This window comes from Hoplias malabaricus, chromosome 1 (genome assembly GCF_029633855.1).
Source record: "Hoplias malabaricus isolate fHopMal1 chromosome 1, fHopMal1.hap1, whole genome shotgun sequence".
Taxonomy (NCBI): Eukaryota; Metazoa; Chordata; class Actinopteri; order Characiformes; family Erythrinidae; genus Hoplias; species Hoplias malabaricus.
Window position 1 is genome coordinate 55,994,280 of NC_089800.1, and position 143,662 is coordinate 56,137,941.

Below are 143,662 nucleotides of genomic sequence, written 5' to 3' on the forward strand. Positions count from 1 at the left end.
GTGCTACAGCATTATAATGGCAATACTTTCTTGTGAAGATTACACAAGCTGTGTGTGCTGAGTTTAACATCTGTATCCAGAGCGGCTGCGCCCTGTACTAGCTGAATTTACTAATTCTACAGGGTATCAGTAATGGTCTGGTGTCTGATGTCTTTGCATGACTTATCTCTTGTGATGAACTTGCTAACCCACCATTTTACGACTCCCTTAAACCATACTTTGGGTGAAAGAGACTCGAGGCCCAACAGAGCAATCAATGAGGCCTCCGGACACATGCTGGACACAAGAGGACAACAAACACTTCCTGATGAGCGTGAATGAACATGGCTGCACATCCCTGCAGGACCGCTAGCCTCATGAATCAATGCAGTCATTCCTAAGCCCTTATATAAATCAGCCGGGCCCAAGCAGGGGGCCCCTCTTTTTTTTTTTTTGGTCCCTGAAAAACATTTATTTACAATGACATTTTTACTCTGTATTGTGGAACAGACAGCGTGAAAGATTCACAGTATGTTTGACCTCAGTCTGGGCTACATAAGCGTCGTCCCTTATGTAACCTACTGCAGCGCGTCTGCTCTTTTTGGGGGCCGTGTATTTAAGTAGACAAATTTGGTTGCATCATGCAGGGAGAGGTTTTGGACCGTTTAACTTAAATGATGGAAACCTGGAATGTATTAAATGGGTTTCACACTTGTATGAAGAGATCTCTTAAGAGGAAAAGGATCTCAGTACATATAGATACAATCTAAATAGCCAGTTTTGTATTTGATATGCTAAGAGCAAGGACATGCCAGAGCCAGGACAGGCCAAAAGCAAATTTTAGACGTTCTGCTTCATCTCTCACGACAGTGACTACACGGTCTGCATTTTTACGCTGATTGTATTTTCAATGATCGCATACTCCAGTCATGTAAGATCAGCAGTAATCAAAGAAGGGAAATATGGAATGAGGGGTGTTTGGTCTCCAGGCCTTGAGACAGACGCTGGCTTGTGATGAAGGGGAGTGGGGGACTGTGGAGATGCTAGAACATGTTGGAATCACTAGAGGCCACACGATATAATGTTATCATTATACTTAAGGGTTACTTTAATTATTTATTCTTTTCACTCCATTCTCATGTCTTTGGTGATGGAAACCCAGAACTGTACGGTAGACAAAGCAACATACACAACCTACTATATTTACCCAATCGGCACATTATGCCCCAGTAGTGTGTTTTTAGTCTTTGTTTCTGTCTCTTGTGGTGTGTTGTGTTTATTCTGTGGTGTCTACTCGTGTTCCCAATGCTTTCCTGTAAACCTTTGATTTCTTATTGACCGATGATCCACCTGTGAGCTCTCCCTGTTCTTTGTTCCCGTCCTAATGAGTTTAAAAGCCAGTTGTTTTGTTTTTGTTTGTTTGCCATCTGTCATTGTTATTTTGCATTGTGTTCTTTGTAGTTCTCCCTGGGTCTATGATGTGTTTTCCATGTTTGCTTTCTGTTTATGTTATTTTCAGTCAAGTGTTTAGTGCGCTGTTTCTGTTTAGTTTATTTTACTCATTTGTTTTCCCGTTTGTATTTTGTCTTTGTTTTATAATAAATTCCACCTTTGCTCTTGTAGCGTGTCTCATCACTTCTGTGAACACATTCTGACACTAATGCTCTCATCCAGAGCAACTTCCAAGTTTTCCATCATACTTCAACATAGTATTAAGAGTCTAGCCCAGGGACTCTTTCTTTCGTGTACAGGCTAGAGTGGTAGCCACTATGCTACGCCATTATTCATACCAATGCTTTCACTTTGACTACACCAGGCTTCTCAGTAAGAACTTCTGGTAACCTGATAGCTAATGGGTGGGCACAAAATCAAATGCCAAGTGTCCTTTTGTCTGTTCTTAAAGGAACACTAAGTAGTATGTGTACCATAAAACTGCAGCTTCAAAATCACTGTGATGCTTCACAGACCTGTAACAGGGAGAACAGAGCCTCTGTTTTAGCTACTCTGAATTCTGCACGGACAATATGTAATATCTGAAGGATGGTAGGAGAAATTAACTGCTCCCTACTTTGATTTCAGGCCGGTGCTGTAAAAGTGAAATACACTCTGCAACTGTAGGGGGAGCCCAGGAGGAAAGTACACCCTAAAATGGCAGGAAGATACACTATAAGTACACTTTAAAACACAGGCTGTGTTACAATCTTACCTAATGTCCTCTTATGAGAGGTGTGAGAAATATCAAACGGTTTCAGGCTCAGATCTCAGGATTGACCAAGATAATCTCAAAGCAGTGCCATGTTGCTTCTGAAATGGGTGATGATATATTTCCTTTGTAAAACACAGTAATCAGTAAACAACTGATGGATAAAAGTTGTAATTATCTCCTAAATATATATTGTCTACGTTTTACCTAATTTTTTACCTAACGGTTATTTTGTTCCTGAATGACCTCTTTTCTAGGGTTGGCTGTAAGCTGTGGGGATCTTTCTCAGGGTCTTGTTGGAAGTACTTGAGTTCAGGCTGTTCTTATGTTTGTGATGAGTTCCAGCTCACAGTGAGCAGAGACTCCGTTAATCAGCAGCATCCCCCAGCCTAATTCCTCCCATAGTCCAGCTGCCAGCTCCCTTCAGCGCCCCTTTTAGCAGCTCGGACAGTTTGCTCGTTTCCCTCCGAGCGCTCTGGGATAAGCTCCACAGGAACAGGAGCTGATCCTGAATCAGTTGCTAAGTGTTTACAGGAAGTAGCGCAGCACTTTACTCATGTCTGTTGCCCATCTTTAGCATTAGTCATCGTTAGTCATCGCATTTCCAGGCAGCGTTTTGTCAGTGACACAGCCACAATGTCACAGGACCATAAAACGTCATATGGCCAGTTCTATCGAATCAGGAAGAGGAAAGACCCAAGGGGACATAACAGCCACTATAAAGTTCCACAGATGCTTTTGGTTCATCCATCAGCTTGTCAGAGGCAGTCTAGAGGGCCAGCTTTCACATGCTGCAAGAGCACTGGCTCTCAAAGATCGACTGCTCAGCGTACGTTTGCCAGGGTCTGGAGTCTGGTTTAACAGGACGGTCGCACGACATGTGAAGTCACTGGCACAAGAAGCACAGTTTGAGGCAACCACATTCTGCCAAAACCTGGAGAATTTATTGCCTTACAGGTTGCATGGATTCCTCTCAGCCCACACAAATCATTATTACCTCAAAGAGGCTCATTTGGCCAGCAGTCTCCTAATTAGTCAACACCTCCAATCAGGAAATCCGGAAGCAGGTTTGGGGAGTGATCCAGGCCCTGAGGGCTTCCAGCAACTCAGACATGTTCCACACACACTTCCATACTTGCCTAGATTTCACTTAGAAGAACACACCGAATTTAGAAGAACACCCTGGTCATTTTACCACTGACTGTAACGCCACTAAAGTCATTGATATCATTTGCTGTCACTCAATTGCCATCTCTGCAACACCGCCAGGCAAGTTTCCACACTTACAAGACCAGGCTCTTATCTCTTTCAATAGGGAGGTCCTATCTACCCAAAATAAAAAGCCACAAGATGGGCTATACCAGTGGGCAGATTTACCCATTTTACTGGAGATGGTATTTTCTTTGTAAACAGGTGCCCTCTCCTCATTATAGCATTCACATTCATTTTTAACCAGGGACCTGAATCCTCTTTTATAATGTTGCTGGAACTGTTTTCATGCCGAAAATGACAAGACAAATCACTGAAATTCATTAGCATTTTTAAAAATAATTTAAAAATACAACAAAGAACAGCCATCGTTCTCTGGTTTATTTGTTTCTTTTTTTTCAAAATCTTGTTTTCATGGTTTCAAAGCTGGGAAGGAATATGCATGACCCACACATAAGCCAATCAGTGACTCAAGCCATCATTAGAAAACTATGCTCCAGTCCAATCAGCCGCCATCAGAAGAACAGACTCAAGCAGAGATACAATCAGGGATAGATTACACAACCTGGGGAAATTTATTTTAATAGTATAGAGATAGTACTGAGCACGTGTGGCTCCATGTCCTTGGATTTGTTTGGGATTGCTCTAAACAGCTCCCTGAGGCTGTTGCCTCGCCAGGCTTGGTCCGATGTATAATACTTGTTTTTACAAGGAAAGAGTTTATGGGCAAAAGCACAGGCATTCACTTCACAGCATAAGAAACTCTACTCTGATGGACTGATTCGAGTAGAAGCTAATTTTACTGACGGTTGCCAAACTCCTGATTCTGTAAATAGCAATGGATCATAAAATTCAGTGTAATAATAGATTAAACTATTATTAATACAGCATGTAATGTTGCTGTCACACAGCTGCAGTGTTCAGGGTCAATCCCCACCTTGCGACTGTGGGGAGTTAGGTGTGTTCTCCCCCTGACTGTGTGGGTTTTCCGCCTCAGTCCAAAAACAGATGTTGGTACATGTAATGGCTGTGGAAAAGTATCTCTGTGTGTGTGAGAGGGAGAGAGTGACAAAAGGATCACAGACAGATGCCCTGTGATGGCCTTGCACCCAATGTTTCTGGGTAGGCTCTAAATCCACTGTGGTTACAGAAAATAAATGAATGCTGCCTTTGTTGACATTTTGACCTCTGAGCTCCTCAGCATGTCTGTGTCTGATGCGTGAAAAACAGCAGAGTCCTTGTGCGATGTGAGTGCTGGCCTTACTGCGCATTCTTTGTCCCAGAGGGGCAACTTTAATATCAGACCAGAGGGCCGATCTCAGAGCCAACCTAGAGATCTGGCAAACAGCGCTAGCATTGGAGGGTAAAATACAAAATTTTCTGGAAGCACATAAAATAAGAGCTTTACAGAGATCAACAAATATCCCAGGTACCTCTGTAGTCAGAGCCAGTGGTGGATTGTGTGGTTTGCTGGTCAGAGGTCTGCTCTTTGCCCGCTGCACATTCCTAAGGGAAAACTGAGAGAGGGACCATTATGCAAATAGCCCGAGCTCTGCCAAGGAAGGAAGACCAGAGCCACCATGTGCCAAATACTTCAAGATGCCTCGGCCTGATCCTGCACAGCTTAACACAACAACAACAAAGAGGAGGAGGTAAAAGAACCAGTCTACACATGCACACACACACAGCGCAGTCTCAGGATACTCCAAAACATACACTAATGTAATAATACACCCTGCACGGACATGTATACACATATGAATATTGTTCTGCACAAAGACTGTATATATGATTTCAGTCAAAACCTTTTTTAATGGAAAATAACAAACGAAGACTAACTACTATAAATGTAACTTCAGCATTTGGTGTATACACATTTTGCTTTTATTACAGCTTCCATTCTTTCAAAGGATCTTCATTTTCGGCCTCTCACAGTCCAAAGTAACCACAAACACACTCACTGATATTGAGGCCTGGGTTCCGAAGGAGGCCAATCTACTGTGTAGTCTTCGCATTGTGGAAAAATTGGACGGAAACAATGGACGTGGATATTTTCAGACAGGACGGTATAGAGTTCTAAGGATCTACCAGGTCTTACAAATGTTACAAATTCTATTTTCCTGTTATCTTTCAATTAAGGTGACCAGGCGTCCTCTTTTACCCGGACATGTCCTCTTTTTTAGACTTAAAAAAAGTGTCCGGGCGGAATTTCACAAACGTACGGGATTTTGTTTTTCTAGAGCTTACATAGAACTTCGAGAAGTTTCGTTCAAACTAGTCCCGCCCTCCCCTACTCCGATTGGTTCGCTTGAGTGAGAAGGGGGCGTGGTGAAGTAGCCTAAAATCTTCTGATTGGACGGTCTGACTGTAGAGCTACCGTTATTGGTCGATAACCTTCTCTGTAAACATTTAATTGGTCAGTCTGCACGTCAGTAGTCTTTGTTTACGTCAGGCAAAGCTCATGTACCTACCCTCATCTCGAGCAGCTATGCCGAAACGTAAATGTAAGTGCTCGGATGAATTAAAAAAGAAATTCCCATGTTTTGTGTAGAAAATAAAGGTGTAAAGGACATAAAAGCACACATTGGTTCAGCTAAGCATAACCCCCCCTCTTTTTCTGCATCTCAGATCTGGTCACCCTATTTAAAGAGGTTTTTTTAGAGACTAAAGCCTAAGACTAGTTTGGGAAAAATTGTACTTTTCCTGTCCTTATGCATGTGTATTTTCATCTATCCAAACTCCACAGAAAGAACTGCAGAAATCCAGAAATCTAACAGCTGAATACCTGTGGATAAATCACACAGCATGTCTATGAAAAATGTAAAAGAAATTATGCTTCAGGTTCATTTTTAAATAATGATTAAAAAAAAAAAAAAAACACACACACACACACACATTATGAAACCAGAGTGGTGGAAAACATTCCTGAGAATATTACTGAACTCATTAAACTATCCAGCAGGAGAGGCCCTGGTCCAAGCAAATCTCATTTGTAATGGGGAGTCACTGTTGATTCCAACAAGAAGATGAATGAGTGGAGGATTTACTGTCAATGACTTAAATGGCTGTGTGAACGTGTCTGTGTGGGTCTGGGGCGTGGAGCGTTTGCCCTAGACAGGAAAGCCCCACCATTATTAGATAAGTGAGAGACTGGTGAAAATAGAGCAGACCGTTTCAGATGCACAACTGCCCTCCTGAGTCCACACTGGGTATTACACCTGCTTTAATCCCACACACTGAAGGACTTCTTGGCATTTGGTATTCAATAAGATATTGTGAGGACCTAGAGTCAAACTTTGCATTCACCCACAACAACACATCTGGCATCAGTCAGCCCTTTTGCTGCATATTGATTAACTCTTGGACTGAAGCAGAACACCTGAAAGAAAGAAGATGAATGACAATCTGGAAAAAGACGACCCTTACAGTCTGCTCTCAATTGATGTGGACCAGACATGGAATTTCACTGGAAAATCTGACAGAACTTTCTGTACGTTAAAGCACTCCCATATCTCTGTAATGTGGCGTCCTGATGGACCTGCTTATCTCTGTTCTCCCAACAGAGTAACACATTTCCATGCAGAGCAACAAGCAAATCATACAAATGCGCACTACCACACTATACTCCCTGGTGCATGTTAGTTAATGAACAGGGCTATTATCAATATTTTAGCATGACGTCAACCACCTGGAATTTGGTGTATGTTTGTACAGTAATGCCCCCCACCTCACACCTTGATTTCTGCCCTGACTCTCGAGCATAGGCATGATTACTCATAACTGGAGTAGTAATGGTTCACTAAACTCAGACCGTATGGACCTTTTTTTAGCATACTTAAAAAAAAAAAAAAAAAAAAAAGAAGTAAATAAAGGGGGCCTCACTTTTGCAGATTAATATTATAGGTATTTAGAAAACTGTAACGTAGAACATAAAAGTCAGCTCTTAATATCACCATAGAAACACACCATTAACTGACAGTGATAAAGCTGTCCCATGTCTTTTTTATTTAGTCACACACACAAAAAAAGGAACTGACGTCAACAGAACAGTGCTGAAAACCAGAGACATTCACACTGCAGGTGAGAGCAGCACAGCCTCCCATTTCTCCCAGGAAAAAAAAATTAACCAAAGCCCAAGCCTTCAGCTCGTATATTACAGTATATACATGTATATCAAATTCTAAACCATTGTCAAACAAAAAAAACATTAGGCCATTTCTAAGTCATAATCCCACACTCAAATGCCTTGTACTTAAAAGGAAGTTTAAAATAATAATAATAATTTAAAAATAAAAACAGGACATGGGCAGAACTACTCAAAGCGGTGATAAATTTTACTCGTGTGTATTTGTAATCCTCTGTGAATGGCTTGTAGTCACAAAATAACATTCCTAGTACGCACGCGATGTGAGCGTGACAGTGCTGCAGACTGCTTTTAGCCACTGTGTTATTAAAATAAGGTGATCATGATAAGCCTTGGCCATCACACAGCAAGAACCATATGCAGTGATTTCATTCTCAGTCCAACCACACCCCGCCGGCTCTTTAGCTGGACTAAGCACAAAATCCACAGACTGAGCACGCCACTTGTCTGTCCAGGTTCAAAGTGCACCATCCTGATAGTGAGATCATACGAGGAGCTTCCTGTAGCATTAAAGGGTGGAGATGACTGCAGGGCTGTAACAGACCCTGATTATTCCGAGTTCAACTCTATGCTCTTTTGGGATACAAGTTTATAATACTCTGAATTACATGATTCTCTATGGAGTATTCTGCGCCAAAGCTAACAGCAAGTGAGTTTGCCTTGCGGTAATGTTACGTAGCACGTACAGCATATGTTAAGACACATCTGACAATAGTGTAGGTTTTGCAAACGAGTGCCCACGAGAACACGTAACACACAACACACTCCACCCCTGTGAGAAGCTGCATATGAGTGTACCAAACGGAAGAAAGCTTTCTTCTGTCATATTCCAACAGCCATTCACTGGCTAACAGCACTGATCTAATAGAACAGTCTTTGGAGGCAATAGTCTCAGACATTGCAACAGTACCAGCGCTCAAGTGCACACATTTCAACAAAGAGGTATAAGCTTAAATCTCTGGCTGGCTTTGATGGGTCCACTCAATTAGAAAGTAAAAAATTCAAAATATATACACATTATACAAATCAGCACTGATATTAACAAATTGTGAAAACAGGAGGATACAGACTAACAAAAACCCCACTGTTTAATGCAGGGCTATATTATGACTGTGATATGACATCAGAAATTAAACACACATTCAACCACTTGTTACAAATTGACAGATGCGAAACATACAAACTAAAGCTGCTTAGATACATTTATCAGGCTTTAAGCTTCTGATTTCACTTAGCACCTGATTCACAAACACCAGCGTACCATCTACAGAGATTTTGGTCAGTGGAAAATGTAAATAGGTTTAAATAATAAGGTCATAAATAACAAAAATAAAGCTCAGAACAAAATTGAACCCCTTTACATCACAGTATGACATCCCTTGTTCTGATGCATTTATGTCCAGATGCTGTAGAAACTGGTTAATTAAAATGCATAGATGTTGCCTAGAGACTTGAAAGAACAAAAAATACCAAAGCTCAATCCAAATCACTTTAGAGCAGACTTCCTCTTAGTATCTCGCACAAGGTGCTTCTGCACAGTCCACTGGACAGGTTTCTGCTAGTGATCAACACACAGAGCTGTGCATTTACTCGAAAACGAAATTAAACCGAAAATGCAGAAATGATAATGTTAAATGTTTTTCCACACACAATATCCCTTCTATATGAATACCAAATGAAAAAGAAGCATAAAGAAATGAAAAAAGTTTTACCTATATACACACAACCTGCGAACATGAAGAGCAATATATACACAAAACCTTCCCTGATCAGTTAAGGCCAAAGTGCAGTGAGTGTGTAGTAAATCCACTAATCATAGGTTGCTGCACTCCATTTAAATGTTTCCAGGTTTGCTAACGCCATAAATATTAGCTTACACAGGCCCTCACATTATAAAGAATGTTCTAACTCAAACATAAAAAAAGCAAATGTTCTACAAAGAATAAAATTCAACATAGCACTCTGTTCATTCATTTTTTTAACCAATACGGAGAAAAATTATTTACATATACACATAGCTCCAGCATCCACTGGAATTAGCCAAAGGCATCTCAGAATAATTTATATTGTCCTCTTTAAAAGTCCTGCTTAAAAGAGAGCATCTGGATGTCCAGGTGGGCTAAGAGGTCTGTTATTGGAGGCAAAATGTGCATTGGCTCATGTACAGCAGCTCACTCGGTCAAAAAAGAAAAAACAGAGAAAGAGAGACAGAGAAAACGAAAATGAAAGAGGAAACAAAACAGGAAAAAGAAAGACTTCCCCAGTGTATCCAAAGGAAAGAGCCAACATGCGGTCAGAGCATGCCGAAGCCCTCACTGCCCTCACTGATGGCCAGCTTCAGCAGTTTATGCAGCTCCTCATAGGAGTCATAGGTCGGGAGGCACATCTGGTTAAAACTAAAAAACAAAGAACAAATTATTTGACTTAAGAATTGATTATCAATAGATCTACTGGAGAGATTCTTAATCATGGTCCTGAACTGCATAATTAAATGTTTATCGGGATGTATAAAGATCCATAGCAGTCAAAGTGTAATACATTGTTGGCATTGATAACAAGTCTTAAGATTAAAAACTGTTGAATCTGTTTAAAACATGAAGTACACGAATTGATCCAAACAAAAATGTATACACTTACTTAAAGTGGTATTTGTTGTCAGCATTTCTTATAACAGCTAGAGTATGTTTGAACTCTGAATCTGAAAGTGACCATATTTAGAGGTTCACATGGTGGCTATTCTTCTATTTAACAGATTACTCATGGTGCACATCAACTCAGATTGAATTAACTTTTTTTGGATGTATTTATCTAGTTTAGGTGTTTACATAAATGTCTTTTATTCTAGTGGGTGTACTCAAAGTTTAAAAGTTCTAGCTTTATTAAGAGCCACATACTAATAATCACAGAGGTTGAGTCATAGACATTCATTTAGCCTAGTCTAGACTCAGGCTTAGTCTGTGTCCGGGTCAATCAGCCCAGAGTTTAGGTGCTTCATTTGTTCATTAGTTGGATTAGCAGTGGTTAAACAGGAAAACCCCAAAATATGTAAGACAGGGGTACTCCAGGATACAAACTGAGAACTTCTGTTCCAAATCAATTAAAACCCAGCTGCTAGGTTAAACATGAAGACGATGAGGCATGATATTTCATAACGCTGGTTCTCTGTGAAAGAAAGAGTAGGTGTATTTGCATGTGTGTATGTGTGTGTGTGTGTGTGTGTGCGTGTGTGTGTGTATACACTCACCAGGTGTGTGCAGTTGGCAGAGTACTGTGTGTGGGGGCTGCTATGATTTGGAAGGATGGGCAGAGTGTGTTAAAACCCCCAGGGGGGAGCTGAGATGAGCCTGTGGTGAACTGCAGAAGACGTGCCAGCTCTTCCTGAGTGAAGGAGGACACCACGGCCCAGAACCACTTCATTACCTACTCGAATACACATGCATACACAATGTATCAGGCTCAGATCAATACACATGGACAAGGTTTACATTTTCCAAAGCACTCAGGCCCAGTGCTGCTTGGCTCATGGCCTTCACTGCTCATTATGAAGCTTCTTGTGAGTAAATTACAAGGACAAACAAAACAACAAGATATATACCTCCTTAAATGCAAAGGTTTGATGTAGTATTTAAAAAAATGTGTAGTCAACATTTTTATGAGTGAATAGAATAAAATATTTAAAATGGGTGTGTGATTGCGTATTTATGAACGAATTTATTTCTTGTAATTATGTTCTCTTCAGGGCAAATATTAATAAGACTATGCTTTAAAACCAGGAGCAGCATTGTTTTGTTTAATTGTTATTAATTAAAACCCCCAAAATTATATAAAAAGAATGTTTAACATCCCACCTTTTCTCTGAAATGCCATGAGCCCCCAACAATTACAGCGTGGGCTTTAAAATCCTGCACGTTAATATCCCCAGTTCCACACATCAGCAGCTGTACACAGGGGAAACATGTACATATCTTTTTAACAGAACCACATACTTAATATATAGAAAAAAAAGATGTATTTTGTATGTTATATTTAACAGACACACATAACTTAACTGAGGGGTGTCAATCCGAGTTCTCAATGCATGTGCACACAAATAAGTAAACAATTATCATTCCAAGCTGGCAGGAATAGAAAATATTGCCAGGATTACCTCCAACTCATTTTCGTCAAATATGGCCAAAAGGTTCTCAGGAACAAGTTCATTCAAACCTGTGGATCGCAAAACATTGGTTATCTCAGCACATGATTACTTAGCGAAGCTCTAATGGAATGAGGCAGTGTTTGGAGGGGCTCATACCTTTAAGGAAATGTTCTACTTCATCCCTCACCTGACTGGCCAGTCGATACTGAGCCAGCAGATTTAGGTAATGTATTTTATTCTCATTAGACACATTAATTTGAGCACCACCAGATATGAGTTCCACCACCTGTAATGAAATCAAACATTCTTTACATTACACTACAATTACATGGCACTTCATAATACTGTTTCCATGCAAACGTGTTCTCCCTCCCAGGCAGCTTGTGTTGATAAAAGAATTCTGCAGCATTCACCATTTTAAATATCAAAATCAATAATCAGGATCTGAATGCAAATATTTTGGTTTCAATCAATCATCTCAATGCTTATGTTATTCTTAAAGTCTTTAAAAAGGCAGAATAATTTGCATAAAGCTGTATTACCTTTTCCAGCTGTCCTGATTTGCTGTACTTCTCTTCAGCAAAAACAAGGTCCATTTCACTCACGTCATTGTTTAGAATGAAGCAGACCTTTGTTTTGTAGAACTCTGGATCATCCGTCTCGAAGTACTGCCACAGCGAGAGGGAATTAAAACCAGTCAGATGCATAAAATAAAATAAACATGCTTTCCTTCTGTCAAAAATAATAAATGTTGTTTTATTCAGTGCTAAATGCGGTTAGGTATTTTATAAGAGCCACATAAACACAACAACACTGTGGTTGTAGTCAAAAATAGAAAAAGAAAGGAGTGAATTAGAAGAATTGCCTGGTGAAAAATGTAGGAGGCCCTTCAATCTGACAATCAGAGAGGTGCTGACATTATTGCTTAAGCAGCATACAGACTTCTACTTTTATTTATCAAAACATCATTCGTAAAATACATTAAGATACCGGCATGTTTAGATTGATACTTATTGCACAAGGGACATAAACTGGTAAAACATAGCACAGGAGGGAAAGGGTTATTAGATTAAGAATTTATTATATTCTGGAGGAGCAGGGCATTTATTTTACAGTACTGGGAATAAACTAAATAAAATTTGGAATCATAATCCAAATTAAGGAAATTTGCAGTGCATGTACATTAAAAAAAGAACATTTCAATTTAAAATGTAGAGCATGCTATAAGACAAATTTGTGCTAGGTGGGCATGTTAGTTCATCACCTTGTAATTCATACGCAGGCCGATGATCTGGGCCAAGAAAGAACGAGTGAACCTGGCTCGGACCAGCTGCTTGTAGGCTCCTCCCAAAGCTGATTCGTACAGGCACTTTCCCACCACCCGACCTGCAAACTCATACACCTTCAGCCTCAGGTGAGCAGGACGCTCAGAATTAGGATGGACCTGCCAGCCCCACACACACACACACACAAAAAACAAAAGTGGTTAACATAACACCATGCCATACTTGTATAAGAAAACTGTAACAAATGTGATGTATCTAACTATGTAAAAATTTAAATTCCTTAAATGAATAAATCTTAAAAGTATGTTTTAAAGCTGATTCCCCATTACACTCATTCTGATGTATTTATCTGTTAGACATTCATCTTTTGAAACAAGCCACAGCAAGACTTCATAAATCTATTGCAGCAAAGGCTGCAATAATTCATATATGGACTGGTGCTATCACACTTGCCAAGACTTCACAAGGTCTATTACCCTTTAAAACAATCTTCAGTGATATTGTGCAAGTTTGTGAATTTATTCTTTTTTCTGGCCTTTGGATCTACATATAAAAAGGTTTCGCTCTTTCTCTTTTCAACACCACAGAGATTGAATGTACTTGATTGAAAGTCAACGTAAAGTTGCAAATGGTAACACAAAATTGGACTGCATAAAAACTGTTCTAAAAACCTGGATAGAAAAACGAAAAGCTTGAATGCATACCAGACCCTGGTTATTGTCACTGAAGCGCGTGAAGAGCTGGTTACTGGTGTCAAACAGAGCTTTACACACAAGCTCAAACCACTCCCTTCTCGGACCTCCCCAGTCTAAAGCTATGACACATACACAAAACAATCTGAATTTCCAACAAACCCCCACAAACAAACAAAATGGCTACTGTGCCAATTAAGTCTTATAAAAGTTTAATAAAACATTAATAAACAAACCTTCTTCATCTTGAAACACCACCTCAAAGTTCTTACTCCAGTCAGATACAGAAAAGTTTCTGGTGGCCTTAAGCGACTGAAGGAGGAGAAATATATTGCTTGTTAGTGAATGAAATACGACTCAAAAAAAAATACATTTAAAAAGGAACACTAACAACTAAAAAGGCTACTCACTGAGTCCAGGATGGAATGGCGGCTGACTTTTAGACAGGTCTTAGTCCGAGGTTTTTTGGAATGAATGTGCCTGAGCTCCCGTTGAAAAAAGCTCACTTTGTCTTGAAACGTTTCTGAGCCTCCTAATATTCAAACAACCAAAAGAAAATAAATCCATCAGTCAAATCATCAACGCACCTTAGCACTATCAGCATATATTTAACAGTTTGTCTCACCAATGTTCTTGTGAAGGAAGCGAATAAACGTAGCTGCCATGATGTTCCTATCCTTGCAGCTCAGCTCCACAGGAGGCTGAATGCCATCATCCACAACTAATGTCAAATATTTATGGACTGGATCTGGCCCATGGTATGTGAACTAACAGAGAAGCCGAATTGGGAAAAATTAACAACTTAACTTTTGATTTAAAAATAATAAAAAAATCTTAAGCTTGAGTATGGCACAGCTAACCTTAGTTCCTGGGCACACACGAAATGTGAAAAGGCGCCATGGAATAATCTTCAAATAAAACTCCTTCACTGAGAGTTGCTGAAATAAAACATAATTCAGATAAAATACGAGAATAAAAGCCAGAAAATAAAATTAATTTTGGTACTGGGAACCCCAATATAACTCACTTACCTTTGGTGATATGTAGCAATAGACCTTTTTTGGTTTCTTGACTTTCTCTGGCTGGCCCTCTACTGGAGAGTCATGCTCATCTTCATCATCGCCCATGGAGGGCCGTCTTTGTGGGGCCAGCAAAGAGGATGCTTGGAACTGCCAGGGCGAGCTGCTGTAGTTTCCAGTACCATAGAGGTAGGCCTCAAAATAGATACTAATCCCTGGAGTGGACACATTCTTCTCCACACAGCTCTTTTCATTCTCTGTGGCAATAAAAAAAAAACACAATAGGAGTAACATGAGTAAGGCACATAAAAAAAAAATCTGTATGCTTATTTGTTAAGATAAAAATGTAGTAATTTAGATACTCTTGAGAAATGTACAGAAATAATTAACCAATGATTTTGGCAATAGCGTGCTTATCAAAATGCATCAATGAATAAATGCCTGCGTGCATAAATGCAGATTGTTATATTTTAAGATTTGCTATTATCACAATTGCACAAACATTTTGTAGATAAGTTTTGAGTAGTAAATAAAAGGTGTAGACATCGTTAAACTTGATTCCTATTATCAACTCTGTAAATACAACCCGACTATATATATGTATAATTTACACTGAACCATAATAGAAGTGTAACCAGTGGAATTAAAGGAAACGTCTCAGATTCCAAGGGAATGTTCTCTTATTTATTTACATTCAGAAGCTCCAAATCTTTTAAGGTGGAACAATAAGTTTGAAGGAAAAAACAACTGTTTGGTACTATGTAGCTTTTGTTTAATATATGTGTAAATAGTTTTTCACTGCATTACCACAGAAACACATCTGTTATTCAAGTTCACTGAAACTCAACACTTGCACACACCTTCAGGAAACCATACATGTAATTACACAATGCATCTAACTACACTCACTGGAACTCACTCACTCCAGCATCATCAAAAGTAAGGTAATTGACAAACCAGCTAAATCCACAGGTATTGAATCTCAAATTCTATTTCCAGACAAAAAGAGTACTGGAAAAATACAAAAGGCACTCACCACTTAGTACAATGATGTCAAACTCTCCATTGCTAAGAGGCTGCTCCCTGTAACTGATCCGTGCCCGAAAGCAGCCCTTCTTCTTTAGAGTAAGTCTCAGCAGAACCTGGCACTGATGCTTATTACAAGACACAGTGATATTGTAAAATTCTTCAGAGCTGTCCTCTTCCACAGTGCCCAACTAAGAGACAGCAAAAAAACAAAACATAAGAGTAAAGTACAGCAATCATTTTCTTTTGTTTGTGTATTAAAAAGTATAGCAATAGATTGTTTAATCTTAGTTTTGTTGGAAGCTCTTACGGAGTGAATATGTACGCTGTAGTTGACCTCATCTACAAGGGAGACAGAGTTACTTGTAGGGTTTCCATATTCATCCCGAGGCTCAATCTGCAGTGTGTGCTGTTGACCATATGTCAGCACTAGAGTGGAAAAGTGGTATGCAATCTTTGTTTTAGATGGCACTACTGTCCCTGTAACAAACAAGCACACAAACACACAGTGGTTGACTCCAGTCAAAATATTCAGTAATCAATATTCAAATCTCCCCAAGAGAAAGAAACAAACTTGTAGCCAAAATAACACCCAGGTTGGTCTCCAAGAGCTTTCCAACATGTGTCATTCACTGAATGCAAACAGTTCAATCAAAACTGGGTAAACATGACAGACAACAAAAATGTTTACAAACAGAATTTAGATTTTCCAAATAAAGATAAGTCAGAAACATGTTTTAGCACTTTAATACAGAAGTTCTGTAAACACAGCTGACTGACAAGTTCCATATAAACTTTGCAGAAAGAACACAAACACCTGTCTCCAGGAGGAAAAACAGATGCTGCGAGCTGTACAACAGCATGATTCCATGTGAAGGACAGTAAACAAAGAAAAAAAGACACTTGTTACTACATGACAAAAGGGGAATATTATGTGCTCAAAATGTATTACATAAAATAGCCTTACCTGGCTGGAATACTTTATAATATGGGCTGTAGGCCACATTGAGACCCCCCAGTTTAACAGCCACCTCATATCGCCCAGCCTTACGCACAGTGAAGGTCACTTTCACTACATTGGACTCGGGTTCCTGAAGGACCTCCTGGGTCACAGGAATATCCAGAGCCAATTCTATGTGTGTTATATTCACCCTCAAACCCACGGGCCTATGGGCAGGAAATGGCTGGCCATTTTTATAGAAAAGCTAGGCAGAAAGACACAAAAGACTGGGTTAATTTACCTTATCAAACAGTTATGTAAAAATCTACACTGTGATTGGCTGAGGCATGTTCAAATCTGTTGTCAAATATTTGATTCACTTAAACTGATCAGCCACAAGACTAAATTACCCTATCCCTGGTTTACCAGTTGTCCCTCCTTAGACCACTCAGAAGCACTCCACAAGAGCTACCTTTTGGAGATGGAATGTTTTTCTGACCAAAACATTATCAAAAATTGCAAATGTTTCTCCAATCCTTACCCTTTTTTTTCTTTCATGCTTCCATCACAACAACCCCAAGAACTGTTCACTTTATGCCTGATAAAATTCAACGCCCTGACATGTTCAAGTCTTTCAGTTTTATATTAATGAAGTAGTCAATTCTAAACAGAAAACAGTTTAAGGACAAGCCTTTAATTTTTAAGTTGCTTAGCCACTGTATTCTACCATAAGAAGCCGAAGAGCAGGGAGGAAAAACCTGTTAATTATTTTTATTTGTTTTTACTTTTTATTAAACTTTCGGGTATTAATTCTGCTTTGTGAATAATCTTCTTCGTGTCAACACTAACAACAAAGCTTAATTGTGATAAACTCCTTCTCTGATTGGTTAATGTTTATTATAAATGTGTTTACATGACAAGATAATACACATCTGGTGAGTTACAAGGTATGAAGTGGTGAGAAAATACTATTAAGTAAGTGGTAAATTCTACTCACGACGAAAAATAAATAAATAAATACTTTGACATAACATTTGGAAAATAAGCAACACCCTGAATACCTGCACCCTGAAGCTCATAGTCTGGCCCACTTCCTGCGGCTCCTTCCAATCCCAGGAGACTTTGCAGGAGCGTGGGTCCAGGTAGTTCCCCCGCACATAGTCATAAATGCTACGATCACCGCGGCGTCCAGGGTCTTCATTCTGGAGAAAACTGACAACCCGTGCTGCGAGCTCACATAGGAACTTGATGGTGAAGACGAATGCAATGATGGAAACAGTTATTCCACCTAAAACATGAACAGAATGGGTCAAACGTAAGATTTACTAGTTTCCTTAGGCAGTCATTTTAAGTGCAACAGCAGCTGAACGCAAATGCACACGAGAAGATAGATAATATGCCTAGGAAACAAGCTATTCAGGTTCTTCAGGGTTCATTACAGTTCAAACATTAATTTAAATTACAAGTCTTGTCAAATATTCTGATGTTGATTTAATTAAATAAATGAATGTATTCCTAGATCAAATAAACAGTTAAGTATGCTAAAAAAACTGTTGTAATAATCACTCAACAGAATTAAATCTAATATATTTTGAACCTTTTGCAGACTTAGCAATATACACGTCAGTGAGTAAATGTTAATAAAACCACACAGTTGAAAAAGAGGTTGAAAAAAGCTCACCAATCACGTAAAACATGAGGTCCCTTATCAGAAAGCACAGTGCAACAGTACAGCCAAATATCACTGCTCCAGCTGTCAGAGAAAAACATTGCAATTCAACAACACAATATATAAAACAGTGCCCCCCACAAAATTGCAACAGATTTCAGATTCTGCCTCTGGCCTCATGTTGACCAGTAATCTTTAACTATCCTGCATTCCTTACTAACAGACAGTAAACCTCACCTCTGTTCAGCAGCTCTCAACATCTAATGTGGGTGGATGTGAGCAGCTAAGAATGACAGTGTTAGACATACAGACCAATGTGTACACAGTCTTGATACTATCTGGGGTGGGGTGATTTTACATAACTACCTTCTAACATGGTAATACACACATGCTCAAACACACATATGTAAAAACAATAGTTCAATAGTAATTTCAAATACAACATCTTATTATGATCCGACCTAAGACTTAATACTTCATTTGAAATTCCACTCACCAATGGACCACTTCTCATTGAGACGTCTCTCAGCAAGACTGTGCACCAGCTGAATCTCGTAGTCCTGGTCTCTGCTGCCCCTGGAGGCTTGAAGAACTTTCACGCCTGTGGACAGTTTAATGTAATCCTCGTAGTAATAGCCCCAGGCTGCCAGGGAGAGCTGAAGCTGGCTGTCAAACTGAGCTAAATCATCCAGATTAGTGCAACCCAGGGCTTTCAGTCTGTCAAAACAAAGGCAATGCAATATTTCCATCAACTTTTCAGTAAATGTTCATTGTTAATAATAATAATTATTATTATTATTATTATAATAATAATGTCACTTCAAACATTTGGTCACATGTTTGTTTTCAAATGCACATTTCCAAATATGTTACTTGTGCCACAAAGCACTGGATATAAATAAAAATGCCTTGAGTAATGACATTGATTAAGTGACATAACTTTAAAATATGTCTGACATAACTTTAAAATATGTCTGACATAACTTTAAATAAGCCACACAGACTTATAGCCGGCATGTTCAGGACACAACAATGCAGTGCACAAGATGAACAAGAAAGACTTTTAATGTGTGGGGGAAAAGTGCTGTGCCAAGCCCATTAAAACTGTAGTGTAGAGAGTAACTTAGAGTGGTTAAAGGGGTTTAACAAAACCATCAAAATAACAGAATAGGCTATACATAGAGAATAACAATATAGACAGTAAGTTTAGACTTATTAAAAACAAACAGGACTAATGTCTACATCATTATTCTACCTTTAAATGGATCCAATAACCAAAATATCATCTTCTTATGTCAGCTTTTATGTATACTGTGCTATTATTATTGGTTTATGATTAAAGTTTAAGATGTTTCCTGAAGTAAAGTCTTATTTTTATGTTCTAGCCTTAGGAATGTGCTATAGCCCATATTGCAGCATTGCAGAGGTTTTGTACGTATTACATTCTGAGTGTAACAGCCCTTAAAGAACACTGCTGCAATGACCCCCTCTTCACTGCAGCTTCCAGTGCTCAATGCCATTTAGTTTTGGTGTGTACAGTCCCTACTGCCCCCTGATGGAAAGAGGGGCAAACAACAATTGAATTCTGCCCATTCATGATCAAAGTGGTATAAATGAGTTTATATTCAAAGCTCCAAGTATCTCACCCTGGTGGAGTTCTGATGTATCTGATTTAAAATATTATATGTATCTGCTTACGTGTGGTAGTAGTGCTCAAGGCTTTGAGAACACAACCACTCCTGAAAGGCAAAGTCTCTGAGCAGATGGATGTGAGCTTCAGTGATGTCCCTCCAGCGCCGCTGCTCCTTCACCACCTCCTCCAGACGAGTCAGCACACTTAGACTCAGCTCTTCCAGAGACTGCACATCTACACATATACACAGAATACACTGTGGTTGAAGATATGACAAGGTAACATTGGCATTTCTACTCAAACAAAATTAAGCATATTCTAGAGACACCTGTATCTGTCCACTTTTGTGCCTAAGTTCAAGAGTATTCACTTGTTACATGAGATATGTGCCCTGCCAAAGTCTTCAAACAACAACTATTTGGGCCACTTGGCAAATGAATACAGAACAGGACTGTAATCAATACCATTTCTGGATTTTGGGAAGTGTCCAAAGAACAAGGATTACTCTAATCTGAACAATGAATTCACAGTCCAATTTCCTTTTTTATAAACTCAAAAATAAATAAAACTGCTTCAAAAACAAGAATAATTTAAAAAGTGAACTAAATAAATTTCCATAAAATGTACCTACCTTCAAATAAATACTTGTATTCAAACAAGTTATGCCCCTGTAGCCATTCTTCAATCTGACTTTCCTTGCTTTTCTTCCAGCGCACTTCCCAGAAGAAAACCCACAAGACTGAACAAAAGATGAAGGTCAGCAAGAAGCGGCGGTCCATCAGACCATCTTCAGTCTAAACTAAGACCTTAGTCTGTTTAAACAGTGGAATTCATTTTGCCAGGGTAGACACAGCCCTATCGTCCTCTGGGTGTTCTTCCCATGACATCGCCAATACTTCAGTATTTCTGCAAAGAGCAAAACATTGTGTTTTTGTAAATTGTGTAAAAACAATACTGTAACAGTGCAAAGCTGTACAATGAGGAGGTACAAAGAAAAGTCTTTGACAAAGTAATTCAATATTTAAAAGTGACACACGGGTGGTGGAAGCATGTTACCCAGATGCATTCAATATGCATGAACCAAGTTGATGAAAAGTATCATTACTTATAATGGCCTGGTGTCATCCAGTACATAATTAAAAGCACATACGCCTTAAAAACTAATGCATATTGAAATTGCTGTTTTGCCTCCGTCTCAGCAAATTAGGCATATGCATGCATTCTTGTATCCTTGGAGTGTAGATTCTTCAACCAAGGATATAAATAGTCACAAATATCCTACAATGTTATAAGACACACGGACAAATCTAAGAAACTGTTAATATTTATGATAGCTTATAATATATATAACCTTTTTTATATAAATACCTGTGTAATCAGAATTACAGCTGGTATATTCAAGACACAACAATGCAGTGCACAAGATGAACAGGAAAGACTTGTAAAGTATAGGAAAATATGCAGTGCTGAAGACTGAAGACATACTTAGAGAGGGTAAAAAGCTTTTTATTTTTAAAAAGTAATAATAACAAAATGATATAACAGTATACTGATTTATATGAATATAACCAGTCAGTTTAGACTCACTAAAAATAAAATGGTACTAAAACAGCTGACACCATTATTCTTCATTTAACTGGATCAAATAACCAATACAAAAACTACTTAGGTAAGCGTTTATGTATGCTGTCCTTAATTTAAAAACATCACAGATATCCTACAATGTTCTAAAACAAATGGAGAAATCAAAGGAACTGTTAATATTACTGCAAACACTGACCAAAACAGTTCTTAAACTATCAATATAATTTAATGAATTGAAAAATTGGTTTATGGTTAACATGGTTTAAAATTTGCCACCTTCCTGGTGATACGAACCCAGGAACCAGAAGATACTAGGACATTATAAGGGAAAAGGGAAATTATTTTGCCTCACAACATACTGAAAGCTCCTCTGTACCATAAACGGATATTTTAAAAATGCAAGCTTCAGGCCAGGTCCTCAGAGCAAAAGTGTTGCAAAGCAAAAGCTCACACTTCAAGCAGAATTTCACCTTTTGAGGTGTTAGACCCCTCCTATCACCACCACTGTGAACAAACAATACGTACTTAAGCTTTTCATATCAACCCACTCAGATTAATATTAAATTAATCTTAAACCACTTCTCATAGTGACAATTTGGAAATACGAGTGGAACTACACTTTAATTACTGTAGAATAAAACAACAGTATTCAGGTTTAAAGCCTACGTTTTATTCCTAAGCTTAATACAGTGTAATACCGTGTAATAAAGGTATTTCTAGTATTTATGTTCAGGCTCAGTTCCAAAAGAGGAACATAAAGAGTTTAGTGAACTGAGAAACCATGCGGTGATGAATGCAGTTAGCTACTAACCTCGTTATAGAGGTAAAACAGTAGCATACTAGCACGATAAACAGTTCGGGTACGACATTAAATGCCTCGGACAGTCCGTCCTGTCGTGTATGCGACAGAGCACACAGCAAAGAGTTGAACTCGTTTTACTCGCTTTAGCTGATTTCAGGCTCCAGTGAGATAACGTTAGCAGAACTAGCCTACGCCAAGACTGGCTCAAACGGACGGTTTAACCTTAAACCTCAAGAGAAGCTGAATGTTACCATGAGTGTTTATTCAGGTCCAATGAGCCGGACTGGTCCGCAGGCGCTGACCCGACTGTTTGCTTTAAGCCCGACACACATACACACACCAACATATACACAAGCATACACCAGCATACACCGACACACATCAACACACACAGACAGTCTGCTGCTGCAGGCTGGTGAGGTGTCGTTTGAAAGTGTCGACACTTCAAATTGGCTCTTTGCCTCGGCTCTTTACTATAAAATTTTGGGAACCGAGTCTCATGACGGCCCGCCCCCAATTTTATTCCTGAATATGTGTCAAATACTATTACAGTTATTTTTTGTTATATTAAACATATATACGTAATCTAAGATGAATTTTGAAAAAATATATATAGTTTAAAAACTTTTATAATATTTTATAAGATTTTGTCATGCCATGCTTTATAAACATAAATATTACCCAGCTGTACCTGGAGTGTGAAATTACTAATGTTAGTTCCTATTATAACATCTCTTGTCATTGATTAAACCCTTAAAAACTCATCTCAGTTAATAATTACATAACTAGAGGTTATATTCCCAATTCCCTAAAATTGACTCAAAGGAGGATTTTAATCCAAAAACACTTTTTTATAAACTTCTGAGGATGATTTTTCACCATTTGCTGGGTCTCCAGTTTGTTTGTTTGCTCAGATCTATGTGTTTACAATCTGTGTCTGTAAGAAGAAAAAAAAGGGAGGGGGGTCTTGGTCGGGTGTACTTTCTCACTCTCTGCTCATGGCAGAGAAAGGCATCTTGAGTTATTTTGACCACAGAAAGAACTCTAAATGAGAAGCAAAAACTGAGCTGAGGAGCTGAACTGTTCCTGCTCCATTGGTGGGTAATGTGACTTATTTTTGTTACTTCAGATTAAGGTGGAAATGTCTTAAAATTTGAGAGACCGCTGTATTACTGCAAGTGCTACAAAACTAAACAACTCTTAGTTTCAAACAAGTCCCTGCGGTTATTGAAACAGTGAATAAAACTTACAGACAAGTTAAACTGAAGCCATATGCAGAGATGCTAAACATAAAAAAATCAGAGATAATTCTCTTCTCTTCCCTGGATGTAACTTTATTCTAGGTCTAAAGCCTTGAGCACTAGTCTAGATGTAACTTTAACTTTATACCTTTGCCTTTATTCAGTACAGGGCATGTGTACTTGTCTCCACATAGATCTTAGGCACTTAACTGATTTTTGAAAGCTCAACCCAGCAATATGACATGTATTGGTTCTATAGGTTAGGTGAGATATCCGCCTAACTGTGTTTCACGTTAGAACAGCACAGTTGCAATGTGGAAATATTTAGCCATGGCGTATACTGTGTATTTTACAAGTGATCCTAGCACATGAAAAACACCACCAAGATCATTTTTCCCCACAGGTTGTCTACTGAACTATTCATTATTTTAAAGTATATCTTTAATTGTGAAGGTTGTGTTAATTTAGGGCTCTAAACTGTTACATTTATACAGTAGAGTTCTTTTGAAATGTCCTGAATCTCACTGAAACATAAGATATATATATATATAGGTATTTATCAGCTCTTTTATTGCACTTAAATGATGGACCATAAGGCTTTGTTTATGACAATGCTACTAAATGCATTATCGTTAGGACACCAATGTGTCGACTCTTGGGGGAGTCAATTGAGCCGATTCATTGAAAAGTATCAATACGAGTGCTCATCGTCGCCGTCGAACGTTGATGACGCCAGGCATTCCGTCACTTCCACGGAGACACGAGGGCTGATCAGAGGGAGCTGAGTGCGACGATGGTGAGTGTTTATTTCACAAACTACACTCAGAAAAGTGCGGTACGGTGAAGTACCCTTTAACTTTCCTCTGGTGCTGTATGGTCACTGCGATATTTAAGCTTGGGTGTCCGTTTCTCACAGAAAACACACTCAGCTTGTTCTCTCTCTCTCTCTCTCTCTCTCTCTCTCTCTCTCTCTCTCTCTCTCTCTCATATTAGAGTCCACACAACTAAATCTAAATGAGCAAAAATGTTACAGAGGGAGATAAGAAGGATAAGTTTTGTTGTGTTTGATACATTAGTTGTACCTTAAGTGGTGTGTATGTATGTGTGTATGTATGTATGTATGTATATATATATATATATATATATATATATATATATATATATATATATATACATACATATATTAAATAATCCCTCCAGGAAATATCAAGTTCATATATTTCATATGTAAGTTCATATTATTACCAGTGCAAAATAAACCCTACCATTTTAAGTTGTGGCTGGACGTTTAGATATGTGTTAAATCTGCAGTGCATCAAAGACATCCAGGGTTTATTGCATCACAAATCTAAGGAGCCAAACCCTGTAATCTTGGGGGCAGGGTTTTTGAACTGCAAACAAGTTATTGAGGGGTATATGGAGGTATTGACAGGGACTAATTGCATATTCATATATGCACGCATACTGAATAAAGGGATATTTGTATGGTTATATTTAAGCCATGCTTAGAGACTATTTTCTTTTAAATGATTTCTAAATTTGTAATATTGATGAACAAGGATAAGTTTTAGGTGTTTTGGCAATGACCAGATCAGGAATTTAAGATGCAGTTTCATCAAAAAAAATATTCAGAGTAGGGATGTGCAGAGGAATGTTCCAGATGTGTGTGACTATGGCCACAATCAAAAATTCAGTGTTAAGTAGGTAAGGTAAATCTGAGATGAGATCCCATGTAAACTGTAGAGATGTGTACGTCTATGTATTTTTTAAGGATTTGTTTGTTGAAATACTAGTTACTCTCAGAAAATACTGCGTGCGTGATTATGCTGTCTGCCGTTGATTGTCTATGACCATTTCGCCAGCAGGAAATTAATTTAAAATGAAAGCAGTTGTGAAACGTGCCAGAATTTTTCAGAGTAGTAATGAGAATATCCTAACACATATTATTCAGTAATAAAGGTTTATAGTGATTTAGGCCTGCAGTTTTTTTCTGGCCTTAATGAGTTTTAAATATAATATGCAGGATATTGTAAGGCAGCAAGACACTTTTTTTGCGTCAGTTTTATACATTTGCATTGTTGAACCTGTGACACCTTGTTACTATCACCACCACTGTACTGTAATCTGACTCAGCATGTTGCTCTACAACAAACCGTTTCACTTCAAAACAGTCTGAATGACTTTGTGTGTATAACAATGGTTGTCCCCTCCTAAACAGAAAGGGATTCAAGTGCTCTTTGTTCATTTGTGTATTATCAGGGAAAGCAGAAGAAGCAGAAGAAATATGCAACCATGAAAAGAATGATCAGCTTAAAGGACCAAAGAATGTAAGTTTTATTGATTGATTGATTATTTATATCATTGATTATTCATCACACCACCAACAACAGTCAAATGAATTCTGTTTGTTTAACTGAACATGACTAGCTGGTTAAGCAGTTTATGAAGTGGAAAATGGACACTATGCTGACTCTTTTCATTTACTGTCAAGAAAAGAGAAGGATCGAGCAAAAACCCAGAAAAAGAAGAAAGAGGATCCCTCAGCCATCAAAGAACAAGAAGTGTAAGAATGCCTTTCTAAAATCCTGGGATATGTTTTGGGGAAACGTTTTTAATTCTCTGTCAAATAAATATTAATTTGTATAAAAATGCAATTTTGTTTTGTCATCTTCAGGCCAAAATATGCATCATGTATGTTCTTCCAGTACAACACTCAGCTTGGTCCTCCCTATTACATTCTTGTGGACACAAACTTCATCAACTTCTCCATAAAGGCAAAACTTGATGTGGTCCAATCAATGATGGACTGCCTTTATGCTAAATGTGAGTGGTTGGTTCTAATCTGTGCTTGTCTTCATTGTAGATGTTTTAATGACAGTTTTAATCAGTGTTGAGTTGTGTATGTGTTCCTCAGGTATTCCTTGCATCACAGACTGTGTCATGGCTGAGCTGGAGAAATTAGGAATGAAATACAGAGTGGCCTTGAGGTAACAACCTGCATTTAATTGTCCACATTTACTGAATTATTTAATTTATATAACAGTGTTGTACAGATTTAGAGTCTGGGGTTAGTCCAGTGATTATTTTTTGTTTATGTGGCCAAATTTTGAGGTGAAAAGGTCTGTGTGTATATTAACGTCTGTCACTGGTGTAACACATATATGAAGTGATTACAAGAAAATGAATGAATGTTATTAAATGTTGGTAATTGCATCTTATTTTGGACTGTTTATGTTTTATAAAATACATGAAAACATATAGTATCTGCTGATTTCCTATGATTATATTAAATATAAGCACATGGTCAAATGTCGTCCTTTAAAACTTTGTGAACATTTGACTGTTTGGTATGTATTGTGCATTATTTAAAAGCGTTAAGAGTGAGGGCTGGTTGCAATCAAAGAGGCTACAGAGAGTAATTCGAAATCTTGTGGTAATGAGGGATTTTTTTATCCTTTTATGAATGATCTTTTTAGAATAGCTAAGGATCCTCGCTTTGAACGTTTGCCTTGCTCACATAAGGGGACATATGCTGATGACTGCTTGGTCCAACGGGTAACTCAGGTAATACAGCACTGCCATCTGTCCATTGATCTGATTCAGTTACAAATGTAATAACACATTGAAGCATGCTGATAATTTACTTGACTTCTCCCTGCACCAGCACAAGTGTTACATTGTGGCCACAGTGGATAGAGACTTAAAGAGGAGGATTCGAAAGATACCAGGAGTCCCAATCATGTATATATCCAACCACAGGTAATCAAACCTTAATCATCTAGAAATAAGTCCTGTGTGCTCTAAAGAGAAAATGTTTGTAACACAGTTTTAGTTGAACTTGTTTAAGGCATCACCCCTTATTCATTTATTTATTATTTATATACATTACTGCGTCCTTTCTTCAAATAGTAAAATATTATAACCTTAATGTTAAAGGTGCCATATTTCTCCAGTAGAGGGCGCCTAGGGTTAGGCATTGTTCAGTTGTGCTCTGTGAAATGCTATTCCTGCAGATCTGATTAATATTAATACAATAATAAAATATTACTCAAGCACCATATTGTTAAACAAAAAGCACAGAAACCTTTTGGAGTAAGAGGGTGTAAAACTGTTTTTTTTTCTTGTCCTCTCTACAAGTAAATCTCCTAAGCTTCTCTTTCTGTTTTGGTAGTTTATGTATTATGTATTTTGCATCATGATGATACATTGTGTAGCTGTTTTTGCTGTAAATATTAGTATACACAACTGGTTTCTGGGAAAGTTGGGACGTTTGGTAAAATGCAGTTTGATTTATTGATTCTCTTGTAACTGAACAACTTGATGGTTTTTTTAAATTCAATTAATCAGTTTAGAATTAGCGGCCTTAAAATCACCCAAAGTTGGAAAAGAGGCATGTTTACCATAATTACTACATCACCTTACCATTTTCATTCATTTGTTTAATTATTTGGGAGCCGAGGCTACTATATGTAGCAGTTTGCAATTATTCAGGTGTAATACACAATGAACAATGCTTGTGAACTCTAATAAACCTTTAACACTAATATATGTATTTATATATATATTTTTTTACCAGGTACAATATTGAAAGAATGCCGGATGATTACGGTGCACCAAGGTTATAGTACACTGAATATGTAATTTTTTTTTTTTTTTTTTAATAAATAAATCTCTGTAATAAGCTTGAGTCTGGTATTACAGATTTTGCACATCTTTCTGCCTTTTTCCTCTGTTCTTTATTAGCTTTTATTTTTGTTCCTTGGTGCTCCTGGTGGAGTGAATGACTTATGAGAAATGTACGTGGTTACAGTTGTCTGCCTTTGACCACTTAAACCATAGAACAACATTTTGTACAATAAAATGATTTCTAAAGTGAATTGGTGGTTTATTGTGCTAAAAGTTCCTTTAAATAACATATAGTTTGTCATAATAATAATAATATATAATTGTTACTGTTGCTGTAAACAAAATGTCAGTCCAGGCATTTAGAAATTAAATATAAATAAATAAAAACTGGAAGTTGTAGTATTTAGAAATTTAAAATGATCTAAAGTAGGGGCATATACTAGAGAGGGAATGGGAAGGCAAGTTCATTGATAAAGCATATTTTATACACAATTGCAATTCAAAGTGCTTTACATAACTAAGACAATGGATTAAAAAAAAAGAATACAACGTTTCACTTTGTTTCTTTCTTTGTTGGCCTATACAAATGAACTCTGAAGCAGTAATCAGTCTTTTTTTGCATTTAAGTTCACAGAGAGTCGAATCTCAGGTTCAACATAATAACACATGCTTGTCTTTTTCAGCACCACGTGAGGAAGATAACCCAGTTTTTTTTCTAAATAAATAAAATTAAAATGTTTACTTCCCTTGGGATTACAGGAAAATAGCCTTAAAGTGTGTTGATGAATATTATGATAGACATTCCTCAGCGTTTTATTTTCATGGGAGGATTAGAAGTGTACATGGAATAGAGTCATACTTGAATAATCCTCCTGAGCCGTGTCACCAGAGCCCAATCACAGCGCAGTACTTGGGATAGTGTGCGCATGCGTGGTGCAGCGGGATATGGGCGGCGCTGAATGGAGCTGGACTGGGATAAGATACGCCGGTTACACCGCTGCTCGACCGACTGATATTCCCGTTAATGAGAGGAGAAACTGAGACCCCGAACGTTTAATGGAGCCAGTGCCGAGAAGTGTGAGATGTGTTTTTATTTTACGGTTTTGGAACTGAAGAGAACGACCTCTGGAATATACCACCGCTGACACTCTACATTGGAGGGTCTTTTTGTCCTCAGTGGTAGTTTTTCACCTCACAAATACACGGTTGCCTTTTCCGCAGCTCATTTCGAGTGTCATGTGTTTTAATGGTGCTGAGAAGCAACGAAGCCTATGTTGAGATTGAATTAACACCGATAAACCGAATAGGCGCTGTCTTTAAATGGTGAAGATGTCTGTGTTTCTCTTGCTAACAGAAATATGCCTCTATAGTGGAGTATTTCTGCTCTGAGCTTGATAAACGGTCTTGCTTTCGTCTTCCCGATCTCTATCGGCCATTCTTCCCCCTAATTCCTCCCTGCCTACCTTCATGTAGCCTATGTGTATTGTCGGAGTAACCGAAAGATATTTTTATTTTTGTAATTTTTAGATATTCCTATCCATTCTCTTAATTATGTTACTGAGGTATTTGTAACCCTAGGACTTTTGCAGCCCAAGGTATCGTGTGGTGTTTTTGCCCGAGCTGGGAACCAAACCCAGTCTCCTCTAAAGAGGGTAGCTGTGTTATATCCACCCCCTAACCGCAGACTGTCCTCACTGTGTTTAGAAGCTTAATCTGCAGCCTTCTGCCAACATGTTGGACCATATATGCTAAGAGACCTGTGGATTGAATGGTGGTGGGTTTGATTGGCTGATGTTCCAGGTCCAGGCTCTGGGAATTTTCTGAGCTGCCAATGCCAGTAATCTGCTGTGGGAGCGTCCACCACTGTAAGTCTCCTCAGAGGCTGATGGACAGGTCAGGCTTCAGTGTGTGTTTAAAACAGCCCCAGGGTGCTGGGATCTCCTCATTGAGGACTGCTCTCAGTTTGGAAGGTGTTGAGGAGAGAGATGAGGAGCAGGATGATGAGGGAGAGGAAGATTTACGGGATGGAGGAATCCCCTTCATCATAAACCGAGGAGGGTTGCCTGTAAACGAGGAGACATGGGAGCAGATGTGGAAGCATGTGGCCCGTATTCACCCACATGGAGAAGATGTGGCGAAGAGGATCAGAGGTGCCACCGACCTGCCCAAGGTACCCCCAACTTTCATATAGTCAAATTCTCACCCATGCTCTCTATATCCTATATCAGAGGACACCTGTGTCAAGAGAAAACATTTCTCTACATAACACAGATGGATATGTTCTCCCTATGTACTATATCTACCTCTATACCAGGTTCCCTCTATACATCCCCAGAGGATCCCCATATAATTGTAACCTGTCCTACCTATATCCTATAATAATATTTTGCCTTATTATCAGATACTAGTTTCTAATATATCATCATATATACTTGTTGTATCCATGTATTGTATATTCTCACCAGATCATATTTTCATATTCCCACAAAATTTCTATATATTCTTCTTGCTGAATTGATACCAATAATTCTTATTTTTTATAAGCCACTAAACACTTCTACTTATCTTCTTTAACATTTTCACTGTCCTCCACTGCCGTGAGTGTAGTACATTTCCCTTACATTCTAATGCCCTCTCAATCCAATGCTTAACATCAGTCTTCTAATATATCTGTATATAGTCTAAACATTTCTCATTAAAATGTATTAGTAATCTCCTCTATTTTAGACAGATTTTTAAAGCATTCCCTTTGTATCCAATGCTGTGACACAGTGTAAAAAATTGGATGTTTTTACTAACACCGAATATATCACACACACACACATACATATTAGAAAATACAGAAACTTTATATTTCCTTATGAGTTCTAGCAAACAATGCTCAGTGGTCACATTAGGTCTTTCTGGTGATTTGGACCATACTGTCCTAGTGATTCATTTATTACTGTAGTCACATGCAGATTCACTAAATTACTAAATCCACCACATAATCCATCACATAAACATACCGAAGCTTCCACAGTGTTGTCTAAATGTAGACGAAGGCTTCCCAAAGCTTGCCATTTGGGCACTTTATGCACATTCCAGAGTAATGATCCATTAGTGTTCTCAATATCCATAGCATCATATACATTAGGTACAAGCTGTACCCTAATGTATCCTTTACCCTAACACTCTTCAGACAGGCATGTGCACATTACTGTTCTTCTCTAAAACACCCATGCTTTCAAACATCATGCAGTGAAACACTTAACATAATGTATCGTTCCATAACACTCAGTATTTCACATCAATGTAATGGAAGAACTGAATAGACTGCTGACTTTGCAAAATGACTGTAACAGACACTGATCTGAGTCTATAGCTGCTTCATTTGAGTCATTTATACAGGAAGTGCATGACTTCATGCATATTACATACACGTCTTCAAACCCCTCCACAAAGGATTGCTTCTATCAAGGGCATAACATTGGCTTGAAGATTGGATGCTTGATCAGGCCTGTCTTTGGGGGTCCAAGCTCAGTCACTGGTATAAAATAGGAAAAGCTACTAAACAGCTTTGGAATGTATACAGAAATATTACTGTCAATTTTAGCCATAAGAATCTGACACCATAATACTAACTTAGTTTTTGTTTGTACAAACATCACCACCTCTGAAATATATCTGTAAGACTTGGACGCATGAATGTGAAACCCATAAAGAGACGCATAAAAACATGTCTTCTGTTTATTTAAAGGACTCAAATATAGAAATATACAAAAACTTATAAATGTTACTAAGAATTTAAATGGACTGTTGGGTACCAGATTTGTGTCTACTATATGTTTTGTTCTCAGTATGTAATTCTTTTTTTTTTTTTCTCAGAATGTAGAATGCAGGCAAATAAAAAAATTGCAGTTAATATAAGAGAGCTTCTCTCTAAAACAGAAATGCCGTGTCCCTCACCAAGAAGACATGAGATATGCTTGTGGTTAATCTAACATTTCAGTAGATTTTCTTCATTCTAAATGCTGCCTCTGTACTTCTACTGAATGTCTCCCTTTATATATTTTAACATACTTGATTCTCTACAACATTTTCTAGTGAGCAATTAAGATTCTGCACATGGGTTTTGCCCCAGAGAGGGAACCTAATGTCAGGCAGAACAAGAAGATATTCTCTAGCTGAGGTTAATGTGAGTGTATGAGCAGAGCATTGATCGCATGCTTTCCTCTAACCCCACAGATTCCAATACCAACTGTGCCTACATACCAACCAACCACCAGTGTTCCCCATCGTCTGGAAGCCATACAGAAATACATCAGGGACTTGCAGTATCTTTTCCATCTTTATTTATTATTATACGTTATGATGCTTAGCTCATGACATCTACCAGCTGTTGACTTGCTCCACCTCTGGTACAGCTCTTCTGTAGACAGAAATACAGCTGTGTTTCGTACTGCCATCCACTATACATCATATATCATTTATTGGTGTAAACTCACACGTCAGAGACAGGGAAAGTAGGGCAAACAGATATAATGCAGGCACCGGTAGTCTCTATGTTTATTAAATATTTACCAGTGCTTTGACAGAATGAATAAACTGTGCCTTACATTTTATGTGCCATGTTTTTGGCTCTAAAGAAGAGTTTGAAATGAACTGCCCTCTCTCAGCCTTCTTGGTAGATTCTTTAACAGTGATTATTAATATGTATTTAAATATTTAAAGCATGTTAGTTTTGGTTATAAGGAAGTGTGAATATGGCTTTATTGTGTTCTGTAAAATTGCAAAAAACTGTCTGGCCTTAAATGACTTGTTTCCATTTTTTTCTAAGTTGTTCTTTTTCTCTTTAGTGGCGTTAACTTAACTATGCTAACCAGGTACAATCACACTGGGACCCAGTTTTTTGAGATCAAGAAGAGCAGACCTCTCACAGCGTGAGCATTATTTATTAAATTATATGCTGTCAGTTTAATGTGTATCACGTATTTTATTTGCTTGGGTGTCAGAAACCACCTTTCATATATTAATATTCAGTCCAAACTGGCATGATTTTTATTCCCAGTTAGGGGAAATAATGTAATTTCTTTTCATATTTATTTTTTCCACGTATCTTTCAAATATCTGTCCTATTAGCTGGTTGTCCCAAACACATTTAATGATGTTGGGGTCTTTACCCTTCCACTGTTTGTTTTTTGTTTGTTTCCTCCAGTAAATTTCTCAGTAAATGTTTCTTGACAGTTACACATTATTTCAGACTGGCATTCTTAACACTGAGCAATTATTTTAAGATCTAATGCATTGGAGTATGTTTTCCTCTTGAAAAATCACTAAAACATTAATGAATAAAGGTTGATCTCTGACATTAACATGAAACTATGACCTTTGAATAAGTGGCCTGATCAACCTGGCACAGATTACAGTGAATTGGTTTTACTTGGTGCTGGACCCTGTGTTTATGTAAGCACAGCCCAAGATCCTTTATGATCTGGGCAAGAGCCTGTTTCCTGTTGTTGCTGCTCTGGGATAGACACAGGAAGCAGCTGAGGGTGTTTACGGATATTTGGCGCATAGAGCGCACAAGATGACCTCAACTGAAGGAAATCTGATTTCATCACCATGTTCAATCAGATGTGTATTGCTGTAAACACCTGTACTCATTAGAGGATGAACAAAAACAATATGAACAATATGTGCCCAACATCAGTGTTATTAGCATAGCTGATAATATTATATTTTTGATTTAAGTTTAGTTAATATTCTAGTGTATTTTTTTTAACAATTGAAATCATCAATTCTGTGTGCATGACATATCTTAAAAGCACATTTTTATTTACAGGTTGATGGACATAGCTAAGGAAATGACAAGAGAATCTCTACCAATCAAATGTTTGGAGGCGGTAATCCTCTGCATGTATCCTTTCCTGTGTTTTTACTGCACACAAATTCTGCAGTAATTTAGTATAAACACCTGAATTCTGTCAGAGTAGTTATTGATTTAGTGTAAATGACATCATATCATTTTTTTGCATATCTCATTGTATAAATATCTGTGAGCTAAATTCTGAAGTATTAAAGTCATAATTTAGGAATTTCAACACCACTGTAAACGAATCTGATTTATTTTTTCTGGCATGTTAGAAATGTCTGAAGCGGATAGAACTTTAATTTGTGGAAGAATCATTTGTCTTGCAACTGAAAAATAGTTACGGGATTCTACTCCTTAATCCCACTCATGTCCCAGTTACCTCACAAACAGCATGCCATCTGTGGAGCGCTTCCCCATCAGCTTTAAAACTCAATTCTCAGGGAGCCATTTCCGCCACATTGTGCTGGGGATCCACAGTGGAGGTCGTTTCGGTGCCTTGGGCATCAGCCGCCGTGAGGACCTGATGTTCAAGCCTCTGGAATACCGCACGCTCGCTGACCTGCTGCAGGAGTTTCAGACGGCCTACCAGGGCTACTGGCACACACTGCGCAAGGTCAAGATCGGCCAGTATGTGTCACATGACCCCCACAGTGTGGAGCAGATCGAATGGAAGCACTCGGTGCTGGACGTAGACAAATTATCAAAAGAGGAGTTAAGGAAGGAGTTGGAGAGACACACTCGTGACATGAGGCTGAAAGTAAGACTAATTTATATCTAATAATGATTTACAATTGTGGCAGATGTGATGAACACTTTTTTTTAACCATGTGACTTTGTTCCAATAACTCCAGTTAAACATGTTTAGCGTAGCACTTTTTAATGAAGCGTGTAGTTAATGAGTTATTTTATATACAGATGGTCTCCAGTATGTTTAAAAAAGCGTGTTTTAAAACTTATCAGAGTTATAATGAAATATGGTCATATTATTCAACACTATTTGCACATCTTTTTTGAAAAATAGTTATTTAAATAAAGTAGGGTGTGAAACTGTGTAAATGGTTATGTAAGATCAGCCCTCTCTTTTCAGTGGCGGCAAATAAAAACTGGCTAGACACCAGTGGTTTCAGCCAAACTGTAAATACAGAAGTGTTAGCTCAGGGGTTCAGAGCTTTAAAGGCAGTGTAGCTGTTTCATCCACTGTACACTGTATATAGTAAAACTCTGTAGTGACACCAGAGTTTGCTACAGTTTCTATTACAGCAGAAAACAAGACTGTCTTTAGATTGTTTGCTTCAAGCCATTTCTAAACATAGGCCTTTCAAGTATATATAAACTTATTGTATAGCAGTATCTGTGGTGATGTGTTTGAAAGTGCAATCTCTTTAGTCACAGCCCGGCAGGAAAAGAATACCTCCTTTTTTCCAATATGAGCAAACTTCGTTATGCTCTGCCTGTTCTGTCATCAATGACCGTTTTTTCAAAGCACCCTAATCAGAGAAAACACATTTCCTTCTTTTTTTGAAAAAAAAGTATAATTTAGTTCGTAACTGTCAAACAAACCTATGCTGCAAATATGACCCATTGTGAAAAGCTACCTCATCATCACTGTCCATTTAAAAAATGTGTTGGTTTTTAGTTTACTGATTCATTTGAACTCAGCAGCTGTACTTCACATTGTGTGAAAATGACAAGATGCATGGACCAATAGAAATTGATCTCCATATAAACTGTACATTCAGCGTACAGCAGTTTAAGCTCACATATCCACCTTGATGTTATAAGGAGAGAAAAAGAGTAGAGAAACTTCGACTAGTCTTCTGAGCAAATCAGAAGAGAGGTCATTTATGGTTATCATTCGCAAAGGCATATTAAAATGTTTAAAAGCGGTTAAAGGAAAATGATCATGTAAGATAAGATATCTTTATTGTCATTGCACAAAACAACAAAATCTTGTTGGAACAATCCTCCAGGTGCCAAAGTTTAAAAAAAAAAAAAAAGGTGTGAAGCATGTTTGTTCTATAAAATGTGTGGATAACAGTCCATTTCCATTGTTACCTCTGCAGCATCAGCAATAGTTGCTGAACCATCGAAAATGTGTTTGAAATCCCTCCATAAATGAATTTTGACACCATGCTTCTTATGTACTCTCTTTTTCCTCTTCCAGTAAATCCTTTTAAGGCCATCATTCTGAGTTAGCTGTGTAGAAATTCTGCTCAGACAGGGAGATGAACCTAACTGAAACTGAAACTACTTTTCCTTTATATTATTTTGCCTCACACACGACCCATAACATCAACTTTTAGCTGATATTGTTAGGGCCATCTCACTGAATGGGTGTATTTCTATTAGTAAAAGGAGGGTTTTATCTTCAGCTCTTCTCAGGTTGCCTCATTCAGCACTTTCCTCTTTCTTTATATACACTGGAGCATGTGTTGAAGTCCTCCATCATATTTGAATAATAAAAAATGTGTCTGTTGGTGTAAGAGGGGCATCAAATATACATAAACATCTACCCTACCCATAAAGTGTGGGTAACTCTTAGAATTATTTTTGCTAGATAAGATAGTCTTATCTAGAGTGGTTTACAATTGGGAAATGTACAGATGTTTTAGATAAAGGCTAATCTTGTGTTGGGAGTCTAGCCCAAGGACTATTTTTGCTATAGTAAGGTATTCCTACCTGAGCTGAGAACTGAACCGTAGTCTAAACCCTCAAGACAAATAGGGGTCCATGTTTTCTTAACTTTTGTAACTGTGACTACATGATGGATGTATTTGCCTCATAGAACCTACTGAATAATATGTAACTGAACAGGAAATCTTATAATTAATACAAGGTTAGTATTGATGGCATGTTTTGATGGGCTTAGCTCACTCAAAACCGCCTTGGCTAACACTGATCAAAAGGACTCTATTTCCAGTTTTCTGAAGGAAAATCTTATAGAGGATGTCTATTTTTTCTCCCCCCAGTCAGCTAACCTCAACTTTATATTAGCAACATGGAACTTGTGACTTATAAATGAGTAAGAATCTGAAAACTCTCACAGTGCTCATAGGGCTTTAACAGTTTACAGTGCTGTGGCACTTATAAGAGCATGCCTATTTATAAACTTTGTTGCCATAGTGCTGTGTGTTTTTATTGCATAATAATATCTTTCAGGGTTTTTTTTCAGTTAAATCTATTTTTATTGATTGACCTTTTTTGACACTTTTTAACTCTTAATTTGTCAATGATATATTACAATTAATTATTACTCAGCAACAACTATAATTACTAACTCTAATCAGAATAACTATACCTATACATGACCTCAAATATGCATATATGAATATTGGTATTATTTATACTTTTGATAAGCAATTGTTTTTGCTGTCATGGCACAATAATCTTAGTTAAACAGTCTTCATTCAAGAACTCCTCTGTGCTAAATAACTGCCCTATATTGCAGATTGGCAAGCCAGCACCTCCTTCACCCACCAAGGACAGAAGGAAAGAGGTAGGCTCTCCCCTGAGGAACCCGGGCAGCCCCATGCGCAGGAACAGCCGCAGTGAGAGAAGGTACAGCACTCACCACAAACACAGCTGTACTCTTTATTTTTATCTGTTTCTACCTGCACCTCAACAGAGATTAAAATCACAAGACAGAGACAGCACTAGATCAACAAAGATGAGGCCGAACAAGCCAGGTTACAATAGCTCTTTGTGCTGTAGTAACCTGGCTTGTTATGTCTCATCTTTTGTTGATCTAGTGCTAAGTAATTTCTTTCAAAGTTATCAGTAATGAATCATAGCAGCAGTGGGAATTCAAATACTTTCTGAACAGGCACTGCTGCAGTCTTTCTTCTTATAAACCCAATGAATGTAATAGTTTTTACAACTGAGTTTAGAGGTAACCACCACATAATAAGTCTAACTGTACATAAATTCCCTGTCTTTATTTCTTTACTAAAATTATGGTGGCTGTTTTTTTTTATTATTATTAAGAGCGTTTTATATATATATATATATATATATATATATATATATATATATAATTTTTTTTTTTCAATTACTGTTAAATTTTTAAAAATACTTTTTATAATGCCTTTCTTTGTATTTTAACTTCTGTGAAGAAATATAAGCTTCATTATAAACATAGAAGTTAATCTATTTTATTTTATTTTTTACAGACTTTCAGGTGAAAAGAAATCTTTAGAGCCAAAACCCCCAGCGGATATGAACGGATACCAGATTAGAGTGTGAGCTGGATCTCTGGCGTCCAAACCACATGGCTCACAACAAACAGTGATGAGGCCAGACCATTCTGGGTAGACAAAATAACACAGGACAGAACGTTTTAAAGGACACAGATGGCTGTTTTGAAAATTTGCAGACATTGATGCAAAGAACGGAATATTAGAACTGCTTACTAATGTGCAGTGATGTCACTACACTATGTCACCTTTAATGAACAAATCATCTCAGCAGCCCCGATTAAAGGCGCAACTTTTTTAGACACACAGTTCAGCTCTCAATGTGTAAATACCGCAGTGTCTATATTGTAAGTCAGCTGACTGCTTCCATGGCTTTTGTTAAGACTGGTTTGTAATCCACTTACAAACGAGTGCCTTTTTTTACAACTCCCCATCAAGCCAGAAATCTGTTAGCATAGTTTGTGTATCTTGGTACTACCACACCTTTCACTTCATCTAAAGCAGGTGCCCAGTATCTGTTTAAGAGCAGCCTGTACCAGTGACTTGAAACATAACCTGCTACTGTTACTTCTGTAAACCAAATACACAGCAGAATGTGTAGAATTGTGTAGAATGGGCATCAGCAGATTGTAGTTTCTCTTGTTTGCATATCCTAAATGTAATTTGGCCTTATTTATCCATAACATTCAAAAAGTAAAACTTGAATTAGTTTTTGTAATTGTTTTTATAAAAACTTAGTTTATGTAAGTACTTAATGGAAACAAGGAGTTTTCATTATTACCTTGACAGCATTTACAGCATTTAATAGCCTTTCTTATCCTGAGAAACGTAATCATGTTACAGAGGTAGGTTAATGTAATTAGGAGTCTTGCCCAAGGTAGTATGTTGTTTCTGCCCAAGGTGGGAATTGAACTGCAGTTTGTCATGTGATGACCAGTGATGTTATTCACTACACCTTACCCAATGCTGATTTATTTTCCCCTTATTAACTTATTAAATGTCATTTAATATGATAGAAAAGTATCAATGGATTATAGTTAGAAGGATTAAAGAGGCCTACACTTTGTAAAGGCTATACTTTTTTTAACAGTGTAAATATGCAGTGGGACTGGAGTAGCATTGTTTTTTGATAATCACCAATTCAGCTTTAGGCAGTACAATTCCAATGGCACTTAATTTACAAACCATATTTCCAGGAAATTGGGGAATTTTGTAAAATGCAATAAAACAGGAATCTGTGATTTGTTAATTCTCTTCAAGTTCCATTTAACTGGCAAACACACAAAGAAAAGATGTCCATTGAACAAGTTGATTGTATTTTCTAAGTATAATCACATTTATAAATCAATGCCTGTGAAATCACTGGAAATAATTTCTTTTTCTGTATTTTGTCAGTTATATAAAGGTTCAAAACCTAAAAAAAAAAGTTGCATTTTACAAAATGTCCCAACTTTTTTGGAAATGGTGTTTGTGCACCATATTCTGTGAGGAAAAATGTGTCATTTCATTATGTTACTTTTAATAATATAATCACAGATTTTCTTGCACTTATATTTATTTGTAGTATTTTCACCTGTAGCTCACCCAAGGATACTTTGGTTGTGCTAAAACCCATTGGTTATCAAAGAATATATACAATTAGGCACTCATAACTTTCTAACTGTTGAACAAAACACATTGAAAATATTTTGTAGCCTGAATAGAGCTGTCAAAGCCACTATTAAGGAAAGTATCAAGGATAGTCTCTCACCAAAGTGCAGTGCTGCTGGGTTTTGAAGAGAAAAACACACATCTATTTGGTGATTGCTTTTCCCTCTTATTCCCCCACCACAGTGGAAGCTGTTTTTGTTTCTTGGGAACAAAGTGAATGGTAAGATGCACCACAAAGCCACAGCACTGTAATGTTATTTTTCCTGTAAAGATAAGTAGAATTGTGACAAAAATATCTCATGTTTCACTGTTGACACTTGAATTATGTTCATAATAAATAAAGAACTGCTTAACTGTAAATGGTTTAAATCGTTAACTAAGCTGATTTCTAAAAGTTATTTTTGTTTAGGCCAAACCTAAAATATCGGAGCTTTTCCAAGTTTTTATCTAGTTCTTTTTTGGTTTCTCAGTAATTATTTCTTGACACATACCGTCAGACCCAGAACATAGTTATGTTCTGACAGATGATGGCAAAAGATAAAAGAAAGAATTGTTTAAGGCAGCTGACATGTATTTGGGTAGTTCCTTGTGTAAATCTTAATGTCACTTTTTTTTTTTTTCTAGAGGACACAGCTGAAATGTAAAGATTTGGATATTTTAAAATGTGTTCAGTTGAACAGCTCCTCAGCACTGTGATAAATTGAGGAATGTTGGCCTACTTTGAGAACTCACTGACCTACTTCTTGAATGTGTGCTGTCCTTTGGGAAATATCTGCGTTCTCACGCATCAACAACTTCAGAAACCAGTGCAGGTACACAGCATGGCATTTCATACACTTAGTAACCCTTTATTTTCTTTCTGAACATCTCATTTGTATTGTCATTTTACTGAATTTCATTCTGATGAGTAATTCTCTACTATTTTTCAAACATCATGGTTTTTCTACATTTCAAATCATTCATCAGTTGAGAGGAGGTTAATAGCATTTAAGCCAGTCTAATGCATTTATAATCGTTCTTGTAATCCTTCGTTTAAAACATTATCCTTTGTAGATAAAGCTCAGATTGAGTCATTCTCTGGTAAATAAGAGGCTCATGCAAAAGAGCTTTGAGGAGCTGCACTAAGTAGTTGTGCAAAATCATTTACTGTTCACCAACAGATAACTGAAACAATCCCCTCCTATTGCAAAGCTTGGAACTTTAGTGTCATGCCTACTTATGCTGCATGAATATTTATTTTATTTTGTGCATTTCCTCAGCAAGCCTCAGTGGCCATGGCTGGGATGCTGTAGATATATCTGCCCATTACAGACTAGCTTAGCTTTCCAGATGATCATAATTTCACACAGACATTCCACAGAAAGGACACAGCACCATATGATTGATCTTCAAAGTTGACGAAACTCAAACTTAGAAAATGCAAACCCAAAATGCAGTCTGAGAATTGGATTGCATTTTCTGCTTCTTACAATCCATGTAATATCAAACATCAGGTCTGGATGTTGAGGTCTGGACTGTAGTATGAACAGTCTATTGTCCTGAGAATGTCACAAGTTTCAACATTTACGTACTGGCAGGAAATTAAGTAATGAATGGTGGTAATTGATTTTCCTACTCTGTATATAATCAGTTATTGTTATTATTTTAGACCAAGATACAGACTCTGACGTGGTTTTAAAACAAAATAATAACAAGACTAAAATTATGGCAAGTTACATTTTATTTTCCTTCCTCTGAAAGAATATTAATTCACTCAAAACAAAAGCATAAAAATAAATAAGTCTCAAAACCAAATTGAAAAAACTCGGTACATTCAGTATTTTTCAGATTGAGAACACGTTTTGGTGACAGTACAGCCAAAGATTATTCCCTCCATTAGCAATTGTACTCACTAAAGTAATGCCCTTTCATCATAGGACTGAATGTCAAAATTCAATACTTTGACTCAGCTGAAGATTTAAAAACAACCTTAAGACTCTTGGCTCTCACTCTTACATGCAGAGTAAAAAGGGCATATGACTAAAAGTGTCTTTTTGAAACTTCACCAGACCAAGTAAAGTTTAAAACAATAGAAAGCATTTAGCTCAAACATTGCCTGAAAAGAAAAAAATAGCACAATTGTACATTCAAAATCCACCTTCCTTTGACTCTGAATGCATGGAAGCACAGGGAACATCCTGATTAAGGCCTCAGAAAAGATCAAATTTAAGTTTGAATTAACTTGAACTTGTGACATATGTGTACTTTTGGTTTTCACTGGCTGGAGCTCCAAACCGTCAGCCAAGCTCGAACTTGGACAGTAGACTGAGATGGTCCGAGGGGAACATTTCATTTGGGAGTCCATTCAATGCCCAGAGGTCTGCCTCGGACAGCAGAGAAAGACGGCCCAGCAACTTCAGACCATTCTTTCTCTCTGCAGGAACAGGATACACATTCATATAAAATTTTAATATGGGGACAAGCACCAAAAAGAAAATAATTCTAAAATACTACAGAAGCATTTAGTTTTCTACAATGAGTATATATTATATTTTTAATGGTTGTTTGTTACTTTTTATTTTTTTAATGTTTGATATTTAACTTTAGAATATTCTATTTTTATGAAAAAAAAATAAAATAAAACTCATCCCTCAATTTAATAACAATGTCAAGGTTTCACCATTAAAGATCCTGGCCTTAGAATTAATCTGGGTGTAAGAAATCAGCCATATAAGCATTATAAATCCTTACTGAGAGACATAGCCTCCCTATTGCTCACCTTCATGGTCAGAACTGTTCTCTGCTGTAGAGTAGAAGATGTAGTCAACCATAGCAGCACCTTCTGAGTGCAGTGTGGTGACAGTACAGCGCTCTGTACCATCAATATATGGACTATACACTGATCTCAAGTTTAATCCATGACATATAGTGTTTCTGAACCTGCGGAACAGCACAACCAAGTATTCTGAGTACTGTATTCAGTATTGCGGAAAATACTAATATTGCGAAAGTGCTTAAAAGTTAATTAATTATGTGTATAGCTTAAAAGGGCTCACCTTGGAGCAAACACCTGCTGTTCGGGAGCTGGAAGGGGAGACATAGTAAACAGAGACATTAGTAATTGATGTAAAATTGACAATCCAAAAAGTGGCACTATCACCTATTTTGCAGTCATTAAATCTTCACATAAATAACAGAAGTTCTCCAAGTCGTTGACTGGAGTCTGTACAATTAGTACTAAAGTAGTGCTGGGCGATATGAGCGCAAATCAATATAACAATTAATTGCATATTTTACCATGATTACGATTAATGAACGATTATTTTGTGTTTGTATTTTGACCCTCGCAGTTCAGTGATGAGACTTGTACTGTAAATATGCTCCAGTGTCAACAGGAACAAACTCCTAGCAACAAAGAACCTCAGCTTTTTGTTTTCTGAGCACTGTTTATATTTGGTGTGCGCTTTGGTCGCTGTTTTTTCTCAGTGTTTAAAATTGACTTATTTTTGTTCAGTGTCGTCTTAATTATAGTCACAGCCAAACCACAGACGCTGTGTTTTTCTTTGAGACGAACTGCTCGAGTTGCTCGGTCAGCATCTGCGTTTAGGTTCTCCTCCATGTGGCAGATAGGGAGCAGAATCACCCGACTACAGCTTGGTAGCGTGGTTTTAAAGAGACAGTACAAGACAGTACACACAACAGAATAAAAATAATCGCTATAGACAATATTGTGTCGATTAGAAGTTCTGAATGTCGATTATTTGCCCAGCCGTAAACTAAAGTTTCATGTTAGGTGTGTCAGATACTTGGTGTGCAGTCGGTGACTCCTGGTATTAGCTCCAGTTCGAGGGGCCGCACACAAGCTACCGGACAGTAGCGCAGCTGCCGGAGGAAGTCATGATTGTACTGGAGTTTCCCTGCAGGAAGAGTAAATATAGCCTTGCTCACAGACACAACAGCACACATGCCTTATGAAGTCACACCACACTGACCACTGAAAATGCACACACATCAACTTGGAAATAGCAATTGCCTTCTTTCTAAGCTTAAGAGCAGCTGTATTTCAATTTAAATTACTACTTTCTCTCTAAGTGTATGATCTATGTATAAAAATATATACACACACAAAATTTAGGTGTTAGAAAAAGAATGAACACAATTCAAAAGAAAACTCTTCATGAACTTTGCAAAATGCCCCAGAATACAGTCATACTGATGGGAATGTCACCCACAGGCAAGTTCAGTCTTTACAAACACTCACCCTCATGTGGGTATGCAACACACACACACACACACACACACACACACACACTGACCTGATGATCTGCTGCAAGGTTCACATTCAGACAAGTACTGGCAGTTGTCATTAATTCCAAGGCTGCTGGGCCACAGGGGGGCGTACAGTCTTCTGTGGTGCAATTTATATGACAAATCTTCCTGACCAGACACCTGCAATGAACATTCAAATATATGCAATTTAATTTAAAAACTTCATTTTTGTAAATTTTGTAAACAAAAACACAACTAGTTAATTTTGGTAAAGTCACTAATTAAAACAGTTTGACTACTCCATGTCCTTACAGACTTCTACGAGTTCTTTATGGTTCATGTGATGGTTACAGTTGTAGGGGTCTGCTAACTCTTTCATGGTTGCTTTGGGACATTGTTTTTTTGCAACATTTTCAAAATTCCAGTTATTTGTGTCTAATTTTACATTTCAGTTTCATTCATTCAAAAACATAAGCTTCACAGATGCTTTGGCTGGAAATTAAATAAATTTAATGTGGTCTCTGACATTTGAACGGTGCTATGTGTATATTATACCCATGTTTACCATGGAGAGTAAGTTCAAAACAATACATTTAGAAAATTGTTTTAATATATACCCACTTATAATAAAACCTACTGAATAGTCACTAAATGCAAGGAAGTGACAGGAAATAGAAAAAGATGTACATGAAAAAATGTGTGAATGTTTTTTTTTAATCTGTGTTTTGTCTCTGCTTATAGAGACAATGTTGGTGTATCCCCTGAATCAGCCTTACACTAAAGCTATTGCTCTGTTGTGAGGAAAAACAAATACAGATTCAGAGATTAGGACACACCATCCAGACAGGAAGTCCATGGTAATGCAGTTGGCCTGTGACGATCAGCTGGTACAGCGGCATGTTGGGTAAGGAGTTTAGGTCTCCACATAGAATGACCTCACAGTCATTACCTTTAACCTTACACTGCTTGACTACACTGTCAATCTCTGCCAACATTATGGCCAGCTGGGCCAGTTTCACATCTCCTCTTCTGGGGTTGAATAACAGGTGTGTATTGGCCACACAGATGGGTCTGAACTGAAGGCTTTCTCCGTGCTCACTGATTGGCTGGAGGAGCAGCACGATACCCACGTTATCTCGATTAAGCAGCTCACAGTCTTGACGCCGAAACTCCAACAGACTGACCGACAGCTGTTTGAATCGATCACGGTTGTAACACACTGCACAGCCATCTGTTTTTGTCCCTGTGCGCTGCTTGTAAATGCACATGTACCCTAGGGATAAAAGGGGGAGAAAAAAAAGTGATGAACACAAAGTCCAACTCACACAACTGGATTTCTGGCTTGGCCAGTTGATGTTAAGCCCAGTTTGATTTAAACCTGGGTTTTCAGTCTGAGGATGGTGGATATATTTTTGTACTATGCTACATTAAAACGGCAACTGGACGTACTACTTACCAAGTTGTTCCAGGGCTAATTTCAAACAGAGCTTTATACATCAAAGTGCTCTTGGTTTATGTATTTATTTATATATTTTGGTGTGCGCTGTAGGCATCAAATTAAAAAGGATGTGTTTATATTAAAAAAAAAAAGAGAGAGGATGTCCCCTCACCCATATCCTTCAGAGCTGGTTGTATCTCCTGCAGGAAGTGATTCTCTTGGACCTCTTGGAGACAAACAATCTGTCAATTTAAATTGCATGGAATAAATATATCATTTCTTTTACACTATATTACAAACTTTCCATGTTAACTCTTCATTCACCTGCACACCATTTACAATATCAAGTGAAATATCATTTAGTGAACCACTTAGAGCAGTACTAGAAGCTCACATGTGTAATTTATAGAAAGTGGCACTCACATCAGGTTCCCAGGTCTGAAGTTCTTTTAGGAAGGTGTAAAGACGGTGGTCCCATGCTAGCACACCCTCTGAGCAGTGCAGGTACAGTGCTGAGTTAGCCTCCAGCAGATCCTGGGCCAGGATATTGTAGGACATAACACTGAAGGTGAATTTAGTGCTAGCGTCAGGGGCTAGAGAATAATCACTGTTTTCATGGAGGTCCTCCCACACCCTCCACATCACTAGAAAAGACAACACAAAAGCTCTGGTTTAAAGGCTAAGCACCAGCTATATGAAAGTGTCAAACAAATAAACACAATGGAATTTGAGGTCCCAACTTGTGTTTATTGATAGTCAGAAAACATGTTATTACTTACTAACTCAAGGAATAAGGTTTAAAAGACCGTTGGCACTTGATTTGATTACAAAAGGAATGCAAATGATTTTCATACTTTTTTCCATATTCATTTAAGAGCAAATAACTTTATTGATGATGCATCTTGCTGGGAATGTGTGTGTGTGTGTGTGTGTGTGTGTGTGTGTCTGTGTGTATGCATCTCATTTAGCCCACAAAGGTTTCTGCAAAAATCCAAAATCTGAAATAAAATTCCAGGAACTATGTATCACTAATATCAATAAAGTGTACAAAGCAATACAAAAATAACTGCATGAAAAAGTACAAATAATAATTATAACAATTATCACTGATTGATAAAATTTAGTCAGCGGCTTATCTTAGACAGCAAGATAAAAAAAATCAGCAAGCATTATGCAGTTTTGAAGATCTGGCAAAACATCAAAAACCTTACCTTCAAAGTTGGTGCTCTCTTGAAATTCAGGGTAGTAGCTCATTCCAGGAAACCGTACAGAGGGACAATATGCTGTCTCCGACAGGCCGAGACCTACAGGGAAATGCCAGCCTGTGGGTACAGACTGAAGCTGTGTAAAATGATTCAGGGGGTCTGCATTACTGTCGGCAAGCAGGGCACTAATATTAAACACACAACAGCCCTCAGTGACTTGAGCGTCATTTTCTCCAGTGTTTGTGTTTATATCCTCAGGCTGGAAAACATTCATGGTTTCCACCTCTTTATTCTTGCTTTCCTCATAAGAATAAAACTGCTCTTCCCTCCCAAGAGAAGCAGGAGCTTGCATTTCTGCCCATTCTATTGTAGAGAACGTTTCCTTCTTGATCATTGAAGCAACTTCTTCTTTTTCATCCAATCTGAAGTTTATATTATCCTCGTCCTTTCCTGATGTGATGGTTCCTTCGCCGCTTTCTTCAGGTTTATCACAGTCATCCTTCTCCATTACTGAAGTGAAGGCCCTTCTAGACCCCTCTAGAGCTTCAGGATCAGGAGGTGTCAAGTCCACTGAACAAATCTTCTCTGTATCCTTGTGAAGAATGTTCCCTTCCTGTTCTTTCTTCTCAGCTACTAGTTCTCTGATCTCCAAAACAAGTCTACCCTCCACCAGTCCCTCAGTATCCCTCCTCTCTTGGTTTGGTTTGGGCTTTTCACTCCCAGTGCTGAGCCACTCATCCAACAGTGCTGCCTGCTGCTCACTAAGCCTTCTGAAAGGAGTTCCACCACCATCCCACACTTCTTTGCCATTAATGCATACAGGATGACCTGGATTACCTTTCCACAACGACTCTGGAGAAAAGAAACAGTGAACAGTTAGAAAATGTGTTCAGACTTACTCCCATTAGAGAAAGAGCACTATGTAGTGTGTCAGTATTGGTCACTCTTAAAAAAGGTGATTCTTCAGGTGTAACCCACAGACAATAGTTATATAGATTCAAGATCATTAATGCTGCATTTTTAGTTACTGTCTTATGAATGGTTCACTTGTTCTCTTACATTTAGTGCATTAGCCCAACATGACAGGGCCTGTATATAGTGATATGTCTAAAGAATGACTACAGAACAAATGGACAGTTTATTGATGAAAACTATACAATATGGGTGGCATGACAGCAATGCAGTAAGTATCAGTGCCACACAGCTCTAAGATATCTGTGTCCTCCGGGCTCAATCCGGGTCTTGGATGACCATGAAGAGTTTGGTTTGTTCTCCATGTTTGCATGGGATACACCTCTGGGTGCTCCAGTTTCCTACCACATTCCAAAAACCCATGTTGGTAGCTGTATAGAATGTGTGAAACTGCCCACTGTTCTTAATGAATGTGTTAATGAGTGATGCCTTGTGACAGACAGGTGCCCTGTCCAGGATGTGTTCCTGCCTTGTGCTCAGTGATTTCCACATAGGCTCCAGACACACCATTACCGTGATCGGTATAAATGATATGAATGAGGTCTACAACAATGGCTGACACTCCATACACTAGAGGTGGGCCGATCAATCCAAATATCTATACCAACGCTGGTATTGGTATTGATCAATACTTGTATAAAGAGATCAAGCTTTTTAAAAGATCGACCCACCCCAGGGGCCAGATACTGTCCCTGTATTCACTTGGTATCAAATCGATACCAAAATTCCCGGTATCGCCCACCTCTACCATACACACACTAAGTCTTAAGGCATGCAATTATGGCATATTCACTGTTGTCATTTTTATTGATTTTATTCTTTCTTAAAAATTATATTTATCTTTATTTTCACATTATTATGCCATTTATACTTACTATTCTCTAGGTTTGCCACACTCATTGTTCAGGTTTTAAGTTCTATTAAATTCTACCATAAATATGGTGACCAAATTTGAGATTGGGTTGGGTTGGGGTGGGGGGGGGGTGATTAGCTCTCGCCCCTCGCTGCCGTGGTATGCTTAGCTGAACCTATGTGTGCTTGTAGGTCCTTTACACCTTTATTTGCTACACAAAACATGGGAATTTCTTTTTTAATTCATCCGAGAACTTACATTTACGTTTCGGCATAGCTGCTCGAGATGAGGGTAGGTACACGAGCTTTGCCTGACGTAAACAAGGACTACTGACGTGCAGACTGACCAATTAAATGTTAACAGAGAAGGTGATCGACCAATAACGGTAGCTCTACAGTCAGACCGTCCAATCAGAAAATTCTAGGCTACTTCACCACGCCCCCTTCTCACTCAAGCGAACCAATCGGAGTAGGGGAGGGCGGGAATAGTTTGAACGAAACTTCTCGAAGTTCTATGTAAGCTCTAGAAAAACAAAATCCCGGACGTTTGTGAAATTCCGTCCGGACATTATTTTTAAGTCTAAAAAAGAGGACATGTCCGGGTATAAGAGGACGTCTGGTCACCCTAACCATAAACCTATTTTTTTATTTTAGGTGAACCTGATAAAATGTGCGAGTTTATGGCAAACACTATGTAGTGAATAACCATCCATCCATTATCTGTAACCGCTTATCCAATTTTTTTAGGGTCGCGGGGGGTCCAGAGCCTACCTGGAATCATTGGGCGCAAGGTGGGAATACACCCTGGAGGGGGCGCCAGTCCTTCACAAGGCAGTGAATAACCAATAAGTGAATAAATTAACTTATGTGAACAGACTCCGAGCTGTAAGATAAAGACAAGAAATGGCATTTTTGTAATATTATGAAATATAAATCTTCATATGACGTAGTATTTAATACGAGTTCCTACCCGAGACTAATGCCATTTGCGCACTGAATGCAGAGCATAAACACTACTGCTAGGTCGCTAACAGCGTCGGTTTGTGTCTCAAATGAATACTTGTGCACTGCTCTGGACGTAAATATAATTGCTTCATAACTCATCATAGCGTCTAACATAGGAAACAAAGGCAGTTTTATAACTGTCTTTTATACAAATAGCGCACGAATTGAGCGGATAAGTTTTTATTTCATGATATTGTTAGTGCACTGCGAAGGGAGTACGGGCTAATTTGAGATGCACCCTTACAGCAGATGGTGCTTTGTGGCTATGCTACAACCCATGATATAGTGAGTTAAACACACAGCAAACAAACTCGTATATTAGCGCCTCGCCCCTTACCTGAGAGCCTGCTGATGAGTTTAGTGAGCGGGTAAAGCGCATAATAAATAAGGCTCCCAATCATGCCGCAGGTTGGAGTGACCCCAGGATTTTTGTACAGGGGGAAACGCTCATTGGCACAGAGAGGGGGCGGGGACTGGTGGGTCACGTGGAGCTCCTGAGCCAATCCCTGAGCAGGACCGATAGGCCCCAGAACACTATTATAAGCAGCTGTTGCTAAAGAGACTGAAGGCCAAATGTCAACACACAACTAAAAGACATAAGTGAACTCTATTTAGGAGACGTATTACAGACAGATATGTAATAAATAGGTGCAGTATTTTGAAAAAAAGTATATGACAGAACTCTACAGCAAGGGCTGGGCCATGACTGTGCAAGTGCACTGTCACAGCTCCAGAGTCCTGGGGTTGTGGGTTCAAACCCCACATCAGGTCACTGCCTGTGAGGAGTTAGCTCTCCCTGTGTATGCGTGAAGATCCTTTGAGTGCTCGTTTCTTCGCACAGTCCAAAACCACATGTTTGTAGGCAAAATGTCTGATTGGTTGTGCAAAATGTCCATAGTTGTTTGTGTGAGAGTTCATGTGTATACTGACATACTTGGCCAGTAAATCTGATTCTGATTAATCCATTAATGTAATCCATTTTAAAGGTTTTGCCATGAAACCAAAAATATTTTTTAAATGTATCTATATATTTTTTTGTCCGTTTGATTATTTGCGTTAAAATTGTGGGTAGAAATCTGATGAGTGATTGTTTTGGGGCTACAGCATGAATCTTTCATGACTGTGTCTGGGTGATCTGACCTGACTCTGAAAAGCATTCCACTGCAGAGCATGTATCAAATGAACTGTGTTGCTAAGTCAGAGCTGAATCTATCCAAGAATCAACAACAACAACATCATTTCAGGACACTGAAAAGAAGTGAATAACTTCCTTTGAAGGTAATACTTTTTTGAGAGTAGATTAATTTCAAACTTGAAAACGTCTGCCCTCTCCTGAACGGATATTAAGAGGACTGTAACATGGACCCATCCAGTTTGTCACTGCAGTCTATGAACCTGGCAGAGGGAACCAGTCCAAATGAGGCTGAACTGGAGGAAGAGTGGGACACAGATGAGGAACCTGAAGGTCGGTCAGAAATATATTGTTTGAAACCTCATGTTCAGGAATTTGCAAAGAAAATGGATACTTGTGATTCTGAGAAAAAAGTTCCACTAGAGGATTTTTTTTTCCTCAATAGTTGTTCACTGTTGGGTCAGAAGACTTAATGGTGATTCTACAAAAAATCCTTAGCCTGCATTTGACAAAAAGAAGACATGAGGCATTCTTGGCCCAGATAAATATGATAACAGTTGCATGAGACAGATGCAGATAAGCACAAGGTGTTATTATCTCAGCATGTCTAAGCATTGTGTGAGATTTCAGTGAATTCTCCCTTAAAACCTAAGTTTCAATGACTCTTTTTTGCACTTATCAGGAGAATGTTCTGAGCAACAAGAGAAAATAGCTACTCTCTCCACCATCTTTCCAACTGTTCTAAGAAACCTCTGAGTTATTAATGTTTTTTACTGTTTGATGTTATTTTTGCTACGGCCATCTGTGTTATTTTAGAGGCCAAGTCCAGCAGCAAGGACATGTCCACTGCAGAGCTGTATCTTCAGGCCTGTGAACTGGTGGGGGTTGTACCAGTCAGCTACTTCCTCAGAAACATAGGCCAATCCAACATCAATCTTAACCACTATGGCCTCGGCCCTTCAGGAGGAAAAGCACTTGCCATTGCCCTTGTGGTAAATGTCCCACTGTATTCACTGCCGTTGGCCACTAATACAATCATGAAACAAGCAGTAGCCTTCTCAATGCAAAAGAGATGTAATAACACTTTGGCAAATGAAAACACCTTTAATATACTCGATATGTGTAATATTCCTTCTTATGCCATAATAAGGATATCCACTTTTATCTACAGTGTTTTGATCCTTTGAAGTCCTACTGTATTCTTTGATAATTTAATTTCCTTGTTTTACACAACAAAACATATACATGCCTTATATCATGTTCAATAAAAAAAAAATTATATGCGGTCAAATACAAAAATTCGTGAGTCCCTAGTTAAATCTCTTAATTCTTTACAGACCGACATGTACACCTCCACTCTGGAACTGGCTGATAACTTCCTGCTGGCGGAGGGGACGAGATATATCGTGGAAATGCTGAGGACCAACTTCACTATTCAGAATCTGGTACTGGATTTCAAAAGTAATCAATCAATGATCTATCTATCTATCTGTCTGTCTGTCTGTCTGTCCGCCCGCCCACCTGCTGGGGTTGAGTTTAACAATCACCCAGTGAAGCACTGTAGATAATAACCCTGTCTGTCCAGTAGAGAGCAGCACAGCCTTCAAATCAGCTACAGTTCTTCTTTCTCTTGTAGGATCTCTCCGACAACCACCTCCAGTCCGCCGGAGCTGAGTGTTTGGCGAAGGTGCTGCTGGACAATATCTCCATCAAATCAATCAAACTGTCAGGTGCTGAAAACACTCTTCCCCTGTCCCTGCACCTGACTCTTAAACACTTGACCTTTTAATGAGATAATATAAGAAATGAAGGTCCAATGGTTCGTTTACAGGTAATGAATTCACAGAGGACGATGCCAAGTGGTTTGCAGAGGCTTTTTCAGTAAGTTCACGGACAACATATTGCACAAAGTACACAGACGTAAAGACAAATAAGCACCAGATTTAATCTGAACTGTGTTTAGAGCAACTACAGAGTGAAGGAGCTAGACCTGAGCCACAACCAGTTCTCTGGAAGAGGTGGGGAATATTTAGGACAAATGCTGGGTATGTACGTCTTTACATCAGTGATTACACATTCATTTGCTTTATTTACAGACAAAACAACCAATAAATACAAGTTAATTATCTTTCCATAGATATTAATGTAGGGTGACCAGATCTGAGATGGTGAAAAAGAGGGGGGGGGGGCGTGCAGACTGACTAACGGTAGCGCTACAGTTAGACCGTCCAATCCGAAGATTTTAGGCTACTTCGCCACGCCCCCTTCTCACTCAAGCGAACCAATCGGAGTAGGGGAGGGCGGGACTAGTTTGTGAACGAAACGCGTCTCGAAGTTCTTTGTAAGCTCTAGAAAAACAAAATCCCGGACATTTGTGAAATTCCGCCCCGACATTTTTTAAGTCTAAAAAAGAGGACCTGTCCGGGTAAAAGAGGACGTCTGGTCACCCTATATTAATGTAGGTATCAAAAGAAAAAAGATAAGATTATCCCATTGAAAGAAGTGGAAAAGCTAGTGGGAAAAAATGAAATTTATTTGTTACTAGTGTTCTCAGAACAGCTGACTGACCTCCCAAAGCCTTAAATGAAAGCAAGGAGTGGACTCACTAAACATATATTTTTTATTTAGTTGCTGCTGTTTCTGTGTAATTTCTTTTTAAATCTATGGCTTCTGAATTTTTCCTGATGCTGAAATATAAATAACCTGTACAAGAAGTTTAAATAAATGAAAGCTGGCTTTTGCACAGTAGTGTGCGTGTTGTTTACATAGTCACAGAAGAGAACATATTTTATTTATTTTGGTACAGCTAATAATGAGGGCATCGAGCTACTGGACCTAAGCTGGAATCACATCCGTATGAAGGGAGCCGTGGCTTTCTGCGCTGGTCTTAAGGTATGAAATATATACAAAACAATAAAAATAACATTTAATATATGAACATGAGCAGAATGATTTCTGAAAATATGCAAATATGTGTTGTCTTTAGAATAAGAATTGAACTTTTTTAGCCATGTTTTGCCTTGGCAAGTGACGAATTTTTAATAATTTACTATAGAAGATAAACAACACAAGTACACACACAGAATTACTGAATAAATTAGATATTAACAAAATAAAACTGTATAAATACACTAAAAATAATCTAAAGGGCAGATATAGAAGATGTGGGGAGCCAGAGAAGATTAATAATGAATTTCTATAGGAGCAGGGTTTATCAGCATGGAAGGAATTATTATTAAAGTTGCTTACTTAGTCGCTTATATTACTGTCGCTCACACTCACACATTCATACTGTCTTCCTGCCTTGTGCCCAGTGACTCTGAACTAATCCTAACCCTGAACAGGATGAAGTGATTACATAAATGAATGAATGAATGAATGCTGAGTATATTACAGTGTGTTTTGTGCACATTCCCAATATCAGGTCAATGTGACTTTGAAGCATTTGGACCTCTCTTGGAATGGCTTTGGTAATGAGGGAGCGCTGGCTTTGGGTGAAGCTCTGAAATTCAACAACACCTTAGTGTACCTGGACCTCAGTAACAACCGCATCACTAACGAAGGTGTAGGCATGCTCTGCAGAGGCCTTGAGGCCAATGACACACTCAGAACACTGAGGGTGAGTTTGGAGATTTGTGCGTTTTTTTAAATTGCTGTCCAGAAACACCCAGTATCTCCAAAATTGCAGTTGTAGCAGAAGGAAAAATATTTAGTTTAGCCTTTGTCCCAGGTCATTTGGGAAAATTTTGAATTTCTGCTGGTTCCTTCATTCTTTATGTCTCTGAAAGCTTTACGTTCTTTTGGACAATGATGAGAGTATTCAGTCAACTTTAAATGATTTGTCTTGTGAGAATGAATACATCTGTGTTTGTGATGGGACACAAAGTGAACTTAACTGTGGATTGTTTTGGCTCATATATTATTACATCAAACCTCTGTAAAACTTGCCTGAGTCACTTACACAAATATATTTGTTCTTCTGAATAGCCTGCAATATGCAGGTCATCCATAAACATGTTGTATGCCTTTGCAGCTGGCCTACAACTCTTTGACAGTGGAAGGGGCTCTGGCTTTGATCAGTGTTGTAAGGAACACTCCCAAAACTTCCATTGAGGATATCAACATATGTGTGAGTCTCATGTGTGGCACGAATGTGATTATACAACCCCAAGTCCAATGAAGTTGGGATGTTGTGTTAAGCATAAATAAAAATATGATGATTTGCAAATCCTTTTCAACCTACATTCAATTGAATACACTACAAAGACAAGATATTTAATGTTCACATGGATAAACTTTCTAGTTTCTTTGCAAATATTCACTCATTTTGAATTTGAGGCCTGCAACACGTTCCAAAAAAGTTGGGACAGGGGCACATTTACCACTGTGTTAAATCACCTTTCCTTTTAACAACACTCAGTAAGTGTTTGGGAACTGAGGACACTAATTGTTGAAGCTTTGTAAGTGGAATTCTTTCCAGTTCTTGCTTGATGTACAACTTCAGTTGCTCAATAGTCCGGGGCCTCCGTTATCATATTTTGTGCTTCATAATGCACCACACATTTTCAATGGGAGACAGGTGTGGACTGCAGGCAGGCCAGTCTAGTACCGTACTCTTTTACTTCGAAGCCACGCTGTTGTAACACATGCAGAATGTGGCTTGGTATTGTCTTGTTGAAGTAAGCAGGATGTCCCTGAAAAAGACGTTGATTGGATGGCAGCATATGTTGCTCCAAAACTTGTATGTACCTTTCAGCATTAATGGTGCCTTCACAGATGTGCAAGTTACCCATGCCATGGGCTCTAACACCCCCCAATACCATCAGAGATGCTGTCTTTTGAACTTTGCGCTGATAACAATCCGGACAGTCCTTTTCATCTTTGGCCCAGAGGACACGACGTCCATGATTTCCAAAAACAATTTGAAATGTGGACTCGTCAGACCACAGGACACTTTTCCACTTTGTGTCAGTCCATCTGAGATGAGCTCGGGTGGCATTTCTGGGTGTTGTTGATATGAGTGTTCTTTCACTTTGCATGGTAGAGTTTTAACTTGCACTTGTAGATGAAGCGACAAACCGTGTTCACTGACAATGGTTATCTGAAATGTTCCTGAGCCTGTGTGGTAATATCCGTTACTGCTTTTAATGCAGTGCCGTCTGAGGGATCGAAGCTCATAGGCATTCAGTATTGGTTTTCAGCCTTGCCGCTTACTTGCAGGGATTTCTCCAGATTTTCTGAATCTTTTAAAGATATTATGGACTGTAGATGATGAAATCCCTAAATTCCTTGCAATTGTACATTGAGAAACTTTGTTCTTAAACTGATGGATGATTTGCTCACGCAGTTGTTCACAAAGTGGTGAACCTCGCCCCGTCCTTGCTTGTGAACGACTGAGCCTTTGGGTGACACTCCCTTTTTTACCCAATCATGACACTCACCTGTTTCCAATTAACTGTTCACCTGTGGAATGTTCCAAACAGGTGTTTTTTGAGCATTCCTCCGCTTCCCCAGTCTTATTTTGCCCCTGTACCAACTTTGTTAGAACATGTTACAGGACTCAAATTTAAAATGAGTGAATATTTGGGGGGAAAAAACCAATGTTTATCCATTTGAACATGAAATATCTTGTCTTTGTAGTGTATTCAGTTTAATAAAGTTTGAAAAGGATTTGCAAATCATTGTTTTCTGTATTTATTTATGTTTTACACAACGTCCCAACTTCATTGGAACCAGCGTTGTACTTGGCAATAAAGAGGGAATATAACCCAGCTCTACATACAGGGGCAATATGTACTTTAGGCTTCCTAGCTGAAAGATTGCTTTCATGAAAGACATTCCAGGGCTTTTTGTTTTTGGTGCAGAATTCTGTGTAATATGTTTCTCAGCCGCATCTGTAATCTGAATACACACAATTCATTATGTGATTCATTAATAAATGTTTTCTTACTACAACTAACAGTTTTTAAACACGGATATCTCTTTTAAAAGACTACTGAAGCATTGCTATAGGATGCTGGTAAATTTTGTTATTGTGTGTGTGTGTGTGTTAAAGAATGTGCTGGTGAATGAAAACTTTGTGCAGCTCCTGGAGTTAACGTGCCAGGAACACCCCAATCTAGAGGTGCAGTATGGTGGAGTTGGGGGATTTATTGCTAAAAAACCTCCAAAGCGACCAGACCCTATGAAAGTTATTCAGGTACTAGAGGGATTATACATATAAAAATGGAATCAGAACACATTTAAGGAGCTCATAATTAAATTGAAGAAGTTTTTATACTGATTATCTGTCTAGACATATGATACAATATGTAGTGTTTGTTGGAAAATCGGTCAGTTTTGCAGTGTATATCACATTATGGCATGGTACAGTTTTTGATTATTATTGTGACACATGTTTCATTGAAAGGTGAATGATTAATTCATTAGAAATTTTACTTCATTGGATTTAGTGTAAAAGTAAAACTCAAAAAATTAGTCATGTTATGTAAATGTTCATATTTAATTTGAATATTATTTTTTGCTACAGCCCACAATATATATGCTCATGCATAATCTTCCTTTGTTTTTTAAGGACTACCTTGATGAACGCAAACTTCGCCTTTGGGATTTCTTCCGGAAAATTGATAAAGATGGGACAATGCATGTTCCAGTGTCAGAGTTCAGGAAAGCTGTCCAGGTAGGGACTCCGGTCTTACTCACTGACGTTTACTAAGGAATTCACTGTGGCTCAGTGTTCGGAATCAAATGGCATTGATTTTGTCTGTGTTTTATCTTTTGTTCTTTCATATCTTTGGCTTTTTTCTTTTCTGTTCCGCTTTTAAACAGACTGCCTTTGACTACCTTGGTTTTTAAGGCATAGTTTAACCTGTTACAGTGTGTCTTTCAAAGTCACTGTGTGCTATATTCTGTTCATTCATTACAGCAATCCAGCATCCCTCTGGACAGATTCCAGATCGAGGAGCTCATTCAGAGACTAGACCGAGAGGGAACAGGGAGTGTAGATTACAGGTGGGGTCATTTTTCTCACAGTAACAAATTCATTGTAAGGTCAATATTAAAATCACTCCAGTCCCTAAATAGCAGTGGTTCCCAATGAGGAGGAAGCTGTTGTCAGGAGTGGCAAACAAAGGAGATTCATAATGCATGTCACTTGTAATAAACTCCAATGTAATTGTGATTTGTCATTTTTTTTTTGGTTTGGTTCAATGGTACTATTTTAAAATAAGGTTTTTAAAATTTATTAAGGTTTACAAATTGCTTAGAAACCTGTTTACTACATGGCTATAAATTAGATTGTAAACATCTTAAAAGTTATTAATAATCATTTGTAACAATTACTTCTTTTCAACTAGCCCTTTTAAGAAGGACATTGTCCTTTTGTTTAAAATATATAATGTCTTCTAAAGATCAGTGATGCATTACAAAGCACAGTAATAACAGGAAAATCAATATTGCTTATTGATGATTTACAGGGGCTTGGCAGACACCAGGAAGCAGATGATGCGAGACCACCGGCGACAGCTGCGTAAGGTAGAGTCTCGTCAAAAAAAAGAGAAACAGAAGAGCGATCGAATCCTTAAAACCTTCCAGACAGCAGTGGAGGCAGTCACTCCACGCAGTTCCTTGGTCATTTCCCCCAGCGGAGCAAAAGATGACTCCAGCGGTCCACAGCCCTTCTTAGCCACACCCCTCAGCTCCTGGCACCACATCATCATGTCCACCAGTAGCCGCTACTCTGTTACTCACATGAGCACTGACCATGTGCACCTGCCCATGATACCAGTCCCAGCATCCTCCAGACCCCCCAGCTCTCCAGCCATGCGCTCCTACTCTCAGCCCAACCTGCTGGATAACAGCTCTCGGCCATTCCTCACCAAACCTGCATCTGCCCAGGGAATTCATTCCATCTCTAACCCCAGCCATGACACCAACAAACTCAGCCCACCTCTCAACCAACTGACCACATCGCGACCAGCACTGAACACAAGACCTAACGTTGCAGTGGTGTCCAAAGCCAAGACAAAGAAAAGTAGAAAGCGAGCAGAAAAATCTCCCAGGAGACAAAGTAGCAAAGCAAAGTAACATAAATGGTTACAGACTGCTACTGTACTATTACTGTAGTATGATTAATACAGACGAACATCTACAGATTGTATACATAACATATATTGATTTTGAAATCTGTATTTGACAAATGCTTTGAGTTACAGAGAAAGCATATAATATTAGAAAATACTTTGCACTGCCATTTAAAATTTTGGAACCACTTTATAAGTTTATAAGTATATAGCACTTTCTTGTGCTATAAGGTGACAATGTGGTGTCATTTTCACGATGGGGTTCTGGGGTTTTGGCTTCAATTCCTGCCTTGGGTCACTGTCTGTGAGGAAGTTGGTGTGTCCTTCCCTTACCTGTGTTGGTATTCTCTGGGCTTTCCAGTTTCCTAACACAGTCCAAAAACACATGTTGGTAGGTTGACTGGCAATTTAAAAGTGTCCATCAGTGTGAGTAAGTGAGTGAAGGTGTGAGTGTGTAATAAACTGGCACTCCATCCACGATGTGTTACTGTTTGGCACCCAGTGATTCCGGGAAGGTTCTGGACACATTGCAGTTTTTGAAGGAGTTAAGGCAGTTACAGAAAATGAATAAATGATTGAATGAATTTGTGCTATTATATTTTTAAAAACTTATTAAGAATTCAAATAAACTAGGCAGCAGAAGATATATTTATTAACTTCAAAACTCAGCCAGTCCACGTACAAACATGTTTTTGAATTGAGGAAGAACTGGGGCAACTAAAGGAAACCAATGCTGACATGGGGAGAACACACCAACATCCTCACACACACTGACTAGAGGTGAGGTTCAAACCCAGGACCCTGATATCTGAAGCTGACATTTTTAAGTGTCATTCTCTGTGTTATACAGCTTTGTCTATAATTTTAAAACATAATTTTAATGACTTTTCAGAAGCATGAATAGTTTACTGATAAATGTTTAACCGTATAATTGTTTATTCAGTGAGAAATGTGAAAAAATAATTTAGAGAATACATTTTCAATACTTTAAAACAGCAAAAATATATTTAGGACATTGCTGTCAAAAAGTAATATCTTTTAATATTTATATACCTCCTCAATATTTAGTACCTCCTCAAAATAAAACTTAAATAAAAGTATTATAGCAGATGCTTAAAAAACTACTAAAGGTCAGAGTAAGTCTAAAGTGCTGTAGTGGAACTTATTAATACATCTACCTTCTTTTAGCATAGAACCTGATGATGTTTTTTTCTCTTTTCTTCTTTTTTGTATAATTTGTGTCTAAAATATAATGCTTAGAAGGTAGTGGCTTTAACCTGGTTAACTTCAACATGACGTTCTTTATTTACAGCATAAAAAATTATATAATAATTAAATAATTTAATAATATATATATAATCTTTTCATGCTGTAAATAATGAACATGATGTCATGTTGAAGTTAACCAGTGAAGTATATTGATAAGTAGTTGGTTCTTAGTTGGTTTTAGGTAAAAAGGCAGTTGAGTATTCGGTTTCACCAAATTTGTGCTGCACAGTAAATTTTCCAGTGTTAAATCAACACTATTAGTGTAATAATTGAACACTCTCGGTGTTAAGTTAACACTAATAGTGTTGATTTAACACGGGTGAATCCACACATTACATGTAAATATGAATCCTCACCTCTGTGGATATGCAGTCTGTGGCAAGATGGGGAAAATGCAATATAAATGCACCTGTATTTTCTACTCAAGATAAGTGTGATGTTTGTTGGTCATAGAGTTTATTACATCACTTATGAACAGGATGTGTGCAGATTTTCGGCTGTTATAGGCAGTTACAGTGAGAAGAGCCCAGATGCTGGTTCGCTTGAGTTAAGACACAGCCTTTAAAAGCCACAGAGTCTGAAGCTCTGAAACAGAAGTTTAGAAGAATTTGACCTGATTCACAATGATCACAGCAATTATCTGTCTCTTCTTCCTAAGCTCAACCATTGCCTTGGAGGTAAGACATTACGCCAGTCATTTTCTACATCACTGTGGTGGTGCTTTCAGGAAAGTGATTTTCACCTCATTTGTTTCCCAAAGCCTGTGGATTTGTGGACTGGGAGGAATGGAACTGTGGGTCCTGAAGGGCAGTGCAGCTGTGAGGCCTTCCTGCCAGGCAGCACATTCCCAATCAGAGATCTAGAACAGCTGGAACAGACTACAGTACAGATCAGCCACAAACTGGAGCAGGAAATCATCAAGGTAAAGGAGAAGCTCGAACATTCCGTCCTTCATAATCTAGATTTAATACCTGGGGTCAGTAATTTTGTATTTAAAAGACTTTACTAATTCTTTTACACTTACCTAATTAAGTTCTTCTGATTCCTACAAACTCCTTGAGAAGTGGAAGATTTGGTCTTTGCCCTGTAATAACTTTATTTGTAACAATATTCTAATTCTGTTCTTTTCAAACTTCCTCTTGGCAGGTTGAGATGTATGAGGGCAAGCTTACAGTTTATATGGAGAAAGTTGTGAACCTCACAGTGTTGATCAAGATAATGGAGGACGATCCTGACTCCTACAGTGAGCTCTACATACAGGAAGTGAAGATTCAGATCAAGCAGGTAGAGGCTCTGATTGTCGAGCTTCAAGCCTCCATTCAGAAGTCTTCCTCAGTGCTTGTCATCCTTCGCAAAGAGGTAAAGTATTAATGTGAATTTGACTTAATATAGTTATTCATTTTACTCAACATACATTTTCACAAAAAGCCTAAACTACTAACTTGTCGTAAACGAACTTGTCTCCATGCCTAAACTACAAAAGCCCTTTGTCCCTGACCGTTGTCCTTGCAAATTTACTGAAAACAAACTGCTTTCCTTTCAGATCACCTCTATAATTGTCGAGCTGACACGACTGGAGACTGTCTACGACAAGAACCTGGTTTTAGTGACACGAAGAGAATACATCAAGCTTCAGCAGAAACTGGAAGAGTGCGAGAGACGCCACAATGAAATCTTTAACCCTAACATTGGTAAATATTTACCACATTCTTATATTTTTGTATGTTTTCTATTTGAGTCCATTGCTGAACTATTGTTCCTTGTTTATTTTTCATAGGATCTTGCAGCCACGAAGGTATTTTGAGACTGAGCAAACCCATCATCAGCCAGCTGAATGCAAATCTGAACACAGGTTACAAGTACGGAGGATGGGGCAAAGATTCAAATCCTCTGCCTGGTTCTGAAAACATGTATTGGTACTCTGCTTCCACTGGCACGGTGGTCAGATACATTAGTAGATATTTAGATTATTACAGACTGATCATGAGACAGCCAATGAAAACTTATGATCTCTATGCTTCAAAGGATTGGCAAGGCATAGGTAATAATTACATTGTCCGTTCTAACATCTTTTATTATCAGTTCTCCAACCCTTTCAGCATGGCCAAGTACAATTTGACCAGTCAGACAGTAGAGTACAGGGTGGTACCAATGGCAACCAACAGATTCTCCTACCATTATTCAGCCAGTCAGAACCTGGACTTTGCTGCTGATGAGAAGGGACTATGGGTAATGTACGCTACAGAGGAATCTAAGGGTAAACTGGTGTTGGCAAAGATAGATGAGGCGGCTTTTGCTCTTAAGGAAGTGTGGCAGACCAGTGTCTTTAAGCCTGCTGTGGGCAATGCCTTTATAGTGTGTGGAGTCCTTTATGCCACAAGATCTGTAGACATCCACACAGAGGAGATCTTTTACACTTATGACACTAACACAAGAAAGGAGAGCTATGTCAGCATCCCCTTTGAGAAATTCCAGGAGAATTACGTGTACCTGGATTACAACCCCACTGATCAGAAACTCTACATGTACAACGATGGTTACTATGTCAGTTATCATCTTTGGTTCAAGCAAAACAACCAACCAAATGAACCCAAGCACTTGATCGAAAACATTACTGATTGAAGTACATTTGAAAAGACATGTCATTTTTGATGTATGTACTGGGAGACACAGAAGTTCAATATACTTGCAATTTGCATTCATGATAATAAAAATCATATGAGCATTATACCTGGGTGAATCGTGTATTTTATATTATATTTAACTGTGTTCAGACAAGAGTTTGTTACTTGTCTAGATTATTATTCCTTCTGAAATCTTTCTCTTAATCCACAATCACATCCAAAATGTGTTTTGTTGAGAAATTTCTATGTTCTCATGTAACATAATCTGTGGCTCTGACAATAGTTAAAATGTCTTTAAACTTAACCATAAAAGAACATAATCTGTAATGATAAACATCCTAAACATGTTGTTTGAATATAAGATTAAAATTATGTGTAAAAGATAATCAGAATGTAGTTTTAGGGGAATTTACTCTATTTGGATTGTTCTTATCTGTAATTGTTAATTGTCCTCAAAAAGATGGTTCTTTCGTGTGTAAACACAATTTGTCTAATGTCCAAAATAAAAAAATAAATCACATTTCCAGCAGATGTGGCAAACATTTAGTACTGTAACCATAATGGCAAACTAAGTAAATAAAATGCTTTATTCCTAAAATAACCCAGAAAGACGTGAGTACTTTTAACTTATCATTACCAGAGTGCCAATAGTGGAGCTCATTGTGAAGAACATAAATTAAATTTTAAAAACGCACTTTAAGTAATTTATTTCCTATATGCACAGTATGTCATATACATGAATGGATTGAGACTGACCACATATTTTAACTTCCTGGAAAACTAAAAATGTAAAAATCCATATACTAATATTCACATGCTTCTCCTGTAGGTTTAACCCCCAGTGCCAGTTCCAGGCCAGTATTTGGATACTCCTGAATTAGTCTGGGCATGCATTTTTAACAAATAAACAAGACATCAATCACATACAACAATATAAATAAATATAACTAACCATGCTTTAGTAATATGTTTTTCATGATAAGGGTCACATTCAAATACACTTTCAAATTCAGCCCCCTGACTTAAACATAGCCAAGTAATCAGTATTCCACTTTTCCACCATACGCAGCTGTCTCCTCAATATCCTCAGAAGTAGCTCTTGGATAGAGAGTGACCATGGCTGGGGTGATTTATATATGTGAGAAGTTTACACTGATGTGGAGACGAACATTTGGTTGTTAGAAAGCATAAGCTGCTGTTAATGTTTCACCTTATTCTGGTAAATCCCTGTTTATTTCACCATACAATGCCAGGCCTCATTCTGAGGCCACAGACAGTCACCTGGAGCGAGACTCGAACCCGCAACCTCCAGGACCCTGGAACTGTGTGATTGTGACACTACCTGCTGTGACACAGGGCCACCCTTGCTTAAAATTCTTATATTAAATAAATATTTTATTATTTAAAAAACACAGTCAAGTCATGCAGTGAAAACAATGGATAGTTTATCTTTGTGCTTTTGACTCACTCATCCTGTTATTGCAATAATGTGGCATTACAAGTGTTCTTCACCAGTTTTTAGCTTTTTTAGATTTATTATCTTAATTTACACAGAGAAGTTTTTCAGCTGTTCTTACTGTGTTTGTCGGTTTACAAATATTATGGCCTGCATTTACAATTTGGTCTATGATGATGCAACACCGTAGCTATTGCACATTATAAATATATTATCAGATGTTACATGTGGTGCATTTCTCATTCATCTCATATGTGTTGTAAATGGCTGATGACGTTTGTTCCCAAACAAAGCACAAATTAGCACGGCTTTAGACTCTTGAGCAAACACAAATGTGTTCCAGAGTACTAAGAGTGAGTTTATTGCAAATCTTTATGTGCATGTTAGCAATAAGTGTGGGAATTCAAAAGATGTTCAGGATGTACTCTGATAACTGCACCTTTAAAAGACGGACGGTCTGTGAGAGTCAGAGCCACTCACTGAAGAAAACCTGAGACAAAATGCATCTCATTCTTCTGCTTGTTTTTTTTGTCAGCCCTGCATACGCCTGGCTAGTAGGTCTTTATTTTTTTTTTTAGAAGTATACCGAGGAGAATAGGAACTAGATATATTTACTTAAGTAAAATACTGAGGATTTCTAAATGGTAATATTTTATACCTCTACTCAAATATTAGTGAGTAAAGGAACAGACACTTTACTCAGTTACAATTTAGCCTTAGGGCGGCACGGTGGCGCAGCAGGTAGTGTCGCAGTCACACAGCTCCAGGGGCCTGGAGGTTGTGGGTTCGATTCCCGCTCCGGGTGACTGTCTGTGAGGAGTTGGTGTGTTCTCCCCGTGTCCGCGTGGGTTTTCTCCGGGTGCTCCGGTTTCCTCCCACAGTCCAAAAACACACGTTGCAGGTGGATTGGCGACTCGAAAGTGTCCGTAGGTGTGTGTGTGAGTGAATGTGTGTGTGTCTGTGTTGCCCTGTGAAGGACTGGCGTCCCCTCCAGGGTGTATTCCCGCCTTGCGCCCAATGATTCCAGGTAGGCTCTGGACCCCCCGCGACCCTAAATTGGATAAGCGGTTACAGATAATGAATGAATGAATGAATGAATTTAGCCTTAGTTTATAAAATTAGTTTAGATTTTGTGTTTAAGGTGATTCGGATATGTTGTCGTGCTACTATTTAATTAGACACACCTCTGACTTAGAATTAGTATTTTATTATCCAAAATAGACTAAAAACGTAAGAACAGAGTTGTAAATATTTAAATTTCTAAGCTGAGAAATGCTTCATGTATTCGTCTGCTGTTTTTGTAATGGTGCCTTTTCTACAGGTATTTAATACTTATAAGTTTATTATTACTTAGATTTTCTTCACATCATTTCAAATTCTACACTTCCAAACTGGAAGGACTTTGTTTTTAACTGCATTCAACAGATTTTGAGTTCAATATGCATATTAAGATTCTAAGATATTATTTCTGTTAAATTAGCTGACAGATAACTTTGTTTTTTGTACTTCTACGATGAGGGGTACCCAGTTGCTATTACAAACTACTTTTATATGGATATGGATTTAGGCTACTCTACCTACCTCTGATGTTTTATAGATTAGATTTAATGAGTAGGTTAAGTCCACTTGTTTCTTGTCTTCATTTTTTCAGCCTTTGGAGGACTGGGGGTCAGGAAATGTGACCAGCTCTGTGGGAGGCTCTGGCCAGTGTGTCTGCCATGTGTTCTTACCTGACATCACATTCCCTGCAAACCGTGTGGAAAGTGTCCAAATATCTTCTAATCAACTGACTGTGGATGTTGAACTCCATATCAACAAGGTGCGACCTGCTGCTATAAATGCACTAGTAGATGCTAATTCCGTCCCTTTTTAGACATTACCTTTCTCTTGCCATATAATGGTTAAATATATTTTCTTGTCCACAGCTCATTAGTTTCAAGGGCCAGCTTGTTGTTCTTCTCGAGGAACTCTCCAACTTGACCATACGTTTGGAGGTTGTGGAAAGTGGGCCTGATAAATACATCAAACTGGAATTTGAGCTGTTGAAAATTGAGCTGCGACAGTTTGAAGCTCTGGTCACAGAACTGAAAGGGTCCTTCAACTCCTCTTCCCCAGCATTCGATAGCCTTTACAATGAGGCAAGAACTTTTTACAATTCATCTGTTCCATGCTTTGTATAAGGTTTTAAAGCTTGTTTCAAAAAGGTCTATTAATGAACTTTCATTTTCTGAATTTGAGATACACATGATATATGAGTCATATCAGTATCTGCAGAGAATTGTCTCTACATAGTATTCCCATCAGATGTGTTTAGATATGTTTATGGCACCGTACATTTTTCTTAATGTTAATCCAGGTATGTTTAATCAATGTTTATACATATATGAGGGTCAAATATTTAAACATGAGCAGCTTTATCAAATATGTAAGAGTAGATTTACCATGCAGTTTGGTAATGTTAGCTAACAAATGCACACTTTGGGGGAATGAGGTGTGAGAGGGGAGGCCATCTTACTCCCTCAGGGAGAGAAAGGCCAGTTATGCTCTGTTGGTCCTCTGAACATAGATGACAGGTGCATGAACTCTCAGGAGGTCATCAGCAAAAGTTTCAGGATCTAGTTTGTAGCTAAAGGAACTTTAGCTGAACTGGATTAAAGCTAAATGCAAGCAGTAAACAAACTGAAAATGTCTAATACATATCTTTTAAAGATTCACAATATGAGCATTATTGTTGATCAACTGGAAAGCTACGACCAGAGCAACTTAGAGGTGATTCGGATTGAGTTCGCCAAGCTTCAGAAAAAGCTGGAGAAATGCAGGGATGACCAAGATGACTTCTCCAATGCACAGACTGGTAATGTTTCATAACAGTTCTACTTAAAAAAAAAGATTTAATATCAGATGTTTACATGTAATTTTATAGCACAACTGGTAGCACTGCTGCTATACACATGACAGAGTAGGCTTCAGTTCCCTTTCTGGAAGGAACAACATGATATGTCAGTAAGAGTCCTTAAGCAGACTCCTAATGCTGCAACAGACTACATTTGTAACATGATTTTAAGAAAACTGTAAGTCTCTATGGACAATAGAATTATATGTAAGGAAACAGCCGAGCACTAAATACAGACTTGACTGATCTTCATTAAAAATGTTAACTATATTCACTTTGCATTTTCTTCTCAGGATCCTGCAAGCATGGTGGTATCCTGAGAGTTGGAAAACCTGTTGTCAGCCAGTTGAATGCTAATCTAAATACTGGCTACATATATGGAGGGTGGGGAAAAGATACTAAGCCTCTGCCTGGTTCTGAAAACATGTATTGGTACTCTGCTTCCACTAATACACAGGTCAGATATATTACGACTTATTCAGACTATTACAGACTGATACTAAGACAGTCAATGAAAACGTATGACCTCTACACTTCAAAGGATTGGCGAGGCTTAGGCAATAATTACATTGTCCGTGCTAATGTATGGTATTACCAGTTCTCAAACCCTTTCAGCATGGCCAAGTATAATTTGACCAGTCAGACAGTAGCATACAGGGTGGTGCCAATGGCTAGCAGCAGATTCTCCTACCATTATTCGGCCAATCAGAACCTGGACTTTGCAACTGATGAGAAGGGATTATGGGTAACGTATGCTACAGAGGAATCAAAGGGTAAACTGGTGCTGGGGAGGATAGACGAGGAAGCTTTTGCACTGTCAGCGGTTTATGAAACCAGTGTCTTCAAACAATCTGTAACTAATGCCTTCATGATTTGTGGAGTTCTTTATGTTACAAGATCTGTAGACATCCACAAAGAGGAAATCTTCTATACTTACGACACTAATGCAAGAAAAGAAAGTTACATTAGCATTCCCTTTGAGAAGTTCCAGGAGAATTACATGTACCTTGATTACAACCCCACTGATCAGAAACTCTACATGTACAACAATGGCTACTATGTCTCATATAATGTGAAGTTCAAGAGTGCCTAGTGCTCTGGCAGCTTTATTAAAAATGTCTGCTGAAATCTGTAAGCTCCTTTCATTATCTATTTGAATCATATGCACCTATAAGGTGTTGTCTTTTGGGAAATAAACTGATTTGAAGCATTACTACTTCTGTGTTCATCTTTAATTACATTCATTGTTAATGGTCTTTGATTTTTTGTTGTGATTGTTCATATTTATTTTTGATCCCTATATATTATCCGTACTGTAATAAGACATCACTGTTTAATTTACACATTTTCTAAACCATTCACATCCTCTACGGGGAATAAACTTAAAACTTTGACAGTTTCTTAAATTTTTGTGCAATCATTCTATTATTTGATCATTTTAATTTATTTGTTACATTCAGAAAATATTTTTAATTGTGTATTAAAGTGTGCTGAGCCTGTGCAATAATATTCTGTTAAAATATCAACATATTTGACATATCAACATATCTGTGAGGAGTGTGGGGTGTTCTCCCTGTGTCTGTGTGGGTTTCCTCCGGGTGACTGTCTTTGAGGAGTGTGGTGTGTTCTCCTTGTGTCTGCGTGGGTTTCCTCCGGGTGACTGTCTTTGAGGAGTGTGGTGTGTTCTCTCTGTGTCTGCGTGGGTTTCCTCCGGGTGACTATCTGTGAGGAGTGTGGTGTGTTCTCCTTGTGTCTGCGTGGGTTTCCTCCGGGTGACTGTCTGTGAGGAGTGTGGTGTGTTCTCCCTGTGTCTGCGTGGGTTTCCTCCAGGTGACTGTCTGTGAGGAGTGTGGTGTGTTCTCCCCGTGTCTGCGTGGGTTTCATCCGGGTGACTGTCTGTGAGGAGTGTGGTGTGTTCTCCCTGTGTCTGTGTGGGTTTCCTCCGGGTGACTGTCTGTGAGGAGTGTGGTGTGTTCTCCCTGTGTCTGTGTGGGTTTCCTCCGGGTGTTTGGGTTTCCACCCACGGTCCAAAAACAAATGTTGGTAGGTGGATTGGTGACTCAAAAAATTGTCCGTAGGTGTGAGTGAATGTGTGTGTGTTGCCCTATGAAGGACTGGCGCTCCTTCCAGGGTGTGTTCCTGCCTTGTGCCCTATGATTCTGGGTAGGCTCCGGACCCACCTGTTGCAGATAATGAATGAATCAGTTTCCTTCATCACAAAATTAATGTTTTACTGCAGTTTTTGAATCCTATAACACTGCCAGACAGCAACGAACTAATAAAAAGTACATGTTCTGAGGTCACCACTGGAACAACAAGACAGCAAAAAACCAATAGCTGGAAACACTGAAATTATAAATAACTGAGCAGTCAAATACAATTTTCCTTATAGCTTGCAGACAAAATGTGATCAGCCAAGACGTGTTTGTTGATCTGCCTTATATGATTTGCACTGCAGATAAAAAAATATGTGGTCCTTTCATTCGTTACAGTGGCTATATAATTACATGTAAATATATGCATGCAGGTAATTGTCTATTAAGCCTGATGTAATATGAAAGTGCTGGGCTGACCTGCTGTGCTAGGCTGAAGAAATATGGATTTTGTGATGTCACAAAACTTGGAATTCAAATTGAGTTGTTTATAGCCTACATTTCATATATGGAGTTTTGGACAAAATAATAATAATAATAAAGTTTTTCTAATTGATGAACCTTTTATTAAAGAGGTAGAACGTTGATTTTACTCATTTTTCTGACATAATTCTCTATATGAGGCACTGAGAGCTGGCCAGTTACTTAGGAATATCTTGTATCGTTTAATGGACAATCAACAAAGGGAAGAAGAAAAAATTCAAACAGACTAAATTAAAATAGAAAATATGTTACATGCTTACTGCAGTTCTTTGTGGTAGACGGCAGTGTTTTTTTTTAGATGAGAAGTTAAATAGAGAGTGAAATGAATCGAAGGGGTGTGATACATCAGCTGTATTTTATGTAAACTGACACCTCACTGCCTTCTTGTATTTTCAGCTTTTTCCCTCCTCTCTGTTCTCTCAGAGTCTTCCTGGACCCAGCTGGAGTCTGCAAATGCAGTAATTACCCACTCCCACAAGACCATGCACCTCCATGACATCCCTGACATCCTACACCATTACCCCCCACCCCCATCCGCCCATCATCTTAAATTGATGAATGCATTTTCATTGTCATTCTGTGAGTTAAAATATATTAGAGCAATGGCAGAGCAGATATTTGTCAAATATATTTCTACCATTAATCAGCCATTTTGTTTCTAGCATACTGAAATGTGTGTGCTTGCCTTTCTCTGCCATTGTGCCTTTAAGGTCAAATGAACTGACAACTGAATTTCACCCCCAAAATAAATAAGACAAAAAGGAGACAATATTTCTTTGGTAGTTACATATTTTTTTCTGTTGTGATAATCCGTGTTAATGAAAACAAATTAATATTTTTAAATGTCTACGCCGTTTATTTGTTTGTTACAATGTTACAATTAACATCTTGAAAACAATACATTCCAAGTTTTTAGAATATCTGTTATGTTTTTAAGAGTACGGTTTCAAGTAGTGACACTTTAAAAGTATATGGATATTTACACTTATATAATTTAATAGTGATTTAATTTAAAAGTGTGAGTGAATGATTGTAAATAATTTGTATCAATTGTAATTTTGTTAGTACATTTGTATTTATGCAATATATCATGTATGTTTTTATGTAATTAATTTTATGCGTTATATATTTATAGTAATGTATGTTTATTCCCTCGTGTGGTGGGCGCGCTTCGGTAGGGGGCGCTGTGTTAGTGACATCACCGGCAGCCAATAGGAGCGCGCGCTGCTGCTCGCGCTGTGTCAGGGACAGAGTGGCGGCTCGGTTCCTTCAGCTCCGGAGCACAGAGATCCGGGGGCCGAGCCGGGGACCGAGCCGGGGACAGCGGGTGTACTTACGGCCTTCAAACAGGTAACACACCATGGCAAAATCTTTTAGGCTCCGTAATAACAACGCTGTGTGGGTTATAAGACAGTAGCGCTGTGTGTTTACCAGAAATATACGGGTGAAGGGAGGGAGGGAGCGACGGGGACAGTGATGGGGAAATGACTGACGGATACTGGTCTCTTGTCTTGTCCTGGATGTGTGGTTGTGATTTCTGAGCTGGGATGGAGGTTGTGGAGGCTGTACCGCAGTCCCCTCCCTCTCTCCCAAGCTTCATATCAACATGGCCACCACTGGATGTGTAAATACGCCTGATGTTACCCTGTGAAAACCATGCTGTTTTTTTCCCTCGGCGACATATGCATTATTCCATTCAGTCTTTCCTTTAGTACTTTCAAATCAGTACATGTGAGATCTGGTGATGGGAAATAGTCTCCTATATCGGCTGAGAGATTTTCCTTTAGAGCAGGGCCTACGTTTTTAACATACAGTGGAGGTTCTTTCTAAATTTTTGCCAGGAAAACTTCTCAATTTGCATGCAGTTAATTTATAAAACCAATATATAAAACTCAGTGGTGCTGCCATTCCCGAGAGATTTGGAAGTTGTTTTCCTCTTCATAAATTCACATGATATAAATCAGAACTTAAACATGTAACTTCACGTCTGAACATTTCATAAATGAAGGCTCAACACTCACTCAATCAAAACAGAGGTGGCTTAAAGGAACTAGGCTTACTTTGTATTACTGTGAATGCCAGTGCTGCCAGTGGTTTGATTTTGCTTTGTATCCTTTCAGGTTAAAGATAATTTATAGCCTTGACAGGTCTAACAGGACATGAGTCACCTGCACGGTCCATCCTCATTCCACAGCTGATTTTCTGTGCCAGTATGCAGACTCTTGGCACTGTGTGCAGATATATATATACACACACACAGACAGACAGAGAGAGAGAGAGCTGAAACTTTTTTGTGACAGATAACTCACTGTGGTTTGAAATATAAAATGATGTTAGCGTAGAATATCCACTCCCTTTAAAAAAGGTATTTGCATTATTCAAGGGAAACAATGTAAAAGTGATTTAATGTTAAATGTAGCGTTCTAGAGAAGCATCGGGTCATAATTGTTCACAGTGGTAGATGAATCAGTAAATGACTATAAATAATACCTAACAAAAACTGCTGCAAGAAATGAGTACATGAGCACACTCCCTGAAGTCTGAGACGTTGTGGTCCTGGTTGCTGTTACCACCTCTCTATAGATGTAAGTGTTTCCATGATCCATTTCACATCAAACCATTCTGAATGTATTTGTTTACATTTTATTCTTTGTCCATTCAGTGGTGTTCCCTTTTCTATTCCTATTCTTTAGAATAGTTGGTCATCTGCGTGTCCTCGGTTTGTGAAAAATGTTTGTTTCAGTAGAAGCAGTGGAGTTGGCCTATTTGAATAACCTTGGTTTTTCTCTCTGTATTCCCTGTGTAAAGTGTTTATTTCACTTAAATCTGTCAATCTGCTGAATGTATTGTTTATTAATAGTTTGTCACATGTTGCACACTTTATTTGTCAGATGGAAAAGTGCTGTGCGGAAGCCAACCACGGAGCGATGGAGTGTGAATGGAGCTGAAGAGGCTGGTGGAGGAGTGATTCCACCTCAGGCATGTGGTTCGTCCTAAAGGGACTTCCCTCCATTATATCGTCCTGTTCTCTACGCACTCTGTGGCAGACATGGCTAAAAGAGACTACTTGGTGGACGCAGCCAAGCAGATCCGCATGGCCCTGGACCGGGAGGTCAATGAGGACTATGAAGCAGCCTTCAGCTACTACAAGAATGGTGTGGACCTGCTGCTAAATGGAGTTCAAGGTAGTGGATTCTGTTTTGAAAGCACTTTATGCTATGTATAAGATACAGAAAAGGGCCAGTCTGGTAGATGGGTTGGTGTACCTCTAATATACATATTTATATGGCCTAGTAATGCACTTTAAACTTTTAAACTTTCCATCCCTTTGTTGTAGAACTGGAGTTCAGGGGACATGGAGAATGAAAGTGGAAATGAAATGACTGTTTTTTAAACAGATTGTTTAATCCTGTTGACACTAGCATTGCACAATAAGATAGAAAATACAATTAACCAGTTTTGACATAATAGTGTGTGCATAAAATGTAGAGAAACCAACAACAAATTTCCAGTGTTGGAACTGAATATGAGTGTCGAGTAATGGTTGTGCAGTGCGACATAATCAAAGATCAGTAATGGGGCCGCTGGGATGCCCCATGACACCACAGCGAAACATCTAAATATCCTACGGCACGTTCCTGGATGATGGCCAATAGAAGGACAGAGTGCTGTCTGCTGCACACGTGGAGAAGAGAAAGGTGGAAAAAAGAAACCAAGGAAAAAGACAGGACAGGCAGTCCATACTGTCCTCTTCTAAACACTCAGACACAGGTCCACAGTAGTTTTTCCTTTTTTTTTTTCTTTGCTGAACACAAAACCGCTAGCAGCGCACACACTGCTTCTGTGGCAGTGATTGACAGTTTCTTGACCCACCTAAGCAGGGACCTCTGAACTCACGCAATGAGGCGAATGAAGAATTGTTAGCGTCAAATGCATGATGTTCCCAGTCTCCCGAACGAGACATGACACAGATTTATAGCACTAATCTGACAAAGTGAAAATTGTTAAAGACGAGTAAATGCAGATGATTTCCGCATCTCTTCTCAATGAAGCACATTAATTACAGTAACCATACAATACCTACTTAAGTGAATCTGTCCTTCATTAAATTCAGTTGAGTGTTATTAAGAAGTTAGTTCCAAAAACATGTATTTAAAATAATTATTCATAACTGTTTAAAACATGTCATCTCTCAGAAAAGCATTGTTCAAAACTGATCACTGAAATTAACGTCAGTGTACAATAAAAGTGGAATAATGTATAGTCACAAATGATTTTTATATCATTAAAGAATATAATACATTTAAAGGCAAGGATCATTTGATTACAACATGTTTAGGATTTTTAAAGGAACACTGTGAAAACTGTGTTTGTGTCCCAGGGGTCCCCCCTATTGTGATTCATATTTACATTTTCTCCTCTAAATTAGTGGATCCAAACAAGGAGAGGAGGGAGGCTGTGAAGAGGAAGACCACTCAGTATCTGAAGAGAGCAGAGGAGATCTTCAACTCTCATCTACAGAATAATCTCACCAAAGGCACCACACAGTTAGGGGTATGATATATATTCTTCCATTACAGTTTAAATGAGCCTTTAAATGTAGAAGATATTCTGAATTACACAATCCATCTAACTTACAGAGCACATGAATATAACATCATTTTTTCTGTATTTATTTAGTTAACATTTTTCCTTTGTTATGCCCTCCATTTTATTTGTTCAAGGTTTTCTTACAGTCCATTCATTCATTATCTGTAACCACTTATCCAGTTCAGGGTCGCAGTGGGTCTACCTGGAATCATTGGGCGAGAGGCGGGAATACACCCTGGAGGGGGCGCCAGTCCTTCACAGGGCAACACAGACACACACACACATTCACACCTACGGACACTTTTGAGTCACCAATCCACCTACAAACGTGTGTTTTTGGACCGTGGGAGGAAACCGGAGCACCCAGAGGAAACCCATGCAGACACAGAGAGAACACAGCACACTCCTCACAGATAGTCACCCGGAGGAAACCCATGCAGACACAGGGAGAACACACCACACTCCTCACAGACAGTCACCCGGAGGAAACCCACGCAGACACAGGGAGAACACACCACACTCCTCACAGACAGTCACCCAGAGGAAACCCACACAGACTCAGAGAGAACACACCACACTCCTCACAGACAGTCACCCGGAGAGTGGGAATCGAACCCACAACCTCCAGGCCCCTGGAGCTGTGTGACTGCGACACCTACCTGCTGCACCACCGTGCTGCTCTTACAGTCCAAGTAATCTTAAATATCCCAAATATCTCTGAGACAATGAGAGATACTTTACATTACATTTGAGATATATTTACTTTTTATCTTTTTAGTTTTCCAGATCATTTTATTTAGAGTCCCATTTTCTTTTGTTATATGTAACTCATTTTGCCATTCCCCTTCCTCACGTGACTAGTTTGTCTTATGTTTACTCTCCTCAGAAATATCTCTTAAAATGAATAACTTGAACGTTATGGTTGTATTGATACTAAACAAACAAATTGTGGTCTCTTTTATTTTCCTACGCTTAATGACAGTGTTGACATTTCTCATAAATATGTGACACTCATGCTCATAATTCCACTGCTTCTGCTTATTCCATACAGTTTGTAGTACTTCTTCTCATGTGACAACTTACTTCTCAGCCGTCCGCAAGACACGTGCGGGCCTCAGAGTGTAGAATCTGAGCCTACATTCGTCTTCCCCTTTTACTCAAAGCTTAACTCATGTCTCCTTTAATAAAGACAGTCTGAGCTGCCCGGCAAATACAGCCTTCCTCCCTCCTTCACTTGACCATGGAGAAGAATGAGATTAATCCTGAATGCACTCAACTCTGAGCCCTCGTGTGTTGTGTAATCCCCAGATGTGCCTGTCCTTTTAGAGCTGTGAAGGCAGACCGATGGCTCTGAGGCCATGCACAGGCTAAATGGCTTTTGTTCTGTAGTAATGCTCATGATTTTTGGTTCTCAGGGTTTCAGCAGCCTAAGGTTCAGGTCCATCAGACACCTCAGCTCACCAGTGGAGGACCTGGAAATGTGTAAAGTTGTAGGGGTTATTGATAAGGTAAGTAGAATTAGTGCGTGAGCTGACTGCAAGCCAGAGAGAATTGTGGGCTGAACTGTAGATGAAAAAAAAGAAAATCTAAAAATAGCTTTCAGTAAATAAAACAGAAGCGAAACTAAGAGGCAGGTGTTGACTGTTTAGAAACAAGATTTTCTTTGAAAGATATATATTTAATTTTATGCTCATTTTTATAGCAAACGTTTATTTAAAGCAAACCAATGCAAATATTATTAAATTTACAAGCCAAATGTTTGATAGTGAAATGATTATATTGAAATTATAAATGTTGTAAATGTTAACTAGATGATACATTTCATTACAAAACATATAAAAGCTGAATAAGCATTTTCTATGTTGAGTGTTAAATACAAGCTCCAGCTCCAGATCTTAATGCTGCATTTGTCCGTGTGTCTCTAGGTTCTGACTGTTGAAAACCTTATTACCAAGGAGATGTTTGTGATTAAGGTAATTGATTAGCTAGCAGTCACTTCCTAATGCTATAACTCAAATGATCTAACTATAATCTATAATGCTGTAACTGTAGATGAAGAAGCTAGATATTTGGTCAGAAAGCCCTGACCACATGGCTCTGCTCTACTGCTGTCTGGCCAGAGGGCTGAAACATCTTTGGGAATACTCTTAGGTCTCCTCTCCCCTGTAAGGCTGTCAACATTGATCCACTTAAAAGCTCCTGTGCCTCTTAGTCCAAAGCAAATCATGTTTCTAAGCCAGAAACAAGATTTTGGGAAGAGACAGTCAGTCATGGCTTAGATTTGACTCAAGATTTGATTTTTTAGGATTATTAATGCACTAGGCAATTACATGTTTAACAAAAACAATTAATTCATTCTTTTGTGATGTCTAGAGCCTACCAAAGTCAAGCTGGGAAAGTCGAGAGCGTGCTACCATCATTCCTCAGGGGGTTCCTTTCATGGTGAAGTTACTGAGGTACTACGTCAGTGAGGACTCTGTGTTCCTGCATTTAGAACATGTAAAAGGTGAGCAAAGAAAAGGGCTTTCCTAAGAATCTGCAAGAGGCAGATTCATTACATAATGCCATCTGTTCATCATGAATAAGTGTAGAACATACTGTGGGTGGATGTTATTGCATTACAACTTAAACAGACAAAGCACTATAATCAATAGTGTGCACAGTACCAGGATGTTTTGGAGATGTTATTAAGGATGTTAAAAAGGTTCAAAGGTAGTTGAACCGTGCTGTTTTCTTAAGGAATTATTTTTATCATTGTCCAGGTGGTAAACTCTTCTCCAAACTGCACAGGATCAGGAGTGAGGTAGCTAGAGAACATCCAGACTGCTTTGGTCCACAGCAGCACAAGGTCCATCTCAAAAGCAGCTACACATCCCCTGCTCTCAGCGAGCTGTGCCGCCTCAATGGAGAGCATAATAACGGAGTGTCTGCAGTTCTGGAAATTGACAATGTGGAAAGTCCGGACACAGACTCGCTGGCGTTTTGGAATGAGACACAGCATCAGCTAGAGAGCTGTGGAACTCATTCGTACTGTGAGGAGACAGGGTGCCTGCAGGTTTCCAGATCTGATCCTGTGGGATCCCAGGACAAGAAACCCTCAGTCTCTAGTGCAATAAGGACAGATTCCTTTTCTTGTGTTATTCCAGCTAATCAACGTGTTTCTCAGGACAGTTTGCCGCTTCCTGTTCATCCCTGTGTTATAGTGGACACTCGAGATCCGCTCAGTGTCACCTCTGATCTTTTAGGAAACGATGTCCGCATCGAGTGGTTTGACTCCAGCTTGGATTTCGACAAAGCCTTGAATGCTGCAGATCTTGCTCAGGACCCTAACAGGTTGACAACTGCAGAGTCAAATTCCGATGTTTTAGGAATTAGCAGTGTAACTCAGATCACTCTGAGTTCTTTGTTTGGAGGCGATACACAGCCAACCCTTTGTAGCACTGTCAATGTACTTCCACAAAAAGTTCGCATAGTTCCCAATACCCTGCATTTACCCTCTCAGAGCCAAAAACAAGAGGGATTTACTCATGGACAAAGCACATGTAACTCACAAACAGTAATGAACAATGAAAGCTCCCAGTTCATGGCAAGCTTGAACTCAGGGAATTCTCAGCCATGCGTTGTGTCTCCAACGGGACACAAACTTCAAAGACCTGTGAAATTCTCCTTTGATTTCATGAAGATGGCTCCTCGATTGAATGACGCTTGTAAAGAGGGAGTGAAGGAGGTGCAAGGAGAATGTGTGGAGGTTGGAGAGGAGAGTTGGGAACTCATCAGTCCCCCCTATAGAGATGTAAAAAGGGGCATTGTCTCTAGTCCTCCAGCCTGCTATACTAACTGTTCTGATAGGCAGACAGGGCCAGGGAGGATTCATGTCCAGCAGCTAATAGAGACTGAAGACCTAGGACACCAGTCCCAGTTTAGGGCCAGCAGATTCAGGCCAGTTCCCCAGCAAAGTCGATGGGGCCTCCCCGAAGCTGAGGTGCGAATATGGGGCGCTCAGATCCTGTTGGCCCTCGAGAACCTTCATGAACAAGGCATTGTGTGCCTGGATCTCAACCCCAGGAACATCCTTCTCAACAGCAATGGTGAGTGTGTCACTCTATAGTTCACATGAAAAGAACAAGAATATACAAAGCGATGTTGTAGCAGTGGCAGTATGCACTAATACTAACTGTATTGAAACAACCCTGGTAAACACTTGACGTGGCCTGTGTAGCTATATTTGAATATTGGGCTGCTTTATTTGCATCTGGTCTCCATCTATAAAATGAAAGCCAGTATCATGGTAACACTTAGCAGACAATGTGCTGAAATGCACATATGACGCAGACGTATGGAGAATAAATTAAACGTAAAATGTAAATGTGCAATTATTTGTCATTGTACAACAATCAATGAAATGTGTTTTCCATGTTTAACACGTTTATCTGTGGCAGTGGACACACACACTCTAGTGCACTAGGGGCTGTGAACACACACCCAGAGTGACCCCATCCATCCCCGGCGCCTGGGGAGCAGTTGTGGGTTTGGCACCTTGCTCAAGGTCACCTCAGCCATGGATTGGACAAGGACAGTGCTGTTCCTTCATTCGTGGGAATTGAACTAACAACCTTTCATTCCTAAGCCCTCTTCTCTGACCATTAACTACAAGTTATTAATTATTCATGTCTTTAATGAGGTCAATGAATAAGAATATTTATTTAACAAATAAGAATTTGTTGTTCTGGAGTTCTTCTGAAAAAAAGAAAAACTCCACATGTTCTGGTCTGTTCTTTCACTGTGAGACGACAGCCCAGTAGGTCTGAAAAGACACGTAACTATGGAGAGAGATTAGTCTCAAAATACTTTACAAATGCGTAAATGTTAATCCACAAATTAAACACAAGTCACAAATATGTTTCACTGTTCACAGAAGAATACGTCACACTCTGTGTCTCACAGTCTGCAATTTGTGCAAATACAGTTACATTCATAAATGTATGTTTTTGTTTTTCATAGATATATTACAGTTGTATGCGAAAATAAATACATTTGTTTAAATTTACATTACAAATATTTGTAAAGTCAAAGTCTCAAATTTAAAATTTATTTGTGAATTGTTGACTCTACATTTATGGATCAAGTCACTCACGTGTTTTCCGTGACGTGCATTTGTTCATTTTTTTGGATTTTGAGACTTTGAGACTCCTCTCACATTTCACCCGCTCCAAATCCACAAATGTGGCCAGCAGGTGAACAAGCCGCCGCTAGGGGGCACTGTTGTTTTAGGACGTGTGGGGCCAACTTTTTATTTCTGTTCAAATAAATGTATTTTTATTTTACTATTTCCACAAATTTCAAAGCCATTCAGTGCGGTCGGGTGTGACCAGCTCTGTCCTACAGAAATGTCTCAACCAGAATGGTTCACGTAAGAAGCAAACATTTGAAGATTGTCTGACGTTTTAATCTTTCAGAACATGTGAACACACTGCACTCTCCAAAAGATATAGGCACCCAATCAACGGTCACTGCCAGTTGAAAAATACAAAAATTTATTCAAAATTTTAAAAAAGTGTAGGATGATTTTTTTCAATTTATTTTTTATATTATTAAATAAATTATATACTTTAAATTTTCACTTTTCTATATATTTTGATATTTGAAGATTTATATTTTTCAATTGCAGATTTTATTTTTTCAGATTGATTTTAGTTTTATATCTTTTTTTCGGTCACAGATGTTATTTTCACTTTTGGATCCTTGTTTTTCAGTTTCAGACTTCTGACCCTTTTCTCATATGGGAGGCGGGACATCAGCAGAGAGGCGCTTTTACTGCAATTGGTGCCAAGTGTTGTCTTTATGAGCTCACTATAAAGGACTTGAGCACTAAAGTCAATGTTTTACATGGAATATTGCATATAACATAAGAGAGTTCAGCGATAGTTCTCATTGTCAACACAGAGGAAGCTCCTCCGCCTTCATTGCTATGCTGTCAGTCGTTAGACCACACCCCTCTCCATTGATGTCCCGCCTCCCACGCGAGATGTAACGTCACGGAAAACACGTGGGTGATTCACAAACGCAGAGTCAACAATTCACAAATACATTTTAAATTCGAGATTTTGACTTTACAAATATTTGCAATGTAAACAAATGTATTTATTTTCACATAAAATTGTGATATATTTTTGAAAACCAAACACACGTGTTTATGAATGTAACTGTATTTGTACAAACTGCAGACCGTGACACACAGTTTGTGACGTATTCATCTGTGAACAGTGAAACATATTTGTGACTTTATTTGTGTTTAATGTGTGGATTAACATTTACGCATTTGTAAAGTATTTTGGGACTAATCTCTCTCTGTACGTAACTCTGCCAGGATCTCATTTCTGTGAAGAAGAAATGTCAAAGAATGTGTTGTTACAACAATGTGTTGATGGATTGTGACAATCAGAAAATACAGCCATGCATTCCCTTAAATTTAGAGGAGTAGAAAATGCCACCTGCAGATATCTTTAAAAAACGAATATCTTGTAGTTAATGGCTTTCTTGACTTGGAATCTATAGAATAGTGTTCTCTGAATTTTAAACAGTGCTAAATGTATATATCCAAACATAAAGACGTTTGTTTTGAACAGGAAGTGTGTGTCTGACGTACTTTGGACAGTGGACGGAGGTTCAGTGTGAAATTGATCCTAAAGCTGTAGAACAAATGTACTGTGCACCAGGTGAGCACTCATAAAAAAAACCATTCCACTCAGAAATAAAAGAAAACCATGTTCAGATTTAATGAATTAATGTGTAATTTTTCATTTGGGAACAGAAATTGGTGGTGTATGCAAAATCACAGAAGCTTGTGACTGGTGGAGTCTAGGAGCGTTATTATTTGAACTTCTCACTGGAATGGTAAGCAGATCTCTTCACCCGAGTGAGAGAAATGTCCTTAAATACAGACTTTGTCATTATTTCACTGATCCATAATGAAGATGAATAGTCCGAACTGATCTGTGGATGATCACATTCAAATGCACACATCATTGGCAAACATTTTGAGTTAATTATTAAGGTCATTAGCCTAGTCGTTTACGTCTCGCTGCCTCAGACTTTCATCTCATGATAATATTACGGTGACAAGTGTGTTGCAGTATGTTCTTTTGATGTCTTTTGCTTGATGAAGAACCTCGTCTCTTATAATTTTGCGAATGGTCTGTTATCCTGTGAAATTCTGTTTTGTGGTGTCAGCCTCTCTGGCAGTGCCACCCTACAGGAGTGCATCCACACACACAACTCCTCATCCCTGATCATTTGAGCACTGCAGCTGCCTCCCTGCTCACAGAGGTAAGTGTACTAAGTTATAACCACAGTCTTGTCTAAGTCCAAGTTAATGTCTAAGCACTAATTAATCATCAGCGTGTGTTTGTCACAGCTCCTTCAGTATGACGCTGGCTGTCGACTGGGTTCTGGAGGCGGGGGTGTGAGTGACATCAAGTGCCATCCCTTCTTTAACTCTGTTCCTTGGCACACACTGAACAGTTAATAGTCACAGAGGTGGTTACATGACCACCAGCACTTAAACGGAAAACCTGCAGGCCTTTGGACACAGCTGGATTAACTGTGTCCACTGGTTTACAAGATATTCTGCCTCATAAATGCATCTCTGCTTCCCCCTGCTGGTGCACAATGGATGAAGTCCATGATCACCCTCTCCAACTGACAGCTGACCTGCACTGAACTGCCAGTTTATTAGGTGCACCTTCACCCATTTGTCAGTTTAAATAAACGGACACTTCAGAGGTAAAGTGATTGATTGTAGCCCATCTGTTGTTATGCAACCTTCATGTCCAACAAAGTAGGACAACTGTAGGACCACCGCAGCAGATGTGGTAGAACACTCGCAGCAGAAACACTGGAATTGTTGTATTTATTGATCCACAACTGCAAAAGTGTAAGCACCCCTGGGGAAGATGCATTTTGTTTATTTTCTAACAAAAAGTACACAGTTTTTAGAGGTAACAAGCTTCGCATTTAAATGCACCACAGCTGTGTATTTGCTGAATTTAACACATGCCCTGTGCAAACAAAAAAACTGAAAATTAATTTTAAAATATTTTTTATGCTGTACACAAAAAAATGAAATTTTGCAAATGCTACATTTTCCTTTTCATTTCAACACATCAACTAAACGTGTCATCTGACCAGGGGTGCACAAACTTGAATTGTTTTGTTATTTCATTTGTCCATTTTGCTGGTGGACTTACATCACATTGTGGATCACTTAAAGGTTACATGACGTTTAATTGCTCCATAATGACCCAGAAACCCTACTGGCGGGACTTGATGGGCACAAATACTCAACTAGAGGTGTGTCACCTGGTAAAACAATGCTACTAAGATCTTGCCAAAATAATTGTTACAGAACAGTTACTTACAGTATTTTCTGTGATTTGGGAAGTTGATTACAATTCATTTTATTCAGCATTTAATCCAATTAAACAAGACAAATTGTGCACTCTGTAATGGAACATGCTCTTGATTACTTTATATGAACTGACTGTGTATAATGTGCTCATAATGACATTGTGACAATGTTACACAATTTATGACAATAGCTTTTTTTTTATAGTTACAATGCCCTCTTTAAAATGAGCAGGGACAGTGAGGGGTTTTACATCAACGCTGACAGTGGTCCACTACCAGTGCACTACTGCGGTGGCTTTGTGTGGACAGATGTCTGAGGGGGAGCTGACAAACTGCAGAAACATGTCCTACTCTCACTAACTGTAAACCTACGAGCAACTCTCTGGAAGAACTGTTTACAACGTTAGTAAAACCATCAGTTACAGCACATTTAAACAGTTCTGGATTTATGTTGAACTACACATTTAAACCATGCACTAAATATCTAGGAGGCATTTACTGGAGCCTCTACTTACCTCTCAGACATGAACATGTTACTGAAGTTGTTTGACAGATGTTACCAGTCTGGGCAGTGATTGCCTCTACATTTGTCTTCGTTTTCAAAGCATGAAAAAGGAAAACCAGTACATGTTTTTTTTTTTTTTTACAAAGCTAACTGATCAAAACTAACTCTTCTTCAATCCTAGAATAATATAGCTCTGTGTATAAAATGATCAATGCCCCTTAAATGAAGCATATTATGGATATAACAGTTTACTAAATCTCACTGTGGCACTGTTAAAAAGCGCTGGAGTGAGGTATTGATTTGTTCTGGTTACATTTGAGCTTGAGTGGCCAAACAACGAAGCTGTACTAAAGGCATTACATATAAAAATGTTTAAAGTGCATGGTTTTGATCTGCGATATAACAATGTCATTGCATTCCTTTTTGTTTTTTATATACCCCAAAGATATTTTAAATGTCTTTTAGCCAAACAAAACATGGACCCAAGTCTCAATAGCTTCATGGACATTTTAATCATTTTCATATACAGTTTGCAGATGGTCCCTTCCATCCAAAGCTAATACAAGAATATAAACTGAATTTGACTGAGTGATGCTGAGGTGCTGTAAAGCCATCTCTAAATTCAAGCATGAGCATGAGAATAAAGACCGTGATATTACCACAAAGACCCCCTCCCCCTCTTCCTCAGCAGGCTTCCAAACTAATAGCACAACTACTGATCTACCGCATCCTGTCTTGGTGCTTAACACTGGTCTGGTGAATTTGAGTTTTTACTTTCAGATTCAGCCAAGATCTGCATTTACCGACAGCAAAGATCTATTTTTATTCTCATGGTTTACGTGTACACCTGGACCTATCCTCCTAATAAAAGTAGAAAAAAAGCAGCAATGTGGCTGACCCACTACTGAAGTTGTCCAAATTTATTTGAACTGCCGTGTTACATTTGTGTCAGTGATGAGGAAAAAGGGAGAGGAAAAACACTGAACATGGAGAGAAGTCATTTTCTTGAATTTATTCTTAAAAGCGTATTTCCTCTTTAAATATTTGTATCTTTACACAGCATAGACACAATCTGTTCTCATAACTGCTCAAGGGACATAAGACGTTTTATGTATGCACTAAATTGTGTACAAAAAAAAAAAAAAAGGTTCTGAACCTTAAAGAACATAGTGTTTCTGGTTTTTGCTGTTAATTTGATGAGATTACAACTTCTTTACATAGAGAACATGACACAGTATGCTGTTTACTAGCGTGCGTGCTTTGCCATTCAGAGATCAAGTATATGGACCAACTTAATTGCATGTATAATCACTGTAATACTTCCACAGTTCTGCAGAAGTGTTACAGCTATAATACATTTAATTACATCAAACAATGGCATGAGCACTACATTGTATCACAGCCTTCCTGCTAAGACAATAAAATCTCAGCTGAGAATGTTGTACGTTAATTACCATCAATCCAACCCATGCAATTTTTATCTCGTCGTTTCCTTCTCCTTTAAAGTGAACCAAGCATTCAAAGAGAAACAGTGTTCTTTCCCTATTTAACCAACAATAGTAAATCATACGAATTAAGAAATTTCAGGGGAGATAATATTCACTGTGTGTGAGAGATAGGGAACTTGTTTTGAGGATCTCAGCCACTCATGTGCGTTTCATTAAACATTACACTTCACATGTCCAGGAGGAGCACCCTGGGGTCTTCTACCACTGACTTTATCTTACGAAGGAAAGTCACGGCCTCTCTGCCATCAATTAAACGATGGTCGTACGTCAGAGCCACATACATCATGGGCCTGATCTCAACCTGAGAATGTTGGGGTGAGAGAGGGAGAAGAAGAGGGTGAGAGGTTAACAAAAATCAAGACGTACACACACAAAGCAGAAAGGAATAAACTAATATTTGTGCTCAAACTAACCTTTCCTCCAACAGCCACCGGTCTGTCAAAGATGCCATGCATACCCAGAATGGCCGACTGTGGTGGGTTGATGATGGGTGTGCCAAACAGGGAGCCAAACACTCCACCGTTACTGATGGTGAAAGTGCCCCCATCCATGTCCTCCACTGCTAGTTCATTCTTCCGAGCCTGTACGAAACAAAGCAGTCAGTTACGGCAAACTCTTAAACACAATTATGCCCTATGATGTATGTTATGTGCTGCACCAACTTCCAACAAAAACAAACCCTAAAATCACAACCCAAATTTGATTTATTTATTTATGAAATATCAGTATACTGTGTACCATTCTGAATAGTACGTTACATTGGCAGAACAACAATGTCTAATTAAATAACTAAATTTGTGCCTTTTGTCTTACAAAATTTTCAATAAGCTACCAGATGCTGTGCAGTACAGCAATTTTACCACAATTAAATTGGTTTATTTTACCCTAGCACCACCCCTTAACCATAATATAAATAACTAACGCACAATCTCCACTTGAATATGGCTTTTAAAAAAAGATCCTAGGTCCCAAGAAATTGTGGATCCCAACCTCGAAAGGATCAAGTAAAACCTACTGAAAATATCAAGAAACTGATGTTGCTCTCAGAGCGCAAAAGGGCACTGAGGCACAGATAAACCACTTGTTTTTTAACAGCTCGGTGGTCAGAGTTGTCCCCCCTTCACTTAACATCTGCTCAGCCAAAACATAACCAACAATAATTTAGGTCGTGTCACAAATTTATCTAAAAAAAGGCTTTTGGTCAGATGCTCCATTTACAACAGATACATCGTTTTCTGTTGGCACTAATTGCTCTGCACTTGCGTGTTCAGAGAGTACTCAGCTAAGTCTTAGCTAAGGGGACAATGTGCATTTGACATATGAAAGCTTAAAAACAGCAAATATATATATATAATTTGGATTCAGCGACAAAAAAATTTCACTTCAGAATTCCTACCTTTTCTCCTAGTTCATTTATGGCTTTTTCAATTTCAGTGAAGTTCATTCCTTCCACTCCTCGAACTACTGGCACCACTAATCCCTGTGAGGAATGCAGACAACAGACACACATTAATGCGTGCGTTTTAAACTGTACAGTCCTCAGAACATTTTATAATTACGTACTCAGCCCAAGATTCACCACAGTAAATATATGTTCATCCCCTTATTACTGCATGAAGTGATCAGTAATGACATTTACTTTAGTTGATCTATTAGACAAAAAAATCTATTTTCTCCTTCATTCAGCCTAGTCATATATAACCAAGCTTTTAAACATTTGATCACAATCTTGATCCTAGGAAACTGTCAAATTATACACCTACTTCTGACCCTCCATTTACACCTAAAATCTCAGGAAAAGCTGTGGCCTAACAGCTCTTTTCAAATCTAAATAGGAATCACACATAAAAAAAAAATAAAAATTAAAAAATTAAAAAAATATCCACTCTGGATTTCTCCTCTCAATTTTTGGAAAAGCTGCAGAGTGAGAAAATTGTTGCTCTTTTCCTCCAGCAGGGCAAACAGGAGCAAGATAAATTGTGACAGAGCAGTACAGCTGCAATCGTTAGTTAAAAATAAAAGCAGGTCTTCTCCATTTCAAAGGCAAAACAGGCTAAGTTCTTTTTCCCTTAATTCACATTTAAGGATATATTTTTGTCACAAACTCTGTAGGGTTAAGAGACACCATACGACTGACTTTTTCATTACATTTCCTTTAACGAATCCCACTAAAAAAAAAAGGTTTTGTGGATTTCAGAGTGTCCAAAGTTTTAATTCACACCTTGCATTTCAGCTAAACCAGATAATAGACTGGAACAGACTTTTGAACTGTGACAAAACAGTTCTCCTGGGTCCAAAAGCCACAAGTAGTAAACTGTCAAACTTAATAATAAACACAGCAGGCCCCTCTTTAGCACATGGGTCAGCAGCTGAAAATATTGGCATCACAATCAATTCAGATTTATCATGTGATGAACGTGTGTATCATTACTAGGACAACTTTTCCTCACCTTCAAAATATTGCTAAATGATGAAATATATGTCCCTAACAAAATGACGGAAATAAAATTGTGCATGCCTTTATTATTTCAAGGTTAGATTATTATAAATCTATGTTGTCGGGTAGTTTTTAGAGAAACCTCTGTTTAAACTTTAAATAATTCCAAATGTTTAAACCAGGATCCACACTACAAGAGGAACCAGAAGATGCAGAAGAAACACTGGCATCTACTCACATCACTGTCATCACACCTGAGTGACTGCATGTGAGCAGACTGAAGAGCCCACAAACACAAAGAATACCAGCGCTTACGTAGGCTTTCCCCTTCAAAACAAGACCCAAGTTGAGTCTTTCCATCAATCCACTCATTAGTGATCCTCATGTGTGTGTAAAGAAGACTTGCAAAAAGTTCAAAATAAAAGTACAACAAATAAAAAAATAAAGAAATATGTGGCTCTCTGCTACAGCCGTGTAGCTTGGGCTTTCAGCTTTAACGACACATCCATCAAGTCTGTAGACCAATCAGGAGCTATGCTCAACAAAGGAGGCGGGGAAGCAACCAAGCTTCGGCACCTAACAGACACACTCAGACAGTTTTATATTGCAACAGCAATCAAAATAAACAACAATAAAAAAAATAAGTTTTCAAACAGTACATTCCTTTCACTGCCTGCCCTTTCCCCACTGAGACCATTTAAACACAGGAGGGGAGTGAGGGAGGCAGCCTCAGTCTTCAGCCAATCAGGGAAAGCTCCCTCCTTCCAATGCATAAATGGCAGGAGCACTGGCTTAGAAACAAGACTGCAGTAAAATGAATCATTTTCCTTATGGAGAGGTTGGGGTCTTTGAAGATTCCAAAGGAAGATTTCAAAGAAGATTCCAAATAAAATTTAGAAAAGTGCCTGAAATTTTTTGTTGTTCTGATCCTATTTTGACCACTGAAGATTCATTTCTTTATCTTTAAAAATTCTGAAGGCCTTTCAGTAACATTTAATTGCCTCTAGTTTATTCATTGCCTCAAGATCTGAGTATGTAATTTCACGCGGGGGGGAAAAAAAAAAAAAATAAAAAAACCAGCATGAAAAAGAATTGTGATAAAATCAAGATGGTGGTCCTGCAAAAAAATTGTGATAATGTATTTTTGCCATATCGCCCACCTCAAGCTCAAACATCTGTTTATCACAAATCTCTGCATCCAAGAATCCTTGGATCTTTAACCTTTATCTAAAGGAAAGTGTTAGTTACCAAATGCTATACTAAACATGTAGGTTTTCAGCACAGACTTAGATTGAGATTGTGCCAGAGCTGCAAACATTAACTTGAAGGTTACTCCAGAGTTGGGGGGACTTTACTTGAAAAAGCTCTTTCTCTCATGAAACCTTGTGAATTGTTGGAACTAGGATAATGCCAGCATCCTGTGATGCAAGTCAACATGAGGTTTCAGAATAGGAAATGAGGTTTTGCAGGGGCTAGACCATGCAGAGGTTTATACAGCAATAAAATAATTTTATAATCAGTATAAAAATCAGAATTATTATTATTATTATGCATTTTATATTTCAGTTAGATCTACCAGAGACAATAGCCGCCTTTGGACAGTATTTATTATCACTATACTCCAAAACAGAACTAACTCCACATTCTTTACCGAGTAAATGGCTGCCTTCCTGCCCGACTCTGATGGAAGATTGATAACCAGAGTCTCCTTCTCACCTGCCTCAAGTTATCTGCCCTCAATTCTCCACCATCTTCTATACTAACCGTAACCTTACAACTTCTCATCTGTGGCATCTGTCATGCCAATGCAGCAACAATAAGATACATGATGGGATTGATTCGGTACAGACCTTTACTTAAGGCCACCCTCGAACAGACACCAAGCCTTCTATGTGCAGTTTTAAATTCTAAAAATGATCAGAGGAGTATGGGTCACACTTGTGAGTCTTGGGGCTCCCCAGGTTTTCTTCTTCCAGCTTTGAGGGAGCTTTCCCTAGCCAACGTCTGATTGGCCTGCTCACATGGGGTTAATAATTTTGTTTATATTTTAATTCTGGACTTGTGTAAACCTGCTTTGGGACACCATTAGATGGGTGTAAAGGGCTAAACAAATAAATTTGACTTGACTTGAATATGGTGTATGGCCTACATGAGAGTAATAGTTCCAAATGCATGGAATTAAATTTCTTGCATGCCTCTGATCAAACAAAGACCTTCATAGTAAAGTGTTTATAACGCATTGCTGCAGTAGTACATCACAATTATCCTCATTCATAGAAATAAGATTATCATTCTGCCTAAAGCATTTAGTCACTTGACAACTCATGTCATTAGATGAAGTACACTATGTCAGTGCAACAGGAAAAGACAAGTTCCAGGAGTCACCTTTGGTGTTGCTACTGCCACACTGATGTCCACATAATCTCGATAAACAATCTCTTTGGTGGTGTCATCAATAACTAAAAACAAAGATGAAAACAAAAACAATTTAAATAGTGAAACAATGCTAGTTTAATCCCTTAAGCTACAGGGGTCTGCTCTCCTAACCTTATAACTACATTAGGTTCATAGTAGTTACAGAATAATTAAGAGTAGCAACTGAATTGTCACAAGTTGAGAGGTTAATAAGAAAATTCACTAGACTAGCACTCAAGGATTTAACTGGAAAATTAACGTAGAATTCCAAGACAACCTAGTATCACTGTAAGAGTGTGATCATTTAGAGTCAACAGTGAAGATTAGAATCATATTCTAATATTCAATTCAAAATGTGGTCTAATAAAAAAATAAATAAAAAAGAGAATGCCATTTCCTTTTCTGACATCACTGTCACTATCAGGATAAAATATTCTTAAGAAGCATATCCAGACATGTCCAAACATATTTGCAGTCTAAGTTTGTCTATCACTATATTAAATAAACCATAAAGATCAGATAGAACTTCTGAGTGGGAAACCACTGCCCGTTTCATCTGCTTAAAATACTGGTTTGCTACTAAGATGAAACCTGGTTAAGTGTGGCTTGCCTATGTAGGCCAGGCTTCAGCGGTTCTGAAGAAAGCAGCAGGGTAAAAGGTAGTCTGTAAATCGTGATCTTAGACTCGGAATGCATAACCACAATAACCACGCACACTTGCTATTAGTTGCTACTGGAGTGGTGACATTAAAAAACGTGACGAGCTGGGGTGAGGTGTACATACCAGCATTGACTGCTGGCTGATCTATCAAAGCATAGGCAGCAGCTTTCACAAAGGCAGACATGAAGCCTAGTTTGATACCATGTTTCTTTAGAAAAGCATCTTTGTACACTTTCCTCATCTCTGAGATGTTGCTAGATTCAGGAAAAAAAAAAGAAAAAGATTAATTCGGAAGGCAAGCAAAACAGACATCTGATGCAAAGCAGTATCTTAAATCACATTCAATGGCTATAGTAGTAGTAGCACTTACTGATTAGTATACTGATTGTATGCAAGAAATTAGCTAGATACAGACTCTTTGATAAATAGTTTCATTGGCTGGTATGGACAGCAAAGCAAAATTTCCTGTAGCATCATCAACCTTGAAGTCCTACACCAGGGATATTACTGACTGTAGTCTGAGTGTATGATAAAAATGGGGCACTTGCCCAGCTCTTTTTAATTGTCTGTTTTCCTGTCTCTAACTCCGCTTAGGCTCTAGGATTTCTCCGCTAACAGAATTAGCACTGTCCCAAGACACACACTCTCCGAGAAAGGAGAGAAGACGAGATAAAAATCTTCACTTTCCAAACCTCTCAAATCTTATTGGCCTGTCATAAAAGCCCATAACACTGCAGGCTGTTCGCTCTCTGAGGGCTGCTCTCAGGGGAGAGCTGGGCAGATGCTCTTGGCCCCTGACCGACCGTGCTCCTTCGTCTCCAGACTAACCCTGGCCTGCGGAGTCTTCCTCCATCCCATCAATGCCAACTAGATTTGTGTGAGTACAAAACCCCTGTGCAGCTGAAAGCGGACACCACCATTTGCACCGGCGAGAAATCCTCAAAGTGTCATCTTCTGGAATAAGGGGGGGCTCTGAGGACATTAACGTTTCTTTGTAAATTAATAAACCATGTTTTACCTAAATCTTATCTTTGTTTTTACCGACATTAGTACCAAATATTTACATTCCATGCTTTAAGTGGGCATTGGATTTCATAAAGCTCTTCCTGTAGAGCAGATTCCAATCTATAACCATTTGTGTTAGCATTGCTGAGGTTCTAATCAGGTTTGGGCAACAAGCAGGATTTTAACTGCATTGTTACAAGACTTCTTTCCATATTACTGACCATAACCCTGTCTGTGAATAAAGGAGTGTATTCTAAAACAGATATCGGTTTATACAGGTGAAGCAAAGCAAACAAGAGAGGGTACGGAAAAAGAAGAAAGGCACAAAGCGAGATGCTGTGTTTGAATCTGACCTCATGTCCACTTCGTTGAAAGTTGTCAACATGGCACAGGTGTCCTGGGCTTCCTTTAGCCTTTGAGCAATCCTCAGCCTCATACGGTTCATCTTAACCTGTAGTTAAGGAAGGAAAAAAGATCACCACACTATTTGTAATGTTGCCTGATTATATATAAACCATAAAAAGCAAATACTTATATGTCATTTGCTTTCTTACCCTATGCTCTGACCTGGCCCCCTTGATTCCAGTGTCTGCAGGTGCCGCAGCAGGCGCTGCAGTTGGTTTGATAGCTGAAACTTCAAAAAATATCTGTGGTTACTCCCCATTTAAACATCAAGTTATGACCACAAAAGAAAAGCAAGGATTACGGCTTTGGGAATAAATGTTGCTTGCACTCCTCCTCTCAACCATGCAGCTCACCTGGTTTTGAAGTGATGGGCTGAGCTGGCACTGGAGGCACTGGGGGCATGGTGGTCGGGATGGGCCCGACTGCAGCAGGAGGAGGAGTGGGGGTAGGAGCGGGAGGGGCTGCAGCTGCAGGTGCTTCTGCTGCTGGAGCTGGGGCAGGGGTCACCTTAGCAGCAGCAGCTGATGAGACCATAAAACAAACAAAAAGACACAAGATTCGGCTTTGTTGGTAACACTGTACTTACAGATTAGGTGAAGGCATAATTTTAACTTATTCTGAAGTAGTCCTGAAGCTTTCATACAACTATATATTTAAGTAGTTATATGTTAATACTATTATCATTTTTTATTAAATCTAAAGACGTGACAACCATTTTGTAAAGCAGCTGTAAAAACTGAAGCTTGAATTGGTTAAATGTTTGAATAATGCAGTAAAAAATAGAAATCACCTCCTTTTCTTAGTTTGAACAGAGGAGTGCCTCCTTCCACTTTTCCTCCATCGGGAACCAGTAGCTCCTCAATCACTCCGGCAGCAGGAGAGGGTACCTGCACTGAGGTCTGCATAAAAGAAAAAACCCACAATATGTTCTACATAAATCACTGCACATACACCAATTACTGAAAATAATTGTAAAAAAAATTAAATAAATTACTGCCCCAGAAAGAAGGTTGCATAACTTATAATTATGTCAAATTTCATGAAAAGTGATCATTTATTTGGTCTTGCTTTGCAGATAAGAATAGCCAAGATATAGGGGGTGCTATTGTAATTTGCAAAACAAGATTACAAATATGATGACAATAACACCCTCAACATCTTGGCTATGCTGCTCGATGTCTGTAACTGTAAAAGTGCAGGATAGTGACAAAAGATTAACTGTGAGCAAATTCAATAATATAACTATACAATTGCATGAATAGATTTAAATAACATCTCAAAATACAAAAAAACTCAACTTTCACTGGTTAATCTCAGATAAATTTTTATTATATTTTAAGTATGTATTTTTTCCTTTACCTTATCAGTCTCAATTTCACAAACAACTTCATCCTCTCTGACTGTGTCCCCAACAGCTAGGAAATCAAACAAAACAGGGTTAATACCGAATTAATGCATCAAGGAATAATGTTAGCACAAACTATGAATGTTAAAAAGGACAAAAGTCATATTATACAATTATACCTTTCTCCCACCTCACGTCTCCCTCTGTGACAGACTCAGCAAAAGCAGGTGTGTTGACTGTAACAACTTCATTCCCTGCAATGGGAAATGCAAAAATTTGAAACAAATTGGCACAAGTCTTGTGCAGTAAAAAAGCCCATTCTCGAACAATCCATTTAAAAAACTGGACACAGTAGACTAGGGCAATAATGTTTATTATGATTTTCATCCAGAGAATAATGGTGTCTATTGGGAATAAAGCGAAACAATACACATGAAGAACCACTACTGAGCATTGTACAACCTTATACTACAACTTGGCACAGCTTTGGGGTGTGATTCAGTCTGTGGAACAAATATGAATACTCTTCGCTAACGAAAACATACTGTTGGTATATGTCTGCTTAACGCTGTCAAATTTCTCAGCAGCCCAATATACCCAATATCTACACACATATAGAAGGCTGATGCATTACTTTATACCGAATAAAGTTAGGGGTGCTGTGGGATAATGTGTGCGCCATTACATACTGTGGGATGCAGTGGTCTTGAAGTATCTGATCTGGAAGATGCTGGGCCTGGTCTCACACTTCCTACAATTCATAGTACAAAGTAGATGATATGATAGTATATTATCCAACTAATAATAAGTAAAACCCAAAAACAGGACTTACAAACTGTCGTTAAAGGTGAAACAGCCAGGAGACGATATGCCTAGAGGACAAACAAACCCAGAAACCTTTGTAAGTGAATGGATTGGTGGTATTTACAAAGTCAAAAAGTTGCTCAAGCAAATAACACTGATTTAATAGGAATATGGAGTATCTTAAAATGCTTTAAATATAAATATAAAACATACTGCATATTTCACTGAGAGTGCTGGAGCTTAATACAGCGATGAGCTTACCTGAAACAGTTCGTCTTGCTAAAACATTGTTACCCTACAAAGAAAAGTAGTAATGTATTAAGGTTTTTTTTTCCTAATGCAATAGTAAGCAGTAAATTTCAAGACTGATAGATTTTAACTTTGCTGTCTAGACAATGCTTTACAGGGGAAAGCAAATATATTCCTGAGTTGTAAATGTACTGTACTTAATGTAGAAACAATTTTATTCCAAACAAATCTCAATCATCTCTACTGCTTTACTCATAAAAGGTTCACACAAATGAAAACGGAAACTTGTTATACATTCAATACACTATGGAAACATGTTTTTGTCATGTCTTCACTATAATCTTTAATTATAGTGCCCCTTAATCTGCTCTAGAGACTTATTAAGTATATTACCCATAGCAGTACATGGAGATAAAATAGATATAGCCCTAGCCTGCTTCTAAACAAACATGGCTTTACTCTAAAACATATGAACTTTAAACCTAGGGAAATGCTTGTGTCCACCAAGCTATAATTAACTTGCACGGCTGATTTGTTTCCTCTGCCACTGGAGTAGGGAATTACATTTTGACCATTCTTTCTTCTCAATGTAAAGAAAAATGAGTAAAGGAGTAAAGAACCAGGAAAGATATTGCTTCTGTTTTCCAACTGAAATTATCATTCAAGTTTGTAGACTTTGCATTATTTCCATCATGAAGTTGGAGGGCGTTCCAGATACAGAGGTCAAGACGTATGCAGACATATAGTAGAGAAATCCTTGCTTTTTTTTTCGTCAGATAAGACTGTAAAAAAACATCACTGACGGTGAACCACTACTATTTCTGATCACTCATTTCCTTATAAACAGGAAATTCGCTGGTTGTTTTTATAATATTAATTATATTATATTTACCCTGTAGACATCACACTGTTTCTGAGCACAACCACTGTACACAATTAGTACACTGCTCTGAACAAACCTTTTCACAATTCTAAATGGCTTCATTTTGAGCAACAAATTCTCTTTGATGAAATGTGATGCAGACATTTTCTCATCATAAATCACAAAAACACTGAGATTGCTGCTATAATTCTTGTTTTTCTGAACCCGTTCAAAACTTCTTTTCTGGTGTTTGTGTATTTCATGCATTTTCGCTACTGACAACAGTCATATGACATACTTCCCAGTAAACAAATGCTCCCTAAAGGGAAAATGCAACTGAAAAGCCAACATTTAGTTGAGATTCTTGCTTGAGTTTTACCTAGGCAGTCTAATGGGTGCACGCTTAAGAGAGTAGTAAGATGTCACTGGACATGCAAGTAAAAGAGCTGAGGCTTTTCATGCTAGAAATAGGCTGTCAATGCCATGTCTGAGTATTTCTCACAACAGCTTGCGTTGTGAGGGAAGTAATAATGGCAAATTGGAAGATCTGTATGAAGGGTAACATATAGGTTTCTGTGCAATGCATTATACTCTGCTGAATCTCACTACACGTATTTCATTGTACGAAAGCTTTTGATATATTGTAGCTACATATTAAAACAAAAAACAAATATGACCAAATTAGACGCTTGTTATTACACTAAAAAGAAGACTCGAGCACGGAACAGCAGCGTCTTAAACAGAAACTAAAAACTGTCAGAGCCACACACAGCAGAACCGGAATTCTAGCATAGCTCACTCATTCAGTTGACACTTACACATAACCCAAGTACATTCACTGTGTTAAAAATTATATTTAAACTCTGAAATAATAAAAACCTCACTGCGGACATATCTGCCCACCTAGTAATACCAACATTCTGAACTATGCGAGTGGAAAGACACAGTTTTAATACACATTTGGGACTGTGGGCTAAGCTAGCAAGCTAACTTGGAAGACATTGTGGCTGAACACCAAATTAGTCTCTCTCCACACAAAGTGCACTAGGGATTCGGAACAGTTGGTTTTAGCACGCAAACATACACCACGTATACAACAGACACTACTTATATTCACTTACAAGCTTTTCGACACTAACTTTTAGAGCTCGGTGCGTGTGCGTTTCGTGACCTATGTTGTTCACTTTGTAGGGAGGAGGGGGCGATTTGAGACTCATCCTATTACTATACTTTTCCTAAATGACCTCAGTCTGTAAAAAGCCTTGCCTACTACGAATATAAAGCTTAAGGAAGAGCTCTCTTTTCCAGTACATAAATAACGGCGAATGTAGCTAGTGTCTAAAGCCTTGCCTTGAAATAAAATATAATTTTGTTTAGTAAAACAGACACGGTGAGGTGAGAGCAGCGGTGACATGCTGTCCTTGGTGTTACGGGCGAGGCCTAAATCCAACTGACACGGCTTTTAAGCAGCCGCCACTCGCGGGAAGGGTCTAAACCGTGTAAAACAGACACGAACGCGAGGAGCTGTGGAGTCGTACCTGCCGGAGGGCGGAGATGGAGCGGCCGAAGGTGCGGGTGAGACAGCGGGAACGGGAAAACATAGTGGCTGCAAAAGCCAGAGATCCGCGGCTCCCGGACACAGCGCGCTGAAGGGCCGCAGGAGGGAGCAGCAGCGACGGCGGAGACTCAGAGACGCGCCGGGAGGAACCATCAGCGCCCTGCGGAGGGGTGGCGAGCACAAGGGTGGATTATACCAACCAGGAACTTCCGTTACATGTCCAAAATTGTGTGTGGAAAGTGGCTGGGTCAAACTGACTCCCTAAATCCCAGGAGTCTGCTGTTCTGGGACGGCTGGTTTATATATATATATATATATATATATAATTATTTTTTTCCTCTCAATTTAAAATAATGAATCTTAACAAGGCTTTACACTTACCACCTAAGAAAAGGGGAATTTTAAAGCAAAACAACGCCAAAGGCCTTATCTCATATATTAATGCTCATTAGCATCTTCTCAGTTCAAAGTAAATGTTAAGAGCAACGTGTTGTTTACTAGGCGTAACCCACATTAAGTGTTATAACGACCCTCCTAAAGTTAAATGCGGCCTTTCACTCCCACTCAACTCTCCAGACACTTCACAGCCTTATAGACACTCCCTTAGTTACTATTTTTATTGGTTTTTAAGGGGTTTTTTTTCGTGTAATTTTGAAAACATTGAAAAACAAAACAGACAAAATGAAAACAGGAAAAGAAATATAATATCTCTACCTATATATAAGCGTATAAAATAAAAATTTTATTTTAAAAATCAGAAGGCGACAAGAGACAGGTAAATGAATATCATATATGAAAAATAGATAAATAAATAAAATGATAAGGACAGCCAGCCTTCCTTTTTCAGGGACAAATGATGATTATAGTTTCTGTAAAAAGGAATTAAAAGATTCCCAGATCATTTGGGAATCACTTGTCAGATTTGTGGTTAAGGTCGTAAGTCAACTTCTCAAGAGGAAGATAAGAGCAGAAATCTGTGTTATCCACATGTCGACATTAACTTACGGGTACTTTTTTAAATACAACACAATGCAAGGCTTTTTACGACTTTAACACATTTTTGCACACACACTGCCATGATTGTATACAGTTGCTTTACCTGGTTGAGTAAATAAATGCTAATAAATTAAGACATGGAGGAATTTAATATGGTGAAGATATCAACATGCCTCTTTCGTATTTTTAATACACTAGAAAACATATCTTGTGTGAAATCAACATCATGGCTGTGCATTTCTGCTTTGAAACTGCAGGGATGCCAGTGTTTCTTACATCATAAACCTAAAGAAACCATTTGTATCAGTTTGCAGGTCAGGGCTTTGGAGCTGCAGGGAAGTGGTAAAGATGTAAGTGAAAATAAACATTAGGAATATGCATATTCCATATAGATCTGCACATAGTGAGTGAAGGTGTAGAGCTATATTTAGGTCACTTTTTAAACATGCTGTTTTTATTTTGGAAATAAATGTTGTGTATATCATTAAGGGTTAATCAATGACATGAAGGGAACTTAGTTGTATAAAAGATTATAGGCTTTTTAAATTTATTACATTTCAATATTTTAAATGCTACGCTACAGACTACAAACTGAGTGCTATATGAAGGTATTTCTATTTATAGTTAGTTATTAACAAAAACTAAATAAAAAAAAGCAAACAAAAACAAAGAACACTCTAAACTTTAATGTGTAAATAAAAGTATTAAGGTTTTCATAAAGTTGGATTCATTCTGTTGATGTGTTTGTCATGAATTTTTGACATAATCTAAATGATGGTATCTAAATCAGTGAAAAAGTGTTACTTGCTGAGGATGCAGTTAAATGACCAGAGTGATGTGAAGACAGGTCTGTGGGACTTGGCCTTGTGTGTGTGTGTGTGTGTGTTCTGATGCTCAGGCTCCTCCTCTTCATCCTGCAGAGGGTTGGAGGCACAGCCCTAGCGGCTCTCACTGCCACTCACACTGAGCTCAGCAACAGGTAAGACAGACAGCCTTTCTACTTGCTCTCGAGTGCTTTTATCACATCTATGACATGGACAACTTCACAGACCTTTAGATCTATTCAAAGTGGTTTGCATTGTAGAGAATGTGGTGTTTGGTATTTTGTTTTCTGTATATATGTGTATATTACTAGATTTATCTGTATTTATCAATGCACTTTGTATGTGTCTTATATGGGCTGTTTAAGACAATGATGTTGAACTGTATCCTTGATTTCCTCAATGCAATTAATTGTTTGTCATTTTAAAACATGTCAGTCAAAAAAAATAAAAAATAAAATAAAATAAATAAACCAAACAAACAAAAAAAACCATTAATATATATTTTACATGTTTTTTATAACATGTATCTTAAATATATTATAAACATCGCTGGAATGTAAACCAATGCATAGAATGCAACTTAAAACAACTATTATAATTATTATTATTATTATTATTATTATTATTATTATTATTAATTACTGAAAATATATATATTCATCAAATTGACAATTTCACTTCAAAGAATTACATTTATATTTTATTTAAAAATAAAACATTACAGAAATATATTTATATTTAAATAAAGATTCCTTTATTTGCTGCAATATATTTAGGGTAAAATACTATTTTTTATTAAATGTAAACGTTTGAATTATGTTTCTGTGCTCTGCTTTAGGTCATGGGTTTTAAGAATAATTCTCCGGTAGACATTCTCTGTATTTTTGTTGTGAGATTCCATTTGAATAACTTTATTAATTTAAACAAAGTGTTAGAAAAGGAAAGCAGCAATAAAAACTTACTATTATTATTACTATTACTTACTAATATTATTGAATACTAACATAATTGTTTTATATTTACAGATTTAAAGCAGGATGATGATTATATGCATTTAAGTTATTCTATTGCCTCCCTCTTTTTTTCTTTTTTGGTTTTAATATCATTAATACTTTATTTTGAATTGTATGTAGAAGACAGGATAATTGATTCTCTTTTACATTCAGTGCGTACTCTCAAATTATTCAGTATTCTGTTTTTTGTCTACCTGAAGCAAAAAATAAAAGCCTCTTCAGTTCACCCCATCCACTGTACAAACAAAGCCTATAATGTGTGTGCGTGTGTGTATATATTTTTTGTTTGTTTGTTTGTTTTTTGTATGTATAAACTTGACTGAATGTAACAGGCTTTCTTAACAAAATTCAGATTTAGAAATAAATAAAAATAATTAAATACCTTGACATGTTACTTTACCGATCCAACCAGATTTTCGTATTTTGCACAAAACAAACTTCTTAAAGCTGCTCGAAATGCCTTTTAGATAATATTTAAAATCATCAAGCTCTGCTTTTATATAATAATCAAGATATCAGAACTATTCTGTAACACATTATTTGTGACTAAAACGTATTTATCAAGCCCAAAGTGTCTTCTATTTTAATGTGATCAAAGTAGATGTAACCTTGCCTCAATGCAGTTTTGTGCACTTTTGGCATCTCTCAGGCAGCTTCATGAGGAGACACCTGGGATGCTTTTGCAGAGATCTTGAAGAAATTCCCACATATGCTCAGCACTTGTTGGCAGCCTTGGAAAACAAATTCTGAGCTTTCAGCCTAAACATTTAGATCACAATGCCTTGAAGGTTTTGAAAATATATGTTCAGTCAAAATCAAACGGATGTTTGGGATTGTGAATAATTTAATAAAAATAAACATATGTATACATCTAAATATAAACAACTAATTTAATCACTTACGTTTTCTTTCTTGTAGGTAAAACATATTAGTAGTCTAGTTGGGGTGAGTGTACTGGGCCGGTTTGGTGGTTAAGTGAAGTACTGGCTGTAAGAAAATTTTATTGTAAACATGAATCTAACACCACCGGACCAAAGCCTTCATAAGCCTAATGAGAGCTGTCTGGAGGACAGTAAAGCAGACCTCATGCTGCCCTGTTTCCGCAGAGGCATGTATGAAGAACCTCTCTCCTCATACCACAGCGGATCTCTGATCTCTCATCTGCTGCGAAAAACCATCCACAGCAAGCGCCCTGCTCTCAACAACAGTCACCTCTACTTACCACCCACCTCTGTATCTGCCGGACTGGACGATTCAGGACCTACCGTGAGTGAGTCTGCTCAGGAGGACAGGAGCAGCATGTCTTCCAAGGACAGTCTCGGGGAGTCTGCATCCCCTGGGGGTCACATGTCTAGCACAATGTGTGCCGAATCTGAACGTCCATTCAATGAGCACCTCCAGGCCAAGCGGGCCAGAGTGGAGAACATCATCCGAGGCATGGCAGGTTCCCCCAGTGACAGATCACATGGAGAAGGAGATGGTGTGGAGGGTGAAGCCAGCAGATATGGCACAGAAGTTTTTAAGGAGAGCAAACGCAAACGCAAACTTCCGCAGCATCAAGAACATAGTCAGGCTGCAACCCTGACTCCAAGTAGCAGCATTAATACAAGCAAAGATGAAGAGTGTAACAAGCTGAGAGAGCAACTCCAGAGCATGCAGCGCCTATTGCGCCAACTCCAGGAAAAATTCCTACAGATGTATGACCACAGCAACCCAGAGAACGAAGAGAAAGGAGAAGGAGAAATTCGGGAAGACATCAATGAGCCGCAGCTGGATTTGAGCGGCAAGTCTGACAACAAAAGGCTCGGCAACAAGGGGAGAATGAAAGTGGACGGCGGCTATCTAAGCTCAGAGAGAGATCAAAAGAGCCTGCAGGAGATGCTGAAGTGTGAGCTGTCCAGGGCTGTAAGCGAAAGTGTTGATATGGTTTTCCGAAAGCTTTCAGTGACCCTGCAGTGCCAGTCACCACAGCCACGTGTGTGTCCAAGCCCAGAGTACCCAGGTGTGGATAAACGAGCCCAACAAGCCTGCGCTCAAGAGCTGTCTGACTCTGAAGATGTCTCAAAGCCAAGGCCTCTTGATTTCTATGAGAGTACCCCGGCCCCCAGCCCAGAGCACCAGACCGAAGCTTTGTCTCTAGTGGTCCGCAAACCTACTCTGAACCAGCTGAGCTCCGTAAGTCAGCAGGTGAAGAGGCCATATCCGCTCCACCAGACCCCCTTCCAGTTCAGTTACAGTGCTCCCCTCCACGACAGCCAGATCCTGGAGCATCTCCTCAAGTATGGACCTCATGCTAATTTTGGAGGGATTCCCTGCCTTCCCCCGTCCCTCGATCGGTCATCCCCAGATTCAGTGGACCTTCCATGGGAAAGCATCGCCATGAGGTCCAAAGTAAGTTCCGGGCACCTTGGTCCACACCATCGTCCAGGGACGCTTGGGCAAGTCACAGTGGACAGCCTGTGTCTCCCTCACGTAAAGATGGAGTGCAGTGACCTGCAGAGCATGGCCGAGAGGAGCACTTTCATGTCACTGAATATATCCTTTTTTTTATAAGATTACAATTTGACTGATTCATCTTATTATCTCATGCATTATATTACCATAGCAACTTAAAAACAAACATGGTCATTATTTTGTGGTCAAAATTGTGTGTTGCACAATCATTTACCTGAAAATACATTTAATCCCAACCCTTTAAATATTATATATATATATATATATATATATATATATATATATTTAATTTAACACAGAGAAACAGCTGAACAAACTACCAGCTCTGAACCCTACCTTGGTGAACAATGACTCGTTGAATTGAGTGCTGCACTGAGCAGTTCCACTAACACAGACTTCAAGGAGAATTTTTACTTTGATCTTGGTAACCCCAAAGAAAATTGTAGCATCTTCTTTAATCTGGGCCCAGTAATGACTTTAAGTCCAGAAAAAGACAAATAAAAAGGAATACAAGGCTTTGATAAGAATTGTCAGGAACAAAAGCCAATTTTCAAAGGCAGAAAAAGCAGCAGTTTCTGTTCAGGAAATTCTCTTGATTTTTTTTCTCTTGACTTGAAAAGGTGCAGAATATGTTTCTGTACTCTCAATGTGATTGGAATGGATCAGAGAGGTCACTTTTGGTTGTTTGTGCAAAAGAAGCTCTCTACTATCATTATACATCAACCCTACTGCCCGGCGTAAAGCATACGTTGTTATGTACACATGTTTCAGAGCATTGGACATTTGGCCTTTTATCATCATTAAATTCCATACAAGAGTATTTTTGAAAGGATTATTACCATGGTAGAGAATTTCACTTTTTTTACTGTTATTGCAGCTCGAGCCAGTGGTCAGAGCTGGACTCCATCCATGGACGGAGTGATTTAAGATGCATTATCAGCTCTCTTTCAGGATGTGCTTTATCTTTCCTCTGCATTGGGCTACAGCATGCTTCTCTTTGAACAAATTCTCATCTATCTTTTATTTCAGTATCCCCATTTCAAAGGCACTGTTTCCTAATAAATGCATGCACTGTTATGACCTTCCAGTGGATAAGAAGCTATTACCTGAGGTGTGGTTCCTATACGACGAAGGGGAAAAAACCTCAGACAGAGCTGTAGTCATTTTAAACAATTACAGTTTTTAAGTGCTGCTGCGGGTGTAAAAGATCCAAATTGTGTTTAGTCTTCTCTGTGTTTTCACAACAAATCAGTTACTATTGGCAGACATGGAACTAAATGCGTTAAGTGGAAGTCTCTGATTGAACTCCCTAATCTAATTTGTTTAGCTCTTTTTTCCAATTAGCACATGCTGTTGTGTGTTAATTGACTCGATGGTTGGAGTAGAGTTGTCTAAATATATTTCATTATTTAATTTGTGCTGTAAAACAGTAAAGTCACCAGTGTCAAATTAAATCTCAGAGTTAAACAGAGCTGCATATATGGCTACTTTACCAAATTTAATTCCAGTGACCGCATCTGCAGCATGTAGCCGGGCATAGTTTAGCTTCTGCTATTGTTATTGTTTAATAAAATGAATGTGTTCAAACATTAAATATGGCATAATATCTGTTCTTTTTCAATATTTACACCAAAGAGTATATGTTGTATGACCATTGTTTGGGCCTTAACTGTGGTACATTCAAGAGGGACTAACCCCCAACCATCTGAAGAAAGCCAAACTGATGTTCTTCTACACTCGCTACCCAAGTTCAAACGTACTCAAGACCTTTTTCCCTGATGTCAAGGTATATCATACATCAGCTGCACACAATCTCCTTTGTCTTTGTTTGAGCTGCTTCCTGTCCAGTAACTTCAAATGCATATCTTTATTATTGCTGTGATTTATTTATTGTGAAATTTTCCATGCAGTCCCTTGCAGTAACAAGTACAGTTTCTGTGCTTCTCTTTTCTTATTCTTACTATGTTCCTTAATGACATGAAAGGTATGAAATAATGTAGCATTTGGTACTGACCAAAAAAGTGTTCAATCAGAATGTTATTTTAGATTTTCAAAGTAGACCTCATTTACATTTGCACACACTAGGCACACCCCAGCATGTGGAGCTGTCTTTTCCGTCTTGAAGTTCCACATATGCTGAGCACTTGTTGGCTGCTGAAAAGTACTTTTATAATATAGCAAGAATTTTTTTCAAGGATACCTTCATAATGACAAAAGAATAAGCTTTCAGTAACATTTAGTAGTTATTATAATAACATTAGTATTTATGAACAGTTTATATCACTATTGACAATAGGACATTAAAAGATTTATGAAGTAAGCAGCATTGTATTGGCCCTTAAAATTATGTTATGTTTTTTTTTCAGTCCTTAAACTGTTATTTTACAATGTTTTTATTCATTGTTTTTTTTTTTTTTTGAAGTATAGGCTAAAAATCTCACTATTTTAATTTATATTCAATTTCATCATCCTATTTAAAACTGAGCCAGTTTTTATAGCTTCAGAATTAAGTAATAAATATATTTAGCCACAGGCAGTTTTAAGGCTTGTCCAAAGGCTTTAGGACTTAGGACTTTAGTTAACAGGGGCTGCTGGTTTATCTTTAACATGGTTTAAAAAAAGTTCCTCAAGTCAGCAAAAGAAGACAAAAAGAGAAAGGAGATGAGGCTGCTGTCATCTGTGTTCAGAGTTAACCCCTCATTGCTCAGCAGCCAGTGAGTTGTCAATAGACGACAATAGAGCTGATCTGAACTGACCAGTGAATAGAGTTTAGGCCCTGGAACAACAACCTTTGCTAGCATAACATCCTGTGAGAGCTATGAGTCCTGAGGCTCTAAACTGGGGTTGACTCATCTGAATACACCCTGAGGTGTAGTGTTCTATTAGTCTTAAGAAGAGTAAAGGCTTTGAAAATCTACACTTAAATATACAGATTTTCATTTATTATATTAGCTATTCTTTAAAATATGGGACACGATAATACAGTTTTACAAAGCTTCAGTTTCTCAAAACCCAATAACAGTGCTGACAGGGTCTAACCTACACTGCCAACATATGCTGTACTTGTTTTTACTATTTTTTCCTTTACGGACAGTAGTGAAGTCTAAAAAATGTAGTGAAGTCTTAAAATATATGGAATAGCACATACAGAGCTATGCACTGACCAAAAAACCTAAACAAATAATAAAAAAAATCCTTTTTTTAGATTCTTCAATGTAGCCAATCTGTTCCTTGATGACAGCTTTGCACATTCTTGGCAGCTTCATGAGGAGCCACCTGGGATGGTTTTTCAGCCGTCTTGAAGAAATTCTCGCATATGCTGAGCACTTGTAGTCTGCAGAAACACACTCAGATTGGAGGAGATCATAATAAGATATGGATTTATTGATTAAATGTTTATAGACACTACATAGTCATAACCATCATAATATAAATATTGCTTTGAAGCAAATATCAAGCACAGCTTTATACATTCGGTCCGATTCTCTCATGTTATAAAAAAAAATGTTGGCAGAACATCAGAAGAGCTATGTACAGTATTATGTTAACATCAGAGACTAATTTTCACCAATCAAATAGTATGCCACAGTTTTTTTTACTACGCCATAGTAAAAAAACTCCATAGTACGAAGTTATCTTCTGGCAGTGAGAAACTGGACAGAAACATATGTGGAGTGTTTTCAGATCTGATGCAAGATTTGTACTTGATTTTCTAAAGATGAACGGTTTAAATACTGACTTGCACCAATATGTGACTGCAGCTGAACTTTCCACATCATTAAATGAATTCTTTTTACCGATGTATCTTTGGAACAGTGACTCTGCTTTAGAACAGGTTGGCAGACAGCTTCCTGTCTGGCATGGCTCCCTCCAGTCCCACTACACTTCCTGTGGGGGCTGCTGGGATTGGAGGGGTCCCCTGACCTCCAGGGCCCGGTGAGGAGAGCCTGGACAAGTCTCCTCCTTGTCCAGGGCCGACCCTTGTGTGGGAAGTGACAGTGAACAAAGGCAAAGCTAATCCCAGTGTCTGATTCCATTCCTATCAGCCAAAGTCAGTGAGAGGGAAGCTTCCTTCTGGCCTCTTCCACAGTCGTGTTCTCACCCGGTGCACAGTGAGGGAAGAAATGTCTTTGATGGCGCTTCAGCCCTTGGGCGTTTTTTTTTTCCTCCCTCCTTTTTCTTTCTCTCAGGTTTTGGATGAGCAGATATAATAACAAGGCTAATGTCAAGACTGAGTTTAGCCCACTGTTTTCATAGCTGCTAGTTTAGGGGCAATAAGCTGGTGGGAACGAAGTATTGGGTAATGCCTTAAAACAATGGATGAGTACTCATGAAACAGACCATATAATCAGTCAGAACAGTGTGACAGATAAGAATGCAAATGCTTTTACATTTATTTTGCCCACAAATAGAAAAAAAACCTGACCACAATATGGTGGCTTTATTAATGAATTATTTTCTTTTTTGGGTTGCATTAGAGCAGTGTCTCACCACTGTGGCTGATGTTATCTTACATTATCTTCCCTCTCCATTCTTGTGTGTTTCAGTTTAATCGCTGCATCACCTCCCAGCTTATCAAGTGGTTCAGTAACTTCAGAGAGTTCTACTACATACAGATGGAGAAGTTTGCCCGCCAGGCCATTGTGGATGGTGTGAGTGATGTGAAAGACTTGGTTGTTACCAGAGACTCTGAACTTTTCCGTGCTCTCAACATGCACTACAACAAAGCCAATGACTTCCAGGTACTTTTCTTTCTGTTCAGTAATGACCTTGAATGTAGCTTGATACTAATGCAGTACATTTTAAGTAACAGCATTTCAAGAAACTACTTAAAAATAAAGTAAACACTACTGTCAGAATTTAAGCCTCTCCATGGCCTGAAGGTTTCACTGTTTATCCTAAAGGTGAGATATAATAGAGAGGGAGAGAGAGGAGATCAGTTGGGAAGATCACAGCTACTTACAGTTCTCCTCTAGATAGGTGAAAGACTGCTTGTATTATCAACTGTAATGGCACTGGATCTTCTGAAAGTGTCAGGTGCATTTCCTCTGAGCATGACTTGCTAAGTCCAACATGTAGCGTAGCACTGAGAGCTGATCTATGGTCAATCTGTAATGACCTAGGCACAGGGTCCTCATCCTTACCCATGTGTCACACTGCACCTGTGGTTGTGCTGCTTTTTGGGAGCCATTATCCAAGGTCCCAGTGCCGCTTTAGCCAACTGTGGGAAGAGGAAGCCACAGAATCCTACTAAAACAACTCAGGATTAGGAGCTGGCCACGCCTGAGCGAGGCTGGGATTGCTACTGATGCGGAATGCTGAGAAAGAAGCTGCAGATTCCGAGGGCGAATGGGAACGAGCTGAGACAGTTGTCTTTACCTTGGGACTAAGACATTCCTTTCCCAGGGCCTGCTTTTGTGCTTGGAGACTCAGGGAAAGAAAATAGCCTTTGCTGACCATCAACAGCTCGCTTAGCAATTCTATGGGAAATAATGACACCAGATAGATCCTTCTTCTTCCCACTATCCCCCCACTGGGCTGATCTCACCAAATCATGTGTGGCGTGCAAAAGTACAGCCCAAATTCCTGGGAAGGGCCACAGTTCTTTCGTTCATTTTCCGAACAGTTAAGTTAGAAGCAACAAGCTACCAAAAATCAAAGCATCTGTCCATACCGCTCCACTAATGACTCTGACGCTGTATTTGTTTTATACATGCTGAAAACAAAGGCAAAAGGAGCATGCTGTTTTGAAGTGCGCACATTAAAGATTGCATGTAAAGACAGAGAGATCTACCATGTTGGTTCACAGTCTCATGCTGATAAACAGTTTAAAAGAGAGGGAAAACACTCTTGCTTTTGCCATGCACTTCTTGCCATCATATGGCAACATCAAAGGCTGGGGGTTCATTTATTGATTTAGTCCAGGAGTGTTTTGCCACTGGCCTCAACTGCTATGAGTGCTGAATATTATGAGCCTGCAATCACACACTTCCATGTGATTCCCTTACTTGCTCCACAAGAACCAGGCTCTTTCATTTTTAGATCGTGAATATACAGGCCAGGCTTGACCACAAACACTTTCTATTTGATAATCCTCTGATTGACAGGTCCCCGACAGGTTCCTGGAAGTGGCTGAAATCACACTTCATGAATTCTACAACGCCATCTCACTCAACAAAGACACTGACCCCTCCTGGAAAAAAGCCATTTACAAAGTCATCTGTAAATTGGACAGCGATGTTCCTGAGGAATTCAAGTCTCCTTCATACCTGTAGGTAACATTTTTCTCAAAAACATGTGTAGGGCCAGACAGTGTTAATAGCTGATGAGGAGTCTGCGCATTTCAGAAGTTCATCATGATGCTAATGTTTTGACTTAGTTGCAATAACGCTTTACTTGAATCTTGCAACATACATGTGACATAACTATACCATAAACATGTCACAGTAGGTCATGTTACTAGTGCTGGTAATAGTCGTGACACATGCTTTTATGTTTGCTTTGTCACGTGATACTTTTTACACCCTGTGAAATACACCAAACATTATCCTACAGCTTCATGATAAATGAGATAATTCTACATGATATCATTATCCACTAAAACCTATAGATCTTATATCTATATTTTTGGTGCTTTTTTTTACTTTTGCACATAATGTGAAAAATTCAGTTACACTATGCATCGTGTTTAAAATTTCATGTTGAATGGAAATTTAGAAGTGGTCCAAAATTTCTTGTTTCATAAGGTTTGTTACAAAGAAGGTTTTTTCCTTCTTCTTTAAAGTTGCTATTTTGAAGATATCATATAAATTTATAAACATTTATTCCAGTAGGTGTCATTTGTCATTAGGTATAAATTTGTCAGCTTGGATGTTAAGGTGACCTTACATCAGTGTTTGATAATAGTGTTTTTCTAACATCAGGTTGACACTTTCTGGGCCTAAATGCAATAATGTTGTTGCTCAGTTTATGTCAAAGTGACATACTGATAATGTGACAGTCTGCACGGGCTGGTTGAACAAAGATCTTCTGTGGCCTTTAGGTTTATATTTGACCAAGTTTTGTAAGGTTTATAAGTCTGTCACATCATCAGCATCATCACTGCGATATACACCAACCTACAGTCAGTTGTATGTGATGTCACTGCAAACTGATATCACTGATATCAAATTGACATAAAAGTTGACAGAAGCAGCCTTTGTAATAGACAAGGCCCACTGGAATAAGTTCTTATAAACACGTATGTAAGAATAATAGCTTGTAATACTTTACATAATCATGTATGAATTATTTTACCAAGTTTTGTTGAACGTTAACAAAATGGCCATTAACTGTAATGGTAACATGACCCTATTACAATACAGAGCCCGTCTCAACTCAGATGTCATGACATGTTTATAGCATGATTTTGTCAATGTTATGGAGCATGGTTCAAGCAAAGTGTTACAGTAGATCTAACATCTGCTGCAAAAGAATGCTAAAATGTCATCAATAAACTGTTCAAATGCATCTTCAAATGATTTTATATGTAGCAGATATGATATGATATTATTGTAATGTTGCATCATGTTGAATCTGCCAGCTTGGTTGACCTCAGATATCAGATAATGTAAGCTACCTTTGTTCTTATTTTAAGTGAATTATACTTTACTTTTATACAGTTCAACTTTGGTTTTGTTTTGTTTTATTTTTGTCTCAAATGAAATAAGTGAAGGTTTAAATAATTAAAGGTGTTAAGATGAAGTTTTTTTCCTTGTGAATTTTTAAGTTGGGATTTATCTATGGATCTCTTAAAGATTGTGATATATTGTGTACAGGCTGGGAGTTTTATCTCATGATGTGTCTGTAATGAATTCCAAATATGTCTAAATATATGCTAATTTCCGTAGTTGTGTAGTATGTTATTTTATGACAGATTAATTATTCATGTAAACTAGTTTTAAGTATACAGACCAGCAAACGTATGTGCACAATAAACCTGTGTAAAAACATTGATACGTTTCATGTTTTTTTACCATTATTACTTTCTTTATAGGGAAGAGTTTAATTAGTTTGTTTATCAATAGCAGTGGACTATCCTATGCATTTTACAGTAGTCTGCCTTAGCTTTTATATGTAAACACACACACATTTTTTGCACACACAAGCATTTTTGTGGCCAGTTTCACCATTGCTTTCATTACAGCTTCCACTCTTTTTTGCAAAGCTTGCTTTCAGGTTTTAGATGTGAAGTACCTCATGGAACTCTCTTAGAACCCATTCAGTCCTGTACATATTCACCCCTGTTTAAGAAACAAAGGTTCTCCTTTTCTCACTAAAGGGTTGTTGGCAGTACGTGTCCTTTCAGACCACCTGTTGTTGTAAAACTAAAGTTTTCCTCCGAAGGGGGAGGAAAGCATTTATTTAAAACACTGTCTTGTCCCCTTGTTACGAGTCCCATTTTCTCCACAACATTTTTTTTTATCTAGTATTAGTAATTAACGTAATCAAAAATGGGAAAAAGAAAACGCTTGCACTTAATGGCTATTATGTCTGAAAATAAATGAAGTGTGGCTTAAATTGCTCCACACTTTCATTGCAGTTACACTAACCCTAAACATAAAGCTCTGTAACTTTGAAGGAGAGGCACTTGTTTATTGGTCATTCATCTCAGATACAAACCTGACAACAGCTGCACCTCCCCCTCATGAGGGCCATTGAAAATATTGTTTATCCAATCACAGCTCACTAAGGTGCCACTAATCCATGACATAAAGGCTGCTGTTGAGAGTGCAGTAAAGTATGCTGCTCGCATTGTTCTGCGCAGCCAATTCAAGTCGCATTTCTAAGGCCCTCATTCACTGTGCGGCTTGGCACGAGCGCTCACAAGCGCCCGTGTCTTAAAAACAACAACAATGCATTCTATCCTCGTGAGTAATCCGCAACATGACCTCATAACAGAGATGTGCCACCCAAGCAGAATTCCAGCCACATGGCCACTCTTTCCTCCAAGCACCCAACTTTGTCAGAGCTGCCGACTCATCACTCCTCACAACACACACCGCACGCCGCAGCCTCCAGGCCCCTGTCCCCCTAACCTTGCTCCTCTAAGCCTGAGGAGTTTCTGAAGTAGCACATGGAGATGCTACTCTGCAGACAGTCAGGGTGAGGGTTAAGACAAAAACACACCATTTACATAATTTCCCCCTTGCCCCAATTGCAGCTCATTAGCCATGACATATTTGGTGTCAGAGGTGTGTTTCTTCAATTTACGCTGGATCTACAAGGCTAATGTAGCTGAACAGTTCTGAAAGGCCCACAGATTAGGAGCTGTCCCATTACTAGCACGTTTGTGTGTGTGTGTGAAAAATACTACGAGCATTTTTCAAGCCTCTCTTGCAAGTATGTGGTTGACCACACATTGGTGAAGTGTATTACCACCATGTTCCACTTGATCACGTGACTTTTCACACATGAACCAGTTAGAAAACTGCTCACAAATGAAGAAAAATAAACTCTGTGCAACTGGAATCTTTTTCATCTTTCTTTTTTTTTTTTTTAAATCAAGATTAAAACAAAAATGGTTTTCAGGGCCATGTTTTTTCAGTTGTTTAAGTCACAATCTTAAAAATACCTCATCTAACTCTATAAAGTGTGATTAAGGCTTCCTCTAGATTTGTAAATGCATTACAAATGATATGTTTCCTGAACCATTCCTGTAAGCAGCAATACTGTGTTAACTCCTTTATGCGGCTTCACTGACTGAAAGTAAGAGAAGTGTCCATGTGCTGGTACTACATGTCAACACGAACATATTTAACATGAGATTACTGCATACTCTGAAGATTTATTTTTGCAGTAACATGTTTCGTGTTAATGTTTTAATCAGAGACGCAGTAGGCTGCAACGCAAACACATTAAGCAGGAAACCCTGCAAGGCACCCAAGCAACAATTACATCTGAAAAGATAATATTAAAGAAATTAAAACATTAGTTTAATTGGCTTTGTGAGGAGGAGGGAAAAACACAAACTATGGTAATTATTTCAGAGACATTCTCTTTCAATTAGATCAATCTCCTCTGCATAAATTGGTTTATATTTTCAATTAAAATGAACATAATTGTGCTGAAGTGTTTTGCTCAAATTAATTTGACATGACATTTTTACTGCAAGACATTATTTAGATTGCGATGATGAGGCCAAGGCAGAAAAAAGTCTTTTCAATTGTTTTCAACTTTGGTTAAGGTGTCATTTCTCACATTACTTTAAAAAATGAAATTTAAAAACTGTGAAATATTTAGAGACTGAAATAAAAGGAAAGCTGTGAATATCAAACAGTAAAGCAAAGAAGAGCCCTACAGCTGAAATCCTTCCCTCACTCAATTGTTAACGGCTCTTCAAGGCTTTAAACATGGGGATGTTATTGGCGAGCTGCAGCTCTGTATCTGAGGCTAATCTAGACCAGCAGAACATGAAAGGAAAACGCTTTTATTAATTTAAAGCTAACAGTGTCCGTATTCTGTCAGTGTGCGGTAAAGCAAGGTTTGAAGGCTTTGTGTAATAACAACACAGAAAGCCCTAATATTATGCGAGAAGGAAAATGATACCATCTAGTGGAATTAAATTAAACAGCATCATGAGTGATGTCATTCAGCTGTCACTCACATTTTATGTTCCAAAGTTTATAGGCCCCCCTCCATATAATGGAAGGCTCTGGTGCAGTTGCACATGCACTATGCCAGAGGGGTAAAAAGTCCCACAGTTCTGGGCTGTGGAGCAGTGGAGCTGTGTTCTCTGGAGTGATGACGCTCCATTCAATAATGTATGGATGAGTTAGAGTGGTGTTTGTGGTCTAGAACTAATCCAACATCAGTACCTGTCCTCATTTATGTTTCTGTGGGTGGCTGACTACAATCAAGTCTTCACAACAATGTGAAAGTGTAAAGTCTTTCCAGTAGATCTGAAACTGCCTTTACCATCCCTATTCATGCACTTCATTTGAGAAGAAGGGCTGCATAATCAGGCTTTCACTCATTTGTGGCCCTGTAATATATACTGCCAGGGGGTTATGATGGTGCTACAGGAGTCACTCCCACAAGGCTTCAGGATCTTGGGATTCTGGGTTTAATGCCCACCTCAGATCACTGCTTGTGAAGAGTTGTGTTCTCCCTGTGTCTGCATGGACTTTTTCAAGTGTTCCAGTATCCTCTGACGATGCAAAAACAGTTGGATTGGCTGTGTGTGAGTAAATGGGTGAGTGTGTGCTTCCCTGTGATGGACTGGTACCCTTTCCCAGGGTGTGTACCCACCTTCCCACCTTGGCACTGACCTGGTGTGGGAAAAAAAACGATTGAGCAACATTTGAATTTTCACCTATTTAAAAAAATTACTATTTGCTGTTTCGGCTTTTGACCACAAGAGGGAAACACTAGCCCATGCCAATGACAAATGACAACAATCCCTCATTCTACAGAGACCACCTTTTAATCTCTCTCTTACATGCAATCTCTGATGTAATCCATTATGCACTCTACGGTCTAAGGTTTGTAGACCACTGCTCATTCAACAGTTCTTCTGAAATGAAGGGTATTAATCAGCAATTGGATGTTTCTTTGTTGCAGTGGCAGCCTGTGCTCTCCAGAGAAGAACTTGCACTATGTTGGAACATTACTCTAATGATTTGATTGCATTCATACAATTACAGCTACAGATTGTGATAACGATTAATTCTGGATCTCCTGGATATACTTGGAGCAATTGCTCCCCAGCCCTGTACTGGGACAACAGCTCTTGTCTACACTAGGCAACAGGTACTGATTTAGACTCACACAAAACAGCTGTAGAGCATCAGATTCTATTGCAATGATTTTCAGTGGTGTTTACATAAACTGAGAATGTAGCTAACATGTGCCAACTTTAAATTTTAGACAGCTACAAAAGTTTTCCATATTATTCGTTAACAATTTTACATATTAAATGTAGTAAGAGAAGGAGCGAAGGTTGAAATAACACACGGAATTATGAAGTGACCACAACAACTCAAAATTACCTTATTTTTAATAGGTCCACACAGATTTTGTCTTCATGTAAATTTCACACTCTTGGTGTTCTCAATATGTTTCAAGATGAATCCAATAGGGCTGAAATTCCACACAGACATTTTAAACAGCATCATTTCCCACACAGGAGTAACCTCCATTTTATATATGTTTAATCAAAGACTGTAGAAGATAAGTATTAACTTTTCAGTTTACGCCCAAGCCTCAAGATCAGTGTTTTTAAGATTTCGTGTTTAAGATCACTGTTTTAGTTTTCTTACCTCTTTGACAGGTCTTTGTGGAACAATGTGAACTGCTTTCACAAAAGGTGTATTATCCACTTGCACTTCACCCCCTCAGTGCTTGCTAGTAGCTCATTTTACACACATCATGCTGGGAGTGTCCTACGTAATCTGTTGACAGAGGAACAGAAATGTTTATTTGATTACATCAATTCGGGGGCAGCCATGGCCAAATGTTAGAGAGGTGGGCACAGGACTGGAAGATTGCTGGATTGATCCCCAGGGCCTATAGGAAAAATAATGGAGAGGGGAGTGGAAGAACAGTGCTTTATCATCCCTTAATATCCACAACTGCTCACCAGGAGTTATGGCTAGACGATGGTTGATTACAGCTTGTCTAATGGAATGGCCACTAGAGGACCAGTAAAATCAGGAAACATGATTTGCATACATATATGTTGTTTCAGTGTGTCAATGTACAAATGTAAAAGTTTATGTGTTCTTTTGCGTTTTTTCTGAAATGATCAAACTGAACTGAACTGGAGCTGAAGCAAGCACCTGGACCTAATCTGAATGAAGTTTTTAAGACTACAATTTGTGTGTGTCAGTGCTGGAATGCACACGTGTGTTAGAGTGTGTGAGTGGAAGCTCAGCCCAGCAGGCTGCTGGGAACCGGGAGCAAAGGGACGAGAACTTGAGCGCTGCGGATCCTGACTTTTGCCTGCCCTTCAGACAGCCACTCCTTGGCGTAGTTTTGTGCGATCACCGGTAAATCTTTATTAATTTTAATTGGAGCCCCCATTTAAAAGAGCAATTAAAGCGGATTAATCGAGCCCATCCCGTATAATGTCTTCTGTTAATTAGTTTGTCAGCACTGTTTTAATATCGCCTAATGACTTCATATTTCAGGCCTGACATTAAAGAGATGCTGAAAGAAAAGAAATGGCCTTATCAGAATGCGACGCTTTAATGGGAGATGTCCTCCCGCCACCAGGCAAGGTCAGGGACTGCAGGGCCACAGGGGAGGAAGGCCAGGCTGTGTGGGGCTCAGAGCTCCAGAGACCACACACACACACACACACTACCCGGCTGTACAGCAGGCCTGTCACGGTGGCTCTTGGCTCCAAAGCATGTAAACTCTGCTTCAAAAGACAAAAAAAATGCCTGCTGCTGACGAGTTTAAACCTCACCCCAGAGATATAATACAAAAGGCTTGACTCTGTAAAGGTTGAAAGGCCTTAAAATGTCTAATCCTGGCAGTAGCGCTGTGTCTCAAGTGTGCAGCAAGTGGAGAGCAGGGCTATAATGCAGTGTTATGACAGGAAGGCTTGGACAGCCGTTTGCTGTCCAATCTGTTCAATAGCTCCTTGGCTGACCAGGTGCTGCAAGAAGTACTGAGCCTATTCCGCCAGCTCCACTGACCAGTTACGGAATATTATGAGCATGTGTTAACAATTTTACATTTGACACATTTTTATCCAGGGATACCATTTGGCTTAATTTGGCATATTTACATCATGAAATAAAGATGATAATTAAAGTGTATTGTCCTTGTTACATAAACATATAAATACCCTCAAACAAACCCATCCTACAAACCAAAGCTAGTGACCGCACAGATTACAGACTTAAAAAATGCTAAAAAATGATTTGCGGATTAATACACAGTATTCATGTATTCAAACAATGTCATCTGATTCCTTCTGGAGACCAATATCCCAGAGTCTGTGTTTATTAAGAGAAAACACATCTAAAATAAGACAAATACTAGACAAAAAATCTCTACACAGTTCCCTGTTAATTCTATTTTGGAAAATAAAAATCAGCAGAGTTTCACTGTCTCGCCGAGTGTTTTTACATATGGCCTAGACGTAACTAAGCTTAGCTTCTGCTGTGCTGGCAATAGATTGGTGAAATGAATCATTATCTGTTAAACATAACCTAAAAAAACCAAACAAAACATCTGGGTGGATTTTGCCATTTATAAAATGGCTGTAGAGTGATTTGAATTTACAAATCCCATTTCCAGAAAAGTTGGGATGTACATGTGAATACAAAATGCAAATGCAAATAAACCAATTATTTAATTGAAAATAGTACACAGACACTTCAGAAACTGAGAAATCTTAATTCATTTTTGCCTTTTTGGGATAGGGACATGTTTACCACTGTGTTCCCCTCTTCTTTTAACAACTGTTAAAATGTTTGTTTGGGAACTGACGAGAACAACGGCTGTAAATTTCAAAGTGAACTGTTTTTCCCCATTCTTGGTTGTTATAGGATTTCAACTTTTTGTTTTTGTTTTGTTTCAAAATTCCCCAGGAGCCCAGACGACGCAGCAGCCATGATTTCCAAAAGGAATTTTGATTTGATTTATTGGAACACAACAAATTTGCGATTGTGGATGCAGCTACAAACTGTGTTTACTGACAAAACAAATTCCAAAGAGTTGCAAACTGAACACGTGAGGAATACCAGTAAACAAATCGTGTCTGTTTATGCAGTGCCACACGAGGGCCTGAACACCACACCCAACCAATATAGATTTTTTCTTTCATACAGAGATTTTTCTGAATTTTCAAATTATATGTTCTTTAGACGAAAACATCCTCAGATTCTTTGCTATTTTACCTTGAGAAACATATTTCTTGAATTGTTTTAAAATTTGCAGTGTTCAAAGACAGTGCTAGGACTAATCTAACACTGGTTGTCCTGATATAACATGGCCTGTATTTTTTAAACCCATTATCACTGACCGATCTAACACTGGCTGTCCTGATCTAACACTGGCTGTCCTGATCTAACACTGGCTGTCCTGATCTAACACTGGCTGTCCTGATCTAACACTGGCTGTCCTGATCTAACACTAGCTGTCCTGATCTAACACTGGCTGTCTTGATCTAACACTGGCTGTCTTGATCTAACACTGGCTGTCCTGAACCCACACTGGCTGTCCTGAACCCACACTGGCTGTCCTGAACCCACACTGGCTGTCCTGATCTAACACTGGCTGTCTTGATCTAACACTGGCTGCCTTGATCTAACACTGGCTGTCCTGATCTCACACTGGCTGTCCTGATCTAACACTGGCTGTCTTGAACCCACACTGGCTGTCCTGATCTAACACTGGCTGTCTTGATCTCACACTGGCTGCCTTGATCTAACACTGGCTGTCTTGATCTAACACTGGCTGTCCTGAACCCACACTGGCTGTCTTGATCTAACACTGGCTGTCTTGATCTAACACTGGCTGTCCTGAACCCACACTGGCTGTCCTGAACGCACACTGGCTGTCCTGAACCCACACTGGCTGTCCTGATCTAACACTGGCTGTCTTGATCTCACACTGGCTGCCTTGATCTAACACTGGCTGTCTTGATCTAACACTGGCTGTCTTAATCTAACACTGGCTGTCTTGATCTAACACTGGCTGTCCTGAACCCACACTGGCTGTCCTGAACACACACTGGCTGTCCTGAACGCACACTGGCTGTCCTGATCTAACACTGGCTGTCTTGATCTAACACTGGCTGTCTTGATCTAACACTGGCTGCCTTGATCTAACACTGGCTGTCCTGATCTAACACTGGCTGTCCTGATCTAACACTGGCTGTCCTGATCTAACACTGGCTGCCTTGATCTAACACTGGCTGCCTTGATCTAACACTGGCTGTCCTGATCTAACACTGGCTGCCTTGATCTAACACTGGCTGTCCTGATCTAACACTGGCTGTCTTGATCTAACACTGGCTGTCCTGATCTAACACTGGCTGTCTTGATCTAACACTGGCTGTCCTGAACCCACACTGGCTGTCCTGATCTCACACTGGCTGTCCTGATCTAACACTGGCTGTCCTGATCTAACACTGGCTGTCCTGATCTAACACTGGCTGCCTTGATCTAACACTGGCTGTCCTGATCTCACACTGGCTGTCCTGATCTAACACTGGCTGTCTTGATCTAACACTGGCTGTCCTGAACCCACACTGGCTGTCCTGATCTAACACTGGCTGTCTTGATCTCACACTGGCTGCCTTGATCTAACACTGGCTGTCTTGATCTAACACTGGCTGTCCTGATCTAACACTGGCTGTCCTGAACCCACACTGGCTGTCTTGATCTAACACCGGCTGTCTTGATCTAACACTGGCTGTCCTGAACCCACACTGGCTGTCCTGAACGCACACTGGCTGTCCTGAACGCACACTGGCTGTCTTGATCTAACACTGGCTGTCTTGATCTAACACTGGCTGTCCTGATCTAACACTGGCTGTCTTGATCTAACACTGGCTGCCTTGATCTAACACTGGCTGCCTTGATCTAACACTGGCTGTCCTGATCTAACACTGGCTGTCTTGATCTAACACTGGCTGCCTTGATCTAACACTGGCTGTCCTGATCTCACACTGGCTGTCCTGATCTAACACTGGCTGTCTTGATCTAACACTGGCTGTCTTGATCTAACACTGGCTGTCTTGATCTAACACTGGCTGTCCTGAACCCACACTGGCTTTCCTGATCTCACACTGGCTGTCCTGATCTAACACTGGCTGTCCTGATCTAACACTGGCTGTCCTGATCTAACACTGGCGGTCCTGAACCCACACTGGCTGTCTTGATCTAACACTGGCTGTCCTGAACCCACACTGGCTGTCTTGATCTAACATTGGCTGCCTTGATCTAACACTGGCTGTCCTGAACCCACACTGGCTGTCTTGATCTAACACTGGCTGTCCTGAACCCACACTGGCTGTCCTGATCTCACACTGGCTGTCCTGAACCCACACTGGCTGTCCTGATCTAACACTGGCTGTCCTGAACCCACACTGGCTGTCCTGATCTCACACTGGCTGTCCTGAACCCACACTGGCTGTCCTGATCTAACACTGGCTGTCCTGATCTAACACTGGCTGTCCTGATCTCACACTGGCTGTCCTGAACCCACACTGGCTGTCCTGATCTAACACTGGCTGTCCTGATCTAACACTGGCTGTCCTGATCTCACACTGGCTGTCCTGAACCCACACTGGCTGTCCTGATCTAACACTGGCTGTCCTGATCTAACACTGGCTGTCCTGATCTCACACTGGCTGTCCTGATCTCACACTGGCTGTCCTGAACTCACACTGGCTGTCCTGATCTAACACTGGCTGTCCTGAACCCACACTGGCTGTCTTGATCTAACACTGGCTGTCCTGAACCCACACTGGCTTTCCTGATCTCACACTGGCTGTCTTGATCTCACACTGGCTGTCCTGATCTAACACTGGCTGTCCTGATCTAACACTGGCTGTCCTGATCTAACACTGGCTGTCTTGATCTAACACTGGCGGTCCTGAACCCACACTGGCTGTCTTGATCTAACACTGGCTGTCCTGAACCCACACTGGCTGTCTTGATCTAACATTGGCTGTCTTGATCTAACACTGGCTGTCTTGATCTAACACTGGCTGCCTTGATCTAACACTGGCTGCCTTGATCTAACACTGGCTGTCCTGAACCCACACTGGCTGTCTTGATCTAACACTGGCTGTCCTGAACCCACACTGGCTGTCCTGATCTCACACTGGCTGTCCTGAACCCACACTGGCTGTCCTGATCTAACACTGGCTGTCCTGAACTAACACTGGCTGACCTGATCTAACACTGGCTGCCTTGATCTAACACTGGCTGTCTTGATCTAACACTGGCTGTCTTGATCTAACACTGGCTGTCCTGATCTCACACTGGCTGTCCTGAACCCACACTGGCTGTCCTGATCTAACACTGGCTGTCCTGAACCCACACTGGCTGTCCTGATCTAACACTGGCTGTCCTGATCTCACACTGGCTGTCCTGAACCCACACTGGCTGTCCTGATCTAACACTGGCTGTCCTGATCTAACACTGGCTGTCCTGATCTCACACTGGCTGTCCTGATCTAACACTGGCTGTCTTGATCTAACACTGGCTGTCCTGATCTCACACTGGCTGTCCTGAACCCACACTGGCTGTCCTGATCTAACACTGGCTGTCCTGAACCCACACTGGCTGTCCTGATCTAACACTGGCTGTCCTGATCTCACACTGGCTGTCCTGAACCCACACTGGCTGTCCTGATCTAACACTGGCTGTCCTGATCTAACACTGGCTGTCCTGATCTCACACTGGCTGTCCTGAACCCACACTGGCTGTCCTGATCTAACACTGGCTGTCCTGATCTAACACTGGCTGTCCTGATCTAACACTGGCTGTCCTGATCTAACACTGGCTGTCCTGAACCCACACTGGCTGTCCTGATCTAACACTGGCTGTCCTGATCTAACACTGGCTGTCCTGATCTCACACTGGCTGTCCTGAACCCACACTGGCTGTCCTGATCTCACACTGGCTGTCCTGAACCCACACTGGCTGTCCTGATCTAACACTGGCTGTCCTGATCTCACACTGGCTGTCCTGAACCCACACTGGCTGTCCTGATCTAACACTGGCTGTCCTGATCTAACACTGGCTGTCCTGATTTAAGAGTGATTGTTCTGCTGTGATGAGTGTATCTTTTAGAAAAAAAGAAAAGAAAAGAAAAGAAAAGAAAGAAATCTGCCCCTCCCAGATTACTCACATGAGGCTTTGTGTTAGTGATGCAGGGTAAACCCAACAAGCCCCAGCACCAGAGAGGAGGAACCTCTCCCTCCACTCGATCACTCAGCTGAGAAATGTCCATATGGCTGCTCACTTCACCCCCAGTCATCCACAACACGGCCTCTGATTATTACCCTCACTGCCATTCAGCCTGATGATGCTCCTGATGTGGAGAGCAAGAGAGGGAGGGAGACGTAGGGAAAGGGAGAGAGGGAAAAGAAAGAAGGGATCAGCCCAGCGAGCAGATAATCAAACCTCACCATCAGCCCAAGTGGCCACTGACCAATTAAGTGACAATAGTCTGGGCTGAACAGAAAAGAGAGATCTGTTTGTAATCTCTTCATGTTTAGAGCCTTAATCAGGCCTAAGCCAGATTTAATCCGAGCAAGTCACTGACATCCTTCATGTTCACACGGAAAATGAGAGAGGAGGAAGGAGGGTGAGAGAGACAGACAGAGAAAAAGAAAGAGAGAGAGAGAGAGAGAGAGAGAGGGACAGAAGTTGATTAAAAACAACACAGCGGAGGAAAAGCTCATTGCGTTTACTGAGGCTTTGGCGTTCATCCCTGCTAATTTGCGCCAGCCCCTCTCACACCTCCATTCCTCTCAGCCGGATTCATAAATCTCGTTCCTATTATCCTGCTAATTAGCCAGGATTACAGGAGCATGTAATGCCCCTGCTTCCCCATAGATTGATTGGAGGATGGTCTCTTTGTTTTGAAATCACTTTCTGATTGATGTACAGAGCCCTAGTTTGCAATTGTAATAGCCCAGATGTTAACAATCAAATGTGTTTCCGCTTCAAGAGGTAACAGTCTGTCATGGAAGAGGAGCCAGCCGAGCGTGTAACGACACCTCACTGGAGTGAAAGAGGGAGAGGACAGGATGAGAGGGGATGAATGAAAAGAAGAGAAGAGAAGAGAAGAGAAGAATCAACTTTATATCAATGGTAGAATGTGGTACTAATTTATGGTTATGTCCATGACTCTAGCCATAGATAAGGGCATAAGCATCACCAGCATTTTTAGACAGAATGATGAAACTTCAATGGAAATTATAACGACATGTTCAACATGTTCCATTAAGTGTTCAGACCTGTTATGAAAAATATGCCACTTTTGAAGCTTCTGATCAACAACAACAACCACATCAAAAAAACAAGCACACTAAGTAGTACTAGAACAGATCTCTGGACCTGTGTATTGGAGTTCCTACTGGTCCATTTCAGAGATCATCATAAACAGTGCTGTGCAAGTGGCATCATCATATAATGTAAAAAAAAAAACCCTGTCCCAAACAATTTTAGAATAAATCTAAAATTAATTGTACAACTTGTTATAGAAACATGCACTGAGAGAACAAATGTTTGATTTCATATACCAAAACTAATACACACACACACACACACACACACACACACACACACACACACACACACACAGGGATGGCAGCACCACTGTGCAGCCACTGAGGCAGTTTTAGGATGACCAAGTGTATTTTATTCATGTGGGCCCCTGGTGTACTTAGTTCTGAGAAGTGTGGAGATTGTAAATGACCAGTAGAGGGCAGACTTGTCTCACTGAAGCTCCTCTTCCACCTCCACTCTTCTCATTTTTTTCTCCATGCACTTCACCAATAAATCACTTTCCCACATAGTTAATGGATATAGAGGCAGATCATGAGTGAGCTATCTGTGGTGTGATAATTTAAGAGAAGATCCCCGAAACTGATTGTGGTGAAAGGTTATTTATTTCAACAATAATGTGGAGGAAAAAAGATGGAGTCAAAGTGAGATTAGTGTGGGGTAACTGAGGGCTGCTGCACTTAAAACTGGAGAGCGTGGAAATTGGGTTCACACTGGCGGCAGAGGGAGGACGGCTGGCTTTACTCCATCTTTTTACATAAACTGCACACTACACTTGTATTAGTTGTGTTGCCGTGTGTGTGTGTGTGCGCGTGGCTGAGTGAATGGGCACGTACACTGCCGAGCTCTCAACGTTCAGACCTTGAGAAATGCCCTGTTTGTCCTGTGGCTGACTGGAACGGCCCCCAGCTCTATCCCTATAATTAAGACATAGGAGGACAACATGGTCAGAGCTAATGCTATTGCGTGACTGCATGAAAAGCATGGTATTAGAGTCCAGGCCAATGTTGTGGATTTTAGGTTAATTTGAATATTCTAAATATCTTTAACCTTATTATCCCTATCACAGGATGTTCTTCATTTCAGTGTCCTGGATGATGTGCTTGTATTTGCATGTTGAGTAGACTGTGTCACAGCAGGACCATACAGCTTAATTCTGCACTGATTTACTGATTCACCATCTCACTCTGTTTTGTTATTCTTTACAAATCCTAATCCTAAAGGCCTAATCCTCTGGTTGTGCTAATTCTAAAATATGTCACATTAAATAAATTGCATCTCTCTCCCTCTCTCTCACACACACACACACACACACACACACACACACATATATATATATATATCTGTATGTATATGTGTATATGTATATATATATATATATATATATATATATATATATATATATATATATATATATATATATATATATATATATATATATATATATCAGTTTTTCCCTGTTCAGGTTTCTCCTCATTTTGTCCTTTATTACTGCTGCCATTGTTTTCACAAAGTCTCCTCTCATTTTTTCAGATACATTTCGCATGATGTTTTTGAAAGCTCTAAAATTCAGTCTTAGGTTTTTGGGCTGCTGTATCTTCTGCTTCTTGTTATCCATGCAATCCCAAAATCCTTCAGTGACGTTCAACCCACAGTTGAAAAATGGACGGAGACACCTGTGGACTATTTTCAGATTTGAAGCAGGAGTGACGCTTGGTTTGCCTTCTTCCCGTCTTTATCTGATGGTAACAATGTAAATCTGCCAGGATTCATTTTAAATACATCTTTCCATTGCTTTACATTTTTTACAACTTTTTTTTAAACAATTAACTTAGAAATATTTTTTTCTATTCTTTTTTCTTTGTTTCCTTATCCTATAGCATTCCTAAGTGTTTTAATTTATTATAAAGTTATATAATTTATTATTTTTATTTAAATTATACCCATCACATTTATTTACTTAATAGCATTTAAAATTGATTAATTCATAAAACAACCCCCAAAATGTGTTTGTTCTCATATGTGAATCTATAATTATAAATACATATTTCATATTGTTGTCTTTAACATTCAATCAGATTCACTTTCCAGAATCAGACTCTTTCAAATGAAAGCTGTGAAGTTACTTCAACCTGTGTGTAATCTTAGCTTTAAATGTAATGGGGAGCTAAGTGGATCTTGACAAGCAGTCACCCTACCTTCTGTCTCACGGGGATAAGAGTGCACTGAGACAGTCCTGCTGAGAAACTCCTGTCCCCTTTGCCGGTCAAGGTGCCCAGATGTCTTCCTTCATTTACCCCTATATCCAGATGGGTGTGTCTGAGTGTCATGTGTCTCTCTAGAGAGCTGGTCCCAGCTCCAGGGCTCCAGGGTTGGGTGGCAGTCCCTTTGAGGCCTACCTGCTGCTCATCATGTGTCTGGGTGGCACGGGACAAATGGTGACGTCCTTCTGCTCCCCTACATGGATACATCTGGGCTCCTGATGGAGACAGTAACAATAGGCAGATACGCACAGAGAGAGAGAGAGAGAGAGAGAGAGAGAGAGAGAGAGAGAGAGAGAGAGAGAGAGAGAGATAAAGCGAGAGATAGGAATGGAAAGTAAATGATTTTGCTTGCATTGCTACACTGTTTATGAACTACATGTTCATGTTGTTACATGTTAATACATTCATACTTTGGTTCTTATGCTTTTATACATATAATCATTTAATATCCAGTTCATATTTGCATGTATTTGACTAAATTAAATTAGAAATTTACTTTAAGCAGCTAGACATCAGGCCTTGTACGAGCATCATCTTCAGTGGCCTGTGAATTACTACTGATGATGATAGAATTGCGCCAGTGATGCCTAGCACTGAGGGATAGGACATGATGATGACTAACAGCCCCAACTGTGCAACAAAAATAACCACCTGTAAAAGTCACTTATTGTTGTGTACTGTTACAACATCAGCACCATCCAGTAGAACCAGTGATTGTCAATATACACCTCAAACCATCCAGTCATTCCCCACCCTTCTCTACACTTCTCAGATTCTTCTACGGAAATGGGCCGTATTTAACGCTGCTAGCTTTTGTGCCTCTGTGAAAGGAAGACAACAAAAAAAAAATGGAGGTGACAATGAAACCCTGCCTCCCTTTCAACTTTCTGCTTCCTTTATTAAAAGTGGAGGGTGATTGATAACCTGTCAGTTATTGGAATAATCAGGACGAATCCCGCCTGGCTCAGCTGAGCTTGCCCACCACCCCCATTTTTTATCCCCCCCATATCAGCCCAACACATCCCCTCACCATTCAAAAGCTGTAATTGAATGAGTTTTTGTCATTATTGTGATTAATCATATTAATTTGTACTAATTAAGAGATGGTTTGAAGTGATGACAATTAGATTAATGAAATTAGTTTTAACTTTCTATCCCCCCACCACTACCCCTCATGCCACCTCTACTCTCTCCTTACCTTACACCACAAAAGGGGGAAATCATAGCAAGACTGTTATGAAACAGTTGGCAATCTGGATTTTTGGACTAATTGAATGTCTGATTTTATTAATGATGAAATTTATAAAAGTCCTTGGGGGGAAAATTAAAGCGGATTCAGCTGGTGCGGGAGGGAAATTAATTAAAATTCCTGGAGATACTCTTCACATTAAAGGCACAGAGCCTCCTCAACCCCAGGCCAGAGAGTTTGGCCCACCATGCCTATGCTGTAAAGGAAAAAATATAGGCCTTTAAGTGGCTCCTGAGATGAGCTTCGGAGGCTCCATAGATTAACGATGAGGCTATCGCAAAGAGAAGTGTGCTCATGATTGGCTGAAACGTACACCAATCAGTAAGAGGCAGATAATATTTGCTCCCTAGACTCCAGGCAGATCCCGAGGAAAACACTGGTCTGACTGCTCCGTCCTCTGCTGGACACACCCAAAGAAATACTGACCATTTATTTATGTCTATTTTTAAATCACAGTGCAATAAAGCATCCAAGCATGTTACATTTACCTCTTTCTCTACAGCTATACTGAGAGTTATTGATCTTATGACTTATTCAGTTTAGTAATTGTTATAAATTATTCAATAACTACTATGAAATTAATACGCAAGTTATGTATTATATATGCTTAGTAATTTGACCCATATGTAAGCCCCCAGAGATAACGTGGTCACAAAGATAAATTGAATTATTAAACATTTTAAAGAGTTCAGTTACAAGTCCTTAAAAAAGCAAACCACCAAAGATCACTGTTCCAAACTGAAACAAAGCTGGTTTTGATTGCTTCTGATGTGTTTTACTGTTTTATTGTGATTTCTAAAACATTTAGTGAATGTACACTTCAGTTTATGATGATTACGTAGAAGCATCATGTTTACGTATAAGTTTCACATTACTGCCAAATAATATACAGCTATTATTCAATGAATCTTAAAATAAATAAATTAATACTTTTTTGCAGTTTGCAGTTAATAGTTATCAAATGTCAGCATTAAATATATCACAGTATGATCAGGGATTTAGCACTCTTGTGCCTTAGAACACAAGAGATTGGAGAAATATTTGGAACTACAAATATGAATGAATAACCCTCAAATATGTACTCATGACAAACTGCATTATTAGTGGAGTGCAAGGGCCTCTAAAGTATGTTGTGCTCTGGGGCCTCAAAAGACAATGATTCATATTATAAACTGTTTTATTAAAGCAATGTGGCATGCCCAGGAAATTACATTCACTGTAATTAACTAAACTTCTCATCTGTTTGTACTGATAAAAGTGAAAATCCTATAGGTGTATAACTCTGATACTGGCTTGCCATAGACTCCATATTACTTCCAGTTAAGCACCTTTTTTGGTTTTATAACTGTTCAGCAAGTTTGCACTGAAATCCATGTTTACTGAATAATAATGTAGGATAAAGGATGTAATAAGCTGGAGTTTTAAGGGGTTAAAGACATTAAACTAAGCCTAAGCCCTCTTCCTCAGGTGTTAGGCCCTGGCTGGATGATTGACACTTCCGGCAGCCCCTGTCACTGTGGGCAGTGTGGGCAGGGAGGGTGGGAGTTTGACACTCATGTTGGATGGGCCCTGGCCGCACTGCTCTGTTTTGCATATTCACAGCGCTGTCTACTTCTCCACAGGCCAATTCATAATTAACAGCTGTTGAGTTGTCAAAAGTGGCCCTGGCCATGGCACATGCAAATGTGTTTGTATTCTTACACTGGACCTTAGTGCCATGGCTGCATTTTATAGGCCATGATCCCTGTCTCTCTCTCTCTCTCTCTATCCTGCTCTCACTCTCTCTTTCTAACCTCTTCTCTCTTAAAATATACACACACATACTGAATGATAGACATGCACCTGCAATCTCCAGCACTGACATATTCTGACCATAAAGAGGTCCAGTCTCCCCCCTTGCTCCGCTCCCATCCTCAGCCCTCTGTCAGGTCCCTCTGCTGGCACCTAAAGCGTGCATAAAGACCCTGCTGTCTGGAGGAGGTGGAGGGGTGGAGGGGATCTGTGAGGGGGAGGGGGGTGAGGGGCAGTATGAAAATGAGTCTTGGCGCCCTGCCGGCCCGGCACTATGTGTGTTTGTCATGCTTGTTTAGCTGAAGTTGAAATGTAAATATGGACCGTGGGAGATCTGCGCGCCGATATGCTGCTTGAAATTCTAATAAACAGGTAGCTGTCCACTTGTTATAAATGATACCCATAAAAGGAGGGTGATCCCTTTAACTGATAAAGATGAAAAGTAATTGTTTGCGCTCTCACAAAATTAATCAGATCAAAACAGGTGCAATCATTTTAAAAAGACAGAGGCTCTATAAAATAAAAAAATAAAATGTGATAAAGTATTGGCTATCAGCCGCAGTCTGGAGGTGAGCATTACAATAATACAGAGAGCTAGTATTCAAGAGCGGAGAGATAGGATTATTGCATATATTTAAAATGCGCAGATGTTTATGTGTAAAAGCAGTGGCGCACAAAAAGGCGGCTGAAGGATACAAGGTCACAAAAATGCAGAGTGCCACTCCTGCTGACTTTACGGGAATAGGAGTAAACACACTAGAAAACAGAGTTTTCCCTCTTCAAACTTTCAAACAAATAACATTAAACAGTCAACAGCCAATCGGAACACACAATGCTGAAAATAAATAATATCCAAAATAAGTACTATATAATTAATAAACAATTCTAAATACTAAATAATGTATTTATGGGAACCCTACCACCTGCCACAGTGCACCTAAATATGTGTTAATTAATTTGTATACCGCTGAGCAAAAGCCAGAGACCACCCATTTTTCAAATAAAATTTCCAGTCAAGAAAGCCATTACGTAAAAACGATTCGTCAGTGAAGCAATCAGAAAAATGTAATGTCAGAAAATGACACAGAAGGCTCCAGCTCAATAATATATAACCTATTAGTTTTTAAACTGATCACTTTAACTCTTCCTTACAGAAAAAAGCAGACCAAAATCACTTTCCTTTAAATACACACAACCCAAACACACCTCAGCAGCCTTCATATTTCTTTTATTGTCAATCTAAAATGACAAAAACAGATAAAATCAGTTTCCACTTTGTAATGAACGGACAAGGCAAAGGAAAATAAGTGAAAAACAGTAGGATTTTCCATCTCTGAGAGTCAGTCAAAACCAAGCTCCACTATTACTTCACTATTACTACCACAAACATGAGAAGACAACACAAAGCTATGGGTCTGAAAGGATGTATAGGTGTCATGAAGTCGTATCTGAGAACAGAAATAGGCAAAAAGAAATAACAAATAAAACTGAAAATGTGGCATTAGAGCAGAACACTACCCCACATTGGGGGTAAGGTTAAATGGACAGATGAGTCCATATTTGCAATTAGCTTTACATGTACTGTGACAAGAAGAAAAGTCAGCAGCATCTAAGACCAGTGTAGAGGTTTTTATAAGAAACATTCAAATCATATCCTTCGATATATAAAATGATATACAATTTTAAATAGGTAGCATGATGCACTTTTAAACATACACATGTGTGTGTACATTTAAAAACCGTGTTGTACCCTTTACATTACCTTGATGAACTAAAAATGGGTCTGTACAGCAGTCTTTTGTGTGACAGCCACAGTATCAACCTCTCCCAGGTCATTTACCAGCCTCTACCAAGACAAACACAGGATCTCTCTGATCAAGTTGAAATTTTGAACTAGTAATGGGCTGCAATTGTTTGACCAATCTATCATCTCCATTCTATGCTAATTCTTGTCCAAATGCTGTAGTGCAACATAAACAAACACAAGAGCATCTATATAAAGCCACCCTATAATGAGACAGTGGCATCTGGTCCAAATATGATAGCACACCTGGACAGTGTTTGGATGTATGGTAAACACGCTGTATTTTCACAGCTTTGACACACAATGCAGACAGAGAAGCCAAATTACCCTCTAGACCCAGCTCAGACAGAGCAGTCGAAACAGTGTACAGAAACAACACCATGCGCTGGACAAAAGCCTCACCCGCCTGTTTACTACTGGGTGTGTGTGTGCGTGTTGTTGTGTGTGTATATGCCAGTATGTGGGCATTCCTACAGCCTTAAGTTTCAACTCTGGACAAGAGTTAGGGACTGATCTAATCCTACAGTGCTTATAAAGAACTATGACCAGTTCCTACTCATGGCCTGACATTTCAAGCAGAAAATAAAAACACAAAAATACAACACACCACTCAATCAATGGATGCTACTATTTACTGAGGTAGCTAGACCATTTCTACAGGAATAAGACCATGTATAGTTGATTCCTCAGTTTTTCAGAGTTATGTCAGTGGCTTGTCTGATAATGTAGGCCCTTTGATTTGATACTGAAGTTCTAAGCGATGGATGAGCCAACTGCTTAAAGAGTTCACATACAACTAAAAGAATTATTCAATAAATAATAATTTCCCGCTGTTAAACATGAATTAATTTATTAAATATTCATTCATTCATTCCTCTTCTGTAACAGGTTAATATTCATAGATGCAAGGCAGGAACTCAACCTGGACGGGGCTCCAGTAACCAAAAAACATCCAAAAACAAACACATATCTCATAGGAATAAACAGTACCAGTACAGAGTACCTCTCAATGTATAGTTCCTAACTCCAAACAGTAGTACAACCAAATAATCATCTTTAATGCTGGCTAACACAGAAATACATACTGATGCTGATAAATATTTGTAAGAAAATTAGGGACAGTAAAACTGTAGAAATATTAAGGAAGCCCATGCATCACTCATCAGCAGAAAAACGTCTTTTCAGAAAGAAAAAAAAATCAATATATGAGTATCTTATAAATCATAATATAGTCAAAACCTGCTCTTCATACCAAGGAAACCACTTGATGAAAATGAAGCTGCTTGTGGCTAAATAGAGTAGAGCAGCAGCTGCTTTAAATTAAACACAAGTCTCAAGGTGTCCTTTTTTGTACAGAAAAGATGAAGAGAATTCTAATTTCTAAAGAAATCAAGACATGCCGGGCAAAGAATTTCTGTCATGCACACATAACCTCTGGAAACATTTAAAGCATGTCATGACATATGGCATTTGTTGTGGCCTGGGCTGGGCAGGGAGATGGAACACACCTAATATACCTCTAGACACATTTGCACAGCTTCAGTAGGCATGGATAGTCAAGTACAGTAAATACAGGCCTGATCTCTTGGTTTCCGAATTGTTGTGCATTTGTCTGACATTTTGAGTCATAGGCCCTGATGGAGCTCCACACATTGCTTACCCTGTCATCTCCACCAATCAACCAGTCTGCCGTTGTGCAGCCACCTGAACCTCCATCATCCTGCGCCGGAGCTCCACAGAGACTCAGATGCTGTGGCCACTGTCTCGTCTGGTTAAAAGCAGCCGATTGCATCTGAAAGGAAGGAGGAAGCAGTGGTAAAGCCATGGAGTCAGAGCCACTCTCATTCAGCACCTCCCCAAAGCCCAGCTCTCCCTTTCTTCATGTCTGGCAGGTTTGTAATGGAGATAATTGTACAATAAAAGCTATTCTCTAAATCATTTCCCCTCTGTCCATACAAGATTGATCACGGAACTGATTCTTCCGACCACCGTAATTTTCATATTTAATGAGCGTGACTCCAAAACTATTACACTAATTAGTCAAATCTCACATATCGTTAATGATGCTCGCAGTAATTAATATTGTATTTAATTAAAAAATGACCCATTTCAGTGGCTTGCACGCAAGCAGGCAGGCAGGCATCGCTGGCTGGGTAGCTTGCCTGGGGGTGTTGTGTGTGCGTGTGTGTGTGTGTGTGTGTGTGTGTGTGTGTGTGTGTGTGCGCGTTGTATGGGGAGGGGAACCTGAGAGAGAATATGATGAAGAATGAGGTGGGATGAGGGGTTGCTCTGTTCATTTCATGATTTTCTGCATTGCTTTTTCAAATCTCCAATCGAATTAGCCACAAATTTTCATTCTCCATAAATTACAATTAAGCACTGTGCATTGTGATGTAATTTGTGGGGTTTACCTGTGTGGGTTGAATTCATTCTATGTCTAATGTAGGTCTACTTGCAAATAGATCCCAATTAATTCCAAAAACAGTGGCCTAAATGTGAGTGAAATGGGTCAGCTCTAGTGCATCATTAAATCCTCTACTACACTGCGGTGATATACTTTCTAAAAATCAGCATAAGACAAAAAAAGAAACCAACTTTATTTATTTTTTTCTTAAAATTACTTTCCTTAATTCTCCTTAAAATAAGCACTTTCCAAAACTTTCTTAAAAGATATACAATTGGTAAATAAAACGAGACTTCAAACAGCCATGCAGGACGTGGCAGACCACCAAAACACTCAACGTCAACTATAATGTTTTTGTCTTTGAGAGATAGTAGAAACTCAATCCTGAATCTTGCATCAGGTTTGAAACAAGGACTCAAAGTGTTATTGATGCATAGCACAACTGCACCCCCTTGTGGAGCATTTCCTAAGTGTGAATTTGTATGTCAGAAATAGCTTCCCTTGTGGTGTAATTCCTAACTGAGTGATTATGTACGTGAATCAGTGAATATGCATGTTGTGCTATGCATCTAAAAGTCCACTATGACTTTTCTTTAACTAAAAGATGTTACTATTCATCTTTTCACTGTGAGAAGACAGCCCAACACTGTGGGTCTAAAAGAACGTAGAGCTGTCAAAAAGCCATTATTGATTGTGAATGGGATTTTAATTTAATTTTATTTATTTATTTTATTTTAACAAGCAGAAATCTGACCGTGTAAAAAAATCTGGTTCAAAAAACTGAAGAGATTGTACGGCAATGGGAGGTTTGTGTTTACATGTACCTGTGAGGAGTTTGTGGAGATGTTACATGGATCCCCCTCGGCGGAGCCCGAGCAGTTGGCCCGTCTGATTAATGGGACCCTCCACCCCCTACCCCCAGATCCACAGTGCACAGACTGGAAAATCTCCAGTTTACACAAGAATTGCCTGAAAAATGAGATCTGTGACTACATTCTTTTCATTAGCGGCCTACGCTAGCGTGGCGCTCGCAAGAGAGCAGCAGCCTCCTAATGATCCGCTGTGCCGCAGCCACAACAGCTGTTAACAGCTCTGCTGATTACCACCCACATCCACACCACAAACAAACCCTCTCATTCCATTTACACAACAATTACAGGGACGGAAACTAAGTTGGTAAACTTGTGGTGCTCAAGGCAGGGATGGGGGAGGGGGGAGGGAGGGAGAGAGAGAGAGAGAGAGAACAAGGAAGATTTACAGAGAGATAAAGAGAAAGACAGATGAGAGAAGGGGAGGGAGGGATGGAGGAGAGAGGGATAGAGAGAGAGAGAGAAGTGGAGGGAATTGAGACGAAGAAAGAATTAATAAACACAAACACTCCATAATTATGATGCCAGCTGTAAATCCTTATGAGGAAAAACGTCATGTTCCAGGTGGAATATCACAGTGCTGCCGTTATTATTTGCTCAAATTTCAGCACCAATAAATGTGTTTGCCTAAAGACTTTCAACAAGACTTCAAGCTTTATATTTAAATGTATTTCTTTATTTCTAAAATGTTAAGAACTAGATTATTAAGTATCCTAAACCAAGATTATTCCTAAGTAGATTGCTTTAACTATGCGTAAAGCCAGAAGTTTTAGCGCTGTCTCCCTGTACTAGCCCTCTATAAGCAGTATCCAGAGACTTGGCTGCTGGACTGCTGTTCTGTTCTTTTATCTAAATAAGATTTAGCCCTCGTTTAAACCTGTGGTCACATCAGCACAGGCACACAGCGGAGCCTGAGAAATAGTGTGTGTGGATGGGAGACCTAGGGCACCTCATTTTATCTTTATTTATGCTCCCCACTGTGGAGCAGAGGGTGCTGCTTATGTGTGTATATATGTGTGTGTGTGTGGATGTGTATGTGTGATCTAGGCGAGGCACTCAACAATGTAATTGGGGTGATGAAAAATTATCGTGATTGGGGGGAGGAAGTGCACCCCCTCACCCTCCTATCCCTTTCCCTTTTCTCTTTTTCACCCCCTCCCCATTCATACTCTGCACTATACCCACTGTCCCTCCCCCCACAATCCCTCCCCCTCGCACCCCCCGGACTAGCAATAATATCTCTGGGCCCATCTGTCACCATCTAATGTGACAAAGTTTTTATCGCGTGTATTAAGGCGGCCAGATTAAAAAGTAAATACGGCAATCTCGCCTGGGCCCCTTTGGCTGCCGGGTTATGGCGCATTTCACGGTGGCCTGAGCACCTCATCAGCGGCCCCGCCTGCGGCCACCCTGGCAGGCGAAACAAACAGGGCCCGAGGGAGAGGGACTCCTGTTTGGAGGGGGGGCTGGGGTGGGTTGGAGCAGGGTTAAGGAGATGTTAAAGGATACCATTAATGTTATATGTCTTCCTCCCCCAGAGGCAGGCACAGGCTGCAGCAGCAGAGCCTGAACCTTTTTTTTTCCTTCGTCCTTTAGCTTTTTCTCTCCCTGCCATTTACCGCCAAGCGATATACTGTATCGTCGATACCAGCGTAATGTCACTGGTGTCACTTTCGACTTTAGCACTGACATATAACAAGCATGAGATGCCTGAGAGCGTTCATATTCAGTTATATTTACAATATTTTATAAGTCCTGTGAAATTGCTGTGTTTCTATTTTATTTTTTTTCATTTACATTCTCCTTTTTTTACTCACTGCTAATTTCAAAATATTATCTTTACAAAACGTTCTTAACCTTTAGTAGTCAATGTATCAAGATTTTTAACCAATTCATATTGCAGCGTTTCTTTTTGTCCATTCATCACAATGCTGTGTTCAAAGGTTGTAGTAAGATTAAAAAAACTACAGTCACACTTTGGACAGTGACACTATGTTTTCTTTTTGACATTTGAAACCAGTCACTGCATCTTTTTAAACTTGCACTAGTACATTATCATTGCAAAGCTAAAAACACTTGGAGGAGGATGCTAACTGTGTTCTAAACTAACAGTCCTCATGTTGTGATGTTGGGTGTGGTTAGTACTAAGTAACTGATGTGCTTCTCAGAGGTAGAGGCCGATAAAGTAAGGACGATGATTTTCAGATTTTTTTTTAACATCTGTGTTTTATGAATACAGTAGTTTTGTATCTTACTATTCATTTTGTATTTTACTTTCATAATTTATTTTGACTTTTCAGTTACACATCCTTCAAAGAGTCTTGATATCAGTGTAAAAGCGTTCTTGCTTGAGTTTTGGCCCTGTTTTGTTGGAGGGAATAATCTAGTCAGTCACTGGATACTATTGAATCCAACAGAATCTACACTGCCCACTATCTGATGCAAATTTTACCTCAATATGAAAAACGGCAAAAAATAGCAAATACATGTCTGTTCCCCTTTTTGTAACATTAGTATTATCAATTGTACAAAGTATTATCAATTACAAGTAACTCCCAATGTGTCACAGAGACATAAAACAAAGCTGCTTACTGACTGGTCATATTAAAATGTCAATCACAGTGATTGACTGGCCTGATTTCAAATCAGAGCTGAATTTTTAAACTGAGAAATGTGAGAAATGTGAAACTGAGAAAGACTCCACAAAAATTCAAAAGAGAGCATTTATGGAAGGAAGCAAAATACAAAATGAATTAAACATGGAAAAGTTAACCATGGAAATATTGTTTGTAAACGTTTTTCAAACCCTTGATATTAATGACATTGCTCTCATTTACTAATTTTTATTTCTTGGTTACAGATCCGGCTATTTGTTTTCATTCTGACTCACACATAATTATTCTTCCTTGGGGTTCTGGACATGGATGGATTTAATATTGGTTAGGATCAAACTCTGGCTTCACAGAAAAACCATCTGCATACTTTACACCCACATCTGTTATTTAAGAGTGGAAAACAGACAAAATGCTAAGGCGTTTATTTGCGTTGTGTTTTATTTGTAACAGAGTATTGGGAAAGAATGCTAAATTTGCCCACCTCTGTAATATCATTCATTTGTATGTCGTCTTTAATAAGAGCATCTGCCAAATGCCATAATGCAAATGAACTCAAGAAAGTCATTAACTTAATTAAAGCAAACATAAATCTGACCTACTACTATACTCTAGCAGAAAATATCATGTTGCTGAATGTTATCAGAACTGTCTAGCACTACTGCCACTGATTTCTCTTTCTGTATATTCATGGCAGTGCTAGGAAAACAGTCTTGCTCCCTCTCCCTTCTTTCTCATAATGTAACTGGTTCATTAAAGTCTGCAGGGTTTACTGAGTTATGTTTGTATTGACTGTTTCAAGCCTGCGTGCTCATATAAAGCAAGCATAACAGGTCCCCAGGATCATCCACCCCTCTTAAAATGGAGCGGCTGCATTTCACACTTTGTTGGGCTAGTTCCCCGAGTGGCTCCAGAAGCCGTATTGCTGGGGTTATCATGGGTGGCTTCTCCTCACCTGTCCTCCTGCCTCGCTGTGGGCTGCTTTTCTCCTCCATTTCCTCCAGCTCTGCTTAGCGGATCTGATCGAAGCTCCCCTGCTCCATCTGTGCTGTAGGAGGAGGCTGAGCCTCTCCTGATGAAGTTCTGGCAGATGGAGGAAGTGAATGGAGAGTGCCTTCTGCACTGGATGGCTGCAATGGCTCATTGGGGCTCCTATGAGAAGATATTAGCACATGTGTTCAACACGTCTGTGCTCATGCCTCAAACTCAGGAATGCACCAGACTTTACTGGCCATATCTTATAAAGTGACACATATGGCCATACATATGGCTTTATATGTAATTCAGATTAGACTACTGACAGCAATATTATAGCTTAATTTATAACGATTAAATATGGAAATAAGTGATACAAGCTCCAACTATTTTTTGTTGAGAAACAAATGGGTGAAATTTGACTTTAGTTGAAGCAATTTCTAGATGAGTGTGTGCCAGCCAGAGGATAAGTAAACAGTTCACTAACACCGCCACACATTCCTGTCATCTGAGAGGTGTAAATAATAATCTCCATTACTTTTGGCAGAGCTAAAGTAGAGTCAGCACCAATAGAGGCTTGTGGCTGCTTGCAGGGACTGCTGAGAGGGGCTCTCAGAGCCAGGCATGGTGACAGGCTGCTGTGGCTGACAGGCCGCTATCTCCTCACGCCTCCAGAGGGAGAGGCTGAACATGTGTAGCTGTCTCCCTGCCTGTCATTAGAGAGGCAACTAATGGAAAAGACTCTACTGCTCTCCATTCACAATTAACTCTGCAGGAGGCTGGGTGTGACAGGAGCGGAGGGGAGCACTCGGGCCAAACCCAGTGACAGCTCCAACACCGTCCAGCTCCTGACCCCAGCACACGCTGGGGAAACTGAGAATGGACCTTCTGCTGATCTGTCAATGAATAAGACTTATCTATAAGACAAATTCTGTAAAAATATGATAATGCAGCCTTTTGTATTTTTGCATGAAATAATCCTGAGTAAAATAATGCGTTAAATATTATTTTATATTTATATCATACGACTGACATTTTTCATGTTCCATTTGTTCATCGAACTCTTTTAAAATGGTAGCTTCATATTGTAAGGACATTTTGATTTATTCATTCCTTCATTTTTGGACTGTGGAAGGAAACCAGAGCACCCTGAAGAAACCGATGAGGACACTGGGAGAACACAACAAACTCCTCAGACAGTCACCCAGAAGTGGGCTCAATCACACACAACCCCCGACTCTGGAGCCGTGTGACAGTGACACTACGCTGCCCAATTTTAAAATATGATATTCATTAATATGTAACTCCCTGTATTCCTGTTGTGATTAGCTGTTGCTATTAGGTTTACATTTTTTTCTGTAAATTATTCTTAATTTCTTATTTACAATTACATTTACAATATATAGACTTTTTATATCATTTTAAACAAAAACACCAACCCAAGTTAGTGCTGGGCAGTATAACGGTTCACACCAAAAAACGTTTTTTAATTTTGTTATGATATGAATTTTTCATATATATCGGCCACACCGGTTTAAAAAGCCTAACTATGTCTGGAATGCAGTGTGGTGGTAAATTGTTTCACAGGGGACATTTTTCATTGCTGCACCGCTAAATGCATGGAATGGAGCGCAAGTATTAGTGGAGTTGTTGAGCGCGGTGAAAATGGACAGGGGAAGTTCTGAACCAGAAGTAGAAGATGATGAACCAGAAGAACTTTTGCCAAAAAAGGGAGCCTGCAAATGTTGTCGTGCTAAAGTATCAATAGAATTATTGCTGGGAGTTGCAAATTTTTGTTATTTATGATTACTGTTATTATTTATTTCTTTAAGTATTGTTATTTAATGAAGATATTTGGAACTTCTTTATTGCAATACAAACATTGAAAAACAGCCCTGTCGACTTTATATCTGGCAGCATGCCTTTTAAAGGCTGGTGCAGCAGTTGTATGATGTGAACCAATGCCACACACAAAGACAACAAAGCGGCTGAAAATGCCACAGGAAAAAAAAAATACAAACTTAGAAGTCAAATCAGCCAAAAGAAGCAAAGGAGGAAAGGTCAGGAATAGGATTCGAGAGGTCTGGAGAGAAGACAATGGATCTGTAGGACAAAAAAATCAATTTGAACCTGTGACTGTAAACTGTAAGTGTTCATATAGGAAGGAGATGACAGGAGCACAAATGCTTTTTTTCAGTTGGTCTGAAAGTGTTGTTAAACTATTGTGTGTGCAGGGAACATAGCAATCTGTTCATCCTTTCCTTTCATATTTCAATTCACTCCAGATAACTCATTAAATTTCCCCCTTCTTTTTGCTTTCCTTCCCCTTTTTTAATGAATAATTGAAATAAATGAATAGACACATCTTCACGCAAGTAGACATTTTGTGTTTTGGTTTGGGGTTATTTTGTGGGTGAAAATATAAAACTTGAGGACACTTGTTAGTTGGATATTCTTTGATATTCTCAATCTAATTAATTGGATCAATGTCAGTGTCTTTTATTCTTTTATATTTTAGACCAACACATCCACAACCTGGTAATCAGGATTTCACTGCAGACAGGGTCACTACCACATAGCTCCAGGCTCCTGGGGTTTTGGGTTCAAGCCCCACCTTGGGTCACTGTCTGTGAGCAGTTTAGTGTGTTCTCCATGACTCTGCATACAATGATTCTGAACAGGATGAAGTAGTTACAGAAAAGAATGAATGAATGAATGAATGAATGTACTCAGTTTCAGTACTCAACCTCAGTTTTCATGTTTCTATTATGGTGCTTTTTCATTACATGGTATCTACACTTTTTAGCTTGGCTCTGTTTTATGATTTTTCACTAGGCAAATCTGATACCTGGTTCCAAGCGAGCGTAGGGAGAGTAGGGACAACATGTAATGAGTACTAACTGGCCAAAGATACACTGAAACACAGACCTCCAGCACAAAGTAGCTGCTTGTAAAATCTCCAGCAGCGCTCACATTGTCTTATCCAACTCACAACAGCAGCTTAAAATATTAAGCTGTGGTCTTTTGAAGAGGATCAAATGTTCCTTGGACCAGTATTCAACAAAAAACAGTTTTTTTTCTTTTCCTCTTTCATACAGTATTTTTAAATAACACCAATGTACATTTAGCCTATGACCAAATACTTATTATCCAAATTTTTAAAAAAGGTAAATTAAAATCCCCCAAGCTACTCCACCTTTTCCAACACACAACCTTCACTTGACTCCCAGTCTCACCAGTGAACCTGTCCAGAACTCCAGCCCAAGTTCCCTCTCCTTACTCCAGCTCACACTGGGTGTGGGTCACACTGTACAGTACACACAACAGTAAAGGCCCCATAAGAGAAAACATTTTCTCAGATATACCCCCACAGTGTGGAATAACTGCACACATTTTTTGTAATTATGCAGACAATGAGAGGCAATATCCCTAGTCCAATAAATATGTCACTCTACCAATGTGATCCCACTGCAAGATTATCATCCATCACTACTACGCAGCCACACTGTCTAAATAAGCAATTGAGTCTTCATTACCTTTCACAGTGCACACTGTAAAGACAAATGTAAATATACAGGCCGAGTCGGGGTCTACCTTTGGACTGGGACAAAGACAGTGGGACATTAGATGTAATGAGTTTTAGAGAAGAGACAAAATTGTGCCCTTACCTTTAGCTACCTAGAGAAGGCTCAAAACAAAGAGAAGTGCAGTGCAGATCAAATGAATTGGATGGTCATCCAGACGTTGCTGGATCAGTGCTTTTACACAGGTAGTGATGACCGATCAAAATATGATAGCTTCTTTTCTCTTTGTTAATTGCCCTTTTTGTGGTCTTCTGTGCACCACTTCCTCACCTAAAAAATTCAGTCTGTATCTGACCACTGAAATAACCGATTATTTGATATCCTTATTAGTCCACAATGCAAATATACGAAACTGTCATGTCAGACAAGGTCAAGTGTGGCTGTCTTGTTCCCTCTGTTGCATAGCAATTAAAGTGAGACACAGGGGAGAGTCCAGCTCGATTTTACCAAGAAGAGAAAGTGCCCACATCAACTGTGACTGCTGCATGCACCTTCTCTCTCTCTCTCTCTCTCTCTCTCTCTCTCTCTCATGTTAGCATGAGGGAATTAGAAGTTGGATTATCAGGCATCTCCATAAATCGATGTGCATCTGAAACACACAACAACCTGTGAATTACACGCCCCCTTTTTGTTTAGAAACACGCCATGACTGATTTAATTAACACTTCGGTTAGCAGTAATTATATAAACACCCTGCTAATAATGGGTGGAAACAACTGTAAGATGTAAGAGGGCAAACATTCAGCTGTTTCCTTTTCATCATAGTACATAGGGCAATGTTATTATGGAAATGATAATTATGCATCATTACACACAAACACAAACTGGGTTAATTATAGCAACACAGTTTAGAATAAGTTCAGGTGTGGTATCTCCACAATCATGCTGTGAAATATGCCTGCATTATATTTATATTTGTATATTTAAATTTTTAAATGAACCCCAACGCAGTTTCTATGACACGTTAAATGTAATGTAGTGTGCAATGTACCTTTTTTCCTCCTAGTCTTAAAACCCAAGACAGTAACTGAGAATAGTTTACACATGTATGACAACTACAAACGGGATGTACTTTAGCCTGGAATCTATGTATGTATTGTATCTATATGAATTGAATTTGTGTTTATCATTACTTGCAGATATTTCTTTTTTATTCATGAGTTTTCTGTGTGCAGACGCTGTAGAAGACAAAGGCATGGCTCTGTGTGGTGAAGCCAGGCGGATGGCCTGCACCTCAACTTTGATACTCTTTAGAATAATTGCATATCAGCACGCGGTATCGCTGCTGCACTCTCCAAACACACTCTTATGCATGGCACAAACCCCACTGTTTGCATAAGCCCATTTATTATGAGTGATAGTGCTGCCTTCGCTGACATTTCGTAAACTGGAAGCACCTAATCTTGTTTGGGCCTGATGCTTATTAAAATACGGCTGTGGGGAGGAAGCCATGCCACTGGCTGCTCTTCCCCCATGTCCTGATAGGCCCAGTACCGCTTCCTGTTCACAATAAATACATTTGTCTTGTTTGCACCATGGGGCCCTGTCCGTGTCTGAGGTGAGAAGGGTGTCTCTGGCTGCCTGGTTCAATCACATGATTTATGAATGCACCCACTCCTCCCTTTCACTGAAAAAGTGTGGGGAGTGTAAGGGTTAACAAGAGGCCCTTTTGGCGACCAAGCTGTAGCACAGCCTACATACCATATACTAATGTTTAGGTTTAACACTTTTCTTTAAAAATATTAATGCATCACAGAGTACCTTAAGATTCCTATCACTATGTAAAACTCGCCTGATACTGTTTTATTATTATTATTATTATTATTATTATTATTATTATTATTATTTTGGAAGCACTATGATAGATAAATAACTTGAACACACATTCAGAATTTAAATGCTAACAATTTGTTATCAGACACAGTCAGCATGTCCCCGAAGTAACGATGGAAATAACAAATTACTGATTTGTAATTGGAATCAAGTTTGTGGAATTGTTCATTGGTGCTAGTTCTATTATTTAAAGCCTTATTGCTGGTTTTAATAAGTTTAGGTGACTGATACTTATAGTGAAAATCTATTCAAGTGTAACTGTGTAAAATATCAGCCTCCAGATTCCAGCTCTGTCAGCGGCACATCCATGGAGGAGCAGGAAGAGGACAAAGTCAGACAGGTACAGGCTAGTGGGAGGGGTAGCTGATGAGGACAGGTGGAGGGGGAGTGTTTAGGAAATAATTGAATTCTACAATGGCTGGCAGATATCTGAATGTGACTTTGCAGGGCTTCCGATCCTTTATCCCTCTCACAGTCTGTGTATCGACAGGTAAAAACAACAGTCATTATCTGTTAATTACATTAACATTTTATCAGCTGCATTGAGATGGGGGTGGGCCGGAGATAGCTGTCAGTCAGCTGTTGAAGGTTTGAAAAGGCAGCGGTGGAAAATTAGGGTAGATCCGCATGCTTGGACCTGAGGGAAAAGAGTGGGGTTCTGCTTTCTACCATAGGTTTTATGAGCCCCAATTTTAAATAACAGGAATGCTTTTCCTATAGAAATTTAAAAAAAACTTTAATACATACCACTGTTACCTGCCTGCTTTCTGTCCATGGCTACAATTCAATAATGCTGGTGTCTTCTAGGCTAGTAACAACTAGAGTGTTAGATCAACCCAATATTTTTGGTCTAAACTCAGAACACATCCCATCAAAATGCTGTTCAAGCCAACCTCACCTGCTCAATCAGCACCTAATTTGGCATCAAACCAATCCGGGGAAAAAACAAAAACAAACAAAAAAACCCAAACCTGGACATACAGCAAACCTCAACATTTCAAGTAGCAATGGCACAGGTGCAGATTTTCTGAAAGGCACCACACCATGAACACCACCACCACCACGGAATATTACAGACCAAACATGGCATTCTGGACAGCCCTAATTTCACATGTACCATAGCAACAAAAACAGTGGGTCCAGAGCCTACCCGTAATCACTGGGCGCAAGGCGGGAACACCAGTCCTTCACAAGGTGATACACACTCACACATTCCCTCATTCATTCACACCTAGGGACACTTCTGAGTCGCCAACCTACCTACCAACATGTGTTTTTGGACCATGGAAGGACACCCAGAGGAAACCCATGCTGACACAGGGAGAACACACCACACTCCTAACAGACAGTCACCCGGAGGAAACCCACGCAGACACAGGGAGAACACACCTCACTCCTCACAGACAGTCACCCGGAGGAAACCCACACAGACACAGAGAGAACACACCACACTCCTCATAGAGGCCATCGGATTCAATTCAAATTCTCGAGTGGAGAAAATAATTTAATTTAAGGAAAAACCACGTCAGGCAACAAAGAGTGCTCTCGCAAACGGGAAAATATTTACCGTAAAGAAAATACACTTTGAGTGAAGAAAACCCCACCTTGTTCAAGGACAGTCAAGTGCCCCTCTCTGCGCTTGTGTTCTGACAGGGAGCCGCCATACCAGACAAGATACACCCCAAAACACAGTGAACAGGAGATTATAACATATGTAAAATACATACACACAAGCACTTGAATTAAACGTATTATAGTCTCACTTACATTCTCACGTCCATGTGGTCACCTACATTCATTTACAATAATAGCATGAGTATACACTCCTGATAGCGTGGCTGTGTTAACCGGGAATAGAAATGAAGGTGTGTTGAACCTGTGGAATAATTCCAGATCACCAACATATTGAGTTGTCTGCTCATTAGCGTAGCAGCATGCTAATGAGGTATCGGATGTGGGTATCGGAGACTCGTTTGCGATTACGAGTACGAGTAAATGAACATGGCAATGAAAATGGTGTCTGGCAAATACCCGATACCAGTATCAGTATTCATGCATCTGTATAATATTTGAATTCCACTTTGACTTTGAATCACTAACTGATTAATCACTAAGATGTTAAAGGCTTAATGAACCTTCTTCCCAGGACACAACTGACCACTTAGGAAATAAGAATAAAATACACAAGAAAATGGAAAAATAAAAAAGCTAAAATTTGTTAAATGTGTCTATTGAGAAATGAGATCTGAGATGGACAAAAATGTCGTACTTATGCCTGAAACATCATACCAGGTTGTAGTTTACTGGGTCTTTAATTTCAAGTTCTAATAAAGGTTTCAATAATATAAGAGAACCCAGTCTCCATGGCCACCCCTTGTGCTACAGCCCCCAGTGTTATTACCCTGTCTGCACTGCGACTATGTGTCACTGCCTACTTTCTCTCTCTTCCTCACTCAGCTGCCTCCTGGCAGTCCTCACCTGTCCCACTGGGGCTAACAGGGGCCACGTACCTCAGGTGAA

General features: G+C 39.1%; 10 protein-coding genes across 13 annotated transcripts; 7 read left to right on the forward strand and 3 right to left on the reverse strand.

The window, feature by feature from the left end:
* Window positions 1–7,382: 7,382 nt before the first annotated feature.
* On the reverse strand, window positions 7,383–22,722 carry arel1 (apoptosis resistant E3 ubiquitin protein ligase 1). Its single transcript, XM_066667022.1, has 22 exons — window positions 22,576–22,722; window positions 20,570–20,844; window positions 20,004–20,172; window positions 18,802–19,022; window positions 18,318–18,389; window positions 17,698–17,924; window positions 16,664–16,901; window positions 16,007–16,176; window positions 15,707–15,887; window positions 14,683–14,927; window positions 14,512–14,589; window positions 14,277–14,418; window positions 14,062–14,183; window positions 13,888–13,963; window positions 13,664–13,773; window positions 12,938–13,117; window positions 12,216–12,341; window positions 11,830–11,959; window positions 11,683–11,741; window positions 11,384–11,473; window positions 10,780–10,955; window positions 7,383–9,931 (listed from the first exon to the last, which is right to left on the reverse strand). The coding sequence occupies exons 2-22, from the start codon at window positions 20,715–20,717 to the stop codon at window positions 9,829–9,831; spliced, it is 3,063 nt and encodes a 1,020-aa protein (XP_066523119.1). The 5' UTR covers window positions 20,718–20,844; window positions 22,576–22,722; the 3' UTR covers window positions 7,383–9,828.
* Window positions 22,723–24,265: 1,543 nt separating this feature from the next.
* On the forward strand, window positions 24,266–28,428 carry fcf1 (FCF1 rRNA-processing protein). The gene is made up of 8 exons (XM_066682745.1): window positions 24,266–24,361; window positions 25,825–25,892; window positions 26,057–26,128; window positions 26,240–26,388; window positions 26,480–26,552; window positions 27,042–27,129; window positions 27,230–27,324; window positions 28,142–28,428. The coding sequence occupies exons 1-8, from the start codon at window positions 24,359–24,361 to the stop codon at window positions 28,188–28,190; spliced, it is 597 nt and encodes a 198-aa protein (XP_066538842.1). The 5' UTR covers window positions 24,266–24,358; the 3' UTR covers window positions 28,191–28,428.
* A 741-nt stretch (window positions 28,429–29,169) lies between these two features.
* On the forward strand, window positions 29,170–40,231 carry vash1 (vasohibin 1). Of its 3 annotated transcripts, none has more exons than XM_066679984.1 (8): window positions 29,170–30,084; window positions 30,154–30,361; window positions 32,419–32,507; window positions 33,057–33,113; window positions 34,016–34,090; window positions 34,421–34,802; window positions 37,494–37,603; window positions 38,215–40,231. In XM_066679984.1, the coding sequence occupies exons 1-8, from the start codon at window positions 30,023–30,025 to the stop codon at window positions 38,285–38,287; spliced, it is 1,056 nt and encodes a 351-aa protein (XP_066536081.1). In that variant the 5' UTR covers window positions 29,170–30,022; the 3' UTR covers window positions 38,288–40,231. The 3 variants fall into 3 exon arrangements, with proteins under 3 accessions (XP_066536081.1, XP_066536071.1, XP_066536062.1); XM_066679974.1 differs by having other exon boundaries at window positions 29,170–29,352; window positions 29,896–30,361; XM_066679965.1 differs by having other exon boundaries at window positions 29,170–30,361.
* Window positions 40,232–41,599: 1,368 nt separating this feature from the next.
* Window positions 41,600–50,051, reverse strand: angel1 (angel homolog 1 (Drosophila)). Its single transcript, XM_066679996.1, has 10 exons — window positions 49,946–50,051; window positions 46,786–47,631; window positions 45,998–46,218; window positions 45,747–45,816; window positions 44,973–45,409; window positions 44,184–44,316; window positions 43,674–43,784; window positions 42,924–42,951; window positions 42,647–42,807; window positions 41,600–42,301 (listed from the first exon to the last, which is right to left on the reverse strand). The coding sequence occupies exons 1-10, from the start codon at window positions 50,007–50,009 to the stop codon at window positions 42,165–42,167; spliced, it is 2,208 nt and encodes a 735-aa protein (XP_066536093.1). The 5' UTR covers window positions 50,010–50,051; the 3' UTR covers window positions 41,600–42,164.
* A 916-nt stretch (window positions 50,052–50,967) lies between these two features.
* Window positions 50,968–59,620, forward strand: LOC136672265 (leucine-rich repeat-containing protein 74A). The gene is made up of 13 exons (XM_066648287.1): window positions 50,968–51,073; window positions 51,557–51,732; window positions 52,078–52,185; window positions 52,377–52,470; window positions 52,572–52,621; window positions 52,704–52,785; window positions 53,547–53,632; window positions 54,165–54,359; window positions 54,774–54,869; window positions 56,796–56,939; window positions 57,315–57,419; window positions 57,666–57,751; window positions 58,216–59,620. Exons 1-13 carry the CDS (start codon window positions 50,968–50,970, stop codon window positions 58,823–58,825), a joined length of 1,938 nt encoding a protein of 645 aa, XP_066504384.1. The 3' UTR covers window positions 58,826–59,620.
* A 701-nt stretch (window positions 59,621–60,321) lies between these two features.
* On the forward strand, window positions 60,322–62,753 carry olfm4.1 (olfactomedin 4, tandem duplicate 1). The gene is made up of 5 exons (XM_066644303.1): window positions 60,322–60,767; window positions 60,851–61,012; window positions 61,237–61,449; window positions 61,634–61,781; window positions 61,868–62,753. The coding sequence occupies exons 1-5, from the start codon at window positions 60,714–60,716 to the stop codon at window positions 62,710–62,712; spliced, it is 1,422 nt and encodes a 473-aa protein (XP_066500400.1). The 5' UTR covers window positions 60,322–60,713; the 3' UTR covers window positions 62,713–62,753.
* A 1,917-nt stretch (window positions 62,754–64,670) lies between these two features.
* On the forward strand, window positions 64,671–68,156 carry olfm4.2 (olfactomedin 4, tandem duplicate 2). The gene is made up of 5 exons (XM_066662396.1): window positions 64,671–64,724; window positions 65,822–65,989; window positions 66,096–66,308; window positions 66,880–67,024; window positions 67,357–68,156. The coding sequence occupies exons 1-5, from the start codon at window positions 64,671–64,673 to the stop codon at window positions 68,154–68,156; spliced, it is 1,380 nt and encodes a 459-aa protein (XP_066518493.1).
* Window positions 68,157–70,929: 2,773 nt separating this feature from the next.
* rps6kl1 (ribosomal protein S6 kinase-like 1) lies at window positions 70,930–83,070 on the forward strand. 2 transcript variants are annotated; one of them, XM_066667036.1, is made up of 11 exons: window positions 70,930–71,049; window positions 72,591–72,884; window positions 74,129–74,253; window positions 75,705–75,797; window positions 76,215–76,262; window positions 76,663–76,795; window positions 77,052–78,377; window positions 80,916–81,005; window positions 81,101–81,183; window positions 81,520–81,615; window positions 81,704–83,070. In XM_066667036.1, the coding sequence occupies exons 2-11, from the start codon at window positions 72,749–72,751 to the stop codon at window positions 81,812–81,814; spliced, it is 2,241 nt and encodes a 746-aa protein (XP_066523133.1). In that variant the 5' UTR covers window positions 70,930–71,049; window positions 72,591–72,748; the 3' UTR covers window positions 81,815–83,070. The 2 variants fall into 2 exon arrangements, with proteins under 2 accessions (XP_066523133.1, XP_066523141.1); XM_066667044.1 differs by lacking the exons at window positions 80,916–81,005; window positions 81,101–81,183; window positions 81,520–81,615; window positions 81,704–83,070 and adding an exon at window positions 78,729–79,111.
* A 645-nt stretch (window positions 83,071–83,715) lies between these two features.
* dlst (dihydrolipoamide S-succinyltransferase) lies at window positions 83,716–96,669 on the reverse strand. Its single transcript, XM_066667056.1, has 15 exons — window positions 96,430–96,669; window positions 94,042–94,075; window positions 93,809–93,848; window positions 93,666–93,727; window positions 93,156–93,230; window positions 92,991–93,046; window positions 92,422–92,530; window positions 91,985–92,152; window positions 91,781–91,860; window positions 91,580–91,677; window positions 90,345–90,475; window positions 89,531–89,604; window positions 86,105–86,188; window positions 85,122–85,289; window positions 83,716–85,009 (listed from the first exon to the last, which is right to left on the reverse strand). The coding sequence occupies exons 1-15, from the start codon at window positions 96,490–96,492 to the stop codon at window positions 84,875–84,877; spliced, it is 1,377 nt and encodes a 458-aa protein (XP_066523153.1). The 5' UTR covers window positions 96,493–96,669; the 3' UTR covers window positions 83,716–84,874.
* Window positions 96,670–100,246: 3,577 nt separating this feature from the next.
* prox2 (prospero homeobox 2) lies at window positions 100,247–108,326 on the forward strand. The gene is made up of 4 exons (XM_066682784.1): window positions 100,247–101,817; window positions 103,415–103,522; window positions 106,284–106,478; window positions 107,844–108,326. The coding sequence occupies exons 1-4, from the start codon at window positions 100,294–100,296 to the stop codon at window positions 108,009–108,011; spliced, it is 1,995 nt and encodes a 664-aa protein (XP_066538881.1). The 5' UTR covers window positions 100,247–100,293; the 3' UTR covers window positions 108,012–108,326.
* Window positions 108,327–143,662: the final 35,336 nt, after the last annotated feature.

Bases quoted from the DNA above. Each gene is read 5' to 3' on its own strand.
- olfm4.2 (XM_066662396.1), top strand. From the start codon at position 64,671: ATGCATCTCATTCTTCTGCTTGTTTTTTTTGTCAGCCCTGCATACGCC. The intron at 64,725-65,821 runs GTAGGTCTTTAT...TCATTTTTTCAG, and splicing joins GCCCTGCATACGCCTGGCTA to CCTTTGGAGGACTGGGGGTC. The intron at 67,025-67,356 runs GTAATGTTTCAT...TTTTCTTCTCAG, and splicing joins CTTCTCCAATGCACAGACTG to GATCCTGCAAGCATGGTGGT.
- vash1 (XM_066679965.1), top strand. From the start codon at position 30,023: ATGCCAGTAATCTGCTGTGGGAGCGTCCACCACTGTAAGTCTCCTCAG. The intron at 32,508-33,056 runs GTATCTTTTCCA...TATGCTAACCAG, and splicing joins AAATACATCAGGGACTTGCA to GTACAATCACACTGGGACCC. The intron at 34,803-37,493 runs GTAAGACTAATT...CCTATATTGCAG, and splicing joins CTCGTGACATGAGGCTGAAA to ATTGGCAAGCCAGCACCTCC.
- arel1 (XM_066667022.1), bottom strand. From the start codon at position 20,717: ATGGACCGCCGCTTCTTGCTGACCTTCATCTTTTGTTCAGTCTTGTGG. The intron at 11,742-11,829 runs GTATGAGCCCCT...TGCGATCCACAG, and splicing joins AGTAGAACATTTCCTTAAAG to GTTTGAATGAACTTGTTCCT. The intron at 9,932-10,779 runs GTGAGTGTATAC...TTTGTTTTTTAG, and splicing joins CTGCCAACTGCACACACCTG to TTTTAACCAGATGTGCCTCC.
- LOC136672265 (XM_066648287.1), top strand. From the start codon at position 50,968: ATGGACCCATCCAGTTTGTCACTGCAGTCTATGAACCTGGCAGAGGGA. The intron at 52,622-52,703 runs GTAAGTTCACGG...AACTGTGTTTAG, and splicing joins GGTTTGCAGAGGCTTTTTCA to AGCAACTACAGAGTGAAGGA. The intron at 54,360-54,773 runs GTGAGTTTGGAG...ATGCCTTTGCAG, and splicing joins ACACACTCAGAACACTGAGG to CTGGCCTACAACTCTTTGAC.
- angel1 (XM_066679996.1), bottom strand. From the start codon at position 50,009: ATGATTGGGAGCCTTATTTATTATGCGCTTTACCCGCTCACTAAACTC. The intron at 47,632-49,945 runs GTAAGGGGCGAG...TCTTTTCTCCAG, and splicing joins ACTCATCAGCAGGCTCTCAG to AGTCGTTGTGGAAAGGTAAT. The intron at 43,785-44,183 runs GTCAGTGTGTGT...CTCTTCCTGCAG, and splicing joins ACCTTGCAGCAGATCATCAG to GGAAACTCCAGTACAATCAT.
- dlst (XM_066667056.1), bottom strand. From the start codon at position 96,492: ATGTTTTCCCGTTCCCGCTGTCTCACCCGCACCTTCGGCCGCTCCATC. The intron at 93,728-93,808 runs GTAAGTCCTGTT...TATGAATTGTAG, and splicing joins TTCACCTTTAACGACAGTTT to GAAGTGTGAGACCAGGCCCA. The intron at 91,861-91,984 runs GTGAGCTGCATG...TATTTTTTGAAG, and splicing joins GCCCATCACTTCAAAACCAG to TTTCAGCTATCAAACCAACT.
- rps6kl1 (XM_066667036.1), top strand. From the start codon at position 72,749: ATGGCTAAAAGAGACTACTTGGTGGACGCAGCCAAGCAGATCCGCATG. The intron at 76,263-76,662 runs GTAATTGATTAG...TGTGATGTCTAG, and splicing joins AGGAGATGTTTGTGATTAAG to AGCCTACCAAAGTCAAGCTG. The intron at 81,006-81,100 runs GTGAGCACTCAT...ATTTGGGAACAG, and splicing joins ACAAATGTACTGTGCACCAG to AAATTGGTGGTGTATGCAAA.
- olfm4.1 (XM_066644303.1), top strand. From the start codon at position 60,714: ATGATCACAGCAATTATCTGTCTCTTCTTCCTAAGCTCAACCATTGCC. The intron at 61,013-61,236 runs GTAAAGGAGAAG...TCCTCTTGGCAG, and splicing joins TGGAGCAGGAAATCATCAAG to GTTGAGATGTATGAGGGCAA. The intron at 61,782-61,867 runs GTAAATATTTAC...TATTTTTCATAG, and splicing joins AATCTTTAACCCTAACATTG to GATCTTGCAGCCACGAAGGT.
- fcf1 (XM_066682745.1), top strand. The intron at 26,389-26,479 runs GTGAGTGGTTGG...TGTGTTCCTCAG, and splicing joins GGACTGCCTTTATGCTAAAT to GTATTCCTTGCATCACAGAC. The intron at 27,130-27,229 runs GTAATACAGCAC...TCCCTGCACCAG, and splicing joins TGGTCCAACGGGTAACTCAG to CACAAGTGTTACATTGTGGC.
- prox2 (XM_066682784.1), top strand. From the start codon at position 100,294: ATGAATCTAACACCACCGGACCAAAGCCTTCATAAGCCTAATGAGAGC. The intron at 103,523-106,283 runs GTATATCATACA...TGTGTGTTTCAG, and splicing joins CCTTTTTCCCTGATGTCAAG to TTTAATCGCTGCATCACCTC. The intron at 106,479-107,843 runs GTACTTTTCTTT...TCTGATTGACAG, and splicing joins ACAAAGCCAATGACTTCCAG to GTCCCCGACAGGTTCCTGGA.